The 144179-nt window shown below is 39.7% G+C and overlaps 1 protein-coding gene, 1 long non-coding RNA gene and 1 pseudogene across 4 annotated transcripts; 2 read left to right on the top strand and 1 right to left on the bottom strand.

Moving 5' to 3' along the window:
- Positions 1-32865: 32865 nt before the first annotated feature.
- Positions 32866-33691, top strand: LOC100028866 (ADP/ATP translocase 3-like; annotated as a pseudogene).
- Positions 33692-43760: 10069 nt separating this feature from the next.
- Positions 43761-107006, top strand: TMEM72 (transmembrane protein 72). The gene is made up of 5 exons (XM_016428224.2): positions 43761-44292; positions 90682-90748; positions 93502-93573; positions 100938-101077; positions 103701-107006. The coding sequence occupies exons 1-5, from the start codon at positions 44223-44225 to the stop codon at positions 104165-104167; spliced, it is 816 nt and encodes a 271-aa protein (XP_016283710.1). The 5' UTR covers positions 43761-44222; the 3' UTR covers positions 104168-107006.
- On the bottom strand, positions 105079-124267 carry LOC103106473 (uncharacterized). 3 transcript variants are annotated; one of them, XR_001626456.2, is made up of 3 exons: positions 124127-124267; positions 117391-117733; positions 105079-105343 (listed from the first exon to the last, which is right to left on the bottom strand). It is a non-coding gene; the product is annotated as an uncharacterized LOC103106473 (long non-coding RNA). The 3 variants fall into 3 exon arrangements; XR_008912051.1 differs by lacking the exon at positions 124127-124267 and adding an exon at positions 120270-121628; XR_008912049.1 differs by lacking the exon at positions 105079-105343 and adding an exon at positions 109321-109512.
- Positions 124268-144179: the final 19912 nt, after the last annotated feature.

Below are 144179 nucleotides of genomic sequence, written 5' to 3'. Positions count from 1 at the left end.
GACAACAACATAATAGATTGCAAATCACCCTGGTTGTTTTTGCTTAACTTCCCCCTTTACCTTTTTCAAAAAGAATTTACTTTGAGTTTTCTTTCTTTATATTTTCTTTCTTTATATTTTATATTTAATTATCTTTATATATATATATATATATATATATATATATCATCTCCCTGCCCACCCACACAAATACAATGTAAGTTCCTTGAGAAGAAAGACTTGTCCTTTGTCATTGTATTCTAGTATTCAGCAGATTTGGCATGTGTTTGAGAAATAGTTCTCAAATTTAATTGGAGGAGACATTTCAAGGCCAAACCTAGGTAGCCTTAATGGGGCTTCAGAAAGTCTCAATCAAGAACAGAACTCTGTAGGGGCATCCTGCTCACCTGGGAATCTTTTGCTTCCCCTTTTCAATTGATCTGGTTTCTACCACATCACCATTTCACCTTTAGAATGCCTGCTACTGGCTCCTGCTATATCTACTCATTATCATCTTTCTTCCCCAACATCTGTATAATCTGTCCACTTTGGTACCTGCCCAACCTTAGCCCAGTCTTTAACCACTACGAGCTATTGTTCCATGTCATTGATTCAATACCTGCTTCCATAGCCATTGCCTGATGCCATTTTGACTTGTTAGCCCTATCCTGGCTGAACTCTACCTCTGTACTAAGTCTCCCTTACTTGGCCCTTGTCAAGGAAAACAGAGGTTCTGTCAATCAAAGAATCCCCCAGATGAGGATAATGGGTTTAGAGTTAAGAAGACTTGGATTCCAATCCTACCTAACTCTGTACCCTCTATGAATCTCCTCATTGGTAAAATATAAGCACTAGACTTGATGATCTCATTAGTCCTTTTGAGCTCTAGGTAATCTGATGATATTTTTATTATCTGATGATACTACAAAAACGTTTCAGCTTCTTCCCTCCCTCTCCTACCATTTTGCGAAGCAGAGTTTTTTACATTTCTTTTTTTCTAATGAACAATACTTCTTTCTCTGAGCCTTTACTGAGCAATCCCCTACACCTGGAATGCCTGCTCCCATCCCATCTCTGCTGGTCAAAATCCTCTCTATCCATCAAAACCCAACTCAAATACGACTTCCTCCCTATAAAGTCTTCCCTGATCCCTCTGAACCAGACGGGAATCTTTCTGTCCCAAGCGCTCCTCTAGCATTTTGTTAGTACCTCTCCTCTGATACTCATGATATCCTGCCTTGCTTTTGTGCTCATTCCTGAACACGTCATCTCTCCTATGATATCGAAAGCTCCTCCAGAGCTGGAACTGTGTCATAGGAATATTTGTAACCCTCACAACAATTGGAACGGTGCCTTGCACCTGGTAGGTGATCAGTAAATTTTTCTTAGATGAATGAATGAATGAATGAGCAGTGAAATGACCCCAGTGTAGGAAGAGGAGAGAGGAAAAGAGAAGCAAAGAGCCCAGATAATCCACTGGCTAGATATTCAGCCCCAAGAATCATCCATTTCTGGCTAAAATTACTACAGCTTCAATCTTATGGGATTCCAGATTCCCTCCTGGAAAAAATGAGTTGATGGACCCAGAAATCTGGTTGAGGTCTACAGCTGGAGCTGTTAGGATGACATTTCCCAGGGGTTTGCAAGGGGCCTTTCAACACACCAAAAGAAAGTCTCTCCTTCCCAGCCAGCAATTCCACCTCATCCCAGCTCTGCATTTTTTGAAATGAACATGAAAGATGCCTGATTATGGAGAGGAATTCTTTTGCAGTGATCTGTAAAGTGCCCCCCATAAATCTTTTAAATCTATTGGACTTCTCATAATGGAAAACCAAAGGCAAAGAAAGAATGATTCTTAAATGCATTTTCTCTGATTGCTAAGGTTTTGCTGAGCCATCTGTACTCCTCTCTTCTGTAAGTGAAAAGAGTTACTAAAGTGCATTTTTTAAAATGTTTCAATCAAGTGACTATTATTCTTGACCCAGGTGTTTTAAAATGGTTTCTCCCTTTGGTTCTCAGAACCTTTTGCCTATTGCTGTAATAGTTCATTTGGTCAGAATCCAGAGCTGTACACAATTTTAGGCAGAAAATCCCTTTCCAAAGAAGCACAGAAGTGAAGAGACTATAAGCAGGAGGAGTTCATGAAGCTGATAGAATAATGGTCAGGCCTGATTCATAGCCTCTCTAACTCAATGGTGACTCCCAGAGACTCCAGGGTAATAAACCCATGCTCCCATCCTTCTTCTCCTCATTAATCATCTTTGCTTCCTTCAACCTCTCACACTCTCAGAGAGGCCTCTTGCTCTAATGGGCAATTCCCATTTTTAATTAATTGCCCCATCTTTCCTCTTAAGAAGGGCCTGGGTCCTTTTTTATTTCTAGTTGAGTTCTCATTAAAGGATATTAGATGATCAGATAATAATTAAAATTGGTATAATAACTGGCATTTAGAGAACACTTTAAGGTTTGCAAAGAGCTTTACATGCCTATTTAACAGATGAGAAGTTAAGTGACTTGCCCAGTGTCACACACCTAACAAGTATCTGAGGCAACCTAACTCAGGTTTTCCTTTATCTAAGATCATTGCTCTATCTCTCTGTTATATAGGAATGAGAAAAATCTGGGGCTAGAAATTGGTGAACTGGGAATCCCATCTCTGATGCTTTACAGCTATGTGTCCTTGGATTGATCATATAACCTCTCTGAGCCTCAGTTTATTCATCTGTAAAATGGAGTTAACCATATGTTTACTACTTATCTCACATGTCATTTTGAGGAGTGTGCTTTGCCAAATCTAAACCCCTCTAGGTATGAGTTATAGTGGTTATTATAATAGATCATTTACTATCTTGACCATTTCATACAAGTATTTTTAAATTATCTCTTTTTTTAAACTTTTGTGGAAAAAAATACCTACCTGGAGGCAAATAGGTTGCAGAGTAAATAGAGCGCTAGATTTAAGGGTCAAAAAGACCTGATTTTGAATCCTGTATCAGAGAGTCCTGCTGTGTGACCCTGGACAACTCATTGAATCATTCTCAGCATCAGTTTCTTCAACTATAAAATGAGGATAACAATAGTACCTAATTCATGAGGTTATTTGAGATTCTAATAAAATACTCTGAGTAAAGCACTTTGCAAACCTTAATGCACAATAAAAACATCAGCCCTGAAGCTCTTGTTCTTGTCTTTACTGCTTTTATTACCTCTGTGCCTCAATCACAGGTTCCCTGAATTTGGAGCTTTTCCCTTTTATTCTCAAGGTTCTCAAATCATCTATCTGACTTTTGCCACCCTTCATAACTTGGCCCCTTCCTCCATTTCTAGTCTTCTTACACCTTACTCCCCACTCAATGCTGAGATCCAATGATACTGGCTTCCTTACTGTTCTTCAACCAAGACACTCTGTCTACTAACTATATTTTCACTGCCTTTTTGCCATGCTCAAAAATCCCTCGCTTCTCACTTCCATCTCTTGGATTCCCTGGCTCCTTCGAAATCCCACCTAGAACCTTCTGCAAAAAGTCCTTCTTTGTCTCTCTTGATGCTAGTGTCCTCCCCTGTCATTAGCTCCAATTTCAGATTCTATAGTTATTATGTGTATATTTTTATATTTATATGCGTTATGTTCCCAGTTGTAAATAGGCAGTTTGGGTTCCAGGTTTGTTTGTTTACATGTTGTCTCCCATTTAGACTGTGACCTCTTGAGGGCAGGAACTGTCTTTTTTTCTTTGTTGGTTTTTGTCTCTGTGTATCTCCAGCACTTTACGCCGTGTGTCTGACATATGCTAAATGGGTAGTAAATACTTGTTGATTGATTAACTGACTGAAGTAGCCACTCTTCCCACTGTCTGGATATGTATTTGTAGGAAAGTGTGCCCAAAGTTTATGGAGCAGATACTCTATTGTTGTGTTTATTACATTATTACATCAAAAAATGTCTTTATTGATTTTTAGATAATGTTTTATTTTCCCCCAGTTACATGTAAAAACAAGTTTTAACATTCATTTTTTACAATTTGGGTTCCAATTTCTCACCCTACTTCCCACCCTGTCTCCCTTACTCCTTCCAACCTCTCCACCCACGCTGAGAAGATAAACAATCTGATTTAGATTTCAAGTGTACAATCACATAAAACATTTTTCCATATTATTTTGTAGAGGGAGGAGGATGTGGAGCAAGAGGAGAAAGAAAAAGAGGAGGAGGAAAAAGAGGAGAAAAAGAGGAGGGGGAAGAAAAAGAAGAGGAGGGAATAAAAGAGGAAGAGGAGGAAAAAGAGGAGGAGGAGGAAAAAGCAAAGGAGGAAGAAAAAGAAGAGAAGGAGGAGAAAAGGGGAGGAAGAGGACAAGGAAAAAAGGAGAAGCAAAAAAAGGAGGAGGAAGAGGAGCAAGAGAGAAGGAAGAAAGCAAGCAAGGAAGCAAGCAAGTATTGATTAAGTGTACTATGTGCCAGGAACTAAGTAAGCACTGATGGAGTCCAAATGCAGATCAAAACATAATTTTTTTCTTATTTTCTATGTTTTCTTTCACAACATGACTAATATGGAGATATATTTTTCATGACTGCACATAAATTACATCAAATTGATTAGCTTTTAAACAAGGGAGAGGGGAGGGAAAGAATTTGAAATTTTAAAAATTAAAGCAATTATTGGGACAGTAAGGTAACACAGTGGATAGAGCACCAGATCTGAAATCAGGAGGTCCTGGGTTCAAATTTAGCTTCAGATACCTCCTAGCTCCATGACTATGGGCAAGTCACTTAACCCCAGCTACTTAGCCTTATCACTCTTCTACCATAAAACTGATAGTATCAAATCTAAGACAGAAGGTAAGGGTTTTTCTTTTTAAGTACATGTAATTGGAAAAAAAATTAAATATTAAAAAAGAGAGAGAATGTAAGTTTACTGAAGGCAGGGATTGTCTTCTTTGCATTTGCAGTATTAGTGTGTCATACAGTGCCTGGCACATATGAAGCCCTTAATAAATGTTATTTTTCATTCATTCATTTCCTAATCATCTTTCTGAGTCACCCTCCCTCTCTTAAGGCACGCCTGTGCCAAAGATTACAAGAGCTGAAATGATCACAATGAGACTCTATATTTGTGGCTCAGCCTAGCAATATTTTCCAGTAGATCTCATTCCATTGGTTAAATTCCTCAACAAGCTTGAAGACCCCCCATTCTCCTTGATGTTCAATGCCCATTGCCATACCCTTCAAGGCTGAGTATGTCCTTTATGTCTCCCTCCCAAGTTCAAGGCTAGCAAAGGATCACAACTCAATCTCAAATGACCATCTTACCCACACATCTATGGCAATTTCAGTCTAAATTCTCACACTCTTGCCCTATAATCAGCACTGAAAGACTCTAGTATTAGAAGGCACCAGTAGAGTAATTCTAGTTTAATGAGCAAGAGTGTGCTGAGTGGTATATGTCAAAATGGCCTTGGGCAAAGGCTGAGTAGACAGATGCTTTTATGTTGTGGTTAATGGTTGTTGAGAAGAAAGGGCCACCGCCCAAAAATATGCCTTTTGTTGGTTCTCCCTGAAAGTCTTTCAATTCTCACTTTGAAATAAAATTTTGAAAGCAGCCATTCCAATTCCCCTGTTACCTGGCATATGGTGGCACACGAAACAAACTTCCAAGTATTGTAGGTATATCTCGCCTCTACCCCAACCCACCCCCAAAAATCCAGTTGTTACAAATTTAGCAGCATACCCTGACTTTATGGGAGAGATATAGGGGTCTATCGGGTCCGTGATTGTCTTTTCAAAAGGTTGATAACTTCACTTTGATACTATTTTCCTTTGTAATCAATCTTACTTGATGCCCTTAAAAACATTATTTGAAAAGGAGTTTGTAGGTGTCATTGGATTGCCAGTGTGATTCATGACTCATAAAACTTTACGAACCCACAGATTAAAGGGAAACAAACAAAATAAAGGTAGATTTTGAGGGTATTTAAGACCAGGAAAGAGAAAGAGAATGGAAAAGAAGGGCCTATGGATGATGTTCCATAAAGTAGGGGTCCATGAAAACTGAAGCAAGATGACGACACTGAACATCCTTGGGGGAAAGCCATCAATGAGAAAAGAGTAATAGAAAACAAGAATGAAAATGAACTTTGACCAAAAATGTCATCTTCATTACAATTTTGCCTAGGACTGCCTCTGACTCAGTGCCCTCTAGAGAAAGTAGTAGGGAATCCATCCCCAGGCTTCAAGAGACATACAATACTATGAGCACCAGAAGGAAGATGTGCCTGTTTCCCAACACAGAAAGAGAAACTTAAGACAATTCCAAATACTCCTTTTTGTTTAGGGTGGGCGCCTATGAGGACTGACTTTGCTTTGAGAGTTTATTTCCTTGGTCACTCGTGTTGGAAATGTTTGGAGAATTTAGGACTTGAAATTTCTTCCAGCTAGAAGGCAGCTGAGGCCAGGGAATGAGAAAAGAATTACCCAAGATCACTTGTACAGTGGCTAAGCCAGGAATAGAGCCCAGATCAGTGATTTCTCCCCTATATATGCACTATCAGATGGATAATGAGTCTCCATTTATAAAGAATTTAGATTCCAAGAGCACTTGGCTGGGGCACAGTATTCTCTCTGTCCCCAAGTCCTACTTCTTGAGAGACAGAGGAGCTTGCCAGGACATTCAGAAAGCATTTTCATTGCTTGTACCTCCTTTCAGTTACCAGCCTGCCCAGTTAAGATGGCAGCCACAACCCCCATTCCTCCAATGCCAACCTCAGCCTCTCTCCAGCAGCAACTTAAGGAAAGAACAAAGAGCAGCAATGGGAATAAAAACCAGATGAGCTCTTAACCTAGTGATCGTTGGAACCCGATGAGGGCAAGGGTGATTTATCCCTTGTTTGACTTTTATATTTATAAGTGATTGTTATTTTTCAAAATGATAATAGGGAGTTTGAAGAGATAGAGAAAAGGGTAAGATAATACGGAGCTCTGTAAAAATGTACCTAACCAAACCTTCCTGGCCAAGCCTTATTCCCCTACTGATCCTCTGAGGCACTTGGATTCAAATAACAAATAACTTTTAGTCTTAGAGAAAGACACACACACAAACGAGATTTATATCTCTCAGCCCCCGAGCAGATCCAACAACAGCTGCCAAATATGTGGATATAAATCCCGGCCATCTCATATGTTGTCATCGAATGCCCCAAAGAGAAAAAAAATTAGGGAGAAGAGAGAAGGTGTTTTTCCTGGCTGATGGGTTATATGGGGTTAGATTTTGACCTCTTTCTGAGGAGAAATTCAGGTTTGATAAACTATAGTGAATACCATAAAGGCCAAAGAGAATTTGAGGAGAAGAGCTGATCTTTTGAGCCTCCCAATTTTTTTCTGATTATCTCAGCAAATTTTAAATAAGTTTTCATATCAATGTATTTTTAGAGTAAGAAAGGGCCTTGTTTTTGTTTTTTATTCATTTCATTTCTGTTCTATTCTTCATGACCACATTTGGGGTTTTCTTGGCAAAGCAATGGGAATAGTTTCCCATTTCTTTCTCCAAAGGAAAGTCCTTAGAGGCTATTGACTCTAATATCCTCATATTATGGATGCTAAAACTATATCAAAGAGAGCTAAGTGATTTATCCAAGGTCACACAGCTAGTCGGTGCTTGAGGCATGTAAATAGAATTTTGTACCCTTGGACTCCCAGCATCCCTTTCGTTTGTCATCCCCATGTTGCATCCTTGCATTTTGGTAATAAAAGTTTGCTGTAACCCCAGCTTTCCCTCTTCTTTCCCCCAACCGTGGTCAAGTTATCTCTCTCTACTCATGGTTTTTATTACCTCTATTTCAAGTTATTATTAATAAAATTGTCATAAAATATAATACTTGGAGTATTGGATATATTTTTAATCTTACAGTCAGGATTCCCAACCTAGGTCTTCCTAACTTCAGATTCAGTTCCCTGTTCACTATGACACACTTTCTTTAGAGTGATCACCCTGAAGCTCCTGATATAGAATTGAATCTTCTGGTTTTACAGATGGGAAAATGGAGTTTGAACCTAAATGCACATGTTCCCATCTCTGTTATTTCCAGCCCCGATGCTACTTGGGCTGACATGTACCCAGATGTGAAATAGGACCACAGGCTGGAAAGGGACTGGACAGAACCATTATCTGGCTTATTTCTTCACTTAACCTTTACTGCTACCTCTCTAAACCTCTCAGGGTACCAGTCCCTTCCGTATCTGTCTGCTACTGTCATCAGCCCATTAGAGAGTCTCAAATTGATTCCAACTACCCTCTGGTACTCCCTCTTCTTCTACCCTACAAGCAGGAAGCTCTTTTCCTTTTTTCTGAGTTCAAGCAACCTGGCATAAAACTTCCCTAAATCTATAAGTATTTATTATTCATCTACTTTCTAAGTAGCCCTTGGCAAGCTCCTCTGTCTCTCAAGAAGCAGGACTTGGGGACAGAGAGAATACTGTGCCCCAGCCAAGTGCTCTTGGAATCTAAATTCTTTATAAATGGAGACTCATTATCCATCTGATAGTAGATATATAGGGGAGAAAACACTGATCTGGGCTCTATTCCTGGCTTAGCCACTGTACAAGTGATCTTGGGTAATTCTTTTCTCATTCCCTGGCCTCAGCTGCCTTCTGGCTGGAAGAAATTCTAAGTCCTAAATTCTCCAAACATTCCCAACTCAAGTGACTGAAGAAATGAACTTTCAAAGCAAAGTCAGTCCTCACAGGGGCCCACCCTAAATAAGCCCTGGGGATTGAAAGCTTCAGAATGGCAGTCTCATTTCTCAGGGAGTTTACAATCTAAATGGTAGATGTAGTGAAGAAAGATTCAAAATCATAATGAAAAAGCCAGGTAGCAGCAGAGCAAAAATAATGTTAAGATTTTTCAAATGCTGTTAAATAACTTTGAAAAATCTCTATGAACGTGTACTAGGACCCTGTGTTAAGTTAATATTCCAGGTGCAATAAAAATAATACTGGGCTAAGAAAAAGGAAACTTGGGTTCTATTTTCTTTTCAGTTCTGCTTTGGAATGGATATAAAGGAGACTTGGGTTCAAATTCCAGATCCACCACTAATATGCTTTATTACCTTGCCTAAATCATTTAATCTACTCCCCTGAGCCTTGACTAAATGAACTCTCAAATTCCTTATACCCTTAAAACTCTGATTCACCCCAAATGGAAGCAGATTTTATAATACTTGCAATTAAAAGAAAACCAATGTATAATGTATAAATTGTCACAGAGAATTCTCTAATTTGGCCTCACTTCCTAGGTTTACCAACCTCATTCTGACCTACTATAAAGGAATATAAAAGAAAAAATGAGAGACAAGGACCCAGATCATCTGAGTCTGAATACTGGCTCCATTATTTACTATTTTAGAGATCTGATAAGTCACTTAATGTTTCTATGACTTAATTTCCTCTTCTATAAAATAAGGGAGTTTGATCCATAATGTCCTGTCTAGCTCCCCTTAATCTGCTACTCTGCATATTCCTTTTTCAGGTCAAAGAAGCTGAACCTCTCATCAAATTCCATAGTCATTTTTTCTTCCAAAGGGCTGGATTCTCCTCATTGCTGAGGTTCCACCCATTTCCCCAGACTCTAATTGAATCTGAAATGTTGACCAGAAACTTTTCTACTTTACAATACTTCTACATATAATAATATTCATTTATATCCACAATTCCCACCAATAATAAACAAAGGTAAATTTTTTTTCAAAAAACAAGCATTGACTTTCTCCCTCCAATTAAAAAAATTAAAAGAAAAAACCTCTCTTATAGCTTTTGTAAATAGTGGAGCAAATCCACCTCCAGAGAAAGAATTGTTAGAGTCAGATGGATGGATGGATGGATGCGAATCAATGTATACTATCTTTCACATCAGTGTATCTGTGGTTTTCTTTAGGGGTTTTGGTTTGGTATTGTAATAGAGAGAGAAAAGGAGGAGACTTAAAAGATGCAGGGACCAGAAAACCAGCTGCTTTGGGGGACTGATTTCTGGGTAGCAACTTCCCTCTTCTTCCACTAAGCTGGACTTCAATGGAGTCAGTCCTGACCATAATCAGAGGATGTCAACCCCTCCCAGCATTCTTCTTTAATTTGAAAATCCTCCCTACTATTACATATACTTTGAAACAGTTCTGTAATTTAAATTATCTAATTTATTTTCTTGAAAGAAAGAGAGAGAGAGTAGAGAGTAGAGGGTAGAGGGTAGAGGGACACAAGGAGATCCCTGTTAACTATTTCCGATGGCCACTTTTGATGGTGGGATCAAAGCTGTCTTCAAGAAATATAGTTCCCCTAAGGGAAATTGTAATCCAGGGTAGTCTTCAGTTTTAGGGCAAGAAACTTTTCATTCAGCTCAGCCAGGCAAAAGGGTATTAGAAGAGAAACTCTCCTAACCAGCTCTTTCTCAGAGTCTTATATAAGAGAGTGACCAGAAACTCTCTGGCCAACAGTTTCTCCTTTTGAATCTTCAATGGAACTCTCCCTTCCCCCGTTGGTCCAGAATTTTCCATCTGCCCTTCCAGACACATTTTCTTCAATCTTTGCAGGTCTCCCTTGTTCTTGGCAAATTCCTTGTTTACAGTATGAGTGTGCTCTTACAACAATGACCAATATGGAAGTGGATTGTGCATGATAATAACATTTTTTAAATCAAAATAAATAAATAATTAAGCAAGCAAACATTAACCAAATCCTAAAATGCATTATTTTTCCCTGTATTTAGTCCATTGGCTTTTTGTCAGATAAGGAAGAAGCTGATTCAAATGTATAAGCATAAGAGCTATTTCCCAATTGATAAATCGTTAAAAGATAGGAACAGACAATTCTCAAGGGAAGAAATCCAAGCTATTAATTCCCATATGGAAATGTTATTAATTACTAGTAATTAAAGAAATGTAAATTAACACATCTGCAAAGATTCACCTCATACCCTTCCCATGGAAGGTAGGCAAGAAGAAATGAATGTGAAGGGACATTTCTTCAGAGCTAGGAAACCTTTAGGTATCAACCCACAACTTCAAGCCATGTGGCTTCACACAAGACTGTAAAATATAAAGTATTCTAAATTAATTAATTAATTAAATAATTTAGTAAATAAATTTAATAAATAAATGGGTTTTTTTAAGACAGTAAAATATAATGACCAGAAAGATTTTGAGCAATCATTAGGTCTAATGTCTACAGGTTACAAAGGAGGAAGGTGAGAGCCAGGGAGATAGGAGTGACTTCTCAAATGTCAGTCAGAAAATAAGGAGGATGATAGACTGATAGCTAGGAGGGAGCTCAGGGGCCATCTAATCTAACTGCCTCATTTGACAGATTAGGATCATGAGTTCTAAAGAAGTTAAGTGACTTGTCTAGGGTCATAAAGAAGTCTGAATTTGAACCCCAGTTCTCTAACTCCAAATCCAGTATCCTTTTCATTGAACAACTTCCAGAGCCTTGATTTAAATCCTTAACTCCTGACTTCAAAGGTGGGACTCTCTATATAATATCTTGTTGTATTTGTAAAATCCTTTCACCTACCCAAGGTTTTCCCTCCATTTAAAAATTATAGTTGACTGGAAGATACAGTCCAGGATAGGTATAATAAGTTATTTATCTGGTGCAGTGGGCTAAAGACGTGAGGATTTTAAGCCAGCATGCTAGTTTCATTTTTGGAAAATTAACCAGTCTCTGAAGGGCTATTAAGTCAAGTAACGTGTTTAATGGAAAACCAGAGTCTCTGAACAGCCTTTTAAATGTTTCTGAATTCAGTGATGAAGTATTTACAGTCAGGGTCCATCCTAAACTAAGTCGCTCCCTCCCTTCAGCAAGAAGAAACCTCCGGGGCTATGGAATATTAATTTTAAAAAACAGGCAAGGTAAAGTAGATTTCAATATGATGGTGCTTCATTTCAATGCTTTATTTCTGCAAAATTCTTGAGAGTCAGCCCCACTCTAAAAGATGGTCCTGTGCTACTATGGGAACAGCAACAAAAGAGAGATTGCCCTTTATTATTCCTCTTGTAAATGCCAGTCATGTTTGATTATTCCATTGTGAACAGCAGGACAGAATGAGCCTCTCTTTCCTGAGCTTCCCCCTCATTTTTATATTGAACTGCCTGGACAAACACGAACAATGAACTGTACAGTAGCACTGAATGTACTGTTGATTGTCATTTCTAGAGCAAACCTTCATTAAACCCCTTTGTGTACCTAATGCGGAGCTAATCTGGAGGTGGGGAAGGGATCTAAAGTTTGAATTCATCCTAATCCTTGCCCAAGGAGAACTTGCGCTATAATAGGAACCTAAGAGACAAAGATTTTGTTCAGCTGTTTTTCAGTACTATCTTACTCTTCGAGACCCCATGTGGTTTTCTTGAGAAAGATAATGGAGTAGTTTGCCATTTCCTTCTCTAGATCCTTTTACAGGTGAGGAAACTGAGGCAAATAAGATGAAGCGACTTGCCTAGAGTCACACACCTGGTAGGTTGAGGCCAGATTTGAACTCGGGAAGATATGTTCTTCCAGACTTGACTCCAGGCTCTCCACTCTCTCTACTACACCACCTAAATGCCCAAGATACAAATAGAGATGACTGATATAAACACAGTATCCAGACTGGGCATTAAAGTGCAGAGTAAAGAGCTTCCTGAGGTCAGAGGAAGAATATAAGGAAGAACTGGGATCATAGAATTCTTTATGGAGGGGAGGGCACATGACTTAAGCTTTACAGAATGCAGGAATTCCAATGGAAAAGGGAGGGAAGCGACACAAAGACAGGAAAGCACAAGACATATTCATGGCAGAGAAAATAATTCCCTTTGACTGGTATGTGGTATATATACAATGAGAAGAGTGCCAGATTGTGGAGGGTCTGAGATCCCAGGAATCAAGGTTTCAGCCTGGCTTGGGGGTGGGGGGGGCAGGGAGTGATGGTATTTGAGCTCAGAATTGAAATGGATAAGGAGTAAGAAGAATTATTTTATCAGTAACATGAAGGACAAATTGAAGAAAGAGGAAATAAAAAAGTAACTGGTACTTATGTATAATTTTTAAACCTTACTTTGATCTTAGAATCAATACCGTGTTTTGGTTCCAAGGCAGAAAAGCAGTGAGGGAGAGGAGAGGCAGTGGGGGGGGGGGGGGGTGTGGTTAAGTGACTTGCCCAGGTTCACACAATTAGAAAAAGTCTGAATCACATTTGAACCCAGAACCTCCCAACTCTAGCCCTGGAGCTCTATCTACAGAGCTGCCTAGCTGTCCCTAGTTGATATCCTTTTAAGGGACTAAGTTTCTCATGATGTTCTAGGAGTCTATTAAAACCAGCTTGAACCTAATAACAAGAGCCAGTTTTTACATTTTCAATTTGCAAGTATGCAAGTATGGATGCTTCAGAAATCAGCAAGCAGTATAAATTAAGACTTAATTTATTGTTTTGTTGATCATCTTGCTTTGATAAAATGATGACAAGAATGTTAGTAATGAAAATTTACATTTTAAAATATGCTACTGATACACACACACACACACACACACACACATAAGAGCTGGTTGTTAAACATTTTTCAAAACACTTTGTATAGGACCGTGGGCAAACCCCATGTAAAGGAGACTTGCCACCAATTTCCATTTTTGTGAGCATAGACAGAGTGCAGTTGATGTAATTCCCCATGTAGAAGAAGCTGGGGAGTTTGCTTCTGGAATGTCATGACAACAGGTAATAGGAATACCATAGAAAAGGCTCTGGAGCACACAGAGATCTTCAGTAACTTGTTCTTGTCTGCTAACCATATGGTGCCTTGGAAACCTCTTTGATTGGCTGAATGGGCATATTCAAAAACCAGCAGTTGGCCTCATCCTCTTCTTCCTACCTAATAATATTCCAAAGACAAAAAAGGGAGAGTACTTTGAGGGCTGACTCTCCTTTAGACCTCTTCTGTCTGGTGGAAAACATTGTGAAGAAAAGCCTGGCTTCCTTGCCTTGGTGTTTGTTCTTCCATTATATACAAAAGTAATATTCCAATCTACTACCTGGTGAGTTCCAAGAAAGCTGGGAAAGCAAACCACCCAAGGTCCAAAAGTGGTAGTCAACCAGAATTTTTTAACAGAACCAGTGTTGATTCTCCAGGGAGTGAGGAAATTATCTTTCTCTAATACCAGCTGAAAATTCCATTAGGGTTATGGTTTTTTTCCATCATCAGTTAAGGTCCACTTAACCAATTAACACCATTAACTTCAAAGACAGTTTGTTGTGTGGTCATTAAATTGTGTCTATTATCTCTTTGTGACCCTATAGACCATACCACTCCAATGCTGTTCATGAGGTTTTGTTGGCAAAGACACTACAGTGGTCTGCCATTTCCTCCTCCAGTTAATTAAGGGAAACAGAGATAAGGTTGGATTTGAATTTGGATCTTCCTGCCTCCAGACATGTCTCTATCTGCTTAGCCATCCACCTTCCTCCTTGAAAGATATAACAAGCAGAAAAACAAAAAATTTTCCCCCCACCTTTTCCCCAAATGGCTTTTGGTCGCCATGGTCCTCTGAGGAGACTCATCTTAGGCTTAATATGTTCATGAAAATAGCATTGGTTCATATTGAAAAATAGCACGCTGCTGGATAAGACCTTATCTCAACTACTGCTGGGCTAAGTCAAAATCTTGACAGACTAGAACCCTGGACCAAATCAGATAAGATAAAACTTAATGGAAATGAATGTAAAGTGTTGTAACTTTGGCTCAAAAAATAAGCTGCATACATAGATCAGGGAGGCCAGCCAGGACCGACTATGTTCCAAGCACGGTGAGAACTAATTGAAAGAACTTGGACATTTAGCCTAGAGAAGAAATGATTGGGAGAAAATGACAGCTCTCTTGAAGTATTTGAAGAGATGTTGTGGGAAAGATTAGACTTGTTCCCTTTAACTGAGGGAGAGAACCCAGAGCAATAGAGAGAAGATGCAAAGAATTCCATTTCAGTTTAATGTAACGGAAATACTTTATTTTTTACAATTTTAAGTCATTTTACTGATGTTAATTCAAGAGCCTTATCATGCTTACATTCTTAAATAATATTAATGAATAAAACAGTTAATATTATTAAGTACTCCTGTGCGCAAAGCATTGGCAGTGTTCCTTCTGTATGCTTCTTTTTTTATTCTTTTTTAAAATAACTTTATTTATTTAATTTAGAATTTTTTCCCCATGGTTCCATGATTCATATTCTTTCCCTCCTCTCCTTCCCCCCCCCTCCAGGAGCCAAAAAGCAATTCCACTGGGTTTGTAAGGAAAATACTTGAACAATTAAAAGTAATTGAAAGTGAAAGGGTTGCCTCCAGAGATAAGGAGTTTCTCATCTTGCTGCTCTTCATTTAACCCTTTGTTGGGTTTATTGGAAAGGAGATTCTGAATCTGATGTCAGATCCTTCCTTGAGGGAAGGCTTGGTAGTGGGTATGGAGAATTACAATAATACAGGAAGGAAGGACTGGGGAGGGAGGGAGAGAAAGAGCAAGAGAGATTGTCTTTAAAGGTAAATTTCTCTTGCTTCAAGAAGCAGAAGGCTAGTTCAGATGATGTCTTGAGTTCCTTCCATTTCTAAAACCATATTATTTTTCCTTGAGGATAGCCCTGCCCTTGAGGGGGCTTATTCCTATTTTGTGATTTTTTTAACTCTTACATTCTATCTTGGACTCGATATTAAGGGTCAGTCCCAAGGCAGAAGAGCAGTAAGGGTTTGGCAATCAAAGTTAAATGACTTGCTCAGGGTCACACAGCTAGAAAGTATCTGACACCAAATTTGAATCCAGGACCTCCAGGCTCTAGTTCTGGCTCTCAATCCACTAAACCACTTATCTTCCCTATTATTGATTCTTAATATAGCTCCAACAGGTTTTTTTTTGAGAGATTAAAAGGTTGGAGTTGATTTATGATGATTATGATCATGACTAGTGTCATAGAAACAAAACTGAAAAGAAAAAAAAATCCTAGGTTTGAATCCTAGCTCTGATAGTTATAATCTATGTTGAATCCTCAGTTTCCTCATATATAAAATAGCCAGTAATATTGTATTCCCTCTATTACAAAATTGTTGTGAAGAACAAGAGCTTTCTAAACCTCCAAGTTCCCCAGCAATTAAGTTGCCATTATTGGTTCCCTCTGTTGAAATGACTCATAAAGCAGGTGATCTCTCTTCTCTGCGGAAGGTCTGAGATCTCAGATTAGAATGAATGAAATGGATTCTCCTTTATCTGGGTTGTTTGTAGCACTTGCTACTGAGATCAGGGTGATGGACTAGATCAGTGGTATCAAACTCACATAGAAATCAATCCCTAATTGCTCATTGGCTACAGTAGGAGGTGGAAGGAGAGGAGGGAAAGAACATGATCCATGCAACCATGGAAAATTTTTATTAAATAAATAAACTTTTAAAAAATGAGGTATATTCCATCAGATTGCTCTTACTAAAAGAATCACGGTTAATATTTTAGTGATAGCAAAAAAGATTTTGAAATATTAATAAAATATTTTAATAAAAAGAAAGAAACCAATCCCTACAAGCCCATTTTGACTTAAAAAACCACAAATTAACATTATCTGTAATGTATCATATTTTTTTCATAATGTTGTTAAACATTTCTTGATTGTATTTTAATCTGACCTCCCCCCACAATGTGAATGTTATGGATATCAGCCTTCCTTTTACCTCTCAAAATAATCTTATTTAGTCATTTCCAGTCCTATTAGAAGCTCTGTGGACTAAAGAGATATAGAGGATAAGGAATTAGAGCAAGGGAAGGAGAGTCAGAATCCCTGCACTCCTTTTTATTTTTTTCCCTTGGGAAAGCTCTGTGTGGATTAAACATAGTAGGGATTCAACAAATATTTGCTAAATGAATGAGTGAGCTTAAGTTTCAATTTCTGCTATTTATCAAGAGTAAAAAAAAGAAAAATCAAAGAAAAAAATGTTACATCCCTTAGATAATGGACATTAGTGTTTTTTGAATATGACAAAATTTCAAAATATATGGAATAATAATAATTGTTTTCTCTATCACTCTTTAAAACCTGCAAAGCAATTTACATTCCTTGTCCTACTTGACACGTGATAATCCTGAGAGATAAATAAGATGTCTCATTTTGGCAGTGAGGGAACCGAGGCTCAGAGACTTATCTATAGTAACTCACTTGGTGGGCATCAAGGGAAAGATTTAAATACAGGTTTGGCTATCTGCTACAGTGACTGCTGCCATTCCTTAAAATGCCTTTAAAGCTAACTTTATCTCCTGGCCTTATTTTTCTCATCTGTAAAATGAAAGGATTGAACTCAGAGTCATATCCATGAATCAGTTGAATGGGGAGGGTAACCCATCAGGCTCCTTCTAACAAAAAAATTTGTCCCATCACAGCCTCTCCATTTTGGTCTCCAACAAGCTGAATGGCTCCCAGTGAAGCCAAGATATGGAAATATGGAAGCATAGCATTCCAAATCATTTCTTTTGCTGACCATAAATATTTCTCTTTTGCCACCATGTCACTTCTATCACATGATTCCTTTTTTCTATTTTGAATTTTTTTGCAAAAAATAAAAGGGGGGGGAGGATAGAGGATGAATTTTGTTGCAATCCACTCACATCTATCTACCATGGACCTCACTTTTATTGATCTCCTTAATAACTACAGAATTATGTGACTTATAATCATCTAGTATAACTATAAGAATTTTGAAGGATGGAAGCAAACATTTATTAAGCACCCACTATGTGCTAAGCCCTTTACAAATATCATCTGATCCTCATAACAACCCCAAGAGATAAGTGCTATTATTATCCACTTTTATAGGGATTAAGGGACTCTGGTAGTACAGAATGAGAGAAGATGCCTCTTTCTAGAAGAAGCAGAATAAGCTTCATGGAGTATTTAGCCTTAGAGCTGAACTTTGAAGGCTGTATAAGTAGTTGACCACATATTGCAATGGAAAAGATGCTTCTTGAGACTAAAGAGATCTAAATTAGATTCCCAGCTCTATTAATGACATTCCGTGTGACCTTAGAGAAGTCACTTACATCCTTTAGGCTTTAATGGTTTCTGCAAAATAAAGGCATTAGATGATAGGATCTCCAAGGCTCTTTCTCACTCTAAATCCATGACTTTTTCTACTTTCTAGCCCTGACATTCTATAATTGGAATAAAACTGGCCACTTTGAAGGTTTACTTTAACAGGATTCTGCTTTATCATAATGAGAATAGCTTTATGATAAAGGAAAACATTTTGTTGTTTTATCCACCCCATATGTAAAGATGACCACTATTCCCCATCATTCTCAGAGCTTGCTTTTAATTGTGTTGTTTTTCCTCTTATAGCCTTCCACATTAGTTACCCTTTTCTAATTCCCACTAGATGCAAAATTCATAAAACATTTGGCCTGAATTTCCCATGTTTCATTAGCACAACTCCTTGAGACGTCCTCAGATTATAACACAAGAGGCTCACAAATGAGAACATGTCGTCATATGATAGAATGACAAGACCTCAAGCATTTCATTCAGAGGACCTGGGTGTGAATTCTGTTGCTATCACTTACTACCTAATGTCACTTTGACTCAGTTTCCCTATCTGTCAAATAATGGGGTTCTAATTAAAACCTTTGAGATTCTTTCTAGCTCTAAATCTAAGATTTTTTTGTCTGTATGATTCAAAACGAAGGATGAAAAAAAAAAACAGGATTGTTCTTTTGCATGACATGATTTCATAGGAATTAAGTTATTGAGATAGCCCAAAAGATGATAAAATTCCCAAACAACCCATCTAACATCTTTGCAGACACAAGCTCGAATTGTTCTTCTTACACTGGTCAGTACCAAGTTGAGGTTTATGAGCTCTGTGGGGATGAAAATGACTTTAAAAGCAGACAGTAAACACAGCAGTGCTTTGGTAAAAAGGTATATCCTCTTTGAAAATGAAGGACAAAAGACTCTCTGACTGCCTTTCAGGAGGCTGCTTGGTACAGGTCCTGGAGTCAGGAAGACCAGAGTTCAAATCCAGCCTCAGACACTTAGTTGTATGACCCTGAGCAAGTCACTTAACATCTTTTACCTCGGATTCCTCATCTGTAAAATGAGCTGGAGAAGGAAATGGCAAACCACTCCAGGATCTTTGTCAAGAAAACTGCAAAAGGGGTCACAAGAGTAGGGCAGGACAGAAAAACAACTGCCATTCAAGAGTCTTTCTTGTGGCTCCCAGCTGTTTTAATGGCTCCTTGATTTTAGCCTAAATTATCAGTTCCTATTTTGGGGCTTCTGTTCTTGGCACGACACCCTGATTTCCTGCTATGGGTTAGATCCTGGGAATAGTCTATTACTTAGAATTGGTAACACCTTGCTTCTAGTCCCTCCTATGTATCCCCCAGTAGTACTTCCTGCCCTGATTGGCGATTTCCAGTCCCTTACCAGTATCTGCACCAGGACTCCTGCTCGAGATGGCCCAGCCTACAGAAATGAGTCTAAATCAAAAATTTTAGAACTTAGAATCAGGAACAAAACATCAAGAATTAGCAAGTGGCCCATTTGGCCTGCATTATATATTTTTGCTGCTGACCTTGGTCAACTAAAACCTTGCCAAATCTCCATTTATTGAGGATAATTAGAGGGTTTTCCCTCCCTCCAAAATACAATTAAGATGCTGAGGTCTTATGATCTGACCTTTCATATTTCCCAAATGTGGAATTACTCAAGATCTCTGCCCTGGTTCTCTTAATTTATAACGATGGAGATGGCACTTTAAATGATTAGGTTTTTATAGAGCTAAGTCCAACCCTTTAATATGACTTGCAGCTGACCTCACTGGACCCTTGACGTCCCAAGGGCTAGCCTCCCCATCATATTGCCTAAGCTGGGCACTCAGAGAATTTCTCCGGAAACCCAGGAGAGGGTTTTCTGTTCTCTCTTAATAGATCTGTTATGCCGTATTACCTTTAGAGAGCTCTTAGCTGCTTGGACTTTGAGGAAATTGAGTTTATAGTTCCCACAGGATCTACTGAAAGTGGATGTGAATCTCTATTAGCTCATTTCAAAATCCTTCATAGAATGATGCTTAGTTGTTTCCCCAGTACAGCTCCCCTGCACAGCATGCTAGAATGGAGCTCTCTGGATTCATTGGTTGGATGGAGGCTGCTTTGTACCTTCCCCTAGATGGAAAAAGACATGCCAAGTTGAAATCCTAGCAGAAATCAATTACTTGCTGGGGTTTTTTTCCTTTGTGCCCCTATTTACCACTCTTAAATTTCTCCTCTGATGGTTCATTGCAGCTTAGAGGTGGTCAACGGTATGCAAGCAGGATGCCAGCTTGAGCAGGTCTGACACAGATGGAAAAGTGTCTAGGACCAAACTGGTGGCTGCAAAACTGTCCTCTGAGAACTAACCTCCAGCAATTCGGAGGTGACCTCAGGATGGCTGCGCGGTGATGGATTCTTAACAACCCTCCTAGATCACTGACTAATGGTAGAGAGGCTGACATCTCTGTTACTTGAGAGAACCCCCAGAGGGGGAAAGGGACAACCTTGAAGCATTGAAACCTGGTTCTAGTAAGAAACAGCACCAATACGTAGGGAGGAAGACCAGCTCTGGAGAAGCCATTGCTTGAAAGAATGCTAATTAGTCAAGCAGGACATTTTTTAAACCCTTACCTTCCATCTTGGAATTGATACTGTGTATTGGTTCCAAGATAAAAGAAAAGTAAGAGCTAGGCAATGGGAGTTGTGACTTGCCCAGGGTCACATAGCTAGGAAGTACAAGAGGTCAGATTTGAACCCATGATCTCCCATCTCAACACTTGGCTTTCTAGCTACTGAGCCACCCACCTGCCTTACATGTTTGTTCACTATCAAGTTAGACTAAGTATTCACCTTTAAAACTATGTAATAATACATAGTTTCATCATAATTCTTTTTTCTGTTTTTTTTTATATAATGAAATAATCATGCTTGTTGATGTCTGGGAATTTCATAATAAATCCAGCAGGATTGCTAAGGACAATTCTCCTGAGCCTAGCTGAGACTCCCTTCCAGTGTAAATAGTGCCTAATATAATGTCATAGACAGGATGCTCACATCACAAGAAATAATGGACCTTTAAAGTTCACATTTTATATGCATTATGTCGCTTAAGATGTAAGATGTACTATTACTAGCATTCCTAATTTATAGATTGGAAAGCTGAGGCTTTAACTAGTTAAATGTCCTGCCCATGGTCACACAGCCTACATATGTGAAAGGTTAGATTTGAACACAAGACCTTTTGATTCTCAACTTCTATGTTTTATTTAATTGCTTAATTGATATTTGTAAGAATGTTTCTACTTAGAAGAGTGAGTGAGCTCAGGATTAGAGCAAGAGAGATGCTCTGATGGTTTCCCAAACCCTTTATCTCATGAACTTTCACAGAATGGAATCTATATATAGTCCTTTCAATACAAGAAGAAAGAAAAGCTTATAAATAATAATAAGTAGAAAATTAATGCTGAGATTGCATCATTTGGGTCTACCTTCTCACCCCCTCCTACCCAGGCCCTTATTGCCAGTATTTTTTGAAAAGCCTAATTACTCTGCCCCAGTGTCAATCTTGACATCTCTAAGGATTCTCTTAGCATCGTTCATTATTTGAAAATAACTAGTCGATTTAATTCAGGAGAGGAAGGGGAAAAGGGAGGGAAGCACATAAAACTAATGGTTTTACATTTGATCCCCACTGCTGCTAGTGCCCTCCCTCCCAAACTGCCTTGTTCTGATTTTGTAGGTATTTTGTGTGTGTCTGTGTATATATACACATGTGTTTATGCGATCTTCTCCATTCAAATGCAACTATCTCCAGTGTCTGGCATAGAAGAGAGGAGGTGTTTATTGACCTCAGATCTTCTTAGCACCTTTCTGGGTCTTCAGCAGCTCCTGATGCAGGAGCTTAGAATAACTGTGTCAATGCTGGGGGGTAGTTTTCAGGATCATTGACTTAGGGCAGTCATAGGTAGATAGATAGATAGATAGATAGATAGATAGATAGATAGATAGATAGATAGATAGACAGACAGACAGACAGACAGACAGATAGATAGATAGATAGATAGATAGATAGACAGATAGATAGACAGATGGAAAATAGATAGATAGATATATAGATAGACAGACAGACAGACAGATAGATAGATAGATAGATAGATGGATAGATGGATAATAGATAGATAGACAGATAATAGATAGATAGATAGATGATAGATAGATAGATAGATAGATAGATAGATAGATAGATAGATAGATAGATGGATAGATAGATAGATGGATGGATGGATGGATGGATGGATGGATGGATGGATGGATGGATGGACAGACAGACAGATAGATAAATAGATAGACAGATGGATGGACAGATAGATAGATAGGTAGGTAGGTAGATAGATAGATAGATAGATGGATAATAGATAGATGATAGATAGATGATAGATAATAGATATAGATGACAGATAATAGATAGATAGATAGATAGATAGATAGATAGATAGATAGATAGATAGATGAAGAGAGAGATAATTCCTATATAATGATGTCCCCTATATAATGAGCTCACCCGCATTAAGTATTGCCTTGGTGGTGTGCAATGTTACTTTCCATTCATGTCTCCAGGATGGACCTGTGGATATTAGTTGAGGTAGAAATGAATGTTTGTCTTGTCTTCTCCCTTTAAGGAAAAGGTAACTTTGTTTGAGCTCTGTTAAATGTAGGCCTCCCTGCAGTGTGGGACAGAGCAAAAGGTTTGGAATTTGGAGTCAGAGGTCTGGGTTCAGGTTCCAGCTTTATCTGTTTACTGCCTATGAGACCTTGGACAAGTGTCCATACCTCTCTGGGCCTCAGGTGTTTCATCTGTAAAATGAGTGAATTGAACTAGACAACCTCTAACATGCCTTTAGACTCAATGTCCTATGGAGTGATTGCCCCTCACATGAGAATACTACTTGTTGAGGAGTCATTAACATGAACATTAACATTAATGAATGTTAAACTCTACTCTTTACTTTGATGCCTAATAGCAGTATGCTTAGAATCAGATGACCCAGGTTCAAATCACAACTTAGCCATTATCTGTCACCTTGGAAGGAAAGAAATAAGCACGTATGAAGTACCTCTATGTGCCAGGCACCGTGCTCAGCCCATTACAAGTATTGTCTCCTTAGATCTTTACAACAGCCCTGGGAGATGTTATCAATATCCCCATTTTATAGTTGAGGAAATGGAAGAAGCAGTGGTGAAGTAAATTGCTCAGGGGAGCATAGCTGGTGAGAATATGAGGATGAATTTGAACTCAGGTCTTCTTGTCTATAGACAGGCCCAGCACTCTCTCCATTTTACCACCTAACTTGCCCTGAATAAGTCCCTTTACTTATTTGGGTCACAATTTCCTCAAGCTTCTATAGGATGCTCAGGTTGAGTTGAAAAGAGGCTCATAGGTCCTATACCCCTCACAGAGAGTCCATTTCAAAGGCGCTCTAAGAGGTAGATCAATTCTTGGACTTTTCTATTCATTCTTAATCATTCTGATAGCACCAATGTCTTTCTCAGATTGCCTTGAGATCCCTGATACCTCAGAGACTCTCTGTACATTTAGGGATTGGACCTGGCTAATGTGATTCCCTTTCAAGCCCATTTCAGTTTCTCTCCAACTCTCCTAATTGGGTTCTGGAAGCATTTGAAATTACATTGAGTTCAAGACATCCAATTGGTAAATGTAATTGTCAAACATAACTTTTTTTTAAAAACCCCATGTACCAATACTTCAATGATAGCATTTATTAAGGACCTACTATGTGTTAGGCACTGTACTAGGCACTGGAGATACAGAGGAAAAAGTGGGGAGGCAACACAAATTTATGCAAAGAGAAGACATTGGCAATTGGTCAAATCCAAGTTTTCTTTTGAGTGTGTCATAGTCCAGGACTGACCAGGCTCATCTGTCGTCTGAGCTTTGGAAATCTTACAAAAAGAGATGCTCATTATAGAATTAACTAATGGAGACTTCATTAGGTAAAGCAGGTAAGACCATTCAGAGCAGGGAAGGGATGTTCATTGGGGATCCAGTTGAACACTGCTTTCCTGAGCTGTCATCACTGGTCATGTTGCAGGTCTACAGTATGGATGCTGAGAGGAATGTTCTATCCTCTCATTTGCTGGATATTTTTATACTTAAGTGCCTGGGAAACTAACCTGAACCAATCATATTTGGAAGACAGTTTTAATGTCCTTTTTTCACCCTTACCTTCTATCTTAGAATCAATATTAAGTATTGGTTCCAAGGCAAAAAAGCAGTAAGGCCTAGACAACTGGGGTTAAGTGACTTGCCCAGGTCTAGCTAGGAAGTGTCTGAAGCTAGATTTGAAGCTGAGAACTTCCTATCTCTAGGCCTGGTTCTCAAACCACTGAGCCACCTAATTGGCCCTCTTTGTCTTGTAAAGAAAAACTAGTCTAACTTGCCTAAAGCCAGACCAGAGAATATCCTTCTTACCACAGAGAAGGATCTAGCACCCAGGAGGAACAGAATAGTATTTGACAGGAGGTGGTTCTTCAGCTGAGTTATGAAGGAGAATTGTGATTCCAAGAGGCAGAGAGAGGGGTAGGGAAGAGAATTCTGAGCTGGAGAGCAATCAGGCAAAAGCACAGAAATGGGAAATGAAGAATCGTGTGTAAACAACAGCATATAGAAGGCATGATGAGACTAATGGGTAAGGGAATTGAAAAGATAAGAAAGAAACTGGCTGTGAACTGAGAACTAAATCAGCTGCTGAAAGGTGGTTCTCCATCATGGAACTGGTATGTTGTTTGTCCTCCATGTTCAAGTAAAACCAATGACATCATGATGAGATGAGAGATGTCTTGACTTGCAAGTGAATGAGATATAAGTGATGCAGTGCAAAATTGTCAGCCTTTCTTGCAGAATTGTCAAAGTACAGTAGCAAAAGTCAGAATGACTGATGATGGCCTGGGATGAAAAGGATGATCTTGCCTTCTCTGGTGTCTAGCAAAGCTCTAAGCACTCCATAGTGCCTGCTTCAGCCACCTTCGTGACCATTGGGATAAATTGTTCTCATCCACCCATTCCACTGAAGGAAGTCTTCATATGCTTGGGGTAACCACCACTCCTAACTCACAAAAGGGTTTGCGGTCCATTATTTACCTGAAATCTGATTTAGCCCATCTTCCAAGATGGTTGACAGGAATATGGAAGCTGTACATCCTACAGCTTCTTGGAAACACAGGTGAGAGTCGGGTGACAAATTGACACCAAAGGTGGGTGTCCAACTCTGAACCTGGAAGCCTGAGGAAGAGTTAGTACCACAGAGAAATTCCTTTGGGGTCTACCTGCCATGAAAAAAGCTGATTCTTACATATATAGAATATAAAGAATTTCAAAATGGCAGACCTGCTCTCCAGGAACTTTATGTACAAATATATTAAGGCTGTGTCTACACAAGGTGTATTATTTAACTGAATGGGCAGGATTCATTGGTGAATTTTAAAAGGCTAATTTCTTTCACTTAGCAGATTGACAGACCTACCTACAAAAGTTATCTACCCATTCTGGGCATCTTGTGAAGGAAAAATAACATAAGAACTCTGTCTATGAATGCTAGTCCCCAAAGGTAAGTGCCAACCCCAACTTGTCACTCCCCTTCACATCCCATTTGTTCCCAATTCTGTCATTTATACCTTGGCTAAATCTCTCATATATACTCCATTCTCTGGTCTGATACTACCATTACCCAAGTACAGGGAGGACTTAATCACCTTACTCTTTGACTATTACAATCATTGCCTTCTGGTTTATCTCCCTATTTGTGTCCCCACTCCAATCCTCTACTCAACAATCAAATTGATCTTCCTAAAGTTCAGATTGCACAATACATACCTTATTCCCCTAAATTCAATAAAAATCCATGGCCTCACTATTATCTCCAGGATCAAAATTCTACTTGGCTTTAAACCTTTCATAATCTGTCCCCTTCCAATATTTCCAGTTTTCTTATGCCTTACTCTCCCTAAGTACTCTGAGATCCACTGACTCTGTCCTCCTTGCTATTCCTTGCTCAATTGTCAAATACAATGTCCTTATCTCAGTCTTCATTTTTCTTTTTTTTAACCCTCACCTTCTGTCTTGGAATCAATACTGTGCATTGGTTCCAAGGCAGAAGAGTGGTAAGGGCTAGGCAATGGGGGTCAAGTGACTCGCCCAGCGACACAGCACTAGGAAATATCTGAGTCCATATTTGCCAATTCCTTCTTCTGCTCATTTTGAAGGAACTGAGACAAACAGTTAAGTGATTTGCCCAGAGTCACACAGCTGGGAAGTGTCTGAGGCCAGATTTGAACCCATGACCTCCCATCTCTAGGCCTGGTTCTCAATCCACTGAGCTACCCAGCTGCCCCCTAGTCTTCATATTTCTTGATCTTTGTAGCATTTGGCACTGTTGACCACCCTTGCCTCCTTAAAAATCTGTCCTCTCTGGATTTCCATGACACACATCTATCTCATTTCCCCTTCTACCTTCCTGCCTGATCTGTTTTCTTAGTTGAATGATCATCAATGCCATGTTTCCCAATGATAGATGTTTATGAAGTCTCTGTTCTATCTCTCTATTCCCTAGGTTCTTTTATTAGAGTCAGAATGTAGATCTAGGCATGAAATTTTTCACTTATTGGGAGTTTTGTTTTGGTGTTTTTGTTTTCTATGATTAGTCTCTTAGAAATATGAACAATATGGAAATTTGTTTTGCATAATGCCCAGATAAATTGCTTGCTGGGTCTGGGAGGGGTGAGGTAAAGGAGGGAGGGAGACAATTTGGATCATAAAACTTCTGAAAACTTATGTGGAAATTTGTTATTATATGTAATTGGTAAAACAAAATATCTTTATAATATTCTCTGTGTTCTTGATCATGTCATCAACTCTTGTGGGTTTGAGGTTACTTCTGTTAACATATCTCCAAGACCTGTATTTTTTAGCCCGAGTCTCTCCGAAGTTCCAGTCCCATAGCTCCAACTATTTGTGATACATTTTGAGCTGAATATCCTATAGTCATCACAAACTTAACCTGTCCCAAAGAAAACTCATTATCTTTCCTCACTAACTCATCCCTGACCCTCCTTTAAAACTTCCTTATTGCTCTCAAGGGAGCCGCCATCTTTTTAGTCCACTCAATTTGACAATCTTTGAATTGTCTTCAGTCTCTCACTCCCATTTTTTCATCCATACAGCCAACCAATTGCCAGATCATGTTTCTCCCATCTTTACATCTCTCACATGTGTCCTTCTATTGACTCAGCCACTTCCCCAGCTCAAGCACTCACTTATCTTTATTGTTTGCTTTGTTTTGTTTTGTAATGATCCCAGTTTCTCTACTTGACTCTCTACTTCGACAAATCTGTCAAAGTGATTTTCCTTATAGGTCTTGATCAATGGCACATGTAAAACCCAGTGAAACTGCGTGTCAGCTATGGGAGGGGGCAGGAGGAGGGAAGGGAGGGAAAGAACCCAAATCATATAACCATGGAAAAATATTCTTAATTAATTAAATAAAATTTAAAAACAAAAAAGTGATTTTCCTTCTCTAATCACTTGTCAATTTATATGTCATATATATGTAACTTATATATTATAATGTCTCTTATATACACTCTTTTCTCCCCTGATCCAGCTGCCACCCTGGTCCAGGATCCTATCACCTCATGCCTGGACTATTGCACCAGACCCTAATGAGTCTATCTGCCTCAATTCACCTGCTCCAATCTTTCCTTCAGTCTGACAATTGATTCAGTTTATCAAATTGATCTTTCTAAGGTGCAGGTTTACCTAAATCACAACACACACACACACACACACACACACACACACACACACACACACGTATGCACACACATGCTTCAGTGTCTCCTTCTTATCTCCAGGATCAACTATAAACATCCTCTGTTTGGGGTTCGAAGTCCTTCATGACCTGTCCCTTTTCCTACCTTTCCAGCCTTCTTATGCCTTACTTCCTTATCCCTATGTGCTCTGTCATTGGGTAACAGCAGCCTCCTCAGTATTGCTCACACATAGTTCTCCATCTCCCCATGACTGTCTTCATTGATTGTACCTCTTGCCTGAAACACTCTCCCTTCTCATCTACAACTTGTAGCCTTCCATCAGCTCTCAGCCGAAGCCCTATTTTCTTTAAGAAGCCTTTCTCAGTCTTCCCTAGCTATGATGTCTTCCCTCTATTAATGATTTCCTATTTATTCCATTTTTATCTTATTTGAATTTGGTTGTTGGCATGTTGCCTTCCTCTGCAAGCTCTTTGAGAGCAAGGACTGGTTTTGGTTGTTCATCTTTGGTTTATTTTTTACTTCCCTTTGTATCTCCATCACTTAGTGTATTGCCTGGTATATAATAGGTGCTTAATAAATATTCTTTGACCTAAGGATCTATTCCATTGTTATAGAGCTATATTGTTGAAGTGGAATATAAAACCAGATCTTTCTGAATTCAAAAGTAGTATTCCATCCACCCTGCCATGTAGCCCTCCATGCCTCCTTAGTCATTAAACTCTTCCCCCTTTCAAATGATATTGAATATATTCATCTGTTTATATCTTGTATAGAATATAAGTGCCTTTGGGACAGAGACTATTTTTTGTTACATTGTCCCTCCCCCAGAATTTAATAGATATGGATTGGGTTGGATTGGATTACTAAAAATTCCTAACACTTGTCGCCATTTCCAATGGAGTGGGACAAGTTCTTGACGGAACTGTCCTTGTCTGCTCCTGTCTCCGGGGAAACCAAAGGAATGATCTAAGCCACTTGCTTTTTGACTTCTGTAATCAACTCCTTGGCAGGCCTGTGCTTACGCAGTATTGGAGACAATGGAGTTACAGTGGTTCCTCTGACTTTATGCTCATGTATTGACTGGATCAATTATCTCTTTGTGCTTCTGATTCTTTCATCCCTCAATGATTCTTTTGAACATGGCACAGCTTGGAGTCATCACTTAAAAAGAAAAAAAAAGCAGCACTGACCCTAAAAGCTACAAGTTCTCCATGCCTGGTACCTTGAAGCAACCCATCTGACAAAGCAACTCTTTGGATCAAGTACAGGATGCACCACTGCCTGAATATCAACTCAGAGTATTATGAGTATTTCCTATTTCTTACATAGCCACAAAGCCCTAAGGGCTATATGAATTTAGAAATAAAAAAATCCCCAGGTCCAGATGGATTCACAAATGAATTCTATCAAACATTCAAAGAACAACTAATCCCAATATTATACAAACTATGTGACAGAATAAGCCAAGAAGGGGTTCTGCCAAATTCTTTTTACAACACAAACATGGTACTGATCCTAAAGCCAGGCAGATTAAACACAGAGAAAGAAAACTATAGGACAATCTCCCTAATGAATATAGACGAAAAAATCTTAAATAGGATACCAGCAAAAAGACTCCAGCAAGTCATCACAAGGGTTATCCACTATGATCAGGCAGGATTCACACCAGGAATGCAAGGATGGTTCAATATTGGGAAAACCATCCACATAATTGACCATATTAACAAGCAAACCAACAAAAATCACATGATTATCTCAGTAGATGCAGAAAAAGACTTTGATAAAATACAACACCCATTCCTATTGAAAAGACTAGAAAGTATATGAATAGAAGGGCCTTTCCTAAAAATAATAAACAGTATATATCTAAAACCATCAGCAAACATCATCTGCAATGGGGATAAACTCGAAGCCTTCCTAATAAGATCAGGAGTAAAACAAGGATGCCCATTATCACCTTTACTATTTAATATTGTACTAGAAACACTAGCAGTAGCAATTAGAGAAGAAAAGGAAATTGAAGGTATTAAAATTGGCAATGAGGAGACCAAGGTGTCACTCTTTGCGGATGATATGATGATATACTTAAGGAATCCTAGAGAATCAACCAAAAAGATAGTTGAAATAATCAACAACTTTAGCAAAGTTGCAGGATACAAAATAAACCCGCATAAGTCATCAGCATTTCTATATATCTCCAACCCAATTCAGCAGCAAGAATTAGAGAAATTCCATTTAAAGTCACCTGAGACAATATAAAATACTTAGGAATCTATCTGCCGAGACAAACACAGGAACTATATGAACACAACTACAAAACACTCTCCACACAATTAAAACTAGATCTAAACAATTGGAAAAACATTGATTGCTCATGGGTGGGACGAGCTAACATAATAAAAATTACCATCCTACCCAAATTTATCTATCTATTTAGTGCCATACCCATTGATCTTCCAAAAAACTTTTTTACTGAATTAGAGAAAACCATAACAAAGTTCATTTGGAAGAACAAAGGATCAAGGATATCCAGGAAAATAATGAAAAAAAATACAAAGGAAGGTGGCCTTGCAGTCCCAGATCTCAAACTGTATTACAAAGCAGTGGTCATCAAAACAATTTGGTACTGGCTAAGAGACAGAAAGGAGGATCAGTAGAATAGACTTGGCGTAAATGACCTCAGCAAGATAGTCCATGACAAACCCAAAGACCCCAGCTTTTGGGACAAAAATCCACTATTTGATAAAAACTGCTGGGCAAATTGGAAGACAGTGTGGGAAAGATTAGGTTTGGATCAACACCTCACACCCTACACCAAGATAAACTCAGAATGGGTGAATGACCTGAACATAAAGAAGGAAACTATAAGTAAATTATGTGAACACAGAATAGTATACCTGTCAGATCTGTGGGAAGGGAAAGATTTTAAAGCCAAGCAAGACTTAGAAAGAGTCACAAAATGTAAAATAAATAATTTTGACTACATCAAATTAAAAAGTTTCTGTACAAACAAAACCAATGTAACTAACATTAGAAGGGAGGCAACAAATTGGGAAATAATCTTCATAACAAAAACCTCTGACAAAGGTCTAATTACTCAAGTTTATAAAGAGTTAAACTAGTTGTACAAAAAATCTAACCATTCTCCAATTGAAAAATGGGCAAGGGACATGAACAGGCAGTTCTCAGCCAAAGAAATCAAAACTATTAATAAGCACATGAAAAAATGTTCTAAATCTCTCATAATCAGAGAGATGCAAATCAAAACAACTCTGAGGTATCACCTCACACCTAGCAGATTGGCCAACATGACAGCAAGGAAAGTAATGAATGCTGGAGGGGATGTGGCAAAATCAGGACATTAATGCATTGCTGGTGGGGTTGTGAATTGATCCAACCATTCTGGAGGGCAATTTGGAACTATGCCCAAAGAGCGATAAAAGACTGTCTGCCCTTTGATCCAGCCATAGCATTGCTGGGTTTGTACCCCAAAGAGATAATAAGGAAAAAGGCTTGTACAAGAATATTCATAGCTGAGCTCTTTGTAGTGGCAAAAAATTGGAAAATGAGAGGATGCCCTTTGATTGGGGAATGGCTGAACAAATTGTGGTATATGTTGGTGATGGAATACTGTTGTGCTCAAAGGAATAATGAACTGGAAGGATTCCATGTGAACTGGAACAACTTCTAGGAACTGATGCAGAGTGAAAGGAGCAGAATTAGGAGAACATTGTACACAGAGACTGAGACACTGTGGTACAATCGAACGTAATGGACTTATCCATTAATGGCTTTACAATGGCCCTGAACAATCTGCAGGGATCTATGAGAAAAAAAAATTATCCTCAAGCAGAGGACAAACTGTGGGAGTAAAAACACTGAGGAAAGGCAGCTGCTTGACTACAGGGGTGGAGGGGATATGATTGAGGAGAGAAGCTAAATGAGTACCCTAATGCAAATACCAACAACAAGGAAATGGGTTCGGAGCAAGGACACATGTGATACCCAGTGGAATCACGCGTTGGCTAGGGGAGAGGTGGTGGGAGGAGGGGGGGGAGGAAAAGAAAATGATCTATGTTTCCAATGAATAATGTATGAAAATGACCAAATAAACTAATGTTTTTTTTAAAAAGAAATAAAATCCCTGCCCTAGATTCACAGTCCCAGAATCTCAAAGTTAGAAGGGACCTCAGAGGAGACAGCTGGGTGGCCCAGTGGACTGAGAGCCAGGCTGAGTGATAGATGGTCCTGGGTTCAAATCTGGTCTCAGACACATCCTAGCTGTGTGATACTGGGTAAGTCACCTAACTATTATTGCCCACTCCTTACCACTTTTCTGCCTTGGAACCAATACACAGTATTGATTTTAAAAATGGAAGGTTAGAGTTTCGTTTTTGTTTGTTTTTAAGGAAGGGACCTCAGAGGCCAACAAGTCCAGCCCATAACTAAATAGAATTCTCCTCTACAAGATCTATGACAGGGATCATTCAATTTCTATTTATAAGCCTCTGCTGAGAAAGAGCCCACTGTCTTCGAAATAGTCCATTCCTAAGCAACATAACCCATTTGAGATACTTGAATTGTTACAGAGACAAATTTAGCCTTGATAGAAAGAAGAAAAAATTATTAGAGTTACAGAATAGTGGAATGGGCTGCCATAGAAAATAGTGAGTTCACACTTACCGAAGGACTACAAGCAAAGACTGAATGACCACTTGTTGCATTTATTATAGAGGATAATTCTTCTTAAAGAACAATTTGGTGTAAATGGTCTCAAGAGATCTTGCTACTCTAAAACTGTGATTTGAGGACTCCTTCAGGTCTACTCTAAATTGCCTCTTTGTGGCTTTCACATGGCCCCAGATCTATACCACTCCTAGACTGAGTGAAGAAATGACACATTGAGATAGCAAAGAGTTCCCCAGCTTTCAGCCCTCTTACACCTGCTTTCTGTTTCCAATTCCACCACCTTTCCCCTCTGTCACGATGACAGAACAGGCCAAGGACTTCTTGGCCAGTGGCATCGCCCATGCTATTTCCAAGACCTCGATGGTCCCCATCGAGAGAGTCAATCTACTATTGCAGGCACAGCATGCAAGTAAACAAATTGCTGCAGATAAGCAGTACCAAAGGCATTGTGGACTCTATAGTCCATTCCAAAGGAACAAGGGATGCTTTCCTTCTGGCAGGATAACCTGGAAAATGCCATCAGATATTTCCCCACCCAGGCCCTTTGCTTTGCCTTTAAGGATAAGTGTAAGCAGGTGTTTGGGGGAGGAGTGGACATACACACAGAATTTTGAAGGTATTTTGCTAGTTATCTGGAGCCACTTCTCTCTGCTTTGTCTACCCTTTGGATGTTGCAAGAACCCTCTTGGCAGCTGATGTTGGGAAATCTGGTACTGTGAGAAACTGCCTCGTGAAAATCACCAAGTTTGATGGAATCCGGAGCTTATATCAAGGTTTTAATGTCTCCCTAGCAGCCTACTTTGGAATCGATGATACAGCAAAAGGCATGCTTCCAGATCCTAAGAGCCCTCCTCTTGTGATAAATCGGATTATTGCACAAACAGTGACTGTTATAGCCAATGTGGTTTCCCATCCCTTGGATACAGTAAGCTGGAGAATAAGGATGCAGTCTGGGCACAAAGGAGCTGATACCACGTTCACTGGGACAATTGCCTGCTGGAGGAAGATGGCTAAAGATGAGGATGACAAAACTTTCTTCAAGGGCGCCTGGTCCAGTGTTCTTAGGGCCATGGGTGCAGCTTTTGTACTTGTCCTGTGTGAAGAACTGAAGAGAGTAATCTAAGCACATCCTAACTAAAAATGGAAACAGTGACTGTAGAATCATGTAGAAAACTTAACCACACTTAGCATTTTGGACCACAGACCTTCAAGAAACTCCTGTTGTCTTTTTATCCAGGCCAGATGATGTCTGTAGAGGAGCCAGGAAAAGCTCTAAGAAAAAGGGACTCATTTATTGGGATCCATTATTCACACAATGAAGCTGATGATGATTCATTGTATTGATTCTATTGGTTTGGGGGGAAATAACAGTTACTGTGGGTCCAAGGAGGCAGATCAACTTAGACCATCTAGTTTAATGCTATTTTGTAGGACCATACATTTGTATTTAAGTATTATTTTAAAATCTCACACCTCCCATTTAAGTACTATATATACTATTTTGCACAGTTGACTGGGGCAGTTATGATCATCTGTGTTGTGCATTCTGCTGTAAAACAATAAAAACATAGAACACTCTAAGGAAAAAAAGAAATGACAAATTAAACCCTACATAATAATATCCAATAGTCTGTAGCACTTTAAGATCTGTAAAGCACATTACATAAATTATTTCATTTTAGCCTTACAACCCTAGGAGACAGGGGTTATTATTATCCCCATTTTACAGATAAAGAACCAGCAGATCATGTAGTTTGGAACTTTTTAAGGCCATATTTGAACCCAGGACCTCCCATCTCTAGGTTTGGCTCTCTATCCTCTGAGTCACCTACCTGCCCCATTCAAGTGACTACTAAAAGCTTTGATTTCTTCTTCTGAAAACTGCCTGTTTATATCCTTTGACCATTTGTAGACTGGGGGATGATTTTTATTTTTAGAAATCTGGCTCAGTTTCCTATACATTTGTAAAATAAGGCCTTTATTAGAGAAACTTGCTGTAAATTATTTACACAAAGTCAAAACAATTAGCCCCATCTATTAATACAACTATTTTTCTTCTACTGCTCTTATTTGATTTTGAAAATCATTTTTTAAACCCTTACCTCTCATCTTGAAATCAATACCGTGTATTGGTTTCAAGGCAGAAGAGTTGTAGGGACTAGACAATGGGGGTCAAGTGACTTGCCCAAGGTTACACAGCTAGAAAGTATCTGAGGCCACATTTGAACCTAGGACCTCCCATCTCTAGACCTGGCTCTCAATCCACTGAGCTACCCAGATGCCCCCTCAAAAATCATTTTTCAAGTTCTACTGATAATTCTTGTTGGGTTTGTGTCCAATTCATGCTTTTTTTCCCCCCTTGGAGACTTTGCTCATACCTGTTTTCACTCCGTTATCTTCTGAGTTTGTGTTTTGATCTTCTCAGCACCATAGTGGCTTTTTATTGTCATTTTGTTTGTTTCTTTACTCATTTTTTCTATCAACTTCTTGATTTGCAACTTTAGGTTAATGTTGGTCTCTTTTCCCAATGGATGGGGATAGTGAGGGGCTGTGTCTCAGGCTTCACACCTTTTCACACTGCTGTTTTCACAGCTAGTTCTGAGCCTTTGAAGTTTAGGTACTTCCAAGGTGGTGTGATTCCCTCTGGCTTGAGAGCTCTTTAAATTGCTGCTGTTTCTATCAGTAGGATGTAGTCCCACCACTAGCATTTCGTCCACGTGGCTTCCATGTCACCTTCCTCCAACCTTTTTAATGATCTTCTTTCCAATCTCTTAAGAACTTGTTTTGATCTGGAATAATGTCTCACTTTGACCTTTTGTTGGAATCTACCGCTCCAGAATCAATCTTATTTTCAAGGTGTTTGGAGGGGATGTTGGAGAGCTCATCTACTCCACCATCTTGACTCTGCCTCCAGAAGGCTGGAAATTTTTAAGAAGAAAATGGAACTTTTCTCTTTTATTGTATTTTCTTTAAAATTTTAGAGACCCATCAATGTTTGCTCGTTTCTGATATATGAGTTGACACTGGCCTCTTCACTTAGCCTGTAGGAAGAGATGACTGTGGTGTCACATTTAGCCCTACGTGGGCTTACAAAAACCAAGAGAAGGAGAACACAGGTCCTCAGTTACTCTGGGTGGAACCAAGCATGCTCAGAAGCCAGGGCAGGTTTGAGCTGCAAATAGAAAGTCCTTAATGCTCCTCCAAAGTCCTCCCTCCCTACATAACCAGGTGTCAGGTGTAGGTAAGTTAACCCTGTTACACCAGTCCTTGAAGAAGCAAAAGAAGAGATGGTACCAACCCACTCCTATCCATCCCTTGCCTTGGGCTGCTTACTCAGCACCCTCTTTTCTCCTCTTCCCATCCCTACTTCTTCAGAATAACACCCAGGGCCAGGAAGCAACCACCAAGGAGGCGAACTGTGTCCGACTGGGCTGAGCTGCTTAACCCATCCCTATGAGCAATGTTATGTTTGCTCTCTGTACCACTCCTGAGTGGCAGCCCCAGTGAGTCCTGAAGCCTACACAAGAGCTTGGTTTGCCCCTGCCCAGGTTTAAGGGGCAAAAAGGAGAGACTAGTTAGGATTCCTGGCTCTGCCCTCCTCTTGGCCACTCAGGGATACCCTTCCCTGATCCTCTCCCTCCACTCCCTTTAATGAACTTTACCTGCTCAGAAGCTCAGGCCAGGTGAGTTGTGTAAAAATGGCCAAACCCTAGAGCAGTGGCAAATTGCAATTCTTTTCTATTCCAGGTGAGACCTGAAGGGGTGTGTTTAGGGGGTGGGAATTGCCAGTAATAATCATTAATGCTGATGGGCTGAAAGGCATAATTCAGGAAGTGAAAACTCGCATGTTCCTTGGTTATTTGGCCCTTTTCGTGGAATCTCTCAAACAGAGTAAAACTGACCATTCCTGAGAGTTGTTTTGAAAATTAACGAGACAGACCAGAAGTAGAGAAGGGCTGTGTGTGATGGGGAAAGGCTGAACAGAAATAGAGTCTGGTGATGTCTGACTTATTTATTTAGTAAATACTGGGTGGCAGCCATTGTGGCTTCCAAGACAAAATCAAAATACTGCCTGCTCTAGAGATGCTTGTCTTCTACTGGAGAAATGGAAGAACTGGTCATGGCAAAGCAAATATGACCTCCATAAAATGAATTGGGGCAGAGAGGAGGAAGGCTGGAGGCAAGAGCACTAATAATTTGAAGAATCCATAAAAGCTTCTTATAGGAAGTTACACTTCTAGGGACTAAAGATTTGGATTGCTTTCATTAACACACACACATACACACACAATTGGACATAGTGTAGATTCTTGACAGACTTTATTCCTGCTGCCACTCAAAACACTTCAACATCAGTCTCACTCTCCCCTATTAGCATGGATGACAAGTGTTCACCTCTACACCTGATATACATTATAAATATTGTATCTCATTTAATCCTCACAATCCTGGGAGGTAGGTCCTATTAATATCCCCATTTTACAATTGAGGAAACTGAGACAGGAAGAGTTGAAGTGACTTGCCCAGGGTCACACCATGTGTCAAAGGATAAATTTGAATTCAGGTTTTTTTTGTCTGTTCTGATGGTTGTCTATATTCCTTCCCATTTCAGCAGATAGTTAATAAAACTAAGTATTGGAATAAACTGAATTTGATCTCTTTATTTATATTTTTTAAAACCCTTACCTTCCATCTTGGAATCAATACTGTCAATTGGTTTCAAGGCAGAAGAGTGGTAAGGGCTAGGCAATGGGGGTTAAGTGATTTGCCCAGAGTCACACAGCTGGGAAGTGTCTGAGGCCAGATTTGGCTCTCCATCCAATGAGTCACCCATCTGCCCCCAATTTGATCTCTTTAATCAAGATTTTTAAAAATATGAAGCAAATTCGTCACATTGCTCTCATTGAAAATTATTATTATTAATGCTGTTTTAGTTGAAAGCCAAAGGATTTTGACCATTGAAAAAATAAAATTCTTTTAAGATGCTATGTATTTTATCTTCATTGTGTCCTTCTTAATTTCCATTTTTCTGTACAGTCTACAGTACATAGGAAAGATTAATAGTGTAGGACCTATAATTTGTCATCTCCATTAGGATGCGATCTCTTTGAAGGCAAGGGCTGCTCTTGTCTTCATCTCCAGGGCCTAATCCTATTCTTTCTCATAATAAAGACTTAATGAATACTTAAGTGCTGGTTCATTGATTAAATAAGCAAGAAGGAATTAGGGAGGGGGTGTTTATAGATGGGAATGCATGATGGGAAAAGTTTGGTAATGATACACTTTCCTGTAATAATAACAACATAACCAATCTTGATATGAATAAATAATGTTAATCCTACTACTAATACAACAACAATAACAATAATATCCAGCATTTTGTGCAGTGCCCACTATGTGCCAGATAATGTGCTAAGCATTTTATCTCATTTGATCCTCACAGTCTTAGGTGCTATTCATATCCCCATTTTACAGTTGAGGATACCAATAGAGGTGATGTGACTTGCCCAGAGTCCTACACACAATAAATGTCTGAGGTCAGATCAGAATTTAGGTCTTGATCGCAGGTCCAGAACTTTACCCACTGTGTCACCAAGTTGTCTTACTACTATTACTCTTCCTCCTCTAATGCCTCATCATAGTGAAGAATAATGATAATAGCCAGTGCTTATCTAGCACTCATAAGGTCTGCAAGGCACTTTACATATATTGTCTCACTTGGTCCTCATGATAAGCATATAAAGTGCAATGATTTTCATCATTTTACAGATGAGGAAACTGAGGCAGGGTAACAGAGCTAGTAAGTAACTCAGGTCTTCCTGACTCCATGTCCACCACTTTTTTTGCTTGAGGAAATGACCCTGGACACTCAAAGGGTCTACAAAGAGATTACAAGTTCTAGCAGGTCCCCAACAAATAGAAAAGCGTCATGTGTATATGCCCATTGCTAGACTGTGCATTCCTGTCATCCAAAGACCAACCTACTTAGGTGTGGAGAATCTTATCACTAGGTTTAGCACCCAAGAGATTTTGTTGTGTTTTGTTTTCTTTTCAACTCAACAATGCATTAAGCAAAAGAATAAAGAGATTATAACCTGCACTAGAGAGTTCTCTCACAAACACTCCAAAGCTTCATCATCATCATCATCATCAATAAAAGAATATTTCCAATTTCCATCTATCTCAGGAGTTCTTAATCTGGGAGCCACAGACCCAAAATGAGTCCATGGGGAAAGTTAATAAAATAAAGTAAACTTGTAAAAGGAAAATAAATGGTATCTTCATTTTTCACTAACCTTCAGTTTCCTCTGGAATCCTCTATATTTTATTTTGATCCTTTGAAAACACAAATCTGAGAAGGGATGCCTAGGCTTCGCCACATTGTCACGGGGGTCCGAGACACAAATAAGAACCTCCAAATTACATATGGTGCTTTACAACTATAAATGTTATAAAGGGTAAAATCAGCTTCTCATTTGACCCTCACAATCACCCTGTGAGATAAGTTCTACAGATATTATTATCCCAGTTTTATAAAAGAAGAAACTGAGGTTCAAAGTGAATAAGCAGTTTATCAAACATCAAAGCCAATCCTTTTATTTTACTGAGACCACCAGGTGGATCAGTGAATTAAGCTCAGTATTTGAAGTCAGGAACATATGAGTTCAAATCCTGTCTCCGGCACCTACTAGTTATATGCCCCTGGAAAATTTCCTCAAGTTCCCTTATTCCTCAGTTTCCCCATCTGAAAAATGGAAATACCAATAGCACCTACCACCTAGCATTGTGATGAGGATCAAAAAGTGTCATTAATAGGGGCAACTATAGAGCACAATGGATAGAGCACCAGGCCTGGAGTCAAGATGACCTGGGTTTGGATCTAGCCTCAAACACTTCCTGCTGTGTGACCCTAGGCAGGTCACTTAATCCCTGTTGCCTAGCCTTTGCCCTTCTGTCTTAGAGTTGTTATTAGATCAGAAGGTAAGGACTATGTTTTTAAATGCTCCAAACTTCAAAACACTATATAAATATTAGCAGTTATTATTTACAGGTGAAGAAATTGCAGAAAGGGAGAGAATTGGGATTCCAATCTAGGTCTGCTAACTGTTTCCTCTTGCCCAAAGTCATAGACCCAATAGTAGTAAACACACCTAGAATCTGAATCCATATCTTCTCATTTCAAGTCCAGTATTTATTATATTCTACCATGTAACTCTGAAATATAGTTGACACAATTTCTTAGATTATAGAAATCCATTTACACATCTTATTTCTCCATTAGACTTTAAGTTTCACAAGGGAAGAGCTATTTCTTATTTTTCTTTGTGTCCCCTGCAATAACGAAAAAAGTTCTTTTCATACAGTAGCCCCTCATTAGTTTTAAAATTCATGAATGAATGAGACATGGGCCCAACCCCTTTGGAGCCTACAAACCAGTTTGATTTCTTCACTCAGCTGACTGAAGGGATTAGGGCTGTTTCACTATCTTGTTGACACAACCTTAAACATGTAGTAAAGAATAATTCAAACCCAGCATAATAATTCTGAGATTCTGATCTCTTTGAGGGCAGAGACCTTGTCTTAATCATCTATATACCTATCCTCACACCTGGGCTTGGTGCCAAAATCTGATATTCCTTGGGCAAATCCCGGGTGGAGATGCAAGTCATAGAGTTGGTATCGCTAAGCTTTCAAGATCAACTCTGCCCTGTATGAACCCAGACCCAAAGGTCTGGGCATAGATTAACCACATGTGCTTGAATGAACAACTAGTATTAAAAAGTTGTAGGTAAAACAGCATTTAGACTCTGCTGTAGTGGAAAAAGTATTGTACTGATCATGTGGAACCGAGTTCTAGCCCTGGTTCTGAAACCAACTAGGTGTAGATTTTAAAATTAATATCCAATACGCCAAGTATTATATTTATAAGATTTTATTAATAACAAACATGAAGCAAGGGAAGAAAACCTCAGTAAAGAAAACTCACTTTCCCAGCCCTGTATGACGGAGCAAGAGCAGAACAAACATTCAACTTAAAAACAATAACGTAAGGATGCTAACAAGAACTAAGGGAAAAGGATTCTTGGGACAGGAAAAGAATTCTGGGAAATGGAGTCTAAGGGTTCAAGATTTCTAATTATACATAGGCATGAGAATTTGGGCAAATCACTAAAACTAAGTCAATCCAATAAGCATTTATTTATTAAGCACCTACAATGTGTCAGCCACTTCTCCAATCCATTGATTGACCTCAATTTCCTTATCTGAAAAATGTGGTTGTTGGACTAGATGACCTCTAAACTTCTTTCCTTCATTGGCATCCTAAATTCTCTTGTGTCAATATAGTATATTCTCTCTCTCTGTTTCTCTGTCTCTGTCTCTGTCTCTCTCTGTCTCTCTCCCTCTCTTCCTTTCTCCCTTCTTCTCTCCTTTCCTTTCCTTTCTCTCCCACACATCTTCCTTTAGATCCACTGGGGGTAATAAATGCTATGTTCCCAACCAACATGGTGGATAGGATTCCTAAAGTCTTTGAAAGCCCTATGAGATATGAAACTCTCACATTAACATGAGGAGCCATTTATATGAGAATGACATCCTGGGAGAGCACAGGTGGTTCTCCACAAATGGATTATCCTTCAATACTTATTCTTGTCCTGTCAGATCCTTGCTTATTTTAAAGGCTCTAATTAATTATGAATCTCTTTATCCTCAATGGTCCATAAGGGAGGATTTCTGCCCAGTGACTCTGAGACTCTGGTTAAAATATGGTACATCCCACCCACACAATTTCTTTTTAAAATTCTTTTAAAGAAAGAACCTTGTTCTCTGGAGATGGTGATTTTGCATTCCTGAACACCCCCTACCCCCCCCCAAGAAAAAAGAAGTGACTCTGGTGAGTGTTCATAGTTGCCAGGTCACTCTCAAGAAGATGCATGTGGAAAAGCAATTCCCAGATATTTGCAATCATGCAAAAAATGATAAATAAAGAAGATGGCAGGGCCCAGGGAATATTTTAAAATCTCTTTGGATGCATATTTTGAACCTGCCCCCAGATCAGCCCCCTCAAGATATCAGTCCTAGGGAAAAACCATCTGGCTGACAAACTAATGAGAATTAGTTACAGGGTCTTTAACAGCTTTTCTGGTCCTACTGGGGACTCATTTTCACTCTTCTTTCTATTAATAACAACCCATATTTACATGGCACATAGAGGTTCTCGGAGCACTTTCTTTGTAATCTTTCTTGTCAACATTACCACAGCTATCAAACAGAAGGGGTATTTCTCCTTTTTTTATAGATGTTTTATGGATGAGCAAACTAAGGCGAAATGGCTGGTAGCATTGCCCAGACTCTCCTAGCTAACAAATACCAGAGCCAGGATTGAAACTGAAGTGTCTCCTGATTCTGGGACGGTTCCTGCATCCCACTGCACCAAGCTACCACTTGTAAGTCTTATTTTATTGAAATAAAGAAAGGCCTCTTAGTTTGTGAGGAGTTGGATGTTTTCCACAAAGCAGCTGGGATCGAATGCCAAAATTCCTAGGTGGTAGTACAGTTGAGATTAGAAAATCACAAAATTTCATAATTGAAAAGGATCGCAGGAGCCATCTATCCTACCCCATGCCAGGAAAAAAAAAATCCAACTGGGATCACAGATTAGGTCACATAATCCAAGCCCTTCATTGTGCAAACGAGAAAATTGAGGTAGGCTCAAACATTCAAAGATTTGCTCCGATTTTCCCCAAAAAAATTACTGTGTTGGGACTTGGACTCAAATCCAGCCTTCTTTCCATGATATTATGCTCTGTAGTGTATTTTTAGAGGGCATTCAGCTTCAAGGTGGGATGAGGTGTGTGGTTGGGGGAGACTGACTAACTCTTAAGGCAGCACATTCCATCTTGGTAGAACCTTATTTTCCTTTCATCAAGCCCACGTTTACCTTTCTCTCTCCTCTACCCATTCCTCCTAATTTTGCCCCCTGAGGCCAACCAAAACCAGTCTGCACTCTCTTCCACATGACAGCTCTTCAAACCCTAAAGACAATGAACATGGCCCCTCTAAGTCTCTTTGCCATGCTTCTCAACATCAACAGAAAGTACAGGTCCACTCCCAGAGCCCTGTATTTTCTTGGATGTTCCTATTCTTGCTCAACCTGGAGCCAGATTAAGGAAGATCTCCCTTTGCTGACATTGTTTCAATCATGCACTTTTCCAGGCCCTTCCCTCCCAGAGGAAGGGCAACTAATGGAATATGGCTGCCCTCTCCAGAGACCGAGCAGGGAAAAATGAGCACATGTGGGGCAGAATGATGCCTGGCCAATCCCATCAGAGAGACAAGCTCTGGGCAAAAGTGATTGTTGCATTAAATAGGTATCGTCTGTTCTCTAATATCTTGTTAGGCTTATGGACCTGATAATTTCCCTTTCTGTGGATGATACTTATGGTTTTCCCAAAGTTCTAAAACCAGACACAAGACACCCCTTGGCAGCCATATCTATCTTCAGAGCCCAGGGATTGCTATGAATTATGAATATGCCTTTCTTTTTTCTTTTTTTTTCCATCCCCCTTGAGGTCCCATTTTTCCAAAGGCAGCCATTAACACACACCAACATTTCATACTAAACTGACTTTTTTAAGCTCCCAGGAGCCATCCCTGGCATCTGGAATTCTTCTATGACTGCTGAGCCTGTGGTTCGATTTATAGCCACTGCAGAGCCTGGGAAGCAAAAAGAAGAACATCCAATTTAACCACAACGGTGCAAATTCTCCAAAAAGACATGAGATCTTCCGATCCCAGATCCTCTGCTAGAGGGGACCTCAGAGGCCATCTAGAACAACTCCTTTTTTCTTTCAAGGAGGTTAAGTCCAAGATCACAGAACTGCCCAAAATCCTCTTTTAGCCCTTAGCTAGAAAAGGGTACAATGACCTTGTCATAAACTTCCCTGAGCACACACACACACACACACACACACACACACAGTAGGACACACACAGTAGGACACACACAGTAGGACACACACAGTAGGACATAATCTCCAGTCGGGCTCTCACCTTTGCCCAGGTCAGGTGCAATGTGGAGCTTTGTCAATGGGCAGGTTTTGACAAGGAGCCCCAGTCTGCTCCCTGGCCACAAACAGTTAATTGATGCTGTTGTGAGCTGCCCTCCAGCACTAAGGAGTTTATGTGCCTTTAATCAGATTGATCTACAGTCCAACAGCAACTCCAAAGTGAATCTGGGGGTGGGGGGAGCCACAGTGTATCCAGCAGCACATAGCTGCAGCCTCTGAAAGGAATTCTGACAAGGTAATTATTAAGCACAATCATTGAGACAGCGTAGGAAGGGGGAGCGAGGCTGAGAGCAGGAAAGGTGATTTTTATTCACACTTCTGGGAGGGAACCCAAGCGGCATTAGCTGGCTGGATGTAGCCACAACCTGTTTGGCTTCCACTCTGCCCTCGGGGCCTCCGCAGGCACGGTCCTCTAGGAAACCAAATGGGAGGGGACGCCTCTTTCAGAAAGGTCATTGGGACTCTGGGAGCTCCTGCGGGTCCCTGCGTTCTTCTGAGGAGACATGCAGGCAAGAGCCAGGGCTAGTTAGCAAGGGCAGCCTGGGCTGCCTCTCCTGGCTGGCCGCCCCCACTTCAAGGACAAGGATGAAGCGGCAGGCATTTTGGACTGGACTGGAGTACTCCTGTCGATTCTTGGGCATCTCCACAGCAGCAGGTAAGTCAATCTCTTCCTGCTTCTTGGCTGCCTCAGGTGTGTTCAGTAGCAAACAGTCCTATCAAAGGAGCTGGGAACGGAAACAGACAAGGGGAAAGAGACATTCAGCTGACCTGTCACTGTTCTCCATGCCTCCGGGGTTTCTTCCCCAAGACCCCGGGGCGGGTCGTTTCCGGGATGATGGTATACGGAACTGGCCACCCGCTCAAAACTTACCAAGTTGTACCCACTCTAGCCAAGTGAAAGGCATGCACTGGGGTTAATGTTACAGCTTTCTCCCAGGGTAGGAGAAACTTCTCCATTGGCGTAGACTGTGTACGACATTATCTATCTGTTTAATGAGTAAATAAAGTGATTGACAGGTAGCAGTGGGAAATTCATAGGCTTGCTTGTATTACAAAAGCTGTACTTTATTCTTCTTGGGCTCTCATTTTGCTGGACTTGAAAGGATGGGACTTGATGGTCTCCCAGTTCCCTCCTGGCTCTCACATTCTCTGATAGGTATTCCCTGGAGATAGAGCAAGATCCCCAAAAGGTAACCCCTATCTGTCCCTTTCACAAAAGCAGAGAGGGAAATGAGAGAATGGCTGCAGGAATCCAGGCACTTCTAAGGATTTGTTTTACAGTGGAAAGGAAAGACTTCCATGCATAGCCCAGCTCCAACACTTGCTATCTACATGAAGTTAGGCAACCAATCTGAGCCTTAGTCTTCTCACTTGGAGAAGATGACCCCATCTCACAGGAGCACCATCAGGAAATGCTTTCGAAGCCTCTAACTAGAGCAGTGGTTCTCAACCTTTCTAATGCCATGACCTCGCAATACAGTTCCTCATGTTGCGGTGACCCCAAACCAAAAAATGATTTTGGTGACTACTTCAAAACTGTAATTTTGCTACAGTTATGATTCGGAATGTAAATATCTGATATGCATTATGTTTTCTCATTGCTACAAATCAAACATAATTTAAACATAGTGATTAATCACAAAACAATATTTAATTATATGTTGATAAATATTAATCCAGCAGGACGCAGCCTGAGCACTGGGGCGGGAGGTAAGTCCTGCCTGGGGAGGGGGTCCGCAAATGCTGCCTTCTTCTTCCTGTCGTCTCCCTCCAGCTCGAGCTGAGGCTTCACTTTGCTTCACTTTACTCAGCTCCGTTATCCACTCCAGGAGTTATCCGCTCCAGGACTCGTACTTAACCCCTCTGGAGCCAGTGCCTAGGTGCTCTCTGGGTCTCTGTTTGAGTTCCGGTCTCCAGGCAACAGGGTAAATCCATCCCCCTCATAGGGGGAGGGCTGCTGATAAGTAACTAATATTAGTACAATGTTCGGGCAGCAGGTTCCCCATTCTTTCTGAGATCTTGCTGTAAAGTAGTGTGATTTCTCAGCGGCTAAAGCCATCGGAAATATGTATTTTCCAATGGCTTTAGGTGACCCCTGTGTTTTGGTCATTCAACCCCCGCCGGGGTCTCGACCCACAAGTTGAGAACCACTGAACTAGAGAAATATGGATTATTGTTGTCATTAAAGTCTTCAGTAAGCCCCCAAGAGCTATATTAATGAAAATTCATTACTATTATTTCCCATCCTTCTCAGCTTTTATAAGTGGAGTTCATGTAGACACAGTCCCAAGATAAGATATTTAATATTTTGTGGATGCTGCATAGGTGGATGAAATCATTGCTTTAAAAAAATTTTACTTTCCAACTTGGAATCAATACTGTGGATTGGTCCCAAGACAGAAGAGAAGGAAGGGCTAGGTGATGGGAGTTAAGTGACTTTCCCAGTGTCACACTTGCCTGAGGTCAGATTTGAACCGGGGACCTCCCATCTCTAGGCCTGGCTCTCAATCCACTGAGTCACCTAGCTGTTCCTGAGAGCATTTCTTATTATGACCATGAGTATCATCAACAGTGTGGTCTAGTGGAAAGAGTATTTGATTTAGAGTCAAAGGACTTGAGTTCAACTCCTGCCAGTCACTCATTTCCTATTTGATTTTGGGAAAGTCAATCATCCTCTTTGGACTTCAGCTTCAAGTTTGATTAAATGCTCTTTAACATCCCATCTAACTTTAAATCTATGACCCCATGACCATCAGTGTCATGGATAAGAGAAAGGCAGTCATTATGTAGATTATGTCAGGATTTTTTTTTTAATCTCACTTTAGTCCCTCCATCAATTAGCAAGTTTTCTGTCCCTTATTTCTATCATCCATTCCTTGAAGATGGTAGGAAATGCTAACTCATTTACAAGATGGTTCACTAATTCAATTGGTTAGAATATAGGATCCACCATCTGCATCTCCAACTTCCTCAGAGGTTTGGCCATGGTCCCAGGTACTCAACACTAATCTAGTCCCTCTCAAAGCACAAGCTCTGCTGGAATCTGGACAGTAGTGTCTTCTCTTTATATAAAAAGGACAGTACATTAGGTTAACTTAAGAGCAAAGTATAAAAAGGTAAATCTTCTGGGGGTGGAGAATCTATAAAAGAGAACTCAAAGCTAATGACTATATTTATGTTATCTGACGTTTTGGATTATTCATGCTCCTCCTGTTCCCTTCCATTAGCAGAAATAAATGAGAGTTGATTATAGTATAGTAAATGGAATAGAGACATGGCTTTTGTCTGGAAGTCATTAAAAAATTATAAATCTGTCCTCCTAATGGATTAACCAAAGGCAGTTAAAAAGTCTAATGTGTCTATACCCACAGTAGTGACTGAAGTTCCTCCTCAGTCTGTACATCACTTCTCTTAACCACAGCCCTTTCTTTCCGTTCAAAGTCCAGCCATTAACATTGATGTCATTAGTGAGTCCTCTGCAGCCTGCCTCTAACCTCCATGTCCAGTCACATTTTCCATTACTGCCCTTCATATCTTCTATGCTCCAAGTGAACAGGGCTTTTTACCCTTCTCCACCATTTCTCAACTTTTCCCACTTCGCATTCACATATCCTATCTTTTATACTTGGAAATAATAATGTCCCTCACAGCTTCAACTACCAAATTTCAAACTTTATTGCAAGCTCAATTCAGATTGCACCATCTCTCCTGATTTAAAAAGGATGATTTGAGAAGACATCCATAGCTCCTCAAAGACAAGGTTCATTACATTTTTTACCTTTATTTCCCCAGTACTCTTATGAATTTTTAAATGCTACAAAGATCATGATTTCATTGCTACTTTTTGATGTCTCAGTAGATAAGATGGGAAAGCATGACTAGATGGGAATTAATATTTTAAATATGGTGCCACTTTGTAGAAGGAATTTTAACAGGCCAGAGTAAATCCAAAGTAACACAAACAAGATGGCAAAGAGACTCAAAACCATTCCCTAGGAGAGTCAACTACAGGAATGAAGGCTATCTGCCTTATATATAAGAGTAGATATTAGAGGAGAAAAGTATAGCTTTCTTCAAATAGAATGGATAACATATGAAAGATGGTTCAGATTTGATCCTTGAAGGCAAAATCAGATCAATAGATTGAAGTTACAGAGAGGAGGAGGATTTTTGGCTCAACAGATGAGGAAAAATCCTTATTATTATTATTTTTGTAATATTTTATTTTTCCCCAATTGCATTGTAAAAGCAATTTTAACATTCTTTTCTAAACTTTTAGTTCCAATTTTTCTCTCCCCTCTCTCCACTCCCTGAGACAGTAAGCAATCTGATATAAATTTTACATGTGCAATCACATAAAATATTTTCCATGTGTGCTAATTATTATTGCTAATAATAATAAGTGGCATTGATTTGATGATCCCCAAGGTGCAGAGAGCCATTGGGCCAGTAAACTGGTCAAGACTGGAAATAGTGCATGTTAAAGTCAATTAGTAGTGGGATAAGGCCTGTGAGTAATCATTACACTCCTATCCTAGGCAAAGTAGGGAGATTCAGTCAAAAGAAAAGCAGATGGAAGGGAAGATGAGGCGAGGTGAGTCAAGGCAAAGACAAAAGAAAGGGAAGGGAAGGGAAGGGAAGGGAAGGCAAGGGAAGGGAAGGGAAGGCAAGGGAAGGGAAGGCAAGGGAAGGGAAGGGAAGGGAAGACAAGGGAAGGGAAGGCAAGGGAAGGGAAGGCAAGGGAAGGCAAGGGAAGGGAAGGCAAGGGAAGGGAAGGCAAGGGAAGGCAAGGGAAGGAGAAGACAAGGGTAGGGAAAGGAAGGCAAGGCAAGGGTAGGGAAGGGAAGGGAAGGTGAAGAAGACAAGAGAAGGAAAAGGAAGGGAAGGCAAAACAAGGCAAGGCAAGGGAAGGGAAGAGGAAAGGAAGGCAAGGCAAGGCAAGTAGAAGGGAGGGAAGGGAAAGACAAGGGAAGAAAAGGGAGGGGAAGGGAAGGGAATAAAAGGGAAGGAAAGAGAAGGGAAGGCAAGGCAAGGGACGCGAAGGCAAGAGGACGACAAGGAAAGGAAAAGGAAGGGAAGGCAAGAGAAGGGAACAGGAAGGGAAGGCAAGGCAAGGGAAAGGAAAGGAAGAGAAGGGTATTATATTTGGAAGAGGGATTATTGTTTATTTTGTCCCACATGGTAAAAAAGAACTTCATAAGAATTAGAATTGGAGTTATTAAAACATGAGTTCAAATCCTACTTCAGACATTTGATGGGTGTTGCAAGTAATTGTGAAGATTAAATGAAATAGTATATATAAAGTGCTTTGCAAACCTTAAAGTGCTATGTCATTGCTAGTCATTACTCTATTTCATGAATGATCATGATTGCCTTTTATGATTTCCCAGCTGAGTTGTAAATCCTGGATTACGTAGCTTTTCAAGGGTGTGTAGTCATGGCCCAGTTGGGTGGGGAGTCTTGATTCCTCAACAGTGGCCAGGCTTTTATTTTAGTTCAAGGAATAATGCTATGACTCAGGCTAAACTTAAACATAGACACAATAGAAAATCAGCTACCAGTGAGTTCCTGCTGCCCAAAGAAATCCTGTTACACTGACTCATTTCTGAAATTCTTCCTTCTTTCATCCTGTCTACCAAAGCTTCTTCCCTTTAACTTAAAATTCTGATACCTCTTAATATGTCATTTACTCAATTAGTCATTCCAGAGACCCAGTCTTATATAATGTTGATATCATTTTTCCTAGGATAGAGCTCTGTAAGCAGTAAGTGATCAATAAATATTGTTTGAAATTAAATTAAAGTCAGTCAGCAATGGCTTTGGAGATAGACACCAGTTCATGTTCCATTGGTCATCAACTTGATGTATGGCTTTTCAATGAGGCTTGTTATATTTCTGACTCAATTATATCACCTGTAAAATGATTGGGTTGGATGAGATAACCTTTAAGATCCCTCCAAATTCTGAGCATCTATGGGCCTATATTTTCATCTTTTGAATTAGGTGGAATCACATTCAATGAAATGATAGAAGAGCTATTCTCAGTCGTTTTTGGGGACAGAAATACTGAAATGGTTTGCCATTTCTTGGGTGTTTTTTTTTAAGCTTAAATCTATTTGTTTGTTTGTTACATTAAATTTCCCATGTATCTCTCTCCCTCACTTTCTTCCCCACACTAGAGAAAGAATCATTTGACAAATATATATAAAAGTATGTTGTATATATGTCTACATATCAGTTCTTTTTCTGGAGGTGGACAGTCACAGTTGTTTTTCAAATCATATTTCTGTTGCTATATGTAATTTTTTCTTGGTTCTGCTCATTTTGTTCTTCATAATTTCATTTAGATCTTTCCATGTTTGCTTTTTAACTCACCCACTCATCATTCCTTACTACACAGTAGTATTCTATTACAATCATATGACATAACTTGCTTAGCATTTCCCCAATTGATGGCCATTCCATCAACTTCCAGTTCTTTGCCTCTATAGAGAGCTGCTTCTAGTCAGTAATGATTTAGAGTATTTTGAGCATTTTTCCATGCCATTTCTTTCTCTAGATGAAAAATCGGAGGCAAACAGGGTTAAGTTACTTGCCCAGGGTCACACAGCTAAGAAGTATCTAAGACCAGATTTGAGCTCACAAAGATGAGTCTTCCTGACTTCAGGCCAGGCATTCCATCCACTCATTCATTTACCACCTCAGTGTGAATAAAGCAGGTAAGTCCATTGTTACAGTCAGCAAAAGGAAAGAGCATGAGGATATCAGCTTTCTCTGTGGAAAAGTAGCTGACCCTTCAAAGGTCAACTTGACCCACTAAGTCATTTTATGTAGGGCCACCCCTGCTTCTATATGTTTAGAAAGAAGTTGAATAGCCTTGTGTCTTTTCAGTGACTCAAATCCTTCTAGTCATAGGTCACACAATTATAGGATTTATAGACAGAAGAGACCTTAAAGCTCCCCAGATTTAGAATGAAATCCTATCTCTGCCCTCTACTATTTGTATGAACCTGGGCAGACCACTCTGACCCTTCTGATGTCAGTTTTCTCATCTGTAAAATGGGTGGATTGAACTTGGTGGTCTCTAAAGTCCCTTCCATCTCTAAATCCGTGAACTTATGATCATATTAATGGTTTCACATTCTAGATGATGAACCTGAGGAAGAATGGTCAAGTGGTTTTCCCATGGTATAACAACCTAAGTCTTAGAGGGAGAAAGCAGACTTAAGGCTGGGCTAACTTTGGGTCCAACCCTCTTTCAATGGGACCAGACTGCCCTTTGAGTAATAGTTATAATACGACAACAACAATTACAATAAACTAGTACTTAGAGGCAGCTCTAAGGTTTTACAAAGTACTTTACAAATATTATCTCATTTTATCCTCACATCCATCCTGGGAGGTAGGTGCTATTTATTATTCTTCCCATTTTATAGATTAGGGAACTAAAGTGATCTGGAGTGGAGGGGAGCATTTATGGGAGGAAGCACCTACTATGGACCAAGCACTGTGTGAATTGCTTTACTTATATCTTATTTGGTCCTCACAACAGCCCTGAGAGGTAGATGCTTTTATCATCTCCACTTTACAATTAAGAAAAATGAGGCAGATGACAGTTAAGTGACTTGCCCAGGGTCACATAGCAATTAAGGTCTGGCACCAAATTTAAACTCCCATTTTCCTAAGCATGGTCCAAGAGCCCACTGTTTGTAGTCCATTGTGAGAGAAAAGACAATTCTGTCACTGCCCTGATGTGTCATTCTTCCTTCCCCCACCTTGAAAAAAAGCACTCATAATACACACAGCATCAGGGCAAAAACATGTCATGGGTTGTTTATACACACATCCATTGATAAGGAAGCAAACAAATGATGGAGTCTATTTTGAAGCAGCTGATTCAGGGAGTCTCGGTTTGCCCTTGCCTTTGCCAACAAACAAATAAGGTACAGAGTTTGAAACAGTGATTTTGTGTAAACATTGTTTCTCCTAACAACTCACTCATTCTCACAGAGCAAATATTTTGGATCCACAGATTTCTTTTGTATACAAGGCTGATTATATGTTTTGAGAAGGAAGTGTCTTTCCAGACCCATGACTTCCCTATACCACAAGGCTTTTACAAGAACTGCAAATGGGGCCATTGTTTATGAATCCATGGTAGGGCCCAAGGGTCCGAGGATTTCAAACCCAGATGTTCTTATTCTGTTTGAAAGAGGACGACTAATAGGGAATGTAGCCCTTCCCCACTTCAAAGTCCAAGAAAATCTGTTTTGGATGCATCCATCTTGAAGGTCAACAATTATATGTTCCCTCTTCAGTTCTATCTCACAACTACCTCCTCCCAATAAAAAGATCATTGAGCACACTGATACAAGTGGAGGGGATTTATTACCCTTTCAAGGTAAAATTGAGAGATGGTAGAGGAGAGTGGAGTACGCAATATACTCGTTAGCAGATCAACCTTTCCATCTTGGTTTTGGGATTGACGAACTGCATGACAACAGGGAAATGACTTAACTTTTCTAACCCTCAGTTTCCTCATCTGTCTACTGGGGATAATACTTATACCACCTCCTTCACAGGGTGGTTGTGAAAGAAAAGCCCTGTGGACCTAAAAATACTATTATCTATAAATGTTGGCAAATGGTATATTTAGATCTGGAAAACATTTCATTAATGATGTTTTGCTTTTTCAATTTTTCTGACCATTCCAAGAATAAATGGAATACACATTCCATATATACCTACATACGCACAAATAAACACATACCCATGCCTCATCCAAAGATTATTTGGCTTATATAGCTTTCTTATACAATATCCCTATGTTCTCCTGTTTTAAGAAAATGGAATCAGGAACTATGTTTATTTTTGTATATATAAGTTCTGTCTTTCATTTTTCCATCTTTCAATTCATTTGTGCCTATGTAGAGTTTATACTTAGTTGTAGCTCCCCAGGGATGAAACTACTAATACCCTTGGATGACTGTCTTTCTACTTCCATCTGCCAACACTTTGTCATTGGCCAGTACCACTCCAGTGGCCACTCCAGAAGTTTTTGTCTCTGGTTGCCAGTGAGACTATTTCTCCACTTTGATCTGCAGGCATTTACTCTGTTGTTGGTCACTATCATTCTGGAAGACTCTACTAAAGCCTCTGCATCTCCCAAACACACACTGTCCTGAGCAGCCTCCTTTAGAAGTACACACTAGCATAGTATCAGGAAAGAAAAAACTCAAAAAGAACCAGTCATCTTTTGCTCCTGGACTGATGGAAACTGACTGTCCCTACACCCACTCAGCAGCTCAGAACCATCATCATTGCCTCACTCAGTGCCAGGAGGGATAAGAAACTATGAGACTGATGGGTCATTGGTTGCAGTTCATCATCACCTTATGAAGCATCATTTCTTCTAACTCTGTAACCAATTAGAAGACTCCTCCTCATCTCTCAGTGCCAATGTCCTCAGAGATTCCATATTTTGAATTGGAACAAGCAGGAGTTGCCCATGTTCCAGATAACCTCCCAGGAAGAGCAAATCTGAGAATGCCCTAAAGTCTGAGCCCTCACCAGTTAGTCTCTCCCTCCATTAAGCTCTCTACTACTCCCCATAAACTACATTTATCTTTTTGAGAGACTATAGATCTCTAAAATTTTATTGAGCTTAATGCAATCAGAAGAATGTAATCTACAAGCAGTAGCATCTAAAGACCTTATTAACCATAAGGAATTCCTCTTTAGAATTGGACTCTGCTCAGTTTCCTCCATAATAGCAGTCAATACCACCGGCAAATTTATATTTCCCCATGTTTTGTCTCATAAAAACGGAACTCTTTATTAGAATGGGTAGCGATTTTAATTATGAACTATTAGTGCTAATTCCTATTGTGCAAAAAAAAATTATACACTATTTAGGTTAAGATTTCTTAAAAATACAAACACATAGACCCCATCTACTGACTTTCTCATTAATCATTCCATTATCAATCATTTCTTAATCTAGCATCATATTTCCCCTCAGGATTGAGTTGGGTGCATATTTTAACTCACCTGAACCTATCTCAGAGTTCAGCATTACATATTCTACAAATATTTCAGAATCACAGAAGTTTAGAATTAGATGGGCCCTCAGTGGCCAGCTATTTTAATCTACTCCTGAAAACGAGGCTGCGACAACACATCTAAAAAATGCTAAAACTCACCCATGCTTTGATTTAAGACCTCCAAAAAGATAGAAAGCATGCTTTCATTTTAAACCCTTACTTACCATCTTAGAATCAATATTGTGTATTGCTTCCAAGGTAGAAGAGTGTTAAAGGCTAGAGCACAGAAGTGAAGTGATTTTTTTCAGGATCACACAGCTAGAAAGTATATGAGCTGAAATTTGAACCCAGGACATCCTGTCTCTCAGCTTGGCTTTCAGTCCACTGAGCCACCTAGCTGCCCTTGCTTTTGTACAATTTTAATTGCTAGGAAATTTTTTATTGACCTCGAATCCCAATTTGCAACTTCCACTTATTTATCCAAATTCTGTTTTCTAGGGGCCAGAAGAACAAGTCTAACCACTCATCTATAGGAAAGGTTTTTTTTTTTTAAATATTAGAAAACAATGATCAGGTCTCCCCTTCCCAGCCCACCTCCAAACCTTCTACCATCAATGGTTCCTTCAACTGATCCTCATATGGCATGAAATCATTTCTTAAATGCCCTTCCATGGTCTGTCTATGGTTTCAATATTCCTGGCTAGCTGTCAGTTAGAGAGTCAACTAGTCACATAGCATTTACCAAGTACCTACTGTGTGCCAATCAATGTGCTAAATGATGAGGATGCGAAGAAAGGCAAAAACCAGTCCTTCCATTCAAGAAAACTACAGTCTAATGGGCGAGATAGTGCACAAACAAGATACATAACAGGTCAGTCTCAGAGGGAAGACATTAAGATTTTTTTTTAATCCTTAGTTTGAGAGCAGCCAGGTAGCTCAGTGGATTGCAAGTCAGGCCTAAAGATGAAAAATCCTGTGTTCAAATCTGGCCTCAGACACTTCCTAGCTGTGTGACCTTGAGCATGTCACTTAATCCCCATTATCTAATCCTTACTGCTCTTCTTCCTTGGTACCAATATACAGTATTAATTAATTCTAAGACAGAAGGTAAAGGTTAAAAAAAATCTTACCTTCTGTCTGTGAGTCAATACTAAGTATTAGTTGCAAGGCAGAAAAAAAGATAAGATCTAAGCAATGGGGGTTAAGTAACTTGTCCAGGGTCATACAACTAGGAAGTATCTAAGACCAAATTTGAACCTAGGTTTTCTCAACTCCAGGCTTGGCACTCTATAAATTGCACTAAATACTGAGACTTGAAAGCCCGGGAAACCAGAAGGGGGAGGGGGAGAGAGAGAGAGAGAGAGAGAGAGAGAGAGAGAGAGAGAGAGAGAGAGAGAGAGACAGAGAGAGACAGAGAGAGAGACAGAGAGAGAGAGACAGAGAGAGACAGAGAGAGACAGAGAGAGAGATTTTTGGAGTGTCATATACAAGGAAGAGCAAGGAGATCATTTTCATTGGTTCAGAGAGTAAATATATGAAGGGAAATAAGGTTTTAAAAAACTGGAAAAGTGAGGTGAAAGGGCAAGTTACATGGTCTTTGAATAGCAAACAGAGGAATCATATTTGACTTGTGAGATTAGAGATGCTGGAGTTTATTGAATAGGAGTGTGATATAATCAGATTTTTTTTCATAGGGAGATCACTTTAATAGCTAATCGGAACACAAATTGCCCTGGGGAGAGACTTGAAGTAGGATGATTTACCAGGAGACTATCGCAATAGTCCAAGCATGAAGTGATTAGAGCCTAAACCAAGTTGGTAGCAATGTCAGAGGAGAGAAGATGGTATATATAACAGATATCACAAAGATTTATAAAACAATGGTATTTGTCAGCTGATTGAATAAGGAGCGGGGGATTTTGAAGGAAGATATGCAATCTGCCAGGCTGGGTAACTGCAAAGATAACAATATCCTCAACAGGGAGAAAAATTAGGAAGAGGGGATGCTTTGTGGGAAAGCTAGTGAGTTCGGTTTTTGGTTATGTTGAGTTTAAGGTCTCTGGAAAGAAATTAGGACAAGACAAGTAGATCAAAGACATAAAAGATGGTCATTGGAACCATGGGAGCTGTTGAGATCACCAAGCAAAATAATATAAAGAAGAGAAAGACCCAAGGAGAGAGCAATTTTGGTTGAATGATAAGGTCAGAAACCAGACTATAAAGGGTTAAGAAGAGAGTGAGGAGAAAGAAAGTGGAGACACCTATTATAGACAGTGTTTTCAAGGAGTTTAGTTGAAAGGGTGAAAGAAAGATAAGATGATAGCTAGTGGGAATGGACAGATCAAGTCAGGTATTTTTAGGATGATTGCCAAAAGTCCTTTCAGAAAACTTTTCCCTAAGCTTTTAACTCATATCTATTGAGAGGTATCTAGCTGCCTACCTATAATTTATCAACCAACTAACAAGTGTTTTAAGCAATACTTATATGCCCAGGCTAAGCAGAAGAATATATAGGACAGACCCTGCAATCAAGAAATTTAAAATCCTCTTAAGTCAGGGGTTCTTAATCTGGAGTTTATGCACTTGGTTTTATTTAGAAGATGGATGGTTGGATGGGTAAATGATAAGTAAGTAGATTTAGGTATAGATATAGAACTATTTTTCAATAATTGATTTCCTTTATAATCCTAATTATTTTGTTTTTTAATTTTTTTAAAGGTTATTCTGAAAGGAGTCACATAGACTTTCCAGACTGCCAAAGGTGTCCATGATAAAAAAAAGTTTATAAACTTCTGATTGAAGGAGACAAAGCTGGCATACATGAAGGCACGAATATGAGATAGCCTATCATAGATAAGGATAAGAAGATGTGCCTAACTAGAAAAGAAAAATTATATTGCAGAGTAATAAAAAATGAGTAATAAATCATAAATAACTACAAATAACTACAAATAACTAAATTACAGAGCATAAATAGCTCCATGAATACAAATAAAGGGTAAATTAGATTATTAAGGATGCTGAATGACAGATATGAAATGTTTAGACTTAATGATGGAGACAACTGGGTAACATTTCAGGGTCTTGAGAAGGTGTATTATGATAAAACTGGTTTTGGGGGAAGATTGAAATGACAACAGTGTTTTACAATGTGAATTAGGAAGGATGGAGAAGGGGACAGCTGGATAGCTCAGTGGATTGAGAGCCAGGACCAGAGATGGGAGGTCCTGGGTTCAAATGTGACCCCAGATACTTCCCAGCTGTGTGACCCTGGGCAAGTCACTTAACCCCCATTGCCTAGCCTTTACCACTCTTCTGCTTTGGAACCAATACACAATATGGAAAGAAAGAAAGAAAGAAAGAAAGAAAGAAAGAAAGAAAGAAAGAAAGAAAGAAAGAAAGAAAGAAAGAAAGAAAGAAAGAAAGAAAGAAAGAAAGAAAGAAAGAAAGAAAGAAAGAAAGAAAGAAAGAAAGAAAGAAAGAAAGAAAGAAAGAAAGAAAGGAAGGAAGGAAGGAAGGAAGGAAGGAAGGAAGGAAGGAAGGAAGGAAGGAAGGAGAAGAGATAAAGGAGATGATTTAGGAGGCTGTTGTGGTCACTAAAACATGAGGTGAGGAGGGAAAAATAACAGTTTTCTCTGCCAAATTCCCTGGTTTCAATGCCTACTTACCAGACATTGATATCACAGTGAGAAAGTCAGAGAAGCTGAGCTGTTTGCAATAGGAAGGCGGCGGCAGCTGCTGCTTATATCATTGAGCAAGACACCTACCTCTCTCCCATGCTGTGGTTGCTGTCAGCAAATACATAAAAGTAGCAAAAAGCAAGGCTTACTCTCCTGGTGTTTGAAGTTGAGCCAACCATACTGCTAGTCAAGAATTTGTCCTTGAAGGAAAAAAATGGAGAAAGGGAAAAGACAGAAACAGTGAGAATGAGATGGAAATAAGTGAAGAAATATTGGTCAGGGAGGGAGAAAGAGATTGTCTTCCAGCTACAAATTCATCAGGGCAACTCAAGTAGAACAGAATAGGATCTGATGTCTTTGGGGGGGCCTGCCCTACATGAATCTGTTGTTCCTCCTGTATTTCTCATCTCTTCTTACATGCTGAGTTATGCTGTCAGCCTGTCCAAGCTCTTCAGAATCGTGAACACTAAAAGGACTTTTTTATTATGGTTCTATGCAACAACATCCAGGGCCACAGTAACCTTAACATTATTCAAATCCTTTTCTCTTTCATTGCCTGAGATCATGGTACCCTGAAAGACAGAGATTTCAAAATCCTGATAAATGAAAGGGAAAATGCAGCATTAAATCCCACAATCACCCTTTTTCTACCTAAAGGTTTCTATTTCCTCAACCATCTTTAAATGTTTTCTTTTCTTTTTGATGCTCTATTCTTCTGCTCTATTTCTCTTTGTCCTTAAAATTCTGATGTTTTTGTTCTTTGAAAGGAATTGTATTGTTCTGAATTGTTTTCTACAAAAAGAATTTTATTTGAATGGTATGGAATTAAAACTGTACATTACTTTAGTACAGTCATTTTTATTTTATTGACATAGCCAGAAGTGGTATGAGGTTCAAATAAGATAATGAATAGCTTATAAACCTTAAACTTCTATATGAATGCCAAGTAGTAGTAGTAGTACTGTAGTAGTAGTAGTAGTAGTAGTAGTGGTGGTGGTGGTAGTAGTAGTAGTAGTAGTAGTAGTAGTAGTAGTAGTAGTAGTAGTAGTAGTAGTAGTGGTAGTAGTGGTAGTAGTGGTAGTAGTGGTGGTAGTAGTAGTAGTAGTAGTAGTAGTAGTAGTAGTAGTAGTAGTAGTAGTAGTAGTAGTGGTGGTGTTATTATTAGCTTATCATAACCAGGTCTCCTCTTAGGTGATGACCTCATTCCCTGAACTTTCTACTATACTCCTACTGAATTCAAGTAATGTTTATTAAGCAATACAGTGGTATACTAATAAATGTTTAACAATTGGAAAAAATAATGTTTTCATATACACTTTTATGTTTAATCTACATTAGTAACCCTCTCTTAAGTCTGCACAATCAACAAAATAATAAACCAAGCCCTGATTTGTAGTGGATTATCTTTTTCTGAGGGATAAATGCTCACCCTGAAAATCTAAGGCTTTTGAATGCAGGGTAGAGCTGTAAGTAGTCAATATGTCTCTCATCATGTGTCTCCTTATTTTGACAAAGACTGTATCATATTTTAATTCTACAAATCTTGTTTTTGGCTTTCACAAGTAGGTGAATTGTTAGATATTGTCTTCATTTTGCTTCACAATAAAATCTGCCCTCTTATTAAGGAGTTCTAAGTCACAAGAGTAAATGGAAACTGCTTTTGTTTTAAAATTTCATAAAATAAACTTCATAAATTGCACAAAATCATAGCTAACTCAGAAGGTGTTTTTTTTAATTATTCAAGTAGGACTTTTTTGATATTCCTAAAGTGGTTTCACATCTTAAATCCGGCTTTTCTCCTAAATATGCTTATCTGAGGTGGTCTCAGAGTATGATTACAATTATTTCCCAGGTGGTGTTTTATGATATGACATAACTTCTGCTTTATATAACTTCTTATATTTATTATTTATATTAATTACAATAATACTATTATTTTATATTGCTATCACAGTTCCATGACTGATGGAGTTGCAGAAAGAGAAAATTATATAAATGTGCTGTTCTACACATGCAAATTTGATGTCACTGATCGAAGATGAGGTCCTTTTTCCCGTAATGGGGATGAGTTTCACTGAAGCAAACATATTCTTACCCAATGTGACAATAACATACATTTTTAGGAATCAGCAGTTCAATTTGATAAGCATTTATTAAGTTTATACTCCATGCAATGTATTAGGTTAGGCACCAGAGGACACAGCAACAAGGATGGGATGGGAAAGGTGAGGCTGAAAAAGCCCTGCTTTCAGAAGGACTTCTTTTCTATAGGGGATATTGAATCTGTCTTTTGGGAGGGAGATCAGTTTGATCAGTTAGGTTTAGGATGGCTTTCTGGAACAATAGACCATATAATCTTAGCTATATTATGATTGTACTCTAGTTAAGGGCATTAGTTAGTCTTTAAAATTTAGTAATTGCTTACATAAGCTTAAACTTGTAGGGAAAATAATTCCTGTGTTGTCTAAATCATCGGGTTATTGTGAGGATCTAATACTTGACACTGACAACATGTTGTAATGGAAAGTATACTGAACTTGGAACAAGAGGAAGACTTGGATTTAAATCCTACCTCTGATCTGAGGTGACCGACCATGGGCAAATCTCTGAGCCTCAGTTTCTCCAAATATAAAATGGAAATGAATGTTCCTTTAATGCCTTCCAAATAAGCCTGTTGTGAGGATCAAATGAGATGATTGTAAAATGCTTCAAAAACTTTAAAGCACTATAGAATATCATCTATGATTGTAATGTATTCTTACACATCTAAGTACAGTACATATCAGCTGTCATTTGCCTTATGGTACAAAAGAAAGATACTGGAACAAAAAAAAAGACATTCATAGGTCATTTAACAGCTAGCAAGAGATTTACTAAGCTATGGGAGGAGAAGGATATTTAAAAAGGTGTACATGGAGAACCCCTTGACTTAATTGACTCAAGTTTAGTCAATTATTGACTAATTGACTCAGTTGAGCAAAGCTTCCATTGCAATCCACAAGCCAAGCATCTGGGAGCCCCTCCAGCTCCTTATGACTTCTCTGCACTCAGCCAATGAGGAAGTGATGTGGACAGTTACCAAACAAACCTCTAATAAAAGAGTTCTTAAAAAAGAATCCATGGATGGAGGAGGCAGAGATTGCATCTTTGTATTTTCATTTACTTTAATTTCTTCTCTCTAGAGTCAGCTCTTAATTAAGCTAATTACTTAATTAGTATTTACAGAACCTTGTGTGCTTTATTTCATGAATTTAAAGCTGTTATTCTGAAAAGCGGTCCCCTGGCTTGAGCATACAGCCAAAGGGATCTGGGACATAAAAGAAGGTGAAGATCCCTGCTCTGGTGGTGAGGGATGGGCTCCAAATAGCTGCTTTCCTCATATTTCACTTCACATTTATGATTCTTGCCCAGGGGATTAGAGTGGCATTTTGATGTGAGCCATAAAGGGAGGGACAAAGCAGTTCTGAGTCAAGAAGAGGGCAATTGAGCTTCTCACTAGGGCAGATGGGTCAAAGTGCCTGGCAACGCACAGACCCATGTGTGGTTATCAAGCTCTGATCAGATAAACAGGTAGGGATAGCTTCCTCAGGAGATTCATATCAAGTGTCAGACATTCTGGGAGGGAAAAGTGTCCTGCAGTGTCTTTGTAAAGTGCCACTATTTTATATGACACCGTGGTATTGCTTCCCTTGACCATTCCTGGCAAGGATCGCCTGCCCCAGCCTTAAAAAAGTCTCTCCTCCTGAGGGATTTGGGCTCCACTTCCTCTTTCCAAGGGTCTCAATCAGGAAACAAGACACGGGGATATATGGAGGAGAGATGGAAGCTCTCCAGGCTCCAAGGATGCAGCTTCCCTTCTACACAGCATCCCCAGGATCATTATGGTCTGATTTGTCCTAGTTTTGACCCCTGCTAGCTCAATGACCTTGACGAATTGACTTACCTTCTTGACTTTCAATTTCCTCATCTATGAAATCGAATTTCCAAATTCTCATTCCTAGACGCAATCTCAATGTATCATCTTCTGACAAGATAATATAGAAGATCCAGGCTTCGCATGAGGGAGGCTTTTAACAATAATATTTATCCAAAAGTGCAATGGATTGCTTGCAGTAGTAATCCACCATCCCCTCCCCTCAATAGGAAATTGGATGGCCATTTGTCCGTGAGCAGCTGTCCGTGCAGTGGTTGGAGCACAGACCCTGACATCAGAAAGATTTGAATTCAAATTAGACTATAGACAATTTCTAACTGTATGATCTTAGGCAAGTCACTCAACCCTTTTGCCTCAGTTTCCTCAGCTATAATATCAAGATAAGCATATCACCCATCTTGAAGAGCTGTTGTGAGGATCAAATGAGATAATATTTGTTAAAAATAATAATATTAAGCACAGTGCCTAGCACAGAGTTGGCACCATCGAAATGCTTGTTCCTGTGATGATTTATAGAGGAGTGAACATAGATTGGATTCTCTGGCCTCTGAAGACCTGTCTAGGGCTGAGATTCTGCCTAATAATAACTATGTAACTACCACACAGAACCGAGAAAATAAGGGGCACAACAGATCAGAAAGACTCCTCTTCCTGCGTTCAAATCTGGTCTCCGACATCTACTAGCTATGTGACCATGGGCAAGTCACTTAGCCCAATTTGCTCTGGTTTCCTCATCTGTAAAATGATCTTGAAAAGGAAATGGCAAACCGTTCCAGCATTTGTGCCAAGAAAACCCTAAATGGAGTCACAGAGTCGGACAGCGTGAACAACAACAACAAAACACATGCAATTATTTGCGAGGAAAGTACTATCTTGATGTCTCTTCCTGTTCCTTGCTAAGATGAGCCAGAACTCCCCACCCTGCCCTGGTGGATCAATCAGTCAATCTGGACCTGGTCTCCTATGCCCAAGGACCCTTGGGGAGTGTGGCAATAGCAAGTCTCTTGTTTATCTGCTGTTGTGACTGTTTGCCCAGTGTACTGTGTCAGCCTGGACAGCTGCCAGCTCCCCCAGGCAGTCTGTCATTGATTTAAAGAATTACTGTATGTGCAATGAAAACAGGGGGGCAATGCAAGCATAAACAGTCATTGGTGTAGGATAGAGAAACTGGCCCAAGGTTGTGTGTGTGTGTGTGTGTGTGTGTGTGCACGCGCGCGTTTAACCTTCACCTTCCATCTTGGAGTCAATAGTCAATACTATATATTGGTTCCAAGGCAGAAAAGTGGAAAGGGCTAGCTAGGTTAAATGACTTTCCCAGGATCACACAGCTAGGAGGTATCTGAGGTCACACTTGAACTCAGGGCCTTCCATCTCTAGGCCTGGCTTTCAATCCACTGAGTCACCTACCCTCCCCCAACCCCAAGTTTTGAATAATAAAAGTTTCTAATGAGCCCTAAGCTACCACAGTTCTGATTATGTGAGCACCAGAGTTGCTACTTCAGTGTTTAATGTATCTCCCCAGCAGACTGGGAGGAATGCCATAGAAAAATATTTTTCCCAGTGATGATTTACTCGAAGTTGAGTTTTACACATCAATAAAAACTAATTAAACTTACTTTGTGACTGTATACATTTGGGTAAATGAATTTCCATTTACAAAATATCCACGTCAGCTTATCAGCTTTGCCCTCAATGTTTCTCTTGGCTTCAGTCTTTGTCCATTTATTTCCAGACACTTTTATGCCTTGCTTATTCTATATTTTCAGACTTGGTGTGTCTTTCTCCTTCTGTTTGCTTGTTTGTTTTTGTTCTGCTTTATTTAGATGGCCATCACAGTCACTGGATTTCTGGGCTTAGTACAAAGAGAATTGTTTTCTTTTTTTTTTCAATTTTCTTTTTTTTAATTTGATTAGATGATTTAGAATATTTTTCCATGGTTACAAGACTCATATTCTTTCCCTCCCCTCCCCTCACCCCCTTCCCATACCTGAGACGCAATTCCACTGGGTTTAATATGTGTCATTGATCAAGACCCATTTCCACATTATTAATATTTGCACCAGGGTGATCTTTGAGAGTCTACTGTCACCAGCCTTAATGGTGCTAGTGAAGCAGGGGAAGAAACAGTCACTGAATAATCAATGTTATTGTTCAGTCATTTTTCATTCATGTCTGACTCTTTGTGGGTTTTTTTTTTTGGTAAAAATGCTAGAGTGGTTTGTTATTTCTTCATCAAGCTCATTTTACAGATGAGAAAACCAAGTCCAACAGAGTTAATAGCATGCCCAGAGTCATGCAACTAGTGTCTGAGGTCAGATTGGAACTTGGGTCTTCCTGACTTCAGATCTGGCACTCTAACCACTGCACCATCTTAATGAATCCTATAAATGGACCTGAAGTGGTGACTTTCTCTTATAAATATGGAAAGATTTAAATTGGAACCCATCTAACTCCTTCCTTAAAAGAAGGTAGATGGAGAAATAGCTCAAATGATCCTGCAACCTACAAGTTTAGAATGGAGAACTTACTTAAATGTACTAGCTGTGCAACTCTGGGTGAGTCCCTTAACGTTATTTGTCTTTTACTTTTCCAACTCTTTTTATAGATGAGGAAATTGAAGCAAACAGGGACATAGTAAGTGTCTGAGGCCACATTTGAACTCGGGAAGATCAGTCTTCTTGAACTAGGTGCCCCATGAATGATCATAGCCCACATTGATATGGGTTCAGAGATTTGGAAATGGAAGGGATTTTAAAAGCCATCTAGCTCATTTGTCTTATTTTATAGATAAGGTAACTGAGGGACAGAAAGACTAAGGACTTACCCAGGGACACACAGCTAGTAAGTGAGGCAGGGCTTGAGCTCAGGTGATCCTGTCTGCAAGTCCAATGCTATTCACACTACATCCACTATAGAGTATATAATGTCTACATTTCACACTAGTGGTCTTGATGGAGAAGACCCAATAAGACCCACAGTACCCCAAGTTATGGGATGGCTTAAGCCTTCTCATTGGCAGAATTGACTTGATGAGTCTAACAAGTAGAACATGACACAGAATCAGCTCACATTGGCATGGACCAAGTAAGATGTAAGAAAGGATGCTCCAGACCAGTGCACAGATCACGACCAACAAACAAATGTCCCTTTGAGAAAAAATTCCCATGACTCTCTCAAGTCACTAACCAGATTCCATTTCAAGTACAAGCCTCCACGAACTCTTTGAAGTCTCCTGCCAAGGTGAATTAGGATGAGGATTCTGAATCTCGATGAAGTGTCTGACAGCATCCAAAAGGAAACGACATGTGGGTGGCTATTTGAACTTCTTGACTTTCTACCACACCTGACATAAGTGATATCAGGAAGGAAAATGAGTAAGCTATAGCTTGATGTAAAGCTGATAATCAGTGGAAGGAAAGGAAGCCAGTCCTTTCTACCACCACTACTGGTATAAGAAGGCAGGAAGTACTGTGAGGAACTTATGACTTACCTTGAGAGGTAATCAGATTCATTGAACACCAAGCCCAGCAATCCAATGATTAATACTAATATAGCATCCCATCCTTACTTCCCTTTGTGCCCACTTATTATCTAAGGGCCAGTGGGCTCCAATACTGGAGGTCTTCAAGAAGAAGCAGAACAACCACTCACTCAAGTTGACATATTGAGGATTCCTTTTAGGAATGATTTAGATGGCATCTCTAGAATTCTGTGATTCTATGACTGAGTCCCACACTCTGAGACATGTTCTGATCTTACATAGGAGGAATATACAGAATGCCTATTTTCCCATTAGAATGGAAGTTCTTTGAGGGAAAGGGCAGTGTTTTTTTTTTTGTTTTCTTTTTATTCTTAGCATTTAACATTGTGTCTAGAGTAGAATAATCACTTAATAAATGCTAATTTACTGGCTTTCTCAATGTCAAATACCATCCTTGCTGAAGGTACCCAATCCCTATTACCCAGTCCCTTTTCTAGGCTTCTAACACTATTGTCCAAGGTCTTTCATGGGTCACAGTCACTGCTGCCTGTTCATAAACTCTATTGATGACTTATGATCTCTGATGACTTCCAATGTTTGTGTTTGTTCTATGTGCTCCACCGCTGGTCCTTGGCAGATATCAATTCATTTGGTTCTAATATCTTAGTAAATGTTTGTGTCTTGCTTGCCCATGGCTCAAAAATGATATAAAATGTTTCTAAATGGGGCAGGTAGGTGGCTCAGTAGATAGAACCCAAGCCTATAGATATGAAGTCTTGAGTTCAAATATGGCCTCAGATACTTTCTATCTGTGTGACACTGGGCTAATCACTTAACCCCAATTGCCTAGCCTTTATCATTCTTCTGCCTTGGACCAATACTTAGAATTCTAAGTTCTAAGGCAGAAGGTAAGGGTTGTTTTTTAAGTGCCTAAGTCTGTGGTGGCAAACCTATGGCACATGTGCCAAAGAGGGACCTTAGAGCTTTCTCTATGGGCACACACACATCATCACCTGAGCACAGAGTACACCAGAGTTCATTACTAGAAAGCCAGAGGAACATGGGGCCAGGCTGCCCCCCTCCCTCTTGCCTGAGGACATTTCTCACATCACCCTCCCCTCTAAATTCTCTATCATCGCTGGCCTAAGTGATTGATCTCTTGGCCTTCTATTAACTGGAAAATATAGCAATATCAAAAGTGTTCCTAGACTAAGGAGAGACAGAGAGTGACTTACAGAAGCCAAAATTCTATATCTACTAAACTTTGGCCTTTCACCAGCAAATAAGCTAATAAAAAAATTAGAGACATGTGAAGAGACTGATGAGAAAAGGAAATGATAGGCCAAATGGGAGAAATTGATATTCCAAAAGGAAATTATACAGAAAAGATGTCTAGACATTAAAGATACAGAGACTATATCTATCTATCTATATATATATATATATATATATATATCTATCTATATATATATATATATATATATATATATATATATCTATATCTATATATATATATATATATATATATATATATATATAAGCTCCTTAGTGTGCTTGTATTATACTGGGAGAAAACAACATATGTGCTTCTGAATGTATAACTACAGAAGTCATCATTGTAGGTGATTTACTTTCAATGAATTTTCCATTTACCCTCAATAGGGATTTGAAAAAGGTACTGATGCTGGGGTTTGTTTTTTGCTGTTACTGTCGTTGTTTTTTGACTTTTTGATATTTGGAGAGGCAGGGGAGGAATCTTGTTTTGGTTTTATTTTATTTTGTTTTCGGTCTAGACTTGTGATTTTTATCAGTGTTGGGAAATGTAAGTCATAAGTGAATCAACAAGCATTGATTTAGTACCTACTATGTTCCAGGTACTTACGGAGGATATGACTAATAAAAACTGAAATAATCCACTTGCAAGGAGAACCAGAGAGGATAAATGATATTTGCAGGGTCATATAGCCAGTATGTGTCAGAGGTAGGATTTGAACCTAAGTCTTCCTCATCCAAGGCCAGTCTTCTATCCTTTTCTTCATGTTTTCTCTGGATGCCTGGTATCATAGAAAAAAACACACTGGAAGTTCTATTACTGTTATTCATGGCTAACATCAAGAATGATACTATCCACTATATATTCAAACACACTATTAGAGAATGCCTCACACTTTTAGAAGGTGAAATGTTCTGACTGTTCAACTATGTGATCCAAGGAACATGATAGTAGATCTATCTGGTGGCATTTTCTAAGTAGGTACTTAGAAAAAGGCATCTAGTGATGGCAGTGAATAGAGCACCAGGCATGGCTTCAGGAAGATCTGAGTTCAAATCTGGCCTTAGATACTTACTAGCTGGACAACCCTGGGCAAGTCACTTCACCTTGTTTACCTCAGTTTCCTCACCTTTCAAATGGGCTAGAGAAGGAAATGGAAAACACCCCAGTGTCTTTGCCAAGAAAACCCCAAAAGAAGTCAAGAAAAGCTGGGCATGAAAAAATGGCTAAACATCAACAACTTAGAGGTGAACTCCATGAGGATAGAGGTGGTGTTTTTGCCTTTCTTTTTATTCCCAGCACTTAGCACAGTAACTGGCACACAGTAGGTACTTAATCAATGTTCTTTGACTTGACTTTAGATAGTCCCAGAAGAGAATATGGAACTTCTCCAGGGATCAAGACATCAAATCCTGATTCTCCCCCTTGCCACTTTTCTTTTAAACTCTTACCTTCCATCTTAGAATCAATACTGTGAATCGGTTCCAAGTCAGAAGAAGGGTAAGGGCTAGGCAATGGGGGTCAAGTGACTTTGCCCAGGGTCACACTGCTAAGAAGTGTCTGAGGCCACATTTGAACCCAGGACTTCTCATCTCTTGGCCTGGCTCTCAATCCACTGAGCCACCCAGCCGCCCCCTCCTCTTGCCACTTTTATCACTTTAATGGCCTCAGTTTCCTCATTTGTAAAGTGAAGGAGTTGGGCTGGATGACCTCTGTAGTCCTTTCTAAGTTTGAGTTGGTGACTCTGACACAGCTCGGCACCAAGGCTGACCATCAACTTGGCTTCTATTGTTCCTTCTCAATGAAGCCCATATTTTCCATGTTGGAGGTAGCAAAACTCTAAAAGAAAGCTAAGTCTTGCCAGAGAATCTGAAGGAACACACTAACACCCCTAATCCACCAATTCACCTGGTGCCAGAGTATGCAGCCTTGGCCCCATAGGGAAATGGTCCCTCTGGGACACAGAGCCCCATTCTCTTTTCCTAATCCCCTCTCCCCTGCGCTTTTGCCTTCTAATTATGATGGCATTATTGCTCGGGTTACGGCTTTCCCTTAACGGGGGGTAGTTGGACCCAACTTCAATGCTTCCCAAGCTGCTTGTCCATTTAGCCTCAGCTTGCAGAGCTTGGCTTTCTCTAGCCTCTGAAGCACAAAGAATATAAGACCTATTCAGTAAAAAGTCCTCTTTCACTACTTGGGGTTGGTTTAGTTCTAAAATCAAATTAATTCGCCAGACAGACTTTTTCCTCTACCTGGAGTCGCTCAGTGTGGGGAAAGTTGGAGGGAGTTGGAGATTTGTAATTCCAATGGGTCACTTTTAGATGGATGGAAGGGCAGCTGAGATGAAGTGATCTACTTAGTAACAGTCACCTGATTCTTCGTTCATGGTGCATGCATTCATTAAATATTTATCAATCATCAACTATATGAAATAACAGAGTCCAACCATGGCGGCTTGGGTGGTCACTTGCCCTAAGCACTGTGGGGAAAACTTCTTTCGCTGTATTTTGGACAATGTGGAATCATGTGGAAAGAGTATGAGATCAGAATTAGGAAGTTCTGACACACACTAGTCACACGGCCATGCCTAAGTCATTTACCCCAGTTTTCTCATCTGGAAAATGGGAATAGAAATTCCAATGATACTTAAATCACCAGACTGATGCCCTGCTTCCAGCCCTAACCCTGACTGAAATTCCCCAACTGGGCATTGCTAGAATGGCAATGTTGAGTAGAAGGGATGTTGAGAAGCCAGAGGATGCCCGAGAGGGGAAACCTGAATGTTGAGAAGACTGGTAATCATGCTGCAAAAGGGTGGATTGATAGAAGTGAGAAACTGGGGATATTTAACCAAAGGAAGAGAAATCTTGGGTTGGAGGAAGATGATGCTGATATCTATCTTCAAGACTATGAGGGCCATTATGTGAAAAGAGATTCTATTTGTACCAATTGATCCAAGAGGGCAGAAATGTCAGCTAAATCAGAGTATTCTAAACTATACAATGAGCTGCTTCATGAGGCTATGAATTATCCTTCATCAGAATCTGCTAGGGACGCTGGAAAGGTGATTTCTGATAGGAAGAAATAAGGATTAGACCAGTTGGATGCTGAGGTCCCATTTTATAGGAAATTTAAGACTCTGTGATTCTGTGGGTGCCAGGTTCACTGAGCCCATCTCTCATAAAGCCCTATGGCACATTTTATAGAGATGGGGAGAAATTCAGTAGGTATAATGGGAACATTTGGGGGGAGAGAGAAACAAATAGCACAAACACCTCCTACTGAACCTATTTCTTTGTCATCTACATCTTTAAGGCTTGCTCCACATTGGGCTCAGACACACATTCACATATAGCCCATTAGAGATAAAAGAACTGAGTGAAAGTTTCCCTGTATTCTCCTCTCTATCAGTTGTTTGTTCAGTCTTTTTTTTTCCCTAACTCTTCATGACCTCATTTGGAGTTTTCTTGGCAAAGATACTGGAGTGGTTTGCCATTTCCTTCTCCAGCCCATTTTACAGATGAAGAAACTGAGGCAAACAGGGTTAAGGGATTTCCTCAGGGTCACACAGCTAGCAAGTGTTTAAGGCTAGATTTGAACTCATGAAAATAAATCTTCCTGACTCCAGATTGAGCACTCTATCCACCGTACCACCTAGCTGCTATCACATTTTGTAGCATGTTGCTAATAGGTTATGAAGTCAACTGTAATTTTAAAAAAAATTATCCGCACAGAGAAACAAGGTGGCTCTGTGTATAGAGAGAGTCAGACCTGGAGAGGAGAGGATAGGTCCAGGGTTCAAATTTGACCTCAGACACTTTTCCTACCTGCGTGGCCCTGGCCAAGTCACTGAACTCCCATTTCCTGGCCCATACCACTCTGCTCTTCTGCCTTAGAACCAATTGATTCTAAGACACCAGGTAAGGGGGTTTTCTTTTTTTATCTGCATTTCTGAGCATGGCTTTCTCAGTTCTGATTTCCAACAAAAGGAAAAAATCCCCTCGAGAGAAAATATATGTAAATATATCACACAACAAGCATTCTTGTTAGACTTCTCCAGATCACAAGGCAGAAACAAATGATCTCAGACTCTGGTAGGGATTTCCCCTAAGAAAGCAAATCCAGAAACTTTCCCACATGGTCTAACCCAATCCCAGGCCTCCCATGAGATGATGAACCAATGGGCTGCTTCCAAGTCTTAGCATTCTCATCCTGTACCCTGGGAGGGATGAGGGTCAGAGTCATACAAGGTGGAGCTAATTCACACCAGAGTTGGACTCTGTTCTCTCCAGCTATGTTGAAGCAGTTTTTTGGAATTCCAACAGGCAGTAGCACTCTGACAGCATCTGGAGAGAAATGGAAATTACATTCCATGCATGAGAGCCAATATGACTCAATCATCAAGAGCTAGCTTTGAGTCAGGAAAACTGAGGTTCAACTCCCATCTCTGACATGTACTGACTATGTGACCTTGGATTAGTCACCTAACCTCTCAGTGGCCCAGAAAACTTTTTAAGGCTCATAAATTTAGAACAAGTGATGATATGCTTTGCTAGAAGAAATTCCTTACCAAGATCTCCCTGTTCCAAATAAAATCAAATGTCTTATAAAAAAAATAGATTAAATTAAATCCAAATGTATTACTGGTCAATCAACAAGTAATTGTCCAGTGCTAATAATAAGTGATGGGTGTTGGTGGCATGGGTGGGGGTGGGAGAGAACACAAACAAAAAATTCAGGGACATTGACTCTTCCTTCAAGAAGCTACAAGGAGCTTGTCTCAAACAGAGCAGTCTCTGAACACAGATTTTCTGTCCCCCTTCACTCCCCATGCTACTTGATATCTCTTTGAAAAGGAAAGGAAATAAAAGTGAAACATACACACATATATATGCTTAACATATATATATATATATATATATACATATATATGTATACTTATGTTTACTTTAAAGGTAAACTTAATTAATTTTAAAAAGAGAGAAGCATAGGTCCAGGGCAGGGAAGTGACTTACCCAAGAACACAAAGTTCATTAAATATAAGAGGTGGGATTTGAACTCTAACCTTTTGATGTCAACTTCAAGACTTTTTCTTCTCTCCCATAAATGCCTGTGGAAAGCAAAACCTGAGCTGCCTTACCTTTCTTCAGGTTCTTGAGGATCAGTGCCTCTGAGTATGGAAAAACAACAAAAATCTTTTGAATGCTTTTTAAACTTTTTTCTTCAGAGGTATATTAATCCTACATAATTATACATAGATCCTTTTTGTTTTCAATTCCCCTAACATATAGGCACCCCCATACAGCTTAATGCATGCTTTAATATGTATACATCCACCTCTTAGAATGAATAGATGAAAAAGAGAAATCGATATAGATACAGATATAGATAGATATCATGAGATAGAGAAAGAGAGCATTTATTAAGTACTTACTAAAGGACAGTTAGGTTGCATAGTGGATAGAGTGCCAAACCTGGCATTAGAGAAACCCATCTTCACTAGCTGTATAACTCTGGGCAAGTCACTTAACCCTGTTTGTCTCATTTTCCTCATCTGTAAAATGAGATTGAAAAGAAAATGGCAAAGCACTCCAGGGTCTTTGCCAAGAAAACCCCAAATGGAGTCATGAAGAGTTGGCCAGGACTGAAAATAACTGACGAACAAAAACAATATATTGAATAAGCTCTATGGTAAGTGATAGTGATATAAGTACAAGCAAGCAGCCCAGTCCCCTGCCTTCAAGGGGTTGATATTCTAATAGAGGAAGATAGCATAGGAAAGGGAAGCTGGAAGGAGTGATGATAGTGGTGGTAGTGGTGGTGCAAGTTTGGAAAAGTCCAGAGAATGAGGAATAAAATGGCCAAGGCATCAAACTGGCTCATGAGAGATGATTGTTAAACTGTCAGGGTATTTACAACTCAGAAATCAGTAAATACCTACAAATTAGGGCTTGATGAATTATTTTGTTGAATGGCCAGACAATAAAGTGATGGAAAAATTCATTTTTAATAATTCAATTTAAATAATTCAAATTCATCAATGTGTTATCATGCATATGTCCTATCATGCATATCATCCTATGTCCCCACCACTCCCAAATACCCTGGAGATCCAGTTGTAAAACATTATGAAAACACCTCTGCCCTACAGACCTTATGAATTAGTGATCCTACACTCACTCCAAGGTGAGGAGATTGCTGGTGAATAAGAGGAAAAATACTGAGAATGAGTGAAGAGTCTTCTGGAAAGTCAGAACTAGAATCTTGAAGAAAATCATGTTCAAACTACACCCTGGTCCCCTTCCCTCCCTCACACACACACACATTTATTGAGGAAGAAACTGAGATTCAGAAAAATAAAAAGATTTCACTGAGATCAAAACCTCATTCATAGAAGAAGCAGGGTTAGAATTCAAGGTTCTGGTTTCTGGGCTGGTATTTTTTTCTACTGCACCTTTCTCCCTACTATCATCTTGGTCCAATACCTCCAGATTTTTTTTTTTTCAAAACATCCTGAGAAGAGAATAGAGGATAGAAGAGGTACTTCTCATTTTACAGAAGGAAGATGGAATTAGGCCCCTGGGGTTAAATAGCCTGATATTGCAGACACTTATCAATATGCCCACTATTCTTAGAGCCCAGAAGGAATTCCCATTTTGGGCTCTTTATTTTTGAGTCCTCTCTGGAAAAAATTCTGGATGGTCCAGCTAAAGGGCATCTTAGAGATATTCCATAGGACATGAAGTTTAAAGTCAAGAACTTGGTTTATAGGGGGGCAGCTAGGTGACTAAGTAGATTGAGAGTCAAGCCTAGAGATGGGAGGTCCTGGGTTCAAATCTGGCCTCTGACACCTATGAGCTGTGTGACCCTGGGCAAGTCACTTAACCTCCATTGTCTAGCCCTTACTACTCCACTGCCTTGGAACCAAAACACACTATTAATTCTAAGACAGAAAGTGAGTGATTTTTTTAAAGAGCTTGATTTATAAATATCCATACTCTACCCTTACCCAACTGGAACTTTAAAGAGTAGATAAGAAAGTAGAGTAAAGTACAGGATCAAAAGATTTGCACATGAAAGGCACCTTTGAAATCATCTAGGATAACATCTTTACAATAAGAAAAATAGGTTCTGTGTTAATGTTTACAAAGTACTTTACATATCATCCCATTTAAGCCCCTTGTGAGGTAGGTGCTATGATTTGTTCCCATTTTACAGATAATTTTAGAGATTAGGAAACTAAGGCCCAGAGAGTTTGTGACTTGCCCAACAACAAACAGGTGGTGAGTACTAGAGATGGAATTCAAACCCATGTCATCTGACTCTAAATTCAAATTTATTATTCTTTCTAACACACTTTTCTGCCTCTCTCCCTCACAGAAGAAAAAATAAGAAATGAGCATTGGTTTATTCCGTCCTCTAAGCTGTATTTTCGCCAGTTCTTGGCACATTCCTGATTAATGTTTTCCCAGGTGTGCTGACACCCAGGAGGCTCTATACCTTGAAGGACACAAATAAACCAAATCCAAGAGTAGAATCCAAGCAAATATAGTCTATATAGCATGGTGTACTGGTTAAAATGGGTTGTGGTGAAATGGATGGAGTGATGGGCCAGAAGTCTCTGACACTCACAAGCTATATGACCCTAGGCAAGTCACTTTACTCGGTTTGCCTCAGTTTCCTCATCTGTAAAATGAACTGGAAAAAGGAAATGGCAAACCTCTCCAGTATCTTTGCCAACAAACTCCAAATAGAGTCACAAAGAGTTGGACATGACTAACAAGACTGAACAACAATAATTGGTTAGAACACTGGATTTGGAATGAGAAGATCTGCTTCTAGCCTTTTAATATCCCTTAGCCCAATGGATAAGGATAAGCAATCATGCTTGTTGAATAAATGACTGACCTGGGTTCAAATCCAGCTCTCCTTCCTGTTACCTGTGTGACCTTGAAAGACTTGGAATCATTTGTCTGGAAGGCAATTTCCTCCTTTGTAAAATGAAGTCTTTCCTAGATCTAAAATCTATACTATAAACTTCAGATTGCAAAACCATTCCCAGGGAAACGCCATTTATGAGCAGAGCAATTAATGATAACAATAACAATGGCCAGCATGAATATGGCACCTGCTGTGTGTGAATCAGGAACCAAGCTAAGCGTTTTTCAAATATCTCATTTTTTAGAACAGTAGTTCTCAAAGGGTGGTCCGAGGACCCCTGAGAGCCAGTCCCTGAGCTTTCGAGGAGTTTGTGCGGTCCAAATTCTTTTCATCATAATGAGAAAATGGCATTTACTCATTAAAATATTCCTTTATTTCCCAAGCATGCATCATATGAAGTTGCATTTCTTTATATCCTCCAATCACAACAGAGCGAATGAGGAAGCTGGCATGAGAATTCAGCTCAGCTGTCTTCTGCTAAGTCAGACAGTAAAGAGATTAGCAAAAGTGTGTAAAATAGTATCATTCTTCTTGCTATTTTTTGTGTTTTGCAAAGCATATGGTTCCATTAAAAATATTGTTTATGTTAACATTTTATTCATTATTTTGTTGATTTCATTTTTATTTTATTGATGTTTTATTATCTCGTTTGGTTTATTATTATTTTAAAATAAATACGTCCAAAATTTTCTGTTTGAATTTCCAATAGGGTAAATATTTCAAGATTGAACCCACGTAGACAAATTTCTTTAGGATCCCCAGTCATTTTTAAGTGTGGAGGGGTCTGAAAGCATTTTGGAAGGATGCTGTTAGCTGAATAACCACTGCCACCTAGTGGTCATGGCCATGAAGCGCACCCCTGAAAGAAACCAGAAAACGGTGCCAGAGAATTGCCAGAAGGACAATGGATACACAACTTAATTTTTTTTTTGGGGGGGGGGCAGAACTCTAATGTCCAAATGGTGAGAGTCCTGTGAGCCCTCCAAGGACTACTCTTCTTTCTTTAAATTTAGAGTAATGAAGAGCAAGTAGTGTCCTAAGTCTCCTGGAGTTGTCAGTAGGAACAAAATCAATATAATAATAATATATTAATTATATATAATAATAATAATAAATTAGGAACGAAAAAAGAAATTGTCTGTTGGTACTCCCTTTTTCAGGGAATAGCAACATCAAGAGCTGACAGATACCCAACCAGTGAAAGGGTGGCATCTGTAATATTTATTGGGAAAGGAAATGGGATGATTGGAAAACAGGGAATAAAGGGAGGTTTGTATGGGGTAAGGAGGAGTTAAGGGGAGAGAGGGAACACTGCTTGGTGAAGCAAGGGAGGGAGATGTCCCCTGCTGAGAGGAAACAGCAGGAGTCCGATAAGGTCTTTTTGTCTTTGAATGACTGAAACTGAAGTTCAGCTCCCTCTATGACCAGAAATGATAGTCCACTTATCTGACCGCAAATTCAAATAATATAAAGTTTAATAATCCAGTTGGAATTGGAGTTTTTCCTTAGCTTCAGAGTATAGGGCCAGGCCCTAGAGGCTGGCAGAGGGTTTTCCCACTTCCATCTCCTCTATATCAGTCCAGTTTTGTATAATTCAGAATCTTAGCAGTAGATAGAAAGCAAACAAGAACAGGTCTAACCTGCAGAAGCGACTGGGCCTGAATGTTCCAGCTGAACCAAGAAGAACATGCCACTCCAGACTGGGATGAACAAGCTCCTCTCTCCTCCAACACCCGGAAGCAAGTACCACACGGCAGGCAGGAAGGACTAGTCACAACACCCCACTGCTACTCCCTGCAGGAAGGAAGTGCTAGTCACAAGACCCAACTGCCACTCCCAGTTGGTCCCTTCCCCCACAAACTGTCGGTCTAATTTCCTTTCCACAATCGTCCCCTTTTTTTGTTGTGACCTTCCCAAGGTCACTTATTTATATGATAGTTATCAATTTAGTAAATCTGCTCTAAGGAATTTTTAGCAGGAAAGTTTGGGTAAGGGTAGTTTGGGGTTTTACAATAAATTAAGTACAATAAATGTTTAAACAAAACTATTACCAAAAATTTGAGTCTTAGTGCTAATACTACTTACTCTAAGTTAACTAAAAGTAATACATTATTTACAGAAATTATTTACATATAATACAACAATATACATTGTTCCACATCATGATGTCAATCAAATAGAAATATCTATTGATCTTTCTATTTGCCTAAGACCTTATGGAACTAACTATATACATATTTATATTTTGCATAAATAAAATTTCAGACACTTGTTTATATAAACAAGGTCTCTCAATATGTCAGTTTGTGATTTTGTGTTTTGTGTCTAATAGTGTTGTGTTGAATTAATACTTATCACGTTTCTTCAGATTTCCACTTCTCATGTTGACTGATGGATTTCTTCTTTCTTCCATGTTATGTAATGATGCATGCTATTTCCCTAATATGTGAAATTACTTTTGTTTTATTATTTCAACACACTCAATCTTACATATAAGTTTTGTTTTCTGTCTGTCCACTTCTTATATAAACACATTTACAAAGTTCAAAGTCTTAGCTGTCCATTTCAGCTTTTCCTCTTTGTTTCTTGTCTCTAGAATCTTCTCTTGATGCTTTTCCTCTGGGCTGGTTTAAAATATTTTCCTCTGGGATGCTTTTCCTCTGGGTTGCTTTTCCTCTGGGCTGGAAAGTTGTCTCGAACATTATGTATCACTATTATTTCTTTGTGTTGTACTTTTTGTGTTAATCAGTTTTTGTTTTCATTTCTCAGCCCTATCTGTTGTCTAATTATCTTCGATGTCTGTTACAGTGATGTTGAACTTTTTCTGGTTTCACGTGGGAACAGTGAAACCATGAGTCTTTCCCTGCAACTTTTATAGCTGTTGGGGTAGTAAGCAATACTTCATGTGGTCCAGTCCATTTTATGTCTGTAGCCAATTTTCTATTGAAATTTTTTAAGTATACTATGTCTCCTGGTTTGATGTTGTGCAAATTGTAATCCAGGGGTACTGTTTGTTGTATCAAGCCCATTTCATGCAATTCTGCTATTCTTGTCTGTAAAGCTTGTATACATTTTGTTAATTTGCAGTCTAGTTTGTGAGAAGTTCTATGTCAGAGAAAGGAAGATGTGATAGCATTACATTGTTTGCTTCTTCTTCCTTTTGTTTTGGATCAGGTATATGATTTTCTTGTACTGCAAATTTAGTGTCTCTATCTACTTTATCCACCCACTTCCACATACTTTTCACAAAGTTCTTGGTAATTCTTGACTCCCAATGCTGCCAGCATTTCTTCTAATGTAATTGTGTAGTTTATTTCCTTAACTAACTCTTCTGACTGGATCGTTTGTTCTTGATTTGAGTTGTTAATGAAATCATCCGTCTCCTCCTCTTGTAAAGCTTTGTGATCTTGATTGTAAGGTTTAATATATTCATAAGGTTCTTGGTCTTCTTCATTTTCTGAATCAAACATCATTGAATATAGTGATTCTGTGTGATTTGTGTCTTGCATTGACTATTTCTTGGTGATTTCTATATTCCCCAAGTCTTTTGCAAGCTCTATTTGCATGTAGTCTCCTTCCTTTTCATTTGAATTTGCAGTCAGATAAGTGGACTATCATTTCTGGTCATAGAGGAAGCTGAACTTCAGTTTCAGTCATTCAAAGACAAAAAGACCTTATCGGACCCCTGCTCAGCAGGGGGCATCTCCCTCCCTTGCCTCACCAAGCAGTGTTCCCTCTCTCCCCTTAACTCCTCCTTACCCCATACAAACCTCCCTTTATTCCCTGTTTTCCAATCATCCCATTTCCTTTCCACACATCATAGCTACAGAGCTGAAAGGGAGCCTAGAGGCCATTTAGTTCTCATCTTTTTACAGATGAAGAAACTGAGTCTTGGAAAAGTTAAGCAACTTGGCCGTGGTTCTCCAGATAGTAAGTATCAGAGATTGGATTTAGAACTAGGTTTTCTTATTTCCAAAAATATCCACTGTGTCATTCCACTGATGATCACTGTGATAGATATATAAATATGTCACTTCTCCATGACTCAGTTTTCTAATCTGCAAAATAATAAAGATATACTAGATGCCCTCTGAGGTCCCTTCACATTCCTATAAATTCCTTCTGTGACTAGAGAACTTATAAGGTCTCTTCACATTCTAATGATTTGTGTGATCTGTGTATGATCATAAAGAATTGTATTCTTCCCCAGAAATACACTTATATCTTTGAGTCAGATTTCTATGGTCTTGCTGTGTCTTTAGTTTTGAGGAGTTTTTTCCACTTGTAACATGGAAGAAATATTTCACTGAGAGGAATGGGTCTACTTGGGATTATTTCTTTTTTCAAATCAATAACATCTAGTAAAAATGGCAGCACTGATGGATTTGTTTCTACCTTTCACATCCAGGGCCAAATTAGCTAAGCCTTCTAGATGCATTAATATAATTCATGCGAGTCCTCCCTCCAACCAGGAGGACGACAAACTAGTCGCAGCTTCTTTCATTTTGCAATGATCCTTTTTTTCTCTATCTTCCAATATAGAGTAGTACGGCATCCCAGGTAGAGAGCCTATCTCAAGCCAGGAAGGCCTTTCAAGGTTCAAATTCTGCCTCTGTAATCTAGTAACTATGCAATCTTAGCCAAGTTCCATAAACTTTTGGCAGTCAAGACAACTTTCTATGACCAAAAAAAAAATAGTGAGAAGGTGTCAGCTTGTAGTATAACGAGGAACTACATTACTAGGGAGGTCTCTCTGCCAGGGAAATCAGCATATTCAATCTGTATCCTTCCAAATATCTTTGTACCCATTATCCCACAGCCCATATAACATTTACCGGTTTCCTTTTCTATCATCTTGACATAGTATGAGAAACGCTGGCTATGGCAATTAGATAAGAAAAAAAAATTGATGGAGGAACCATGGGAAGAGAAATCATCCCCTTTTTGTAAATGATAAGGATGATGTGCTTAATAACAGAACTAACTAAATAATCAATGTAATTAATAACCATAACGAACTTATAGGATATAAAATGAACCCACAAAAAAGGTTGACATTTTTATATTAAGTGAATAAAATCAAGCAAAAGGAGGTTAAAAGAGAAATTATGTTTAATTGGTGATAGATAATTTACTTGTCTTCTAATTTGCATGTAATACCTATGTAAATAAAAAAGTAAACAACTATTTACAGAAACACAAGCCTAAATACTAGAAAATAGGATTTGCTCCTGGGAAACATGGGTCAATTTATCAAAAAATGATAGTACAACCTAAAATTAGTTTATTTATTCAGTGTCATACCAATCAAATTACCAAAAGGTTACTCTATACAAAATAGAAAAATACTAGCAAAATTCATATGAAGAAAAAATGGTTTAAATCTCAAGAGAAATAATGCAAAGAAATGGGAATGAAGAGGACGTATTTGAGGCATATACATACATGCATACACATATGTACATATAAATGGCAAACTATACAACTAAGTAGTAATTATTAAAAATTAATTTGGAACTGGTTAAGAAATTGATCAGTGGAATTTATTGGGTATACGACCTATAGAATCAAATGTGACTAATACCAAAGATTCCAGTCACTGGGAGAAGGACTTCCTATTTGATAGAAGCAAGTTAGCACAGTGCATAGAGTGCCAGGCCAGGAAACAGGAAGATTCATCTTCCTGAGTTCAAATCTTGCCTCATATACTTATTAGCTATGTGACCCTGGGCAAGTCACTTACCCCTGTTTCCTCACCTATAAAATGAGCTGGAAAAGGAAACAGTGCACCACTCCAGTCTCTTTGCCAAGAAAACCTCAAATGAGGCCATAAAGAGTTGGAAAAATAAATGAACAATAATCACAAATTTGACAAAAACTTGGAAATGGGATGGCAATACTAGAGAAATTAGATTTAGTTCAGTATCTCATAGCTTATACCAAGATAAACTCCAAATGTGTATATGATCTTCATATAAAAGGTCACATTAGGGGTAGCTGAGTAGCTCAGTAAATTGAGAGCCAGGCCTAGAGACGGGGGGGTCCTCAGTTCAAATCTGACCACAGCTGTATGACGCTGGGCAAGTCACTTGACCCCCATTGCCTAGGCCTTACAGCTCTTCTGCCTTGGAACCAATACACAGTATTGATTCTAAGACGGAAGGTAAGGGTTTTTATAATTTTTTTTTAATTTTAAAAAGGTCACATCATAAACAAATTAAACCAAAATGGAGAAAAATAACTCTTCTTTTCCAAATCCACATCTCTCTAGTGAGATCCTTTTAGCCACTCCTCCTATATAATTAATTGGTGTTAAATTATTTATGCACCTACTCATACCAACTCATACACTATTCCATTGACTTTAAAGAACTTTAATTCTTCAGAAACTGAGGTTTTTCATGCCTTGGAATCACAGAACATCACTAGAAATATATTTTCATTTGTCAACTCCCAGATTTCCCAGAGTGTACTTCTAGGTGCTCTGTTAACCACTTTTTACCAAATTCCCAACTTTAAAACAGCTAGAAGCTAACTCGTGGTTTTCCGCTATCTCTGAGAGCAAGTATAAACTTCTGTGCTTAGCAGTTAAAATTCTTCAAAACTTGGCTCCAACCTACCTTCTTGTCTTATTGGACATTATTTTCTTTGACAGATTCTATGATCTAACCAAACATACTTACTATTTCTCATATAGGACATTCCATTTCCCATCTCTGTGCCATGGATTATTTCCCATGCCTGGACTCTCTTCTATCCTCACTTGAATCTTTTAGTATACCAGATCACCTTCAAAATTCATTTCAAGGGGCAGCTAGGTAGCACAGTGAATACAGCACCAGACCTGGATTCACGAGGATTTGGATTCAAATCTGACCTCAGACACTTCCTAGTTGTGACCCTGGCCAAGTCACTTAACCCCCATTTGTCTAGCCCATACCACTCTTTTGCCTTAGAATAGATACCAAGACAGAAAAGTTATGGGTTTGAAAAAAAAAGATTCAGTTCAAGTACCATCCTCAACATGAAGTCTTTCCTAATTACCATATCTATGTTGTTGTTAATGTTCAATCAATCCATTTCTTTGTGACCCCATTTGAAGTTTTCTTGGCAGAAATACTGGAGTGGTTTGCCATATTCTGCACCCAATCATTTTACAAATAAAGAAACTGAGGCAAATTTGGTAAATGACTGGCCCAGGTTCATACATAGCTAATAACTGGGGAACTCGAGAAGATGAGCCTTCCTGACTTCAGGCTTAGCATTGTATCTTCTACATCATTCCATGTGTGTGTATGTGTGTGTGTGTGTGTAAATATATGTGTTTGTATGTGTGTGTGCCCTCTCCTACTGTAGGACTCACTGAGGAAAAGACAAGATTTTATCTTGTATCCCCAGTGCCTAACCCAATGCCTAGTAGACTTTAATAAATGTTTATTGTTTCATTGATTAATAGCATGGAGTAATAAGAAATAGACCAATCATGCATTCTTTGAGTCAAGAGCTATAGGGTAATCGTTTATCAAATTACTCTGTTATTTGGCCCCAAATATTTGCCTCCAAACCTTTATATTCGTGGCTTCTTCAGAACTAGAGATACAGGGGCAACTAGTTAGCTAGTGGATTGAGAGTCAGGCCTAGAGACAGGAGGTCCTAGGTTCAAATCTGGCCTCAGACACTTCCCAGTTGTGTGACCCTGGGCAAGTCACTTAACCCCCATTGCCTAGCCCTTACCTCTCTTCTGCCTTAGAACCAATACTGTGAATCTTGAAATTTCTCAGACTTGTGAATGTTAAAAATTTCCCCATCGGAGAATTCTCAATTGGAACAATTCCCTACTGGGAACATTCCCCATTTTGATGTAAGAACTTGCCAGGATCAGAAATGGGAGGACCTCTACTCCACCCGTACTTAAGACTGCTTTAGGGGAGAAAACTCCTTGCTAAACAATAAAAGTACTTGGACCCATGCTTATGATGAGGCAGGGAGTTCTTTGAGCCATGCCTGTTTTTAGAATTGATACAATGGGATGCTAGGTATCTATAAAGGTCGGGCAACTTGTAAACTTGCCAGGAGCAAAGAGGTGAAAACTTACTTAGAGGTTTTCTCTTACGGGGATTAGTCGACTCAGCTGTGTTTTCTCTAGTTCAGACTTACTGAGGGAATTAGTCGACCCAGCAGTGTTTTTAGAATGGGTTGTCCTTTGGAAAACATCTACTGTGATTGGTAGATGTAAGGACTTAGGGGAGGTGACATAGGAGAAAACCCCCATATAAGAAAAAGCAGAATCTCTTGAAAGACAATCCTTTTGGAGAAATCTCTTATGAGGATTGCTTGGGAAGAATCTCTTAAGAGAGGCTATGGAGAAGGGAAGCTCTTGGAGGACAATCTCTAAGGAGGTCTCGCTGGAGCTCCTCTGAGGGGACTCTGTCCCTCTGAAGGCTCTGGAGAGAGGCCCTTTGAAACAGTCTCTGGCTGGATCTCTCTTTGAGGAGGACTCTGGCTTGAACTCTCTCTGGTGAAGTCAGCTGAGATGGAGCTGGCCTGGTGTCACTAGAATCCTTGCTTAGACAAATCTTATGGTGAGTGATAAAAGATTGACTGATTCTCTCTCTCTTAAGACTCAGGTCTAGGCCATGTTGGCTTAAGGCCCTTCATACTTATACCTTTCTCTCTCTCTCTTTCTTTGATTACTCATTGTATTGTTAATTAAAATCTCTATAAAACCCAGTTGACTTGGGTATATTCATAATTGGGAATATATTCCCTGGCGACCACCTTATATTTGATTTAAAAACCAAGACACTGTAGTGAAATATATTTTCTGCGGTCAAATTTACTCACCCACTCTTATATCTATCACAATTTATATCTTCCACCATTTTAACTCACTACAGTTTACAACATCAACCATTTTAATTATAACAGTTTATGGCTCCCACTCTTTTAACTGCCACAGTTTATGGCAGACAACTATTTTAAATGTTACAATACACAGAACTGATTCTAAGACAGAAGGTGAGGATTTAAAAAAAAACTAGAGATACATAAAACATCAGTAAAAATACAGAATACAAGTAAAAACATATAATACAAATAAAAATAATACAAAAATTTGGTAAGTCCTTCAAACTTAGGTAAAACTCTGACATCAACCACATTTGGCCGGACCCTGGACTAGCATTAGACAGAGAGTGATGGCCTGAGATTGGAGCAGAGATAGTGTACCTCCCATATTTTCTAAGTCCGTTCTTCCGTTCTAGTCCCTGAATTGCACTCAAAAGAGTGAATGGGGGATTTCTGGGGACAGTGTGACCCCTGAGGGAGCTAGTTCACTCAAAAAGTGAGCAGGGAATAAAGGAATCTCTTCTTTGCCTAGAGAACAAGGGAGGAATTGAAGCCATTCGTTAATAAACAAAAAGGGAAATCTATCCCTCCTCTCTTAATGAAGCTCAACCTCTACTCACCTTCTTTCTCTAAGAAGTATGGGAATTCTCCAATCATTTATGCTCAGAACTAAGGTGTAGTGTTGCTAGAGTTCTAAAAGGCCCTAGTGGGCTGCTATTCAACATACAGAACTCCAGCAATGTAAGAAGGCAGCCATTGTCTTCTTGGTGGGTCTGTTTGCCAACCACATAAAAGATCTTTAGATTCACATAAAAACGTAGCATAAAAGTTCACAATGGACCTACCCTGGGCAGAGAACAGTATGGAGTGAGGGGCAGGGAAGTAATCCCCAGAGCAAGGGATGGCCTTGGCCTTTGGAGGAAAACCAGACAACATCCAGCTGAAAACATGCCAAAAAAGAGGGAATGCCACTGGATGCCTTCCCCAGCTGGGACGCCTTGGATAGGTACTTTGATACTGCTTTCACACTCACCTTTAATTCCCTTCCTTCTTTGACTAGATCAACCCCATGTCTAGACTTTATGAACTATTGAACATGAGCTGTTAACAACATTGTAGAAAAAAGGCACAGGCCCACTCCAAGATCATGAAGTCCAATAACTGTACCTGGGCCCCAAGGCTGCTTGGAATTCCTTTACTTTTTTCATTTGGTTTCCTAGTGGCTATTCTAAACATTCTGCACCTCTTCACTAAGGGAACTGCACCCTGGAACACTCAAACAGAATAAGAGGCTTGTAAAACTGAGACTTCTTTAACTTTGTTAATAATAGAGTGAGCAAAATGAGAGCAATAAATCACAGATCATTCTCCTTAAAAACAAGTGATACTCTACTTATTTTACAGATGATATTGATACCCAGAAAAGGGAAGGTAACACACCAAATTAGAGTTGGAAACATGAGATGGAAAGAGCAAATGGTTTGGAGTCAAAGGACTTAGATTAGAATTCATACTCTTTCTTCTGATGTCTTTGGTTCTTAATTTCTAGAGCCCTCATAGATCTAAATTCCATGAAACTTGTAGAAGAGTCAGAACTATAACCAAGGTCTATACAATATCATGTATGAAGGGGAAAGGAAAAGAAAGAAAGAAAGAAAGAAAGAAAGAAAGAAAGAAAGAAAGAAAGAAAGAAAGAAAGAAAGAAAGAAAGAAAGAAAGAAAGAAACAAACAAACAAACAAACAAACAAACAAACAAACAAACAAACAAACAAACAAAGGAAAGAAACAAAGAAACAAAGAAAGAAAGAAAGGAGGGAAGGAAGGAAGGAAGGAAGGAAGGAAGGAAGGAAGGAAGGAAGGAAGGAAGGAAGGAAGGAAGGAAGGGAGGAAGGAAGGAAGGAAGGAAGGAAGGAAGGAAGGAAGGAAGGAAGGAAGGAAGGAAGGAAGGAAGGAAGAAACAAAGAAAAAAGAGAGAGGCAGAGAAAGAGGGAGGAAGGGAGGGAGGAGGGGGAGGGAAGGAAAGAAGAGAGAGAAAGAGAGAAAAGAAAACAGGTATATATATTTACTGAGCACACAAGATTAAAATACAAATTGATTATTTGGAGGGAATCTCTTATCAAATTGAATTGCCAATCTATTAAGTAATGCCTTGAATAAAAAATTTTAGCTCAAAGGCTAATGATCATTCAAAGAACTATTGGCCAACAAATTTCACTTAGTAGGCATGAAAGACATCATGGCCTAGCTACAAGAGTTCCAGAGTAGCCAGTAGCAATGAGCAGTGGTAACACCCATTTGAAGAGAATACAGTAATGGAATGGCAACTGAAATAGTAAAATAAAGACCAGGCAGCTGGGCAATGAGGAGACATATTGGAGGTGGCCGGGTGATTGCTGGTTTTCCATTTGGGAGAATAAGTACCAGAATATTAAGTATTGTCTTCCTCTCCTATTTGTGTAAGTAGAGCAGAAACGGATTCCAGAGCTCATTCCATTCTGTGACACTGCTTTTCTAGTTTCCTTTGCAGGCTAGATTGGGCATTTATTAAATGTCTACCATGTGTCTGCCACTGTGCCAATTAAAAGATAGTCCCTGTCCTCAAAGAGCTTACATTCTAATGGGGAGAGACAGTATGTAAATGCGGAGCTGGGAAGTGGGGGAGGAATTAGGGATTCACCAAAGAACAAAATGCTGGTAAGAAGTTTTAGCTGAGTGGAGCTAGTATGGCCAGATCAATTGGATTGGTCTAATTGCTGTTGATTTGTGTGCGTCCTTATATGTATTTGGGGGGGGGGAGGCAGCAGTAGAGTAGGGAGTTGTTTGAATACTGAGATCCAGAAAGGACCAGGATTAGAGGCCTCATCCTTGGAACTGCCAAGCTGGGGGCTGAGAATGTTTAGAAAGAAATCAAGGTTTTGATTTACGGATTTTGTATAAACTTTATGTAAACTTCCCAAAAGGCAGAACTATTTTGAATCTGGGGGTTTCCTTCAATCATTTAGGCTAAAATGAGTCAAAGGGCTATTTTGCTGTCTTGGAAAAGGTAGGACTGTTGGGTCATGTGACCTTACTCCTCCTTTCTTTTTTCTTTCTCTTTTTTTTAACCCCTTACCTTCTATCTTAGAATCAATACTGTGTATTGGTTCCAAGGCAGAAGAGTGGTTAGGGCTAGGCAATGGGAGTTAAGTGACTTGCCCAGGGACACAGAGCTAGGAAGTATCTGAGGTCAAATTTGAACCCAAGACTTCCTATCTCCAGACCTCTCTCTCTATCCACTGAGCTTCCCAATTGCCCCCCTTACTCATCCTTTCCAAGGACAGGGAAAGGTTTCTGCAGAAGTAGAGTCCAAGATTGTGGCTAATGAGTAGAAACTGTCCGAGAGGGGGAGAAAAGATGTGGCCAGACTTGGCCTGGCATTCCCAACTTCCAAAAGTGGGGCCAGAGAAGGAAGAATGGTTTCTTCCATCTTGGGTTTATTTCCTACTTCAAACCTATATGTATACATTTATATTATAGATATGTACATATATAATATCTTTATATTTATGTACATTTGTGTTTATATGTATTTATACAGAAACCTACATTTTTAGGTAATTGGGGTTAAGCCACTTCCCAGGGCTACACACCCTGTCTGAAGCTAGATTTGAAACACAGTAGCCTTTCTTTTTTAAAAAAAAACTTTTTTTAACTCTTACCTTCTGTTTTAGAATTTATACTAAGTATCAGTTCCAAGGTAGAGGAGCAGTAAAGCTGAGACAATTAGGTTTAAATGACTTGCCCAGGATCATGAAGCTAGGAAGTATCAGAGGCCACATTTGAACTCAGAACCTCCTATCTCCATGCCTCTCTTTGTGTCCACTGAGCCATCTAGCTGACCCTGACACAATAGTTTTTCAAGAGTCTCCAAAAGGTGCTTCCAGGGAAAACTTCCAGAATTTGAAAAAATCCCTTCATTTTATTGTTGAAGAAATGAAAGCTCAGGGAGGTAATTTAATTATACCATTTCTAAATAACAATTTCCTGTGTTCTACTTGCAATCTGTTCCCCCCCTGGGGGCCCCCAGTAGGTAGCTGGAATTCAATAAGATAATAGCTTGTGCACTGCTGTACCAAATCCTCAGGAATCATCAGCTGACCAATAAATTCCCCTTATTTGGGGGTCATTGACGCATCAGCCACAGAGTCTAAAAGTCCTTCCATTATGCCAAGCAACCATGCATGAGCTACGTACTTAATGGCACATTCTACGATCACTGATGCCCTACAAAATCATATATGTGTGTATATGCACATATATGTATATATATGCATGTACCCACAAGTACATGTATGTGAACTGTGCATGCATGTATATAGCCCCATTTATACATATGGGGGGGTTGTGTGTACCTACTGTTCTATGTGTACATACACTGGGTGGTAGGTTATATAATGTTACCATATGCATCACCTCTTACAACAGAGTGATTCTATTGAAGTATCAATGATACTATGTCGCTGCCGCTTCCTCACAGGCTCTCTCAATGAACTCCAGAGCCTTCACTTCCCCTGAGCTGTGCGGTACCCAGCGCCCTTCACCGCCTGGCCCCTTCCTACCTTCCAGGTTTCTTCTATTTTGACTTCCTCCACCCTCTGCCATCCATCGACACTGACTTTCTGGATGTTCCTGACACATGACACTCCAGCTCTCACCTCTGTGCCTCTTCAGTGAGGCCCGGAGTGCTCTTCCTCCTCATTTCTATTGTCTGACGTCTTTGAGACAGCTCAAATGCTACCTTCTACAGGAGGCTCCCCACCCCCCTCTGCCTCCCACCTTCCCCCATCCTACTTCCTCCATTATTTGCCATTGACACAGCATCCACCTTGTCCAATTGCTTACACGTCCTCTCCCCAGTTAGACCGAGTTCTTAAGAGGGCAGGAACAATATTTTCGCCTTTCTTTGTGTTCCCAGCACTGAACAGAGTATCAGGTACATAACAACAGATTAAGAAATAATTTCTTAATCTGTTGTTATGTACCTGATAGTGGGTAGCTCAGTGGATTGAGAGCCAGGCCTTAATCTGGCCTCAGATACTTCCCAGCTGTGTGACCCTGGGCAAGTCACTTGACCCCCATTGCCTGGCCCTTACCACTCTTCTGCCTTGGAGGTAATACACAGTATCGACTCCAAGATGGAAGGTAAGGGTAGAAAGAAAGAAAGAAAGAAAGAAAGAAAGAAAGAAAGAAAGAAAGAAAGAAAGAAAGAAAGAAAGAAAGAAAGAAAGAAAGAAAGAAAGAAAGAAAGGAAGGAAGGAAGGAAGGAAGGAAGGAAGGAAGGAAGGAAGGAAGGAAGGAAGGAAGGAAGGAAGGAAGGAAGGAAGAAAGAAAGAAAGAAAGAAAGAAAGAAAGAAAGAAAGAAAGAAAGAAAGAAAGAAAGAAAGAAAGAAAGAAAGAAAGAAAGAAAGAAAGAAAGAAAGAAAATCTAGTCCAGTCATTCATAGATAAGATTTGACATAGAATCCAACATCTCTTAATCTCAAAGAGAAGTGACTCACCAAAGGTTACATAGTGAGGAAGTATCAGGGCCAGAATTTAAAATGAGATCCTCTGACTCTGACTTGGGATCTTTGTTCAAGACCAGGAGATCCTTTCCAAGTTGTACCAGAGGGCAAAAAACAAAGCCTTACAGGAGCAGGGCAGAGAACAGGCACCTTGGAGAAGCTTCAGGGTTACCAGAAGGGAAAGGGAGAAAGGTTTAGGGACAAATCCACAGATTTGGGATCTGGCAATAACCCTGAAGCCTAGTTTGGGGAGAGGATGAAGGAGTTTGCTTACAGGGGAGCTCTGACCAGGGCACCCAGGGTGGGACTGAGACAAGGAAAACAAACATCAGGATGAGCCGCCAAGTTTCTGTAGATGTAGATTTCACAAAGGACTTGTAAGTGCTTTAAAATATGCTTTACTTTTTATTTGAGTTTCCCATTAATTCTAGTAGCTTGGCTTAGCTTTCATAACCTATCTTGAATACAATCACATCTATGTCAAAGCAGTATAAAATTGGGGCAACATTCTTTTCAAAAAACTTTCTGGGGAGCAGCTAGGTGGCTCAGTGGATTGAGAGCCAAGTTTAGAGACAGGAGGTCCTGGGTTCAAAGTCTATCTTCACATACTTCCTAGCTATGTGACCCTGGGCAAGTCACTTACTCCCATACCTAGCCCTTACTGCCCTTCTGCCTCAGGATCAATACCCAGTGTTGATTCTAAGACAGAAGGCAAAGGTTTTAGTAAATAAATAAAAATGTTCTGACTTTGCCTTTGCAAGCATCAAAGTTGAGAAAACAATTCAATTGCTCATTGGTACATTGGAAAGAATGAGTTGATTTCCAAACATCTAAACTTCTTTACAGGCTGTTCTCGGTAAAAGGTACACAGAGAAGGATTATGTTGCCTTTGTTGTATGGAGAATAGAAGAGTCATAATCTTAAAAGCAATTAAACACATCTGGAAGGGCAGGGAGCTGGAGAGACCTTCTGGAGACCTACATCACGTGACATCACACAAACACACACACACACACACATAAATTACTTTACTTAAAAATTACTATAATGTAATCCAGTGGTCTATGTCAGGGAAACTATTAGGAGGCGAGAACTGGTTATTATGAGATCTGATCTCTAGAGAAGAAATAAAAGAAGTACCTGTGGTTTCAATGTGTAGTCATGTTCACAGTCTGTGCTATTATGGTTAAAATTAATCCTGGAGACTTGATATTGAACTACAATTATTTATTATATTAGTAAAGGTGAGAGAGAAAAATACCGCCAGGTCTTTTTAACTACCAAGTTCTCCCAGCTGATCTGCTCTTCTTCAGTTCCTGGATTCAGCCCATTTTAAGTGCCAGCATGGGAAAGATGAGCTCAGACACTGCTGGGCTGAGGGAGGAAAGTCCTCACTCAGGATGATGCCAGAGCCAAAAAAGAGACTGGCTCCTGCTTGGCCCCATCTTTTGTATAGCCAATGACGTTATTCCTATGGGGCACTCTGATTGGCCAGTCTGGGACCTCCCTCACCACCACTAAACACATCATCCACCAGCTCCTTCAGGAAATCCGGGCTTCAAGTGGCCACGTGGCATTCACATGTTCAGACAAGGGGCTGTATTTTTATATTAATTTCACACAGGGCCTCAGAGAGTCATATTAGAATATTCTCAACTTCTATATTCTCAGTGGAGGATTCTGGGTACAGAAAAAATCACCAGTCTTGAGTAGCCGAACCTCCCTTTACTTTGTCGTAAGAACCAGCCCTTTTCTCAATCAGCTTCTATCAGGTCTTCCGCTCTGGACAAGTCATTCAAATCGTTGGGTTTCCTCTGAGGAAGACCAAGCCATGAAGTAGGCTATGTAGAGCATTTCTTAAGCACTTACTCCCTGTTAGGCACAGTGCTAGGACTGGGGAAATAGATAAAAGCAAACAAGGCAGTCCTTACCTACAGGGAAATTACAGTCTAATAGAGGAAGACAGGGCACAAAGGGAAGGAAATAAGGGTATCCATTGGGGCCACAGCAAGGAGACTGAAAGAAATGGCAGGGCAACCTGGTTCCATATAGAAGAAGCAAGTCTCACCCATGTGGGTCAAGGTGACAAGGGAAGGGAACCAGTAATGAAGGGTCCTCTAGTGAAAAGATGGATCCAGCTATGGGATTTGGAAGCACATGGATGGAGGGCCAGAACTCTTCCACAATAAACAAGCATTCAGGTCCTCGGACCTGTGGGCAATGAGATGTTGTGTCTGAGTCTGTCATCAGGCAGCAAGCCATTCTCCAGCCCCTTCTCCACCATGCCTCTTTTGTTTCCAGTGCTAATCGGCGTGGGAATTGAAACTTTACTCCAAGGACAATTCAAAAGCCTGGCTTTCTATCTTCTGTAAGTACTGTAAGATTTATTATTTTTGCCAATAGTAAATCATTGTTCTTTGTCAAGAACTTTATGGTAAAGTTGGCCTGTAGAGGAGACCCAAATGAAATAATATCTGTAAAGTGTATCGAAAGGATTTCATAAATATTTATGCCATTGATCCCCTTCGATACTAGCCACCTTATAAAGGAAGACAATCTCATCAAAGGATTTCAAGGGTATTCTATTCTGAACAGGGATTCAACTTTGGGTAACTGACTCCTCCTCTCTGAGCCTTAGTATCTACATCTGTAAAATTAAGCATAATAGGGGGCAGATAGGTGGCTCAGTAGATAGAAAGCCGGACTAAGAGACAGGAGATTCTGGGTTCAAATCTAGTCTCAGATATTTCCTCGCTATGTGACCCCAGGCAAGCCACTTGACCCCATTGCCTAATTGTTGATGCTCTTCTGCCTTGAAACCAATAAACAGTACTGATTCTGAGACAGAAGGTTAGGGTTTAAAAAAAAAAACAAAAAACCTAAGGCTAATGACTTGGTAAATCTAAAAGTACTCCAGAAATGTGAGTTGTTGTTATTAATTTATTACTTTTCCTCCCCAAATGTCCAGAGTAAGTCTTCGACCTACCAGGACATCAAGTTCTGGGATCCTTCATTGTGGAGTGTGGTGATGCTAGGCTCTTAAATGTCATGCCAAAGGACACTAAGCACTGATGGGTTATACCAGTGATAGTGAACCTACGGCACAGATGCCAAAGATGACACACAGAGCACTCTCTGGGGGCACACAGCTGCCCTCCCCAACCCCCTAAATTCATTACTATAAAGACAGAGGGACTTGAGCAGAACTGCTCCCTTCCCCCCCTCTACCCAGGCTAAAGACATTCCTCATTCACCTTGCCCTTCTCCCAGCAGCCCAATGGGAACACTCTCCCTCCCTTGCGGGGTAAGGGGGGGGTGCGCCCAGCACTCAGTGTCAGGGAGGAGCACAGCACTGAGTCTGGGGGGTGGGGGTGGTGCAGGCCCAACATTCCATTTCTAAAAGGTTCACCATCACTGGGTTCTACCATGATGGAAAGGCTTTCAGGATGGTCCTGGGAGTTTCAGTGAGGTGCATTGGAAAGAGAGCTGCATTTACAGTCAGATGAATTTTGCTTCTACCATTTGTGACCTCAAATTCCTCAATTAGAAAACTGCTTCTTGTTTTTTTTTTTGTTTGTTTGTTTGTTTTTTAAGAGGGTTAGACTAGATGACTTCAAAGGTTCCTTCCAGTTCTTTTTTTTTTTAACCCTTACCTTCTGTCTTAGAATTAATACTAAGAATCAGTTCCAAGGCAGAAGAAAAGTAAGGGCTAGGCAATTGGGATTAAATGACTTATCCAGGATCACACGGGTAGGAAGTATTTGATTACCCATTTGAACCCAGGACCGACTGTCTCCAGGTCTGGCTCTCTATTCACTGAGCTACCTAGCTAGCCCTCTTTCAGGTCTAACTATATAAAAACCACATAAGCTGAGGATAGGAAAGGAAACAAATATTAAGCATCTCCTCTTGTCCAGGCACCATGCTAACCTCATTACAAATATTAGCTCATTTGATCCTTACAAAAACCTTTTTAGGTGGGTGCTATTATGTATCCTATTTTCCAGTTGAGGAAATTAAGACAGAGATTAAGTGACTTGCCCAGCATCACACAGCTCAAAAGGGTCTGGAGTTGAATCTGAACTCAGGTCTTCCTGACTCTAAACCCAGCAGTCTATCCACTTCACCACAATAGCTATTTGAGATAGAGAGGCTTATTACAAGCAGACTAGATATTTGGTAACAAATTCACTAGATATCCATAAAACCAAGACCTCCAAAAGAAAACTAAACTTTTAGTAATAATCACAAATATATGTGTATGTATATTATTATGTAAATATATACATATATATATATATATATATACAAATAATTCATGCACAGAATAGGAAATATGTGTAGAACTCAGGTTTTATATCAGTCAGATTTGGGAAGAAAGGGCAGCTTACATTTACTAATAATGTGTTATTATATCCAACTCTTCATGACCCCACGGAGCATAGTATGTCAATACTGTCCATATTGGAGGGGGGGGGCAGCTAAGTGGCTCAGTGGATTAAGAATCAGGCCCAGAGACAGGAGGTCCTGGGTTCAAATCTGGCCTAAAGCACATCCTAGCTGCGTGACTCTGGGCAAGTCGCTTAACCCCCCATTGTCTAGCCCTTATAGCTCTTCTGCCTTGGAACCAATACACAGTCTGGATTCCAATATGGAAGGTAAGGGTTTAAAAAATAATAAAAATGGTGAATGTTAAAGTGGTTGGCCATTTCCTTCTCCAGTGGATTAAGGCAAACAGAGGATAAATTACTTGCCCAGGATCACACAGCCAGGAAGTATCTAAGGTGGGGTCCAGTATTCTATCTACTAAGCCATCTACCTGCCTTCTTACTAATAATGCATTATGTTAAATTAGTCAAGCAAGGGTCAAAGCCATGTCTTATTTGTCTCCACATAGACTTCAGAACTTAGCGCAATGGCTTTCAAATATGGGTGCTCCACAAGTTCCAGGTGAATAATTGAATGAATGAAGTCAATACATAGGGGGAAAAACAATGTGTAAGGACAATAAATTTATGAGGACACAGAAACCATTGATTAATGGAACAACTCCTAAAAGTAGGAGAGGGGAGAGAAAGGGCCATTTGTCGATGTTGCCTCTAACCAGCATTCATCCTTTAGATTTTCAGGGACCGCAGTCTCTATATGTGAAGGGTCTTACTTTGTGGCTAAACTGCTTTCAATCTGCTTCAGGTGAGTACTTTCCAGGTTTCCCTGCTGGCTGGATGTAACTGAGGAGATGAAGGGAAGGAGGGAAGCAAAACCACCTCAACTACCCAATAAGCCTAAAATTCTTTTATTCCTGCAGACACAGTGTGGTATAGTCTAGCCAGTCTTGGAGCTTAAAATGACTCCAAAGAAGAGATGAAAACATGGATCCTCCCTTATTTGCAGAGGCAAAGGAGCATGGATGTAAAACCTTGCACAGTCTCAGCCTCAGTAGAAGTCTACTTTATTTGACAGATCAGTCATTTTTTTCTCTTTTATTTTTTGTTACAAGAAAATTCACATTGAGTGGGGAGTATATTTGGAAATTAAGGTGATAGAAGAATATAAGTTTCCAGTTTTTTTAATTAAGGGTTTTTATTTAAAAAGTTAAAGAATTCTATCCTCCAGAGTCAGAAGATTTATTTGGTTAGTTGGGGTTTGGGAGGGAGGGGTAGTTTTTCTTAATTATTTTATTTGTACCACTAAAATTCCCAGGTAACTCTGTCCCTCCCTCCTCTCCCCACATTAGAGCAGGCACCAGCTAACAGAGACAGATATATATATATATATATATGTGTGTGTGTGTGTGTGTATATATATATATGTACATATACATATATATCTTCTTCATTTCTATTTATCCATTTTTCCTCTGGAACAAAATTAGAATGAGAGCAATAAATTGGGAAAAGGGAAAATTTATAGGCAGTTTCTCAGATAAAGACCTCATATCTAAAATTAATAGAGACCTTTGTCAAATGTATAAAAATATGAGCCATTCCCCAATTGATAAATGGTCAAAAGGTATGAACAGACAATTTTTAGATGAAGAAATCAAAGCTTTATGTAAATATAAGAAAAATGATCTAAGTCATGCTTGTTTCGGCAGCACAAATACCAAAAATGCTTTAAATCATTTTTGATTCAAGAAATGCAGCAAGTCAAAACAACTCTGAGATACCATCTCATCCCTCTCAGCTTGACTAAAATGACAAAAGGACAAAATGACAAATGTTTAAAGGGATGTGGGGAAATGGAGACACTAATAACTGGGAACTGATCCAATGGTTTTACAAAACCTGGTTTTAAGTCCCATCTGAGACACTTAGGATCCTTATGTTATGATTCAAGTCATTTAAATATATTTGAACTTTAGTTTCCTGTTTTGCCAATTGCAGCTAATGGTGTTGCACAATCTACCTCACCAGGTTACAGAGAGGATGAGATGAGATCATAAATGTGAAAGTTCTTTGTAAATTTAATAAGCAACCCACAAAAGTGAGCCACTGATGTTGTTATTTATTGGCAAGCCTTTGTTCACCACCCATTCTAGGCCAAATCTGGGTACTTTAGATACAAAGACAAAAGAAGAAAGACATCCTGATCTCAAGAAACTTTTATATTATATTATATTATATTATATTATATCATATCATATCATATTAATTATATTATATTAATTATATTGTGTCATATCATGTCATATTCAATTCTATTCTATTCTATTATTGTTGTGGTGAAAATCACCTTTAAAGGTTGTTAAAAATATTAATTTATGGTCGCCAGGGAAATCAGCTATATAATTCCCTAAATGAAACATTCAAGTCAGAATGGAGTTTATGGTGGTTTAATCACAATGGGAGTAAGAAAAGGGAGAGGGAGAGAATGGAGAGAGGAGGAAAGGGAAAGATGTTAATTCAACCTTCTGATAAAGTCAGAGGGAGTTTTTAGGCCTGTAAGGCCAAGGTAAAGAAGGGAATCAGTCCTTGACTCACGTGACCAATCTGAAAGAAGCTGTCTGTGGGCCTCCTCTCTGCTCAAGCTCCTCACAGGAACTGCCTCTCGCCCTGTCCACAGGAAGTGAGCGAATTCCAGAGGCTGTTCCCTACCTCATTTTCTGTGCCTTACAAGTGCCAATGGTGGCTCTAGCTTGACCTAGGACTGCCCAGAGGTCTGTCCTTTTCTGCACATGTCTGTTGAGGGCCTTATTCTCAAATAATTAAATCTTGAGTTTTGCTGCAGCTCTTCCAAATCTCTACCTGAGTAGGGTGGAGATTGCAGTTTCCAAGACCTGACTCAGTTACTCTAAATATCTCCATTATCATTGATCAGGAAATAGTTAAATCTCATCCTCCAAAGAATGGTCTGAACAGGGTGGAGTAGTTTTGAAATTCACATTATGTTATGTTATGTTATGTTATGTTACGTTATGTTATGTTATGTTATGTTTTATATTATCATATATCATATCATATATCATATCATATTTACATTATCATATTATATTATATTATGTTATGTCATATTATGTTATGTTATATTATGTTATATTATGAAAACATATTATATTAGAGGGAAAAACCTGTATTCCTGTAAGTATATACAGAAGAAATAAAAGTGAATTTCTGGGAAATTAGTAGTTGAATCAGAGTAGTCCTTCATGTAGAAAGTAGCCCTTGAGTTGAATCTTAAAGGAAATTTGAGGGGATTCAATGAATAGAGATGAAAAAGAAGGCAAAACACCTCTCTTCAGTGCCCCCTCCCATAATTCTTCATTCATAAATCAATGTAGTATCTCTCAACTCTAGAGCTAGAAGGAACATCAGAAACAAATTAATCCAACATCCCTATTTTACAGATAAGAAAACTGAGGGCCATGGAGGACTTAAGGGGCTTGCTTAAGGGTCACACAAGTTCTGCTCTTTCTTCAGCCCAGTTGTAGAGGGTGGCAATAATTATGCTCTTTATCCAGGTATCTCATCTTGGGCTGAAAATATCTCAGTCTTGAAAACAATAAAGGAAAATGGGTCATAGACTCCTCCCTATACCTCAGGATTCAATGCATTGTAGGGTGATCCCTTCAACCAGGCAGATTGTTATATCAGTCAAAGAGGCCAGGGGGAGTTTAGCTCTCTGAAATCCATGGTGATAAGTGTGTTCTATCCAATACCATTCAGGGTCTCTCCAGGAAGAGTCTCAGATTTCTTTTCCCCAAAGGAACCAGAGCTATCAGGCTAGGCTCTGCTGGAGACACTGATTACTCCGTTTTCTCTAAAGAATAACAGTCAGGCTGAAAGGAGTACATCTGGTAACTCAGAGACATCAGATAGCTTGGGAAAATTTCAGTCGTGGGCCTGTGGTTTTTAAGGTCCTCCATTTATGGGCAGTGATCGCTTGCTAGAAGGGACATATGGGGATACCCAACCTAATCCCTTTATTTTATAGATGAAAACAAAACACGCTTCCTGTCTCTTCACAGAGATACGATGAACACAGGGAACAGATTGAGAAATATATTTTTGGAAACTGGCTAATGTTTTGTTTTGTTTAACAGGACAAATTGTTCATCTTTTTTCTTGCTTTCCTGACAAGAAAAGAGAGAAAAATAGATTTTTGTTCATGGAAGAAATAATAATAAATTAAAAGATTTAAATGATGGAGCAGAGGCCCAGAGATATAAAGCAATTTATTCAAGGTCACACAGAAAGAAAGAAAAAAACAGAATTGAAGTTTAGTTCTTATAACTATGGAGACCCGAGTTCATTTGATTATTCCATGTTGGGTTACCAGCTTCAGCCACCACTCTCTACAGCCAAATAAATAGTAAGTGGATAGATTTTTAGCTACTCCCAGTCCCTGCATCAGACCTTTATTTTTTAATTAATTTATTTTATTTTATTTTATTAAGCAGGTGCTTAATAATGTTTGTTGGACTGTACTGGATTGCCCAAAATCGAATGGATATTATGTGATACAACTGAGATTGCAAGCTAGGTCTCTTGAGAAACTCCGTTAAGACACTGTGGTACAACTGAGATCCCATTCTCAACTCAAACCTCTTTAGCTTTTCTGACCATAAACAAAATGGCTTGCCACTCTTGGCTTCCTCATCCATTAAATATGTAAAATGGGGATACTACTGATGCTACCTAACCTTGTTATGAGGAAAATAAGAGCTACATAAAAATGAATTCTTGTTTTGTTATTTTTACCCTTCTTTCTTCCCCCTCAGATGTGCTGGTGGCTTCAACTAAAATGGCTTTCTGTTATCAGACTTCCTAAATCTAGTGGGATCCACCCATTCTGGAACCAATTGACAGCAGGCAGATCTGCAAAACCCACTGAATCCCTTTTAAGCCCAGATCTGTATTAGTTAAACAATGATTACAATTTCTAGGCTTTCCAATGGCTCTCCAGGGTCCTTGGTGGAATATGATGAATCCTTGTTTTAGGTTTCCATTTTGGAAGAAAAAAAATCTAAGCTAAATCTTTACTCGTGGGCCACTGGACAAATGCTCCAAGTTCCTTGGAGGGAGGGAGTCTAAATGGCTTTCCCAGAATCAATTGCAGGTGACTAGCAGGAGGGGAAAACCTTTAGGCTCCTTAAAGGTACAGTCCCTAAATAGTAGAAGGGGGCTTAACAATAGCTCTCAAGTTTGATTACATATTGTTAGACCTCCAGTCCAGTTACCTTTCCCTTTCCTAGTTGCACAGTCTTCTGACTGATTGATTTTTTTCTAGGATACCCCATGAGGATGCAGCCTGGTGCTAATTTGCTACCCCTGTACTGCTCAGAGACTACTGCCAGTATCCCCACTCCCCAACTCAGGGATTTCTCTGTCACTATCTGCTCTCCCCTTCTATTTTAGAACCCCTCCTCCCACAATGATCTGAAGCCTTCAGGAGGAAAAATAAACTGCTCAAATAAAAAAATGAGGAACTCCTTAGTTTAAACCACTCCTATTTCAATTCCTCCTCACAAAAGATATATTCAGTGATGCTCAGAGTGGCTGGTCAAGATGGGGCATGTCAACATCTGCAAAGGATCACAATCTTGTTAGACCATGGCAGACCTCGTGTGGACATTGTTGGAGATATTGATATTAATTTAAATATATATATATATATATAATATATAAATAAATATAAATTTAAATCTTATAATATTTAGTTACATATCCCTGAAATTTTTCAAAATAATAGCTCTCATTTTTCCTAATGTGTTCCTGCTTGCAAAGCAGTTTCCTCACAAGTCTTCGGAGATAGATATTTCAATGTAATTCTCCTCATTTTACAGATGAATAGACCGAGGCTCAGGGAGTGTTAGTAAGGAAGAGAAGGGAACAAGAATTTACTGAGTCTACTATGTCCCAGGCACCATGCTAAAGTGCTTTTACAAATATCTTATTTGATCCTCCCAGTGATCCTGAGATATAAATGCTATTATTATCCTGATTTTATAGTTTATAGTGGAAACTGAGACAGCTAGAGGTTAAGTGATTTATCTAGCATCACACAGTTAATAAGTGATTTTGAATAATAGAATGTTCAAGCTTTAAAACTTTTGGAGGCTACTGGGTCAAAGCTCTTCATGTATTCACTCAGCTAGTAAGTATCAAAGATTGAAAGTCGGGCATCCGGGGATACAAGGTGATAGAGTGGGAAATGCTCTTACTGGAGTCAAAGGAGGCAGTTTCTAACTAGATTCTTTTTTTTTATTTTTTAAATTTTTGATTTTTGGAAAATTTTATTTAATTAGTTAATTTAAAATATTTTCCCACGGTTTCAAGATTCATGTTCTTTCCCTCCCCTCCTCCTACCCCCCCTCCTCTAGCCAATGAGCAATTCCACTGGATTTTACATGTGTCATTGATCAAGACCTATTTCCATATTATTGATATTTGCACTGGGGTGATCTTTTAGTCTACATCCCCAATCATATCCCTCTCAACCCATGTGATCAAGCAGTTGTCTTTCTTCTGTGTCTCTGCTCCCACAGTTCCTCCTCTAAATGTGGATAGTATTCTTTCTTATAAGTCAGAATTGTCCTAGATCATTGCATTGCTGTCTAGCTAGCTTCTGAGCCCACCATACACAAATTTCTTAACGTCCTTGGGATAGGACCCTGTTTTCATATCTCTAAAATGAATGTTGGACTCCAAGACTTCTAGATTTAATTCTTTTACTAGATCTAGATCTTCTACTTTGGTTACTTTTGGGGAATACTCAGAGGAGATTTCAGCATAAAAAATAAATTTGGACAGATGACCTCTAAGGTCTGTTGCAGTGCTAAGATATTTAGCAAGTGGCATTTTTGGAATGTGTGTTATTTTGATCATTGCAAAGAGGGCACACTGGATAGGGATGGTATTAGAGGGTGTTTTAGAATGGCTACAAATGGGTAGGATGCAATGAGATATGATGTTTGATTCAGAGGACCTGAGTTTGATCTTGCCTCTGACAATTACTCCTTGTGTGACCCTTGAGAAGTCACTCTACCTCCAAGACCTTCACTTTCCTCAATTGCAAATTGAAGGGATTGAACTAGATGATCTCCAAAGCCTCTCCCAACTCCAATCCATACTGCCATAACCTGAGTAAGAAGGCTAATCTGAATAGTGAAATAAGAAGAAAGAGGAGGGACAGAAAGGAGAGCCCTTAAGGAAAGAAACCAAAACTTTGTATGATCCATTTCCCATAGTTGGTCTCAGCTCCCATGGATCTTATTCATCACATTTTCCTGTGTGAGAGTTAGATGTAGGGCTACCTTGATCACTTCACAGATTTAGAAACTGAGTCACATGGAGAAAAGCAGAATCCACCAGGGAAATTAGCCTGATTTCCTTTTATGAAGCAATCAAATCACACTGCTTCCATTCAATATTGATTGATGTCTGGTCATCATTAACCGTCTTCCCTGGAGGTTTGAACCATTGATGGATTTTAAGTCTCCAAATATATTGGCAAGGGGGAAAGGTCAAGCAAAAAGGGAGCAGTTAGCCAGCCAGAAATATGGATTGCTAAAAATGATAAATATTTCTAGTTTCCCTGAACCCTCACATTGTAGGGTTTCCTCCCCTAGCCACTAGAGGTCACCCAACCTTGTCTTTAAATGAGATACAAAATATTGGAGAAAGAGGGTAATATTCACTCTAATAGTTCAGGCAACTACACAAACACCAGGTGTCAGCAAGGAGAGGCTTTCTTCCCAAAGGCACCAGTGTGATGTCTGTTTCTCTGCCTCAAATTAATCTCTCTGACTCTCTTTCTTTCTTCCCCTCCTTCTTCTCCTCTCTTTTCCCTTCCTCCTCTCCTCTTCTTTCCTTTCCTCTCTTTCCCTCCTCCTCTCCTCTCCTCTCTTCTCCTCTCTCCTTTTTTTCTTTTCATTTCTCCTTTCCTTTGCCCCTACTCTCCTCTGCCTCTCCCACTTCCTTTTGCTGTTGAACTCTCTTCTCACCCCTTCTCCTTTTACCACCACTCTCCTCCCTCAATATTTTCCCTCCCCCTTCTTCTTTTGCAATTTGCTCCATCAACCATGGCCATTCCCATCCTCACCTGTCTTTTCTTAGGTGCCAACCAGAATCTCTGGCCTATGTCTTATGGGAAAAGGCCTGCAAGCTGGGTTGCTTCCAGAAATTCCTGGGCTATGTGCTGCTTTCTGTTGCCTGCTTTTTGCATCCAGTGCTGGTCTGGCACGTGACCATCCCAGGTATGACCACTAGCAGGTATTAATGGGAATACTACATTCACAGTACCAAAGTGCTCTCAAAATCCAAATCACTGAACAGTCCAAGCTCTCCAGCCATACACCAGAGCTCTGAAATGATTGGCTGGGGTCCCTGGGGTGAAGAGAAAGCTAGTATAGCTCATCCTAACTAAATGGAAGGCTCCTAGGAAAGACAATCCTCCTTAATGGAAAAGCCCAGAGCCCTTTGGGAGCCTAAAAATAAAAACAGCATCTTCGTGGGGAAATATTTTTATCCAGTATTGATTCTAAACTTCTGCAGAGTTTAACTGTTTTGGTGATTACCAAAATCAAGTTAATCAGTAGCAAATTCTTTTTAGAAAATAAGGTAATCAAATTTGAAAGAAGTTACAATAACAATATAATGACATCCATTTCTAGGGCCCTTTAGGATTTACAATGTTCTTTCTTCAACAGTTCTTATAGGTACTGTTACACCTGGAGATTTCTCTCCATGCAGTCAGCTTGGAGAGCTCTCCAAGCTAGGACCTCCAGTTCGACTTTTAAAAAGAGATTTCTTAGGGTAGTAGAGAATAGATTTAAAACTGAGATAACTTCATCAATTTATTAATAAGGAACTGAAGCCCAGAAAGGTTAAATTATTTTCCTGAGGTCACATGAATATTAAGTGTTATAAGTGGGATTTGAACCCAGATCTTGAGTCCCAAATGAAATGTTTTTTTTTTTTACTGTATCAGTCAATCAATAAACATTTACTAAGAACTTATTCTGTGTCAGGCATTGTGCTAAGCACTGGGGATAAAAAAAAAAAGTGGTAAAAGATAGTCCCTGGCATCAAGGAGCTTACAGAATAATTACCATGTGATTTTTTTATTATAATATAATACATAATATAAAAGTCAGCTACTAAGTAAACCACAGAATGACCCTACACTAAATGTATCTTACTTAGAGACTTTCTTTGGTTTTCCTCTCACTTCTGAGCCAAAGGGGGAGCCACCTAATCCACAGGCATGCTGTAACTCAGAGACATCATTCTAAAATATGGAGAAGCAGAATGGCAAAAGACTAGCTTTTTAATATAAATTCAATTGAGGGATCTGAAAGACCTTGGACTCAGGAACACAAGACCAGATAGAGGCCAGCAGACTGGAGGACACTGAGAATTTGCTGTTGGGAAGGAGCTAAGCAAGGTTAAGGAAGAGCTGATCTAGTATATATCCATTGGATGAAAAAGCTCATTATCACAGAGTTTCCTATTTAACTAATTATTGACACCATCTAGTGCTAAGTTTGGATGCTCCTACCTGCTAGAGTTCAAATGGTGGCAATTCTTTGAGTCCAAGTCCCAGTTGCTAGACCCTATTTTTAGGTCAATCATTACTAACTGCCTAGGTATATAGGAATGAGTGGAAAAGTTTGAATCCCAGTTCTGCTGCTTACCAACTGTGTAAAGACATTCAGAAATTCATTTTACCTCTTCAGAATTCCATTTCCCCATTAGCTAAATGAAGAAGTAGGATTAGACCATCTCTCTGGTTACTTACATCTCTAACATTCTATGAGCCTACAAATTCTAGGGAATAGAAACTTGTGCTAGACCAGGAATGGCGAAACTATGGCATGGGTGCCAAAGATAGCACACAGAGCTCTCTCTGTGGACACACAGTCTCCCCCTCCCAAAGTCTGTTACTAGAAAGGTAGGGGGACTCGGGCAGAGCTGCTCCTCTCTCCCTCTCTACACTTGTTGAGTACCTTCCTCATTTTACCTGCCCCTCCACCCAGCAGCCCAATGGAGCACTTCCTCCCTCCCTTGTGGGAAAGGAGGGTGGGGAAAAGGAGGGGTTGGGCACAGCACTTTTAAAGGTTTGCCATCACTCTGCTAGACTAATGAAGGTCAGCATCTTCTCAGCAATTTCTAGTCTTCAATATTTGCCTAGGGTAATGACAGGTTAAGTAATTTTCCCAGCATCACACTACTAATGTGTCAGAGGTGAGACACAAATGCAGACCTTCCTTTTTCTAATGCCTAATACACCAAGGGACATTAGTACCTCCTAAGCCTTAAAGTGCCATAGAAATGGATATCATCATTACTATGGAAATAAGTCCTCTATTTACTAGGGCAAAATGCCTCTGTTGCAAGAAAATTACTTTGTAAATCAAGGGTTTCTAACCTTTTTTTTTTTTTGGTATTATGGACTACTTTGGCATTCTGGTGAAACCTATGAATCAAATAAAATACATAGCATCACAAAGGAAACCAATTCTACTCAAATACAGTTAGTAAAATATATGTTCACAGACTCCACGCTAAGAATTTCTAGCTACTCTGTGACTTTCTATGATAAATGGTGATGATGGGACAATGCTTTGTACTATGTAGAAGCTATTAAGTTCTTATACACATCAATTATTATTTTCAGGTCAACATGAAGGGGAATAAGTCCCTTCTTTGCTGAGATCCAAACTATTGGGCATTAATACTAAGGGGAAAGAATTTTGAATGAGGGTGCACAGAGATGGGGACTAGGAGGGTGATGGCCCCCAGAAGTTTTGTGCCTAATGGGCTTTCATTTTCCACAATGCTATTTCCAGAGTGACTGATGCTCGCCATCTTTTTCAGGGTCTATGCTGATCATCACTGGTCTGGCATACTTCCTCCTGAGCAAACGTAAGAAAAACAAAACTGGTTGTACTCCAGAGCAATACACAGACCCCTCTGCTAGTGCTGTGAGCACCACAGGACACGGGGATACCGAGCAAACATACACCTTCCACAGCTCCTTCAGGGAAGAGCCAACCTCCCTCTTTGTCCGTATGAAAAGCATCTTGAAGGGGAACCAGAAGTCTCCCCCAGCCAGGCCTCCAGACACACTGATGGAGCTGGTTCTGGAGCCAGCTGATTTGCTGCCTGGAAAAAAGCAGGTGCACTTTGAAGAGAAGGTGGTCAAAATCATCCCCTCTATCACCGAGAGCCTGGATGACAGAGACAGTGAACCAGAGGAAACCACATCTGATACGGTGCCCATCATTCCCCCTCCAGAGGCCCCTCTTCTTATGTCCTCTCTTGCATCCACAGGCTTGTTTTGAAGAGTATTTAGGATTCCCCTTCCATTACTCATCACAGAGGGCCCAAAAGGGATTCCCCCAAAAGTTTCAATTCATATTCCCACTCCTGTAAGAGCCTTTGAGTTTCAAAGACTCTCCAAGGAATTTATGAGGTTTCAGAAGGATTTGGGTGTCAGAGGTCCCCATGGAACTTATGGAGTCTCCAAGGATAACCCTACAAAGATGGACCAGCATCCCCTGATGTATGGTTAATAAAGCTCATTTCCTCTTATTTTAGATTTTAGGTTGAAATCTGGCCTCACACACTTTCTAATTATGTGACCCTGGGCAAGTCACTTAACCCCATTTGCCTAACCCTTACTCTTCTGTCTTGGATTTAAAGGACTTTTAAAAAAGACTGTATTCAGTCCCTCAGGCAAGAAATAGTCTATAACTAGAGTAGCCTTGTATTGGTCATCCAAGACCATATATCTCAGATGTAGTTTACCAGGGAATCCATGTGCCTTTTAAAAGAGCACAAAAGATATATGATCTTGTTGAATTTAGAGTCTGTCAAGAGGATTTATTAATCAGACACTTCCCAGCCGTGTGACCCTGGGCAAGTCACTTAACCCTCACTGCCTAGCCCTTATTGCTCTTCTGCCTTGGAACCAATACACAGTATTGATTCCAAGATGGAAGGTGAGTTTAAAAAAAAAAAAAAAGAGGATTTATTAAGCACCTCCCGTGTGCTTTGGGGCCAAAAGGAGCTATAAAGGAAGCACAGTCAGTGTTCATTTTTGAAAGTTGGCCACCAGATGATGAATCTTATTGGTTTTGATGGCTCACCAAAAGGACAAACATCCCCACTTTTAAAAGGAAAACAAAAGTCTGAATGAGAAAATGAGAATTTCATAACAATTCTCAGGTAATTCCCCAGGTAACACCACCAGTTTCTAGTTTCCAAAGAGGGAAGTCCTTTAATCTAAGAGGAACTGAAGACATTTATAATTCATCTGCTGTGATATCATGACACAAGCCATTAATTCCAAGCATTTTGCATGAGGAAATTCAATATGGAGAAAGACTCCACAGAAACTATTGACAGCAGGAACTCTAGTGACCGTGCTGGGAGTTGGGCATGACGTCCTCTGATTGTCAGGATTGTGTGATGAAGTCTTTTCATCCTGCAAGAGTTCTCTGGCTTATCAGCATGTCCTGGATAAGAGGAATAGTCTTGAATCAGTGACAAACCTGAATTAGCAAACACTCATAAGCAAGTGAAAGACCACAGGTCAGCCCAGGAAATCAACCCCACTGATCAACAAAGTCTCTAAAGAGCTTTGCTTTAATAAGGAAAATGCTTCATAATGAACATTTCAATTGTCCATGTGTTCTAAGGTTCTGAAAAACAGTTCATCTGCTTTTGACAAACAAAAAACCTCCCCCACCATTCCCTTTGCACTATTAATTTGCACTTTCTACAGAGATTGAGTAAACAGAAGAAGAGAGAGGAAGGAATAGTAGAGAAGGTGGATGAGGAGAAGGGAGCAACTGAAAGTCTGTGGGACAGGATGAGAGGGAACAATGGAGCTGGGAAAGGAAGATTGGGCATGGGAGTTGGAGGGACAAAGAGTGTTGGGCTACATGCTCCAGCCTACATTCCTTAGGGCTTTTGCTCTGGCCTATAGAAGGGTCATAAGCTCTTGCCAGCTACAGATCTCCTGGACCAAGGCCATATCCCCATCCCTTAATACTGGAAAGAGGACTGAAGCCCAGGCATCTAATGCCACCTTCACCTCTAACTACCAGTATGCTCTTAGGGAAGTGATTTTCCCTCTCAATCTCAATTTCTTCATCTAAACAGAAGACAGAGGGGGCAGCTGGGTAGCTTGAGAGTCAGGCCCAGAGATGGGAGGTCCTGGGTTCAAATATGGCCTCAGACACTTCCCAGCTGTGTGACCCTGGGCAAGTCACTTAACCCCCATTGCCTAGCCCTTACCACTCTTCTGCCTTGGAACCAATACACAGTATTGATTCCAAGACAGAAGGTAAGGGTTTAAATTTTAAAAATAAATAAATAATGAATAAAAATAAAAGGAAAGGCATAAATTAAATGACCTAGAAGGTTCCTTTTACCTCTGTATTCTCATCAATCTCACAGTCATCAAATCTAAATGAATGGAGTTTTGTGTCACCTTAGAGGAAAACAATGTAAACACCATAAGAACTCCATTTTCTCTAATAATGAGGATCTATATAGATAGAGAGAGAAGAAGTGACTAAAATGCTGGAAGCATAAGTTGGAGAGTGATGAAGGAGTTTGTTGAATTTTGAAATGGATTGCTCATCACAGATGATCCCCTTTGGGGAAGATCCCAAAGGAGGGATTCACAACCAGAAGTAAAGAGAGGGAACAAACTGCCACAATGTCATTTAGAGATGTGATCATGGGAAGTTTGAATATTTCAAGGATGGAACCTCAGTGCCAGGAAGATCCAAATTCAAGTTATTATTCCAATGACAGACAAACTGCCTGTGTGATTCCAGTAAATTATTTAACTTCTCAGAATTCAAGTCATCTCTCTAAGGTTGTAAATTGCAAGGAAGATGCTGACCAATAGAAGGAGTTTCCTTAACCAGAAGTTCCCAATAATGAAGAAATTAGAGGTCTAAGACTATCCCTATATATCAATAAAACCCAGATATTGCAGATATCCAGGTGTTGAACTCAACTACATGTCAGTACCACTGAATTTAGCAGGGGACTTCTTTAACTTTGTGAAACTGGACTCATGGGAGTAGAAAGGCTTAGAGTAGGGACGGGGGTGAATTACTCTCAGCCCATCATGCTAAGTTTTAATAAACACTTGAAAAAACATGGCTTTGGATACCCTTTCTTGAGCCGGCATCTGTAATGGAAAATTTTTTAAGTAACAAAACATTTAGGAGATTAGCAAGTTCTGAGATTGCTTGGCTTCCTGAAACATGTAGATCAAGTGGCCATCAAGGATTTATTATGCCCCTCCTGGTGGCAAAGTCTGATAACACCTATTGGAACACCTGCGATCTTACGCAGTGGAGCCAAGTTCAATTCCCAACCCTGGGTCCTGGCTGCCAAATCAAAGAGGAAGTGATGATTTCATGCAACTGTTTTCCAGATTTAAGTCAGTGAGTAACTGAAAGGGACAGAATCTTCTCGAGCCTAGAGATAAGGTCAAAACAGTCACCCAGAAAAGGGAAGTATTTGGGGGCAAACTTAAGGCATTTTATGGATGTTACCATGCCCTTTGGTAACCCTAAAAGTTTAAGAAGGTCTAACCAAGATAATGGAATTGATATTGGAATTTAGAGGGTACTAGCAACCCCGGCAATCCTTCCACAATGTAGAAACAACTGAGAATTGCACTCGTTGGCAAAAATAATTAGTTAAAAACAGGAAGCTGCCAAATGAATCCAGTTCCTTCCCTTATGTGGCTATACCCTAGATGTGTCATTAGAAAAAATGCAACACTTAGAGATTGAAAAGACCTGAACACTTACTAGTTATGTGACTCTGGGTGTGTCACCACCTTGGTCAGACTCTGTTTCCCTGTCTGCAAAATGGGGATAATGACAGCACTTATTATGAGCATCAAATTCAAATATATTGTATATGTGAGTGTGTGTGTGTGTGTGTGTGTGTGTGTAAAGGCAAACTTTAGTGTGCTATATAAATGCTAACTATTATTATAATATATTTCTATCTGAATACAAAAGAAAAGAAAAATATTTTATTTCCCCTCCACCAATGGCATTTGTTAATTTGCTGATACTGACTCCTGCTCTGAGTGTAAAAACTAGGACCCTGCAGACTGATATCACTATATCTTCTTTTTAGCTGCAGAACCCAAGAGTGAGTGAATTCCTGTGACTTTCTTTCTAGTCTAGAATAATAATAAGCATTTCCAGAATTCCAAGCCCAGTGCTTTCATTTATAAAATGTGAAGGGTTAGGGGCAGCTGGGTGGCTTAATGGATGGAGAGCCAGGCTTGATGATGGGAGAGTCCTGGGTTCAAACCTGGCCTTAGATACTTCCTAGCCAGGTGACCTTGGTAAGTCACTTAATTCCACTTGCCTAGCCTTTTCCTTTCATTTGCCTTGGAACTGATACTTGGTATTCATTCTGAGACAGAAGGTAAGGGTTTTTTCGTTAAAAATTAACATTAGAAAATAATAATCTCACGCTTTCAAGCTGTAAACAGGGTGATACAAAGACTGATTTTCCTCTGGTCAGACTTGAAAGAATTTGCCTGCTCTGTTCCAGGGGAGCAGCTAATACAAATCCTTGCTCTGCTTTTCCTCTAGAGTTATCCCCAGTTACCTGACTGGGGAGAAATTTCAAAGATCATCTAGTCCCACTCCAACATTTTACAGGTAAACTCACTGAAGCTAAAGTTAGGTCAGTGTCTTCCCCAAGCAAATACAGACAGGAAGCATCAATGGTAGGATTTAAATCCAGATCCTCTACCTTGAGAGCCAATTTCCACATTATGACAATCAAAAAAGCACTTTCTTTATAGCAGTTCTATGAAGTAGCTAGTACACAGATTATTTTTGTCTTATTTTACAGGTGAGGAAACTGAGGTTCAGGGAAGTTAGGCAAGGATTCAAACTGCTATCTCCTGATCCCAAGTCACCCTTTCCACAAACTTACAATCCTCCAAACTATTTTAGTTTAATTTCTAGTTATTCACTGGAATTCTTTTCCAACTCTCAAATTTCTCAAAGGATATAAGACCTTTCTATATGCAATCAAATATGAAAAAAAAAAACCTGTTGACATAACACACACACACACACCAAACCACACCCAGTCATCTGAAGACCTCTGAACTTGTGTGAACAAAATCTTAATTGCAATTTCCTTTCTCCAAACTAATGCAACTCTCTGGCCATCAACTTTTCACCCTGACCCTCCAGCTGTTGGAAAAGTCTTTAAATCAACAGAGAACCAGAAGGCCTGGATGATTATCCTCATCATGCCAAGGATTTGAAGGGAGAAAGGCCTTGTCCTAAAGAAGTAAACAGGAATTTCCTAAGTGATAAAGGGCTCATGTGACCCCTCACAGCTGGCCTCCGACATCTTCCCAGTTGATTGTTCAAAAGGATGGGAAACATAAATTTAAACATTTAAAACATCAAACAACAAGAGCAATGCTTAAATGAATTGTTTTGTTAAATTGAATTTTACACCATGGCTTTTCAAAATGAGAAGGGTTAAAAACAATTTGTTTGTGATAGAAAGAGCACCTTATTGAAGGTAGAGGTCAAGAATTTGGTGTGGTTCTCCTGAATATGGGGCTTTCGGTGAGTCATTTCTCCTCTAGAGGTCACAGTTTCCTCATCTGTCAAAAGAAGAGATTGGAGATGATTCCTAATTAGGACTGTTCTGGAGTGATTTGGGAGACAATTATATGTTCAGTCTGAGCTTCAATGCCTTGGAAATTAGCAAAATCTGAGCTTGATTTATTATTTCGTTGATTGTCTCTAGACTGAAGAAACTGAAGGAGAAAATGTTAATATTTCCGATTAAACTAAAAAGTGTTTTGTGTATTCATTTTTTCAGAGCTGCTTAATAAAACAGTTATCAGTACACCACTGACTAAGCTCTCTTTCAGCTCTAACATTTAAAAAAAAATTTACCTTCTTTCTTGGAATCAATCCTGTATATTGGTTCCAAGGAAGAAGAGTGGTAAGGGCTAGGCAAAAGAGGTTATGTGAGTTGCCCAGGGTCATGCGGCTAGGAAGTATCTCAGGGAAAATTTAAATCCAGGACCTCTAATCTCTAGGTCTGGCTCTCAATTCACTGTTGCCCCCAACTCTAATATTCTATGAATCAATTAAAAGACTACACTCTTCAGACTCTTCCTAGCTTCATGACCCTGGGCAAGTCATCTAACCTCATTTGTCTAGCCCTTGCCCTTCTATCTTAGAGCTGTTACTAAAACAGAAAGTGCAAAATAAATAAATAAATAAATAAATGGATAGATGAATAAATAAATGAATAAATAAATAAATTGATTAATTAATAATTAAATAGATAAATAAATGAATGAATAAATAAATAAATAAATGAAGGATTATAAAAGAAAGTAGGATCTGAGATACTTCATGGCCAGTCAATACAGAGCCTCAGAGTCAGGATCATCTTGGTTCAGATCCTCCCTCTGATTCATATTGGTTCTATGTCCCTGGCAAAATCAGTTATCTGCTCAGGTACCTCCTTCAAACTCTCAGTGGTAGAGCAGGTACCTGTCTGCCTCTGTAAAGGGAGTTTCCTCCTCGAGAATTCACACCACTGATGAAATGACATGTCCTGTCCAAAAAACAAAAAGCAAACAAACAAACAAAAAAACCCAGAATCATAGAATTTACTGGGGAAAATGAACTTCAGAGTTCACCTAGCCCATCATCTCATTTCATAGAAGTGAAGTCCATTTGAGGGATAGACTCAAGTCACTGTGCTAATTGCTTTATAAAGCTTTGGTCCTCACTACAACCCTGACAGGTAGGTGCTATGATTATCTCATTTCACAGATGAGGAAACTGAGGCAGACAGCAATAAAGTGGTTTGGCCAGAATCATACAGTCACTAAATGTCTATGGCTGGATTTGAACTCCTGACTCTGAGCTTTACTGCTAAGGTATGTAACTTCCTTGAGAGCAAGGACTGTCTTTTCTTTATGCTTTTATTTATATGCATATTAAAGACAATAAATGTCATTGTATGCCTCCTGTGGCTTAGCCAACCAAGGTCATATAGCTAGTAAGCTCAGACCAAGAATGCAAGCATAAGTTTTCAGGCTCAAAATCAGATACTTTTTCCTCAAAGCCAACTTCTGAGCTGAGTCAAAGCTGGCTGTGAATAATAACAGTCTAAAGAGAAACATAATATATCCTTTTTCCTTTTCTTTTTGTCTTAATTTCAATGAGAATTCTTGTTTGTAAAAGATATGGGGAACCTTTGCTGCAAGAAGAAATTTTCTCTCTCTCTCTCTCTCTCTCTGTCTCTCTCTCTGTCTCTCCCTCTCCCCCCCCTCTCTCTCCTCCCTCTCTTTCTGTCTCTCTCTGTCTTTTCCTCCCTCCCTACTCTGTCTCTTTCTCTCTCTCTCTCCCTCTCTCTCTCTCTCTGTCTGTCTGTCTCTCTCTGTCTCTCCCTCCCCCCTCTCCCTGTCTCTTTCTCTCTCTGTGTGTCTCTATCTATCTCTCTCTCTCACTCTCTCTCCCTCCCCACCCCTGTCTCTCTCTGTCTTTCTGTCTCTGTCTCTGTCTCTCTCTCTCCCTCTTTTCCTCCCTTCCTTCTTCCTCTTCCCCTTCTCATAATCTTAATGAGTTGCCTGGGATGCACTGATTAAGTAATTTGCCCAGGATCATACATCAAGTATATATCAAAAACAGACTTAAAACTCAGGTCTCCCAGCAGTCTTTGAATTCATCTCTCTAGTTACTAGAGTCTAGTATATCAGCCTATCTCTCTGTAGGAAGTGGGTATAGTCATAATTTGGAAAGGGGGAACATTAGGAAATGTGGATGGAACCATTGCAAACAATAACCCCCCCCAAAAAAACTGATAAGTTGATAGATGGAAGACTGTATCACAGTACAGTTCAAAGAGTGCTGAATTTGGAGTCAGAGAAACTGGGTTTGAATACAAAGTACATTTACCAAAAAAACTGATAAGTTGATAGATGGAAGACTGTATCACAGTACAGTTCAAAGAGTGCTGAATTTGGAGTCAGAGAAACTGGGTTTGAATACAAAGTACATTTACCGTTATGACCTTGAACAAGTCACAAGCTCTCTGGGCTTCAATTTTCCTCATCTGCACAAGAAAGGAGTTGAATTCCTGGGTCCCTCCTGGCTTGAAATCTATTATCCATGACTTTAGTGGTCTAGCCTAACCCTCAGCTATATACCTTCTCCAATGAATACTATAATCGAAGAATCAATAAATAGGAAAAAAAGTATAATAACTTTTTTAAACTAGAGTAAAATTCATATCCTCAGATTCTAAATCCATGGCTCATTTTATCAGACTGAAGGCACACTTGGATTAAAAAAAGAAAATAATGATTTTTGGAAAACTCTAATAAAATTTCCCTCTCAAGTGATAATAAATAACTTTATGCTTATTTATGCATGACTTCACAATGTGTGAAGATGGCCCACATGCCCCACCCCAAGTCTTTTCTTCCACCATAAATCTTCCTCTCTGCCCTTCAAATTCCTCTCTTTAGTCTTCTCTCACTTCCTCCAGATCTCCAAAAAAAGATAAAGAGTTTTTTAGAAAAGAAAATCAAAGAATGATGTGTAGCGACTCTTGTGGCAGAGAAGAGGAGGCAATGTGGAGAGAGGAGACAAGCAAAAACAATTTCCCAGCAACTTCCCCAGTGAGACGTGTCCTTTACGGAGTCTTTAACCTTCATATTTTCAGGACCAAACAAGTCCCTTCATTTTCAATTTGTCAGAACATTAGAAGGTGTGTCATTTCAGTTGCTAGGAGTGACATCAGACTGTTTCTCTCATTGCTTTGGGAAATATTGTTGGGGAATCAGGCCCATCTGTATAGCTTTCTGTTGCCATTTCATCTAAGAAGGGGTTGGCGCTACAGTCAGGCCAAGGTCTGCTTTCACGAAGAAGCGGGGAAGATCATGAGCTGGCATGTGTTTCACGAGTAAACGACCTGATATAAGGAACAAAGTTTCTATATATGTCCATGTTATCCTAAGAGTTCCTCCTTTCAATTGGCCAGTGGTTACAGTTCTCCCATGCTAAATTGTCAGCTCTGGTGATAAGGCACAAGGCCAATGCTATCCCTTCATTCAAGGTTATTCCCTTCTGTTTATAGTCCAACTGTTTTATTAATGAAGACATGTATGTACTTAATTAAATCTTGTTGTTTCCTTCCAAGGTGATGCATCTGTCCTTTGGAGTATAAGTCCTGCCCTGGGAAGCAAGAGATCTAGGAAGGAGCAAGCACTTCTTCAGTGACTACTATGTGCCAGGAGTTGTGCTAAGCCCTTCACAAAATATCTCACTTGGTTCCCATAATAATCCTAAATTGGGTGCTAATATCATCCCCGTTTTGCAATAGGAGAAACTGAGACAAACAGAGGTAAAATGATTTGACCATAGCTATTGGATTTCAACTCGGGTCTTTCCTGACTCTAGGTCTAATGTTCTGTCTACTTTGTCACTGAAACCTCACAAACCTGGTAGCAAAGATTCCATTTACAGAAAAGGGGAATTGAAAACTTAATATAAAAGCTAGGTTCTTTCCTACTGCTAGATATGAGTTTTAGGCATCTGTCCCCTAAGACTTTATTCCTACTAGTCCAGGACTAATAAGAGTTCCTTTTTTTTTTCTATATTACTTTACTCATTGAAGCCATAATTTACTATCATTGGCAAGAGTAAAAATATCCAAGAACTGAGTTCTCAAGAGTTTCTAAAGTGAATAGCCACATTTTCAGTGATGTAGAGAGCCATCTGCTTACAGTTTGAGGACTAAGAGTGTGTAAAAATTAAAATTAATCTCAAATAATAAAATATTGTATTTTAAAGATTTATTAAAGATCATTAGAAGTAAAAGGTTTAAAAGGGATACAAAATAAAAACCACATGCCCATGGCTAATCAGCCATTTCAAAACCCCCGTGCTTGCCATCCTTGCCTTCAAGCCCAAGAGGCAGGACCCTCCACATCACTGCCTAATATCCCCTGTCTACAGGAAGTACGGAATGACCGGAAGTCAGTGGGCTCCCGGGAAATGTAGTTCTTTTTTAGGGTAACAGATTTTCAATTATATAGGTGGGATCTGCCAGAATAGAAAAGAATATATGTTTTAATGAAATCATGGGAAGAAATTTAGATTTAGATAGATTTAGAGTTAGAAAACCATGTAGACTACCATTTTACAAAAGAAGAAAGAAGAGAATATGGGAGATGAGAAATAAAAAACCAGACCAAAATGTAATTAATAAGTTCAAATTGCCATGCCCAAGTGAATCAAACATCAATGGAAATGACATTAAAAGAAAAAGTATTTATATCTGTTTCACTACCCTTGCCTAGACTGGTGCAAAGAATTGGAAGATGTCATTAATTAGCCACTGTTACTGATCTCTCAAAGATCTCAAAGATAGAAAATATGGAGGCACCGAAGGACTAGAAAAAGAAAAACAACTCAGACTGCAAAAAGGAACAAGAAAGAAAAAAGAATCTATAAACTATACAGGTCATCAACATTGATAGGTTCCTGGAAAACTTTTGAAATGTATCATTGTTTTTAAACCCTGTCTTAGAATGGATACTAAATAGTGGTTCCAAGAAGGTAAAGGCAATTGGGCTTAAGTGACTTGCCCAGGGACACACAGATGTCTGAGGCCATGTTTAAATCCAGGTCTTCTAACTGTAGGAATGTAAATGCTAAGGGACAGAGAAAAATTATAACAGATATCTTTAAGAGGAAAGAAGGAGAATTTGGATACAAGCCCTGGGGGGAAAGGAAGATGTTGGGATTTGACTGTTTTTAACTGTCACTCCTGATTCTGGCTTTCCACTGATGTGTAATTGAAAAATCTGTTACCCTAAAAAAAGAACTACATTTCCCAGGAGCCCTCTGACTTCCTGTCTTTACATACTTCCTATAGACAGAGGATATTAGTGAGTGGGCAGTCCTCTTGGGCCTCTTTGGCTTGATGACAGCAAGCATGGTGGTAAGCGAGGGTTTAAACTGGCTGATTAGCCATGGGCACATGGTCTTTTTATTTTGCTAACTTTTTATTCATTTATTTCTAATGATCATTAATAAATCTCCTAAAATAGAATATTTTTATTATTGAGATTTAATTTTAACTTTTACACTGAGCTGGAAGAAAGATCTTTGCTCTAGCATCCCCTGGGAAGAACTAATCTTGTGGAAAGTTTAGGGATTCTTGGGTAAGAGAATTTGCCTTGGAGTAGACTGCCTTTTCCCTGGAGGACAGAGATTCACCTGACTGAGAGCTACTGGTCAGAGATCCACTTGGCTAAGGCAATCCCAAGGGTTTGTCACCTGGGACTCTGGGTTACCTAGGAAGCCAACACCAGGCTTGAGAGGGGATTCAGGCTACTAGTGAATCCTGTCTCAGCCTTCTTAAAGTTAATCTGGGTAGATAGATTAGCAGATAGATAGCATTTGGGGTTTTAAGTAAGAATAGGGAGTGGATAGACAGGGCGTAGAGAAGCAATGAAGAGTACCTCTCATGAGGTGCAAAGAAGATGGTTTGAGTCTAGATCTGTAGTTTTAAGACCCTTCCTATCCTTTCCCTTTACTGCAATGATCAAAATAAATGTGGTTTCAAAATCCCAAGGGTTTTATGCTTTGCTAGGCTTGGGGAGGTCCCTAGGTGGGTGTTTATCATCTCCTACCCATCTAGGCCTTTCCCAAACAAAGGGAGGCCTTTACCTCCCTTTGGAGGAAGGATTTTATGTCATAACTCTTGGCCTTGTTTTCTATCCACTGGGCCAGCTAACTGACCCAAAAATGAACTAAATGTATTAAAAAACATGGTACATGAGCATCTAGGAAAGAGAATAATGATCATAAAATAGGCCAAAATTTGTCCAGAAAAGGTCATATCAGTTTACCTTCATTTCTTTTTGACATTTATTAGACTGGTAGATCAGGGGAATATTATAGGTATTATATCTAGATTTCAGATTAGCATTTGAAAGAATCCTCATTCTATTCTTGTGTATAAGATAGAGAGATATGGGCTATAATAAAAAGTATAGTTTAATGAACTCAGAACTGGTTGAATGTCCACACCTAAAAATTAGCCATTAATGAGGTGATATCATTTTGGAAGGATGCCAGAAAAGTTGCTTCATCCTTACATCCATACAATTTAGAGCTTTTATCAGTGACTTAGATAAAGGTCAAGATGGCACTCTTATCAAACTTGTGAATGGTGAAAAGTTAGGAGGGATAGTTAATATTCTAGATGGAAAAATCATATCTAAAAAAGACCTCTTGAGTTTAGAACATTGGGCCAAATCTAAACATATGAAATGTAACAGGGATAAATATAAGGCCAGAGGATCATAGATTTTAAGCTTTCAGTGACATCAACTAGACCAATTTCCTCATTTTACAAATGAGGAAAATGATGTTTAGAAACTTTGAGTGACTTAACCAAGATAATACAGGGAGAACTTGGATCTGAATTCAGATTATCTGATTCCAAACCCATGCCTCTACCACAATGAAGACTTGTACTTGGATTCACAAAACAAGCCTCTCAAATCCAAGATGGAAAAGGCCTGTGGAAATATTAATTTTCATGAAAATGATTGTGAGCTTTAGTAGATTTCAAGGTCATATAAGTCGCCAGTGAGATATAATAGTAAAAAATAATCATGCTATTTTCAATTTCATTAAGAGCAGTAAAGTGGAATATGGCTATTCCTTCTTTAGACTGTCAGTTTCATCATTTTGTGTGGCTCAGGAGACTTCCAAAGTCTCCCGCCTATTCCTACCTAAATCAATGTTTTCTTAAGGGACATGGGTCATATCTCGAGAAAATGCCAATTACTCAGAAACCAAAAAGCATTTCTGGAATCATCATTCAGTTTCTTTGAAGGATTACCTCCTATCTATTTAAGCAAATACTTCCTCAGAGCCTAGCCTTACAAAATTCCCAGTACTACTATCGATTCCTCAGTCATAACTCTCATGGTCACATTCTCAGGTGTGAGCTGAAAAACTGTCTCACTGGCCTCAATATTAGTGACCTTCATTGTACACTCTCCCAACACTTTTATTTTCTGTCCAATCTCTTTCAAATGTCTCCTGCCCCTGATATTAGCAGTCCTCTATGCCTTTCACCTCCAAATACAAAAGAAGACACTCTGGTGCCTCAGTTCCTTATCAATTCTCAGCGGTGATCATGGGAAATAAACCCTATGGAGATGCGTGGTGACAAGTGCTTCTGTAAGATGCTATGGCAGAAGCTACACAGAAAAGAAAGTTCTTGCCACCAAAGTCCCTGACCTTATCTAATGGTTCAACATCAGAAACTGATTTTATCCATGAAAAAAAGTTTAGAGAAGAATATTAGCATCTGCTGTGCTTTGTATGGGCAATTCAGGGAGGACTAGCACCTTTGGTGTAAGGGCTTGCTCAGGCCTTTTCAGGGATGCTCATCCACCTTTGGTGTCCACCTCCCACCCAACTCTTACCTATAAGTAGTTCCAAGAAGCTGTAACATGTGCAGTGGCTACACTCCATTAAAAACCATTTCAGCAGAAGGACTAAACCAGGATGAGGGAAGCCAAGAGACTTTAAACCTGTTGGTGATCTCAGGGGATATCTACTGCAAGCTTGGGAAGACTTTTTCTGGGGGAATGGGTAGATGAGAACAATTTGTCCCAACAGCTATGAAGGTGGCTGGAGCTAGTGTTATGGAGTACTTAGAGCTCGGTAAGACATTGGTCTTACCCAAGGTCACCCAAGACCAAGGTCACCCACTGCATCCCAGGCTCTGCTTGTCCCGACTTTTGTCTTCCCACTGGACTTCAGTGCCTGGAAGAGAAAGAGGCCGACTCTTCTGAACAAGTCTTCCTCACTAAAATCCAATCAGATCAAGTCAAAACATCATTTGTATGGCACAATCATTTGCTAAGAGTAAATACTTAAATCATTCATTCATTCATTCATTTCTATCTTTTTTAGATTGTTTTATGCCCACATTAATATATAAATATTAACATAATAAATGTAAAGTATTATAGCAACATTGCTACATTGGAGTAACATACTGTGCTTAAACGATACAATAGTACAGAACAAGCAAATTCAAATCACAAACAGAGCACCAATGACTTTTTCATATATCAACAAATAGCAATTAGTTATTCACACAGTAAAGTTCAAATATTTTAAATCACATTAACAAGAATCTAGTAAGTGGCTAGGTTTAACAAGAATTTAAGTACTTAGGGGTTACCAGTGGATAGAGTACTAGATCTGGAGTCAGGAAGACTCATCTTCCTGAGTTCAAATTCAGCCTTAGACATTTACTAGCATTGTCACCTCAACAAAATCACTTAACCCTGTTTGCTTCAGTTTCCCCATCTGTAAAATGAGATGGAGAAGGAAATGGAAAACCCTTCCAGTATCTTTGCCAAGAAAAATCCAAATGGGGTCACAAAGAGTCAGACATGACTGAAAATAACTGAACAACAAATGTGTCAGGCATTGTGCTAAAAACAAAGGATAAACAGAAAAGGAACAAAAAGAGATAAAAGAATTAAATAAACTTAACAATATCATAATAAAATTTTTCTGCTAATATGAGCTAGAAATTATGTCAAACTCACTTAGATTTGCTCATTCCATCTCCAAAGAAATTAAAAGAAAATAAAAATTACAAATTACATTAAAAAATCAATTCTATGATACAACCAGAAAGAAACAAAATTATATGTGCCTCAGATAAATCTTCCCTATGAAAACAAAAGGGAAAATGTAAATTAAATATGTTTTCCTGGCTGGGAAGACAAAGTCTTAGGGTCAAAAATATCCTAAACCATCTGTCCAAGTCAAAGAAATTTCCTGCCACTCAAATTACTAGCCTGACACAACCACCATTTGAGTTTCAAATGGGCATGTAATGGTACCAGCTCCTTCACATGTTTGCTGCTTCTCAAAGTCCTTTCTCTCTGTTTAGAGGTTTCTCCCTGAAGAGAGACCATAAGTGAATATGTCCTCTCTCGAAGCTACAAGGTCGCTCTCCTAAACTCATGTCAACTCTGCTCTCATTCAGATCAAGCTGCTTCAAATAATCTACCAATTAGAAGAGTCCTTTGCAAATATAATGGAATTGAACTACATGTTATATTCTAAAAAGCACCAACCATTATAAATGATGGGTTGTCTTTCTGTGGAGGCAGATTCAAAAGGTATCCCAACCCACCAAGGAAACATTCAGCAAGACCATAATGTGCCAATGAGGACATCCTCTCCAAAGAACCACGTATCACTCCAATCCCTCTTTCTACTTCATCATTTATTTCATTACACCAGCAAGCGACCCTCTCCATTAACTGCGATTGTTTCCACAACATCCAATGACTAAGACATAATCTATGTTGTGTCCTTAGATATCCATTTCCTCATTGTCCCTGTTTCTCCATGGGTTCCTCTTCCCTCCTTCCCACCACATTCAAGATGTCTTGATTTAGACCTATAACCTCCCTTATACATCATAAAGCTCCATAGAAATGTATTGCTATAACAATAATTTTTATTATCATCATTATTATCAAGGAATATCATTTCTACCCAAGCATGTATTAACTTGGAAATAACACAGAACTACCAAAGAAAAACTACTCTTTGATCGGGAAAGGGATAAGTCCAATATTTGGCTCTTTACTCAGAGTCTGATACCACAACTTTTACAGGGTTTACACCGTGGACTCTGGGGACATTATCCCTGGGAGTACAAGAAGACAACTCCAAGGAACAAAAGAATTTGGGGAATCTATATACTATTTGGGGAATCCAGGGGCAGGGAAAGATGATTGATTGATATTACCATGGTTACAAGTTAATGGGAGTGTTCAAACTATACTGACAGAATACAATCAAGCTTGGGAAAAGAATCATAGCTAGAGCCTAGGATCTAAGGGAAGGAGCTTCTTACTGTGGTTACTAAAAGGGTGGTCCCTGCCCAGGTGTGGGTCTTCTTGGGTGTAAGGGGAAATTTTAGGGTTGTGACTTAATCTAAATTTCATTGGTCGCCAGGGAATATCCCAAATAAAATACCCAAGTCAGTTTGGAAATTTTATGGTGGTTTAATTAATATAGAGGGAAGGAATTAAGAAGAAGAAAGAGGGAAAGGGTATAGGATTTCTCTGGCCTAGCCTGTGCCAGGGGGAGTTCAAAGACCTCCGCCACCAGATCTTCTCAGAAGATTAGGAGCTTCCTAAGAAGATAGTGTTTTGGAAGGTAAAGGAGAAAGGAATCAGCCTAAACTCCAAGAGAGCTCAGAGAAGACGCCTCACCTGAACTAGGTTACTAAGCTTCCCCTCAGTAGTGCATCAAGGACACTCACCACCAAACCCCAACAATAGCTGCCGCCATGCTAAGACACCAAGACACTCAGCATGCTGCCTCCAGCCACCTCTGCACAAAAAGGCCAAGAGAGGAAGTGACGCCAAATATATAGGCCATTTTTACATCACTTTCCTGTGTCTAACATGTACCAATGGTAGCTGAAGCTTGACTTAGGACAGTCCATAGTCTGTCAGTTGTTTCTGATTTGTCATTTGCTAGCACATGTCTGTCATAGACCATCCTTCTCAATATTTAATTCTTAAGTAGGGTGGAGACATTCCTGTTTTGTTAGACTAAGCAGGGTGGAGTAAATCTAAAGTTCACATGGAAAAGGGTCTCTGATCCAATAGGGTCCATTATTCAGTCTGAAGCTGCTAGACTGAGATTCCCTTCAGGGTGGATTCTCACAGGAACAGGGAACAATTACAGACTTTGGGGTCTCCAATTTACAATCTAGTCCTGAAACTTGGGGTTCATCAGATCTTACTAAGCTATGAGTTAGGAGTTTTTAGATTCCATGTTGACACATGCTGCCATTGACTCAACCATCAGTAGTAGGAGTGCATTTTAGGGTCTTAGAATTTCAAATTTAGGGGTAGAAGAGACCTCAGAAGACCTCAAACCATCTACCCTGATCCACTTACATACAACAAAGGAGAAAACTGAGCTTCAAGGATATCAAATTACTTTCCAAAGTCACAAGATGACTTCCCAATATTTTACAGAAGTTACAGTTTCTGAGATCATAGCTTTAGAGCTTAGAAGTCAATTAATCCAATTCCCCTATCTTAGAGATGAAAAAATAGGGGTTAAATGCCTCACCAAGTATCATGCATATAATAAGTGACAGGCCTAGGATTTGAATGCAAGTCCTCTGATTTCAGAATCTAGTTAAAGAATCAATAAGGATTTTAAAGTATCTAATGCCAGACACTATTCTAAATCCAGTGCACAGAGCCAATGTGCTTCCCACTTTAGCACAAAGTTATTTTTATTTTTAAATTGTTTCTTAAGATTATCCCTGAAGATACCCACTAGTTTTAAGCAGATCAAAGCTATCAAGTAGTTAAAGACTAAATCTCTGATTCCCCCCAGTTATGGAACAAATTTGGTCACCCAAGAATGAAGTTATGGATAACTCAACATAGCCAGCTCCTCATCACTGCTGAGGAATGGACTTACAATGACCCTCCTTTTCATAGTAGGTCAGTAGAGACAGTGCAAGCATTCATATTGAACTGGAAGAGAGCCAGAGACATTGGCTTTTGAGTAGGCATGGAGCAGCAACTGGAGAGCATTGCTGAATGCCCACTGTGTGCATACTAATCCAACCACACCTGTTGCTAAAGAGAATTGATTTCCCCTACCCCCACCCCCCATGTCTTCAAGTTTCATTGATTTTTAGCAAACCAAACTCATAGTATTTAGGGCATTTATAACTTTATAACTAGCCAAGCATTGAGTTCTTAGGACAATTGTCCATAATTGGGTCCCATAACTAGGGCAGAGTAGCAGGTCACAAAACCAGCAGAACTCTCCTACTTTAGTGAATGTAGTGACCCAGGATTTAATTTTCTCTCTTTTTTAATACAAATACAAATTTTGCCTCTTGTGTATAATATATAAGGAAGCCAAAGAACAAGATTGATACCATGGGAGGTGTCCCAATCTCACAAACCAGGATCACCCTTGATCCTCCCTGTTATACTAATTAATACTTATGTCCTACTTTAAGAGCTAGAAACCACTTAACATATATGATCTCATTTGAGATTCACAACTACCCTATGCTAAAATTCCATGATTGTTACTATGTGGAGTGAGAAATTAATGTGTTATTCTCAAGTTATTAATATTTCCAAAAAGTTAGCTCTCTTCAAGCTCCCTTCAATACAAGATTAGACTCCCCCCCTTCTCCCAGTAGGACAGTATTTTGAATTAAGTCTTTCGAGTTTGTTTTGGAATTTGCCTGAGGCAGGAATCCTAGGCTAGACTGTTCTTAGACTCTAAAATACCCATGATCAGATCTCAAGTATCAATCTTGAGTATTCTTTTGTCTTAGAAATTATCTATTGTATCTTTCTATTGTATTGTATCTATGGAAGCTTCTTCCAGGATGTCAAGCCCAGTGGCTTGACATATCCTTACATATCCTTACACCAGGCCCTGTTAGATAATCCAGTCCCAAACTACTCCCCTCTTTCTATCTGTTTCCAACTTTCTGAACATTTCTTTAAAATACTGATTTGCTTTTCCACAGTGATTCCTCAATTTCTAGAAGATATTAATTTGCTTGAATGTGTCCATTGTAAAACTATTCAACATTCTGTCTCCAATCATTGTTATAAACCCTCAGGGAGGCATGATTGTATCAGAATTCTCCATTAAGTGATTTTTCTGTGAATTTTGGGGCATTTATCTTGGGTCAATGACTTGAGGCAGTGCTATGCATTTTCTCTGTAAATCCTTGGGGGTAGCATCTGTCTTGGGTCAATGACTTGAGACAGTACCCTGCCATTTCTCTCTCTCAATAAAGCATTATATTTTAAGTGATGGATTTCTCTGGTCATATTGTTTAAGAGTGGTTAGAGGGTAAATCGTAGTATTTTCAAGGTCCCCTCAATTTCCACTATGTCAATTTTCCCACTGAGTAAGCAAACAGAGGCTAAGAGGCTGTGATTTTCGCAAGTCACACAACTACAATAGGAAGTGACCCACTGGTATTCAAACCAAGCTTTTCTTGGTCAGAATTCTTTATACTATACCCTAATAATCTCTCAGTTACCCCTCTCTCAGTTGTATGGATAAATCTAAATTAAAGCTGGCTGTAGAACAAGCCTGTTTCCCTCCTGCCCTCAGATTTAATTCTGACCTCATGGAGAGTTTAGACTTATTTTGACTCTTTGAAAGACACTCTCAAGGAGATTCCCATAATCCAGTAGTTTCCCTGATAGTAGACCTGTGATGATGAACCTATAGTACAAAAGATGGCATGCAAGATGCCTCTGTGGGTACTTAAAGTCAGCTGGGAGATTAATAACCACTAGAAGTAACAAAATAAAAAGATAACAAAATAAAAACCATGTGCCCAAACTAATCTACCTATTCAAAAAGCCTTATTCACAGCTGCAAGCCACTATAGGAAGGAAAGAGATCAAGACCAGCAACCCCACCCAATTTATTTCCTTGCTACATCAGCACATAATGACAGGAAGTCAGGAGGTTCCTGGGAATTGTAGTTTTTAGGATAACAAATTTCCAATTACACATATCATTATTATGGTAAAAAAAAATTGTAACTGGAGAGACAATACAAAAAGAAGATATGCAAAATATAGGAAAAGCACTTTTGAAAATGGAACTAATTTTTAATGGAAAGTGAAAACTCTTGTCTAAAGTCTAGATAAGTTTATACTAATTAGCTATCCTCAAAAGCCCATGAAATATCTACTCAGTTTTGTGATTGATATTTAATTATTTCACTTTCAACCAATTAATTTATATACCACTCTGTTTTCTAAGGGGTAAATCTAGAGGTTTTTGACTGAATATATTATGCTAGTGGTCGCCAGGGATTAATTGAATCCCAATAAATATACTCAAGTCAGTTTGGGAATTTTATGATGGTTTAATTAATATAGAGGGAAGAAATTAAAAAGAGAAAGAAAAGGGTATAAGATTTCTCTGGCCTAGCCAAAGCCAAGGGAAGTTCAGAGAACTCAGTCATGAAGCCTCCTCACAAGATTAGAACTAGTTCGACTTCCAGCCAACAGGTCTACTCTGAGATAAGGGACCTCCTAAGAGGATAGTACTTTTAGGAGGTAAAGGAAAAAGGAATTGGTCTAAATCACTCACCCAGGTCACTCAGGGAAGATGCTTCATGTAACCCACACTACAGAGCTTCTCCCAATTACCTCACCATCAAGCTGTGACTAGCCAAACCACCAGGACGCTCAGCAAGCTGCCATGAGCCACACCAGCCAGAGTGAGAACCACGCCTCCCCAAAAGAGACCCGCAACAGGAAGTGACACGAATATATAGAGCTTTTTGTTGCCTCACTTCCTGCATCTCACATTTACCAATGGTAGCTTAAGCTGGATTTAGGACAGCCCAGGAGGTCTGTCACTTGTTAGCACATGTCTTTCATAGGCCATCCCCCTCAACACTTAATCCTTAAGTAGGGGTGCTTATATTCCTGTTTTTTTAGGATTTTTAAAACTAATAAAGATATAGAAAATCTAAAATTCACAATTTTTCACGAATGAAAAATCACTCTATCACAGGAACTTTCATAAGGAATAGGGAAATGAAGTGAAAAATGAGAAAGAACTTACAAAGTCTAATTTTAGGGGGAAAGTACACCATAAATATATCATTACATTAAAATATAGTAATATAAATATAGTAGAGAATATTAAATATATTGCAAATAAATATAAGGGAATAAAAGAGGGATAAAAAGGAAGAAAAATATGAAAGATATATGAAAAAAACAGAATTTAGACTTCAGGATGATTTTTAAACAACATATAAAATTACTGGAATACAAAGAGAATTACACCCTTTCACTGGGGGTGCAGGCTTACTCTGTGATGATGCCACAGGTCTCCTGGCTCCTGGACGAGGTGGGGCCCTGGTCCCCACTCTGGACTGCTACCATGCACAACACTGTGCTCTGACCTGATCTGAGATCAAGTCTGTCCAAACACAGAGAGGCAGGAGCAACTGAGTCACTCTCTTTACAAGAAACTGGACAAGAGAGGGCTCCTTGTAGCTACAAGGGGGCTTGAGGCTCTTTCCTGCCCAAACCCTGTTGGCTGACCTGAGACAACATGGAAAACAGATCCATTTGGCTGGACAAGGGGATCCTGTGATTCTCTTGGCCCCTCTCTCGGTTTCCTAAGAACCCATTACAACAAGAACACATTAATAGAAAGCCTCCAGAAAATGTTACCCACCTCCATGTGCTAAGACCTTTCTCCATATACAGCTCTCCATCCATCAGTCTAACCACACTGAGGAAACTCTCAGTGAGCACAAAGGAATAGATGGGCCACCAGATGGAGGGAATGAGGAAAGATTGGAGGCAGAAGGTCTTGGTTTTCTTTTTTTTTTTTTAACAATATTTTATTTGATAATTTCCAAACATTATTCATTGGAGACAAAGATCATTTTCTTTTCCTCCCCCCCCCCACCTCTGACACACGATTCCATTGGGTATCACATGTGTTCTTGATTCGAACCCATTTCCATATTGTTGGTATTTGCATTAGAGTGTTTATTTAGAGTCTCTCCTCAGATATGTCCCCTCAAGTCCTGGAGTCAAGCAGTTGCTTTTCCTCGGTGTTTTTACTCCCATAGTTTGTCCTCTGCTTGTGGATAGTTTTCTCCTAGATCCCTGCAGATTGTTCAGGGATATTGCATTGCCACTAATGGAGAAGTCCATTATGTTAGATTGTACCACACTGTATCAGTCTCTGTATACAATGTTTTCCTAGTTCTGGTCCTCTCATTCTGCATCACTTCCTGGAGGTTATTCCAGTTCCCATGGAATTCCTCCACTTTATTATTCCTTTGAGCACAATAATATTCCATCACCAACATATGCCACAGTTTGTTCAGCCATTCCCCAATTGAAGGGCATCCCCTCATTATCCAATTTTTGGCCACCACAAAGAGAGCAGCTATGAATATTCTTGTGCAAGTCTTTTTCCTTATTATCTCTTTGAGGTACAAACCCAGCAGTGCAATGGCTGGATCAAGGGGCAGACAGTCTTTTATTGCCCTTTGGACATAGTTCCAAATTGCCCTCCAGAATGGTTGGATCAATTCACAACTCCACCAGCAATGCATTAATGTCTCAACTTTGCCTCATCCCCTCTAGCATTCACTACATTCATCTGCTGTCATGTTAGCCAATCTGCTATATGTGAGGTGATACCTCAGAGTTGTTTTGATTTGCATCTCTCTGATTATGAGAGATTTAGAAAACTTTTTCATGTGCTTATTAATAGTTTTGACTTCTTTATCTAAAAACTGCCTATTCCTGTCCCTTGCCCATTTATCAATTGGAGAATGGCTTGATTTTTTTGTACAATTGATGTAGCTCTTTGTAAATTTGAGTAATTAAACCTTTGTCAGAGGTTTTTATGAAGATTGTTTCCCAATTTGTTGCTTCCCTTCTGATTTTAGTTATATTGCTTTTGTTTGTACAAAAACTTTTTTTAATTTGATGTAGTCAAAATTATTTATTTTATATTTGTGACTCTGTCTTGCTTGGTTTTAAAGTCTTTCCCTTCCCACAGGTCTGACATGTATACTATTCTGTGTTTGCCTAATTTATTTATAGTTTCCTTCTTTATGTTCAAGTCATTCCGATTAGCTTAGTTTATTGTTTATTAATACAAGCTGAGAAGGGTGATGGAAAGAAAGGACTTGGAAACCAAGCAGGAGAGCCTCAGCCCATGGGCATGGATGTGTGCTGGGGATAGCTTCTTCCAGTGGAGATGAGTCTTGTTGGCTGATGGCTTCCTCTAGAGAGCTGTGCTCAGGAGGAGGCCATCTCAGATCTCTTCTTCCTCTGCAGCCACTTCCTACTGGGCCTGGGGGTGCACAATGAAGGCTCTTTGCCTAATGGTGGCCTCAGCTTCCACACTGCCAGTGGTATAAGCAGTGTAGGTCTTCCCTGAGAAGCCAGGTAAAATGTGAATGGCCCTCTGGTGCTCCTCAGACAAGTCATAGTGAGTGTACTTGTCACCCCTGTGATAGCTCTGGAAGAGCTGCAGAAATTCGGTCACCACAGAGAGATAGGAGGCATCCACTTGCAGGAGGAAAGGTTCCAAATGGGGCTCTTCAGGTCTCCTGTGCAGAGTTGCTGCCACATCCCTCAGCAGCTCTACAGCTGGCTTGGGAAGGGCTTCCTTCAGCTCCCTGATTCTGTCTGTGAGCAAGCTGCTCTGGCTGCACAGCATGGCCTCCCACTCCTTCTTGGCCTTCAGGATGAGATCTTGCTGGCTGGCTTCCATCTCCTTCAGCCTCTCATAGAGCTCCATGAGCCTCTTGTGTCTTCTGAGCACCTGCAGCCTCTGCTTCTCAGCATTGTCCTTCTTCCTCTCCAGAGAGCCCCATCTCCTCAGAAATGCACTCCAGGCTCTCCTTGCCCCCTTTTCTTTGTGCTGAGGCCAGACCACAGCCCATGCCAGGGGTTGCTGCTGCTCCTGAAGGAGGAGTTCCTGAAGGTTCTTCTCCTTTGACTCTAAGATGTGCACCTGGGCCTGGAGGAGCTTGGTGTAGCGCAGGGCAGCCACTGGAATGGCCCAGTGGATGTGGCCCTCATGCTCCTCAGCCTGAGAGCAGCTCATACACAGCAGGCTCTTGGTGTGGTCACAGAACAGCTTCTGCTCCTCCCTGTGGAGCCCACACATGCCTTCTCCTTCGGGGGGCATGGCCATGCCAGCCCTGCCAGTTTTCAGCTGGGAGAATTCCCAGCACTGACTACAACAGGAGGCTCCATGAGTTTGCTTCCCCAGGCAGGGCAGGCAAAGAGCATGTCCACATTCCAGGAGGACTGACTTCAGGACCATCCTCAAGCATCCCAGGCACAGATGGGCCCTTTGCTCTACCCCTTCATCAGCCATCACCCTATCACCCTGGGACCCTGCACAAACCTCTCAGCTCCCTTGGCAGGGCACCTGGGCCAAGCACCTGGCCTCAGGAGCAGCACACCAAAGTCACCTCAGGTGGAGGCTGCCCTTCTATTTATGTCTCTAGCCCAGGCATGGCCCCACCCATGCCATCTCCACCAGCCCCAGGTGTGAACTGCCTTCATTCCTGGACCCTCAGGGCCACCTCTCTGCCAGGACCCTTCTGGACACTGCCTCAGTTCACAATCTAGTCATTGCAGGAGCAGGGAGCACCAGGGAGTTCACACCTCAGGCCAAGGACTGGCCAGAACCTGAATCTCACCTTGACTTTGCACATTTCAGAGGATTTGGGGAGCTGTTGGGGGAGGGGAGGCTTAGGAATGTTTTATTCCTCCCGCCCAAGCAATGGGTCCAAGCATTTGTAAACACATCTCTCCAGTCATGTATTTATGGATTTACTCTTTATTTTATTTTAATCACAAATTGACACATCAGATTTCTAAACTTTTATATTTCTTGTTGTCTCCCTCCCTTTCTCCCTAACGCCCCCCCCCACAGGCATCACCATCACTTTCCACAATTTGTTCACCCATTCCCCAATGGATGGTGAACATCCCTTTATTTTCCAATTCTTTTTTCCCACCCAAAGTGTTGCCAGAGATATTCTTGAATGTTTTTGGAAACTACCTGAAATCACAGAGTTGTCATTGAATGAGCAGGGAGCACCAGGGAGTTCACACCTCAACCCAAGAACTGGCCAGAACCTGAATCTCAACTTGACTTTGCACATTTCAGAGGATTTGGGGAGCTGTTGGGGGGGGAGGCTCAGGAATCTTTTTCCCCTCAAGCATTGGGTCCAAGCATTGGTAAGAACATTTCTCCAGTCATGTATTTATGGATTTTCTCTTTATTTTATTCTAATCACAAATTGACACATGGGTCTCCCAAAGATTTATGATTCTTGTTGTCTCCCTCCCTTCCTCCCTACCCCCTTCCCGAGTTGACAGGTAATTCAGTCTGAGATGTACATGGATCATCACTCCAAAATGTCCATGTTATTCATTTTGATGAAGGAATCATCTCATCAAAACCAAAGCCCAATTCTTATACCCCAAATAAGCAGGTGATAAATCCAGACGATAAATCCTGCCACAGGGCTTTCTCAAGAGGTGGAGAGCATTCTGTCTCCTAAGTCTCTCAGAATCCTCCTGGATCATCATATTCCTGTTGGGACCAAAGTCCATCATAGATGATGATCATCCCATTCTATTTCAGTGACTGAAGATAATATTCTCCTGCTTCTGCTCATTTCCTTCTGTATCACTTCATGTAGGTCTTTCTGAAATCATCCTGTTCATCATTCCTTAGAACACAATACACTTCTATCACCATCACATCCCACAATTTGTTCAGTCATTCTCCAATGAAGGGATATCCCTTTAGTTTCCAATTCTTTGCCACCACCAAAAGCACAGCCAGAGATATTTGTGAACAAATAGATCTTTTCCCCTTTCCTTGGGATACAGAAATGCTAGAGCTTTTGATGGTCCAGAAGGGATGAATCCCTTTATTGCCTTTTGGAAATCTTTCTATGTGGCCATTCAGAAAGGTCTAATAAATTCAGAACTCCACCAGCAATGCATTAGTGTCCCCAATTGGACAAATCCCCGCCTCCCCCCACCTCCATTTATTCTTTTCCTTTACTGTCACTTTGGTCAATCTGAAAAGTCCACACAGCATTCTTTTTTAAAAATTAAGTTTATTTAACTGATTAATTTAGAATATTTTCCCATGGTTAAATGATTCATGTTCTTCCTGTCTTCTCCTTCCACCACCCCCCCTCACATAGCCAATTTCACTGGGTTTTCTATGTCTCATTGATCCAGACCCATTTTCATATTGTTATTTCTACTAGGGTGATCATTAGGGTCTACATCCCCAACCACATCCCCATGGAACCATGTGATCAAGCAGTTGTTTTCCTTCTGATTTTCTGCTCCCACTGTTCTTTCTCATGAGTCACTCAGAATTGTCCTGGATCTTTGCATTGCTGCTAGTAGAGAAGTTCATTATGTTCAATTGTGCCCCAGTGTATCTGTCTCTGTGTTTAATGTTATTCCAGTTCACATGGAATTCTCCCGATTCCATATTCCTTTGAGCACTAGAGTATTCCATCACCAACAGATACCACAATTTGTTCAGCCATTCACCCATCGAAGGGCATCTCTCCATTTTCCAATTTTTTGCCACCATGAAAGCACAGCTATAAATATTTTTGTACAAGTCTTTTTCCTTAGGATCTCTTTGGGTAAATAAACCCAGCAGTCAGTCAGTCTACACAGCATTCCTGACATTGCTGATAGTAGTAGCTTCTTCTTCCACTTTCAGCCATGTCATGAGGAGATGAAGTCTTCAGGATGAATGGTCTTTGTTCTCTTCACACACACTTGCTGTGCAACTGTTCCCCACCACCCCCCCCCAGTTGTCTGTTTTCCTTCTCATCTCTCTCTCATTACTTTCTTGATAGAATGTTGTTTCACTTCCTACCACCCCAACTGGCATTCTCTCCACCTCTTCTTGATATCAGTACTTGTCTTAGTCTTAGATCAGAGAGGGAAAACTATTGCCTGCTGTCCTCCTTTGCTCAGAGACCTAACCTCTCTAGCTGATCATGATCTTCTCTGGGTAGAGGGTTTGAGATGGTGGCCAATTTGAGACATATGGAAGAACTGATTTCAAAATCTGGCACACTGGAGGACTAATTAGAGAAAATTATGGCATAAATTGAATTAACCCATTCAGGGGAGCATGTTGGAAAGAGGGGATACCTTGTAAGAGATGTTGGGTGAGTCAACCAATGCATTCTATTGAAGTTGCCACATATTGACATGCACGTGAATTCATCATCTACACTGTGTGTGTGTATGTGTGTGTGTATTTTGGGCATTCTGAGAGGGGGGAGGATACCAAGTAAGAAAGGAAACAGACTCTGTTACCATCCAGGAGCCTAACCCTAAAGGGGAAGGCATATTAAAGCACACTGTAGTGAATTGAAGATGAGTGGAACCACTTTTTCTGCTTGAAAACACCTCTGGGTCAGGATCAGTCCCAATCTTTCACTGGGGGTGCAGACTCTGGGATGATGCCACAGGTCTCCTGGCTCCTAGAAGTCGTGGGGCCCAGGTCCCCACTCTGGACTGCTACCATGCACAACACTGTGCTCTGACCTGATCTGAGATCAAGTCTGTCCAAACACAGAGAGGCAGGAGCAACTGAGTCACTCTCTTTACAAGAAACTGGACAAGAGAGGGCTCCTTGTAGCTACAAGGGAGCTTGAGGCTCTTTCCTGCCCAAACCCTGTTGGCTGACCTGAGACAACATGGAAAACAGATCCATTTGGCTGGACAAGGGGATCCTGTGATTCTCTTGGCCCCTCTCTCAGTTTCCTAAGAACCCATTACAACAAGAACACATTAATAGAAAGCCTCCAGAAAATGTTACCCACCTCCATGTGCTAAGACCTCTCTCCATATACAGTTCTCCATCCATCAGTCTAACCACACTGAGGAGACTCTCAGTGAGCACAAAGATGGAGGGAATGAGCAAAGATTGGAGGCAGAAGGTCTTGGTTTTCTTAAGATTAGCTTAGTTTATTGTTTGTTGATACAAGCTGTGAAGGGTGATGGAAAGAAAGGACTTGGAAACCAAGCAGAAGAGCCTCAGCCCATGGGCATGGATGTGTGCTGGGGATAGCTTCTTCCAGTGGAGATGAAGAGTCTTGTTGGCTGATGGCTTCCTCTAGAGAGCTGTGCTCAGGAGGAGGCCATCTCAGGTCTCTTCTTCCTCTGCAGCCACTTCCTGCTGGGCCTGGGGGTGCACAATGAAGGCTCTTTGCCTGATGGTGGCCTCAGCTTCCACACTGCCAGTGGTGTAAGCAGTGTAGGTCTTCCCTGAGAAGCCAGGTAAAATGTGAATGGCCCTCTGGTGCTCCTCAGACAAGTCATAGTGAGTGTACTTGTCACCCCTGTGATAGCTCTGGAAGAGCTGCAGAAATTCGGTCACCACGGAGAGATAGGAGGCATCCACTTGCAGGAGGAAAGGTTCCAAATGGGGCTCTTCAGGTCTCCTGTGCAGAGTTGCTGCCACATCCCTCAGCAGCTCTACAGCTGGCTTGGGAAAGGCTTCCTTCAGCTCCCTGATTCTGTCTGTGAGCAAGCTGCTCTGGCTGCACAGCATGGCCTCCCACTCCTTCTTGGCCTTCAGGATGAGATCTTGCTGGCTGGCTTCCATCTCCTTCAGCCTCTCATAGACCTCCATGAGCCTCTTGTGTCTTCTGAGCACCTGCAGCCCCTGCTTCTCAGCTTTGTCCTTCTTCCTCTCCAGAGAGCCCCATCTCCTCAGAAATGCACTCCAGGCTCTCCTTGCCCCCTTTTCTTTGTGCTGAGGCCAGACCACAGCCCATGCCAGGGGTTGCTGCTGCTCCTGAAGGAGGAGTTCCTGAAGGTTCTTCTCCTTTGACTCTAAGATGTGCACCTGGGCCTGGAGGAGCTTGGTGTAGCGCAGGGCAGCCACTGGAATGGCCCAGTGGATGTGGCCCACATGCTCCTCAGCCTGAGAGCAGCTCATACACAGCAGGCTCTTGGTGTGGTCACAGAACAGCTTCTGCTCCTCCCTGTGGAGCCCACACATGCCTTCTCCTTCGGGGGGCATGGCCATGCCAGCCCTGCCAGTTTTCAGCTGGGAGAATTCCCAGCACTGACTACAACAGGAGGTTCCATGAGTTTGCTTCCCCAGGCAGGGCAGGCAGGGCAGGCAAAGAGCATGTCCACATTCCAGGAGGAATGGCTTCAAGACCATCCTCAAGCATCCCAGGCACCGATGGGCCCTTTGCTCTCCCTCTTCATCAGCCATCACCCTGGGACCCTGCACAAACCTCTCAGCTCCCTTGGCAGGGCACCTGGGCCAAGCACCTGGCCTCAGGAGCAGCACACCAAAGTCACCTCAGGTGGAGGCTGCCCTTCTATTTATGTCTCTAGCCCAGGCATGGCCCCACCCATGCCATCTCCACCAGCCCCAGGTGTGAACTGCCTTCATTCCTGGACCCTCAGGGCCACCTCTCTGCCAGGACCCTTCTGGACACTGCCTCAGTTCACAATCTAGTCATTGCAGGAGCAGGGAGCACCAGGGAGTTCACACCTCAGGCCAAGGACTGGCCAGAACCTGAATCTCAACTTGACTTTGCACATTTCAGAGGATTTGGGGAGCTCTTGGGGGAGGAAGCTCAGGAATGTTTTATTCCCCCAGCCCAAGCAATGGGTCCAAGCATTTGTAAACACATCTCTCCAGTCATGTATTTATGGGTTTTCTCTTTATTTTATTTTAATCACAAATTGACACATCAGATTTCTAAACTTTTATATTTCTTGTTGTCTCCCTCCCTTTCTCCCTACCCCCCCACAGGCATCACCATCACTTTCCACAATTTGTTCACCCATTCCCCAATGGATGGTGAACATCCCTTTATTTTCCAATTCTTTTCTCCCACCCAAAGTGTTGCCAGAGATATTCTTGAATGTTTTTGGAAACTACCTGGATTCACAGAGTTGTCATTGAATGAGCAGGGAGCACCAGGGAGTTCACACCTCAACCCAAGAACTGGCCAGAACCTGAATCTCAACTTGACTTTGCAAGTTTCAGAGGATTTGGGGAGCTGTTGGGGGGGGAGGCTCAGGAATCTTTTCCCCCTCAAGCATTGGGTCCAAGCATTGGTAAGAACATTTCTCCAGTCATGTATTTATGGATTTTCTCTTTATTTTATTCTAATCACAAATTGACACATGGGTCTTCCAAAGATTTATGATTCTTGTTGTCTCCCTCCCTTCCTCCCTACCCCCTTCCCGAGTTGACAGGTAATTCAGTCTGAGATGTACATGGATCATCACTCCAAAATGTCCATGTTATTCATTTTGATGAAGGAATCATCTCATCAAAACCAAAGCCCAATTCTTATACCCCAAATAAGCAGGTGATAAATCCAGAGTTTTCCTCTGCATCTCTACTGCCACAGGGCTTTCTCAAGAGGTGGAGAGCATTCTGTCTCCTAAGTCTCTCAGAATCCTCCTGGATCATCATATTCCTGTTGGGACCAAAGTCCATCACAGTTGATGATCATCCCATTCTATTTCAGTGACCGCAGATAATATTCTCCTGCTTCTGCTCATTTCCTTCTGCATCACTCCATTTAGTTTCTAATTCTTTGCTACCACACAAGGTGTTGCCAGAGATATTTGTGAATCTCTCTGGAAACTGCCTTAATTCACTACGTTGTCACTTCATTAGCAGTCAGTGCCATGGAGTTCACACCTTAGGCAAAGAAGTTGCTGGAAATAGAAATGTACTTGGCTTTTGAATTTATAAAATTTTTTGGGTGAGAGGTAACATTTTATTCTTTCCATTCCTGTGTAAGATAATTTTTACATTTGTTTTCTCACATTTGGGTCCTTAGTTCTTTCCTTCTGTTACCAAGTTCTTCTTGAAGGTAACTTGAAGGTAACTTCTGTTACCTTCTGAAAAAAAAAGAAATTTTCCTTCTGTTAGGAAGAAAATCCTCTTCTAGTATTACTCATGCCCTCTAAGGAGATACATATCAGGAATCAAATGAAAATAAAATGAGAAACAGCAAACTTTCTTCTGTGTAATTGTCAATCAGTTCTTTCTCTGGAGTTGAAGCCCATGGAGTCTGAAATCTAAAATCTATTCATTGCTTTAGCATTGGGGTTTATGGAGTTCACACCTCTGCCAAAGAACTTTCTGGAATCTGAATTTGAATTAGACTTTGCAATTTTCAGTGTACTTTGAGATAACAGAAAGGTTAGTAATAATTTGTTTTTCCTGTACTCAGGACTTTATTTTTCCCAATACTTCCTTTCCCCAGCTGTTAAGCCCATTTTCTTTATTGTCTTACATCACTCTCGTTTCTTTTATATCTCTCTTATTTGATTTTTTAAAGCCTTTTTGAGAAGCTCTATTAGTTTTGTTGGCGCTTGACACTGGCCCACATTTTCTTTTGTGGTATTAAGATTAAAAATCTCTAGAAACCATATCTTAATTTCTAATTACTTATTAAATTATAAAAAGCAGTCATGGAAAGAAAAGGCACCAGTCAGTTACAGATGCCTGGCTTTTTTTTTTTTGCCAGTCTACTCCCCTCCCCTATTATGACAGCTTCTCAGATAGAGAGCTCCCCTAGCCAGCTCTCACCCACTAGTACTTTCTTCACTTCCGTTTCTCCCTTCTTCAGCCTTCTAACTCTTATCTTCCTTGATGTCACTTTTCTGAGACTCATTTGCTGGAGTTGTCCTTAGGCTAGCTGGGAGGCTGGTCTTCCAGATGCCAGGAGTCATGTGGGACAACATGCCAAGAAGCTTCTGGAATCCTCCTAGAGTATACATGTGTTCCTCTTATACAGATAAGTCTCAGGCCTTGTTCTGAACTCAAAGAGTGGGAGCAGATTGTAACCCAAAAGAATAGGGGTTCAGACTAGAGAATTCTCACACTGCTTCACATGTATCTGTTTTGACATTTTTTTCTTCTGAGTTTGGGTTTTGATCTTCCTTGTAACCATAGTAACTTTACATGGTTAGGATCTTTTTTTTCCCTTTTGTTTATTTTCCACCCCATTTCAGAATCATTTCCCTTTTGCCAGTGTATGGCTCTGTTCTTCAGGTGGAGGCGGCACTGTCCCTAAGCTTCCTGTGCTCAGGTCTGTTCTGGACAGGGCTGCTTGGTTACCTTCAGTCAGGGTGTAGCCTGACTGCCTTGGGTCATATCTTGTGGGCCTTGCCTGCTTGCCATATCTATACGGGGTTCTGGTTTTCCAGGATGTCTCCTGTGCTTGACGGTGCTCCCCTCTTACCCCAGTGAAATGGATCATTTCTGTTGGCTTTCTACATTGGCTTGGATGAGAAAAGGGTTTTATTCCAGCTTTTTCTTGGTTCTGCTACTCCAAATTTCATTTATTATAGTTTTTTGGCAGTCAGCTTGGGAGAGCTCAGGTAGTTCCTTCCTTATTCCACCATCTTGGCTCTGCCCTCCCTAGGATTGAGTTTTGAAGGAAATTCAGGATTCTAAAAGGTTGAGATGGGAAGGAATGCATTTCAGGCAGGGAAGATAGTCATGACAAAGACAGAGCCAGAAGACTGAATTTTATATGTGAGGAACACCAAGATGAGAATTTCTGGCTGAAGTAATAACATACATTAAGTCTAGAAAGGTAAGTTGAGTCTAAGTTGTAAAGATCTTTATATGTAAAACAAAGGAGTTTCTATTTGATCCTATTGATCCTAGAGACCCTATCTGGTAGTTAGGTAGTCTGAGCCTGGAGTCAGAAAGACCCTTCTTGGTGAATTCAAAGATGGACTCAGAAACTTAAGTAGTGTGTGATTCTGGGCAAGTCATTTAACCTTGTTTTAATCAGTTTCCTTATCTGTAAAACGAGCTCGAGAAGGAAATGGCAAACCATTTTAGTATTTGCCCTTCAAAAAGCCCTAACTGGGACCATGAAGATTGAGACACTAATGAAAAATAACTGAACAACAACAGTCTTAGTAGGCTACTGAAGTTTATCATGCATGACATGGTCAGTTAGGAAAATCTGTTTAACAATTTGGGGACGGATGACTTGGTATTCAGAAAAGTTCGAGGCAAGATTATAGATTTAGACCTAAAGAGGAACTCAAGGATCATCTAGCCAAACACCATTATTTGTTTGGATTTGGAAGATTTGGAAATGGAGGCCTAAATATATTAAGCCACAGTAGTAGGGTAGCAGAATTGGGATTAAAGCAGCAGACCTGGGATTCCAAATCCAGCACTTTCCTCAATGCAGCCGGCTATCTGGCTATGACACTCCTCTCCTTAAAGTTCTTTAAAACTTTAAATGGAATTAAAATATGAATTCTTTTTCATGTTTGTGAATAACAGAGAAGGGGTAGGAGTGGGGCATAGAAGGAGTAAGAGAATAAGTTGATAGTTCCTTTACAAATACTTATATGATTGCATAAAATCAATTTTAGGCCATCAATTCTCAAAATAAATCTTTGGATTTTCTCTCCCCAATAGACCTTGTTTTGACTTTGACACCCATGACTTACAACTAAGAACCTAGAGCTTTCCCAGCCTCGAAAGAGATGTTTCCATGGAGTTCTCTGCCACAAACAGTAGCTTCTGTGATTATTTTCAGCTCCCTTACATCATGGCTACATCCTCTTACAAACCCAGCTGCCTTCCTCCGAGGAAACCCCACAGTCAAGGGAAATTCCTCTTCCTCTGGATGGGTGACAAAAATTCCTTTTCTCCCGAAGCATGAACCCAGAGAAAAAATGCATACTGCAAAGCAAAGGCTCTTACTTGCTATACATCATTGAAAATATTATGCATGTGGGAGAAAATACTCATTTGTGGCCTGTCTCTGTAATAGGTTTGAGAGCTGTACAAATCTACCCAGGGGCTATCAATATGCAAACCAGATGGAAAACCTCTTTTAAAAGAAAGAAGTCTATATTAGGATTTTTGATGAATAATTTTAAAAATGATTGTTAAATCATATAAACAACTTCTATGTTTTAAGAGGATATAACAGGAAGATGTCACTCCTCTGAAAGTCTACATAGGCAATGGAGCTGTTTGAATTAGGCAGGAGTCTTCTGTAATAGAAGAATTGAGAGGAGAACAGGGGGAATGGAAGAAGAGAGGGAAATGGGGAGAGAGGGAGAAAAGAGTCTTCTTCCCCTCTCATTTTCTGGAAGAGAGGTAGCCAAGTCTTGTTCCCCTTACAGAGGGAATTTGTCTCCTCAGAGAATAGTTCTGGAAGATGGAAGACAAGAACTGGAGAGATTAGCTTTGGTAAGATGACCCACTGTCTCCCCTTTGGTCCCAGCTATCGTTGAGAGGCATGATGAGTTCTTCCGCCTCTGGTATCCTTAGGGACACCCACTGTTACTTCCCTTCAGAAGCCTTGGGTCACCCCACTATCAAGGAGAGATGTTGGTCCTCCGGTTAGGCAGTTTGGATCTCTGGGATTCTGAGCTAACCTTTTTGGGGAGAGATGTGATTCTCCCCAAATCTTCTGTCCCCTTTCCTAGTGTCAGAAACCAGCCAGACCTAATTCTAAAGTAGTAAACAATTTATTTGGGTTCACACAGGGAAGGAGAGGTTAGGGTGTCAGGCAAGGAAAGTGGTGGAGCAGAAAGCTCTAATTCTTGTCCCCTCTGGCAGACTGGGCTCTCCAAGTTCTTGGAGCTCAAGGCTGAGTACCTTGAACCCTTTTCCGGCTGGCTGCTGGTTGATCCCTATTCCTCAGCTAACTAGCTTTTAATTCAGGAGTCCAGGAACAGGTCAGGGAGAAATGTAGAAGGAGATCTTTGACAGGAGATTTCTCTGTAGATGGCTTCCTTTCAAAGTTCTGCTCTACAGTATTCACAGATGACTCTGTGCTGTTGTTGAGAATGGGGAAGAGGTGTCCAGGGGTTCACAGGGAAAGCTGTTGATCCCCAGAAAGACCAGACGTCTTCCCAGCTTGGAAGATGTGCCTCCTTCCTCTCACTCTGAGCTGAAGAAGTGACTGAGTGACTGTTGGAGCTCTCCCATCCCCCTTCTGTTCTCTGACTGGAATCTTGAGGGTTTGTTTTTTTTTCTCTTCTTTGCACCTCTCCCATGCTTTCTCTGTCAATGATCTCTGTCAGAGATTGCTTTCCATTCACATTGGATTCATTCCTCCCTTACACTTCCTAAGCAAAGTGTCCAAATAGAGCCAACATCATCTCAATAAAACCATTCTCTTAAATGTTATCTTCCTTAATTCACAAGCCAAATCCATTTCCCAAATTTAAAGAATCCCAATGATACTCATGGAATCACACATAGTTTTAGTTTTAGAACTACAAAGATCATTTATTATATAAATCACAAGCTACAACGTGGCCATGGAGAAGTCACTTTACAAAACAATTTTAATTTCTTTGACTCTACAATGGGATCAATAGCTGTGAAACCTACCTCATAGGGGTACTGAAAGCCTCCAACTGTGATAATATGTATAAATGTCAGGCCTTACTATAATTTTTGTGAGCACTGACAAAAGCATCTACTAACAGCTATTGATTATCAACCAAATCTAAAACAAAACAAAATGATTCTTAAAATTGATCAAATATTTTTTAAGCATCTCCTAAGTGTCAGGCACTGTGTTAGATTCTGGACATGCTAATATAAAAGTGGCACTACCCCCAACTTCAAGGAGCTTAAATCTGACAATTCTTAGAAACAACATCATAAAACAATACTCATTTATATAATGTATAGAACACAAATAGGGAATAAATCCATGACCTCCTTAGTATAGGGAATCCCTTCTAAAGAAATACTCCTTTGATAACATTTTATTTTTCCTCAATTATATGTAAAAACTCTTAAATATTCATTTAAAAATTTTTGAGTTCCAAATTGTGTTCTCAGTAACACCCTCTCTCCTTTACTCCCTCTCACTCCTCCCCCATCCCTGGGACAGTAAACAATCTGATATAGATTTTACTTGTGTGATCCTGTAAAACATTTTTCCGTATTAATCATTTGGTGGGAGAGATCTCAAATTGGGAAAAAAAGAAAGTGAAATATAATATGTTTGTGTCTGCATTCAGACTCCATCCTTTCTTTCTCAAAAGGAAAATGGCATTTTTCATCAGGAGTCTCTGGGATTGTCTTGGATCACTGCATTGCTGAGAATAACTGAGAGGTCATTCACAGAGGTTATTCATCAAAAAATATTTCTGTTTAGGGGGAAGCTGGATGGCTCAGTGGATTAAGAGTCAGGAGGTCCTGGGTTCAAATCTAACCTCAAACACTTCCCAGCTGTGTAACTCTGGGCAAGTCACTTAACCCCCATTGCCTAGCCCTTATCACTCTTCTGTCTTAGAACTAACACTCAGTATTGATTCTAAGACAGAAAGTAAGGGTTTTAAATAATTCATATATATTATGTGTCCTTCACTTTGCATCAACTCATGTGAATCTTTCCAAATTTTTCTGAAATCATCCTCTATTTCTTATAAGGAAACCTCTTTTATCAATGAAAACCACCTCTATAACTAATAGTCTTACAAAAGAATGAAGAAAGGAAGGAAACAAGCATTTCTTAAGTATCTACCATATACTGAACATTTTTTAAGTTCTTTACAAATATTATCAAATTTGATCTTCACAACAGTCCAGGGAGATAGGAGCTACAAAAGAGTTGCTAAGGGTACTTGGAGATTAAAGGGCTTGCTCCAGAGTCATAGGTTCAGGATCTGTCAGAAAGGACTCAATGCAATTTTTCCTGGCTCCAAGACCTGTGTTCTATCTACTACATACTGCTAATGCTATAAAATATTATCCAGAAATCTCGTTTCCAGTTTTCTGCCTGCACATGTATAGTTCATTCTCAGAACAGATGATGATAAATCCTCTATTTTAAAAATCAGCTATTAAAATATTATTTTATTCTAGGAATCTTGTTGTGACTATATTGTACAGGCAAAAAATTAGGTCCTTATTAGTGTGCATAATAAATAATTAATATTTAATTTAATAGAATTTAATAATAAATTCCCCTAAAGTGAATCATGGAATGTAATGGGTTAGATGGTCTTTGAGCTTCCCTTCAAATCTTAATCCATGATCCTCCCTCAAACTTGTCCACACTCCAAATTCAATATTTTCTTTGGAATGGAATCAATGACCATATTTTACATAATTATAAATTAAAATACTATGAATTCAAATATATATATGACACTTTATAAGATACATTCTTTACGCTACACTGGATCTTGTTGTAGGTAACCAACCAGAAGATATGATATTATATGGCCCATATTCTTCATTATGCTGCTTTACTCACCCACCAATGAAACATAACTCCATCTTTTCAACATTTCTATTTCCTAAATCATTTCCTAACAAATTCATTACTTTAAAAAACAAAACAAAACCTTACTTTCTGTCTTACAATCAATACTGTGTATTAGTTCCAGGGCAGAAAGAAGACTGATAAGGGCTAAGCAATGGGGATTAAGTGACTTGCCCAAGGTCACATAGCTAGGAAGTATATGAAAACAGTTTTGAACCAAGGACCTCCCAGCCCTAGTCCTGGTTCTCAATCCACTGAACAACCTACCTGCTCCCTTTAAATTCATTTCTATTTTGCTCTTTACGGGCATTCCAGGCCTTTATAGACTTGCCTTAAAATATAACCTCTTTTTTCCAAGAATTTTAGAAACTTTAAGGTGTTGTAGCTTTCTCAGTTTATAGACCACCTATAAAGAAGCAAGGTGATTAATGGCATTTTCCTTCATGACCCACCTAAGTGTACAGTGTTCCATAGGGATCATGAAGAAGAAATTCATAGATGTACTTATTCTGCTTCTGCTTAATCCTCATCTCTTCTATCCAATCCATTTTCAAAATAGCCTAACCCTTGAATTTTTAAAGATCTCTTGCAAATTTAAATAGGCTACAGATTCTCATCGTTAACTTCAGACTATGGGCTGGAAAATTGTGATGATGCTCTAAAGCAACAAATAGCCATTCTAGGAACATCAGGTTAAACTTGTTACAATCTTGTCTAGCAAGACGTTTATTCCAGGAAGTCACAGAGACATAAAAGCTGGTGCATCAAAAGTAGTTTTATGACTGAGATCATTTCATTTGGTATTTTTGTACAGAGTTCATGATCATTTTATTCAATTATCTTTTTAATTTTTTTAAATCCTCACCTTCCATCTTAAAATTGATACTATCAGTGCCAAGGCAGAAGAATGGTAAAGGCTAGGCAACTGGGGTTAAGTGGCTTGCCCAGAATTACACAGCTAAGAAATAGGAGAGGCCACATTTGAACCTAGCACCTCCTGTCTCCTGGCCTGGCTCTCTATCCATTGAGCCACCTAGCTGAGCCACTACCTCCACCTTCCATCATTTATTAAGTATAAGCTGTGTTAAGTGAAAGAGCTTGAGCCTCATTCACTTCATCCATTCATTCATTGCAGGATATGAAAATAAAAGAAAAAAAATGTCTTTGTCTTGAAGGGACTAACATTCTCCTGGGAGAGGAGAGAAACAAGACATGTAGTGATTTTTAAAAATGGAAACCACAGCAATGAGATGAATGTATGCTTTTTTCTGGAGTCTCCCTTAATGTCAAGATTTGGGGCATTTCTTTGGTTGCACAAAGTGAAATGTGTCTAAAATTGCCCTTTCTGATTCTAGTACGTAACATATGTTTGCCTTTCACACGTTTAGGTTCAAATTTCCTTCTCTGGGGTAGGGGGTGGGGAGGGATCCTTTGGAGACTTGATTTAGATTTGTTGCTCTTTTTCTAATAGACGATCAAAAAAAAGGGACCCTTCAAGTCAACTAGTTAGGGAAGATAAAGCTCCCAAAGGCAGAAATGACTGATATAAGTCACTTCAAAACAAAAGGCAAAACTCGCAGTAGAATTTAGGTTTCCTAACTCCAAATCAAGTCACCATAATATCATCATTATCATAGCTAGAATTTTTATTTGAACTTTACCTTTAGTCTTAGTACCAAATCTAAGACAGAAGAGCAGCATAGGCTAGGTAATCAGAATTAAGTGACTGGCTCAGGGGCACACGGCTAAGAGGTCATATTTGAAACCAGGTCTTCCAAAATCCAGGTCTGAACTCTAGCCCCTGGGCTACTTATCTGCCTCCATGTCTAGAATTTATACAGTATTTTTCAGTATTTTAAAAACAATATCTCATGTTATCCTCACAACACCCCTGGGATTGTCCACATTTACAAATGGAGAAACAAATGGAGTGGACAGAGGCTAAATCACTTACCTGGGGTCTGCTCCAGCTAGTAAATGTTGGAAACTGGCTTTGAACTAAGATTGTTCTGACTCCAAGTCCAGTGTTTTATCCAGTATACCATAGTTACTAGGATTTGTTAGTCATGAATTTCAATATTTGTTAATTACAAGCTTTAGAATAAAGATTTTTCTCCCATGACATTCAGCAATATTTTCTTCACACTTTAAATCCTCTAATAATAATAATAATAATAACAATAACAATGATAATCACATTTATAAAATAATTTGAAATTTACAAAATATTTTTTGCCACAAAAACCTCAAAAGAAAGCTGTTGCAAATATTGTTACCTATGGTCTTCTCTTCCTTCCCACATAAAAATTCATTTTATAGATGAGAAAACTGAAGTTCAAGAAGAATGTGACTACCAAAAATTAAATGGCTCAAGTGTCAGTCAGGATTTGAATCCAGATCTTCACAATTCTAAGACCAGCACTTTTCCCACTATGCCATATTGCTTCCCCCCACCTATTATTTTATCTATTTTTTAAATAATATTTTCCATGGTTACATGTTTCAGTTCTCTCCCTCTCCTCTTCTCTTCCCTCCCTGAGCTAACAAGCAATTCTACTCGGTTATACATGTCTTATTACTCAAAACCTATTTCCATATTATTCATATTTTTAATAAAGTAATCTTTTAAAAACCACAGTCCCAAATCATTTACCCATATAATCAAGTGATAAATCATATTTTTCTGCATTTCTACTCTAGATGTGGATAACATTCTTTTTCATAAATTCCATGGGATTGTTCTTAATCATTGTATTGTTATTAGGAGCAAAGTCCATTACATTCGATTGTACCACAGTGTATCAGTCTCTGTGTACAATGTTCTCCCAGTTCTGCTCACTTTACTGTATCACTTCATGGAGGTCTTTCCACTTCATACAGAAATCCTCCAGTTCATAATTCCTTACAGTACAGTAATATTCCATCACCATCATATATCACAATTTGTTTAGCCATTCCCCAATTGAGGGACCTTTTTTCCAATTTTTTTTTGCCACCACAAAAAGTACAGCTATGAATATTTTTATACAAACATTCTTCTTTTTTTTAATCTCTTGAGTACAAATCTAGTAGTGATATAGCTGGATCAAAGGGCATGTAACATTTTTTAAAATAATTAATTAATTAATTTTAAAACAATTTTATTTAGTCAATTTAGAACATTATTCCTTGGTTACAAGAATCATATTCTTTCCCTCCCTCCCCTCACTCTACCCCCTTCCCATAGCTGACTTACAATTCCACTGGGTATTTACATGTGTCCTTGATCAGAACCCATTTCCATGTTGTTGGTATTTGTATTAGGATGATCATTTGGAG

Source organism: Monodelphis domestica, chromosome 1 (genome assembly GCF_027887165.1).
Source record: "Monodelphis domestica isolate mMonDom1 chromosome 1, mMonDom1.pri, whole genome shotgun sequence".
Taxonomy (NCBI): domain Eukaryota; kingdom Metazoa; phylum Chordata; class Mammalia; order Didelphimorphia; family Didelphidae; genus Monodelphis; species Monodelphis domestica.
The sequence above is the reverse complement of the archived record's forward strand: the minus strand, read 5'-3'. Positions and strand labels throughout refer to the sequence as shown.

Excerpts from the sequence above, each read along its gene's own strand:
- TMEM72 (XM_016428224.2), top strand. The coding sequence starts at position 44,223 with ATGAAGCGGCAGGCATTTTGGACTGGACTGGAGTACTCCTGTCGATTC. Across the intron at positions 44,293-90,681 it reads GGGCATCTCCACAGCAGCAG|TGCTAATCGGCGTGGGAATT; the intron begins GTAAGTCAATCT and ends TTTTGTTTCCAG. Across the intron at positions 93,574-100,937 it reads CTGCTTTCAATCTGCTTCAG|GTGCCAACCAGAATCTCTGG; the intron begins GTGAGTACTTTC and ends GTCTTTTCTTAG.